The sequence below is a fragment of the Dipteris shenzhenensis genome, chromosome 12, assembly GCF_047967505.1.
Source record: "Dipteris shenzhenensis isolate YYH24624 ecotype China chromosome 12, Dip_SZ_1.0, whole genome shotgun sequence".
NCBI lineage: Eukaryota > Viridiplantae > Streptophyta > Polypodiopsida > Gleicheniales > Dipteridaceae > Dipteris > Dipteris shenzhenensis.
The window spans coordinates 37590996-37735174 of NC_141607.1; positions in this window are offsets into that span (position 1 = coordinate 37590996).

Below are 144179 nucleotides of genomic sequence, written 5' to 3' on the forward strand. Positions count from 1 at the left end.
GAAGAAACAAGTTTGAAAAAGAAAGATCCTTCCATACCTTTTTCCAAGTAAGTCCTTTTGAAGTTGTTCTTGCTTGCTCTTTCCAGTTTTGTACTTTCTGGCATCCATGAAACGCAGGATCTAGGTATGAGCGACACGTTCTTTTGTCGGGCGCAACGTCCTTTTCGACTTTTTAGTATTCTCGCCTGTCGGAGCGCGTCTATAGGCGCATCTGAGGGCGCATCTAAACGCACGTCTACAGGCGCGTCTATCCGCGCATCTGGCTTGTTACAGACACACACAGATGCGTATGTAGACGCTCACACAGACGCCCTGTTAAACGGAGTTTTAAATGCACTGTTAGATGCGCTTTTAAACGCGATCTTAGACGGATTGTTAGACGGACTATTAGACGCGCTTGTAAATGCACTGTTAGACGGATTGTTGGACGGACTGTTAGACGCGCTTTTAATTGAATTGTTAAACGCTTTGTTAGACGCGTCTATAAATGCGCAGATCAGATGGGTCTATAGACGCGCTCTGACAGAGCCTCTTTTTTTTTTCCCTTTCTTTTCAGCTCCCAAAGTAATAGATTTGTTCCTATTTTCCAGTTTAACATGTGGCCAGGAAGTGCTTCTAGCTCACCTGATCTGCGGGAATCGATTTGGAAGGATTTATATAATCTTTTAGGGCACCCTCCTAGTCCTGTGGAGTTATACGGGTATATGACGGGTACCCTTAACACTCCCTAGGAGTCGGCACTACAGACTCCGAGCCACCCCACACCGCCTGAGATCACCCCAGCAGAGTCCGCACAGCCGTCTTATGCCCCTTCCCCCGTACCGTCTTATGCCCCTTCCCCCATGCCGTCTTATGTCCCTTCTGCCATCCCGTCTTATGCCCCTTCCCCCATGCCGTCAGGAGGTTCTTCTGTCTCGGCGAGCCGTCGACGTACTCCCCAACCGTCGAGACTCGGTTCTCCAGCTACGAGTGGTCAGCGTAGTCCCCTGCAATCCCCAACTACGAGTGGCCAACGTACGAGCTCGACACGACAGGGTAGCAGGCGTAGTAGCAGGGAGAGCGGTGGCGGATGCATGGCAGAGTGCTTTGGGCCATGTGGCGGTGAGGAGGAGGATGATTCAGATGATTTAGACGTGCCTCTGGGTGATGGTACCATTTATTATGACATCACTCAGACAGGAGGCATCTTGATGGATGCGCAGGGGAAGGACATCATGGCCTTCATGCGCTCTGTAATTGCTAACAATTACAGAGATTGCTTTATCCACTATAAAGACCACCCAAAGAGGTTGGCTGATGAGACCCTCGCTACTATTCGCTCTAGGTATCCTAGCCCCCCCAATCGCCAGTTCACAGATAAATGGGGGAAGTCAAAGATTGTTACGATACTTAGCAATAAAAGATCTTCCCTTAAGAGGCAGGCACTAGCGAAGCTTGCCAGGCTTGAGGCAGGTCAACCTCCAAGGGGCCCGCCCCACACCGCTCACAAGCGTGAGTGGAAGAAGGCAATGAAGTCAGCAAGGGAGGAGCCCAGTCTGCAGCACGTGGAGGCGCGGAGGATCCAGATGGAGGAATATGGAAGCGCGCATTTTGGAGCAGGGGGTGTTGAATCATGGGAGGCCCAATTTGTAAGTATCGATCTCAAATTATATTGCTTATGTAGTTTATTAGGAGGTTGGTTGTTTCTTTGTACTAATCCCTCCACAAAGTGTATCGCGGTCATGCAGCTTGAGATCGTGGGCAGATACCCTACTCCAGTGGAGACAGCCTACCACCGCCACCATCACAGAGGAGATACATGGAGGCACTTCTATGATGACGGGTTGATTACTAAGGAGCAGTATACCCGAGCTACTGGACAGGCCCCCCAGGTATTTGAAAGTAATTAAATAATGCCAAAATTATAAGTAAAGATTTGATTTTTCATACATTGATATATGTTGTCCCTTGTTTACAGGCCCGTGCACAAGAGGATGAGGAAGAGGAGGAAGGAGGCACAGAAGGGAGCGCAGAAGGGAGTGTGGAAGGGAGCGAGGACCTAGAGAACATAGATTAGTCGTATAAGTAATGCTAGCTACTCTTTTTTGTACTTAAAGCCACTGGCTTGGCTTCGTGCCTCTTGTATATAGACTCCTCTTATTTTTTGTACTTGAAGCCACATGACATGGCTTAGCTTCCTTATTTTTTGTACTTGAAGCCACATGACGTGGCTTAGCTTCGTGCTATATGTATATACAAGCACTTTTTGAGCTTTCAATTTTATTGCGTTTTGGAGTTGTAATATTTTATTTGGAATTGTAATTAAAATGCAATTGGCTGTAAGAATTGAATTACAGAATGTGGATATGGGATTCTTGTAACTATATAGCATACGCAACATACACACTATTCTGTAAAATTATTAAAAAAAAAAAAGGTGCGTCTATCAGTGCGTTTAAAAACGCGTTTATATTCGCATCTGTCTATTTGACTTGCGTCTATACGCGCGTCTATAAAAGCCTTTATAAGCGTGTCTATTTATGTGTTTTTGTGCACGTCTATACGCGCGTAAGTCTGATATATAGATGCACAATTAGACGCGGGTCTGTAGACGCACAAATAGACGTGCCCGTAAGTTTTTATTTTAGTTCATGAAACGCGTCTGTGCGCGCGTCTATGGGTGCTTTGTCTTGTTGTGCCCATTATCCCACTAGCAATATACATACTAGAGCGCATTGTGAGTTGAGAGACCAATGAAGTGCGATCCGCTTGACATCTCTTACCGTGAGTTGAGAGACCAATGAAGTGCGATCAGCTTGACATTTCTCACCGTGAGTTGAGACACCAATGAACATTAATGGATAATGTGTACCTTCATAACATTGGCAGAGGATCTCCATCATGCCCTTCTTGTTATTGAGCAAGAAGAACCACATCATAGTTTAATTACTACCCAATCTCATGTACAATTTTAAAAATTAGCTAATGATAACTTTTGGTTAATGTTTGGTTAATGGGCTGCTAGCAAAGGAGTTCCCCAAGAGGTAGTCATAGTGCTACGTCCGAGAGGAGTCAGCCCAGGGGTAGTCGCAAAAGTAGGCCCCTAAGGTGTCACCTGAGTGGAATCAAAGTCCTTTAGAGAGTAGAGATCATGATGTCTCCTCCTACAAGGGTTTCCGTACTCGTCGGACATGCGACATGATCCCATGTCTAATTTGGGAGGATTGGACAAACGTAGACACAAACACAAAAACAAAAAACAAAAACCAAGAGTGGGTAAGAAGCGGAAAGACAATTAATTACTTGAGACAATTATGGAATTCAAACTCATAAAATTATGGGCAGGCAATTAATCACTTGTGAAAATTATGAAATGACATCAACACATAAAGGATAAATATGAAAGGACAATTATTTACTTAAGACAAGCTAGTTTTGAAAAGACAAATATTTATGAAAGACAAGTGGAATCCAATAAGATTTTCATATATACATATAAAATAGAGACCAAAAGTATGTCTCCAAAATTATATATATATAAAATATATGTCTCCAAAAGTATGCTTAAGCAAAATTTGTCTCCAAAAGACATCCTCCAAAAATGCCAAAATGGTGGAGGAGGTCTACCGCTCTACATTATTGTCTGAGGTACTTTCCTCATCCACACTGCTAGGCGGGTCATTGGGGACCTCATCCTTCACATCTTCTAATATGTAGTCATGCTCTTCAACGATTATGTACTCGCAATCCACGAATGCCTCCACACAATCCATTATATCCTTTACAAAATCATATTTGAGGCTCCACCGGTTGTGGCAGTCTCTCCACAACCTACGGAGATCCCGTAGGTTGTGCGTGTGTTCCTCAGTTGCCCTTGCTCCACTACCCTTCGGCTTGGACCCCACCAAGAATCACGCACCCCCACGTTGTACTTCACCCAGTCACTCTCTTGTGCAATCTTCTCTTTTACATGAGCTAGTAGCGAAGCTATGTCTATAATCTCTACGATTTGGGAAACCGGGTTGGGGTTTAGGGAGGACACCTATGGGTGAGGGCGTAGTTGTTCCATTTAGAATCTGTTTGAAAAAAAAAAGAACCAAATATGGTTAAGGAGCATGTGAAAAAAGAACCGAATACGACTAAGGAGAAGGAAATAAGCATATGCATAAGATGAAAAGCATATGAGGGAAAGCATTTGCATAAGAGAAAAAGAGAGAAAGCATGTGTTTAAAAGAGGGGAAAAGAGATTGAAAGAGGGGAAAAAGAGATTGAAAGAGGAAAAAAGAGATTGAAAGAGGGGAAAAAGAAGAGGGGAAAAGAGCATAAGCATAAGAGAAGGAAGAGGGGAAAAGAGAAGCATAAGAGGGGAAAAGAGAAGGAAGAGGGGAAAAGAGATCGAAAGAGGGGAAAAAGAAGAGAGGAAAAGAGCATAAGCATAAGAGAGGGAAGAGGGAAAAAGAGCATCAGCATAAGAGAAAAAGAAAGAAAGCATATGCTTATGCTTATGCATGAGCATATGAACATAAGAGAAAAAGAGAGAAAGCATATGCTTGTGCTTATCCATAAGCATATGAGCATATGCTCATGCATAAGCATAAGAATAGGCATAGGCATATGCTTATGAAAAGAAGAGAAAAAGAGAGGGAAAAAGAAGAGAAGGAAAGGAGAAGAAGACATATGCTCATGCATAAGCATAAGCATAAGAGATTGAAAGAGGGAAAAAAGAAGAGGGGAAAAGAGCATAAGCATAAGAGAAGGAAAAGCATGCGCATAAGAGAAAAAGAGAGAAAGCATATGTTTGAAAGAGGGGAAAAAGAAGAGAGGAAAAGAGCATAAGCATAAGAGAAGGAAGAGGGAAAAAGCGCATAAGCATAAGAGAAAAATAAAGAAAGCATATGCTTATGCTTATGCATGAGCATATGAGCATAAGAGAAAAAGAGAGAAAGCAGAAGCTTGTGCCTATGCATGAGCATATGCTCATGCATAAGCATAAGCCTCGGGGGGGTCACTCATCATATGTAACCCTATCACGTGAGTTCAACAGAAGGATATTTTTTATTTCTAAAATTTACAAAAATAAATATACATAAGGGACTATTTAAAATAGTTTTAGAAAAAATTTACAGATTTGTATAGAAAAGGGGTACATTTTATTAATGAAAAAATTTACAAATAAGGGATTTTAAATATAGGCCTTGAACGCACGTGATATAGAGGGTTTATACATAGTGACCCCCCTGAGGCATAAGCATAGGCAAATACATATGCTTATGAAAAGAGGAGAAAAAGAGAGGAAAAAAGAGAGTGGAAAATAAGAGAAGGAAGAGGGAAAAAGAGATTGAAAGAGGGGAAAAAGAAGAGGGGCAAAGAGCATAAGCATAAGAGAAGGAAAAGCATATGCATAAGAGAAAAGAGAGAAAGCATATGCTTATGCTTATCCATGAGCATATAAGGGAAAGAGGGGGGGAAAGAGGGAGGAAAAGAGGAAAAGAGGGGAAGAAATAAGAGAAGAGAGGGAAAGAGAGGGTTCCTACGCCCATCACTACAGTTAGCGCTTAAGGCGTTAGCTACAAGCCAATACAAATAACGAAAATAACAAAAGGGAAAGAGAGGAAGCACTTTCTTACTTGGAAAAGTCCTGAACTGTGTTTCGTTAACTGGCCCTACAAAAAAGAGTAAAACATACCGATTTTTCAAATAACTAGTTAGAGGAAGGAGGAGTTTGGAGAAGCAACTTTTCAAAGGGATTGGATGAGTTTGGAGAAGCCTATAAACAAGGAGAAAACATAAGCCTATAAACAAGGAGAAAGAGGAGGAAGAGAAATACCAAAAAGAGAAGAGGTGAGTCTTCTTTCTTTCACCAAAGCTCGTTTTTTGTCCTTAACCTCTAAAAATCAAGCATGAAAATTAGCACATAGCCTTAGCAATACAAGGAGAAACATGCTTCAACACTCACAAAATGAAATCTCACAAAAAGTGAACCTACATTGCTTAAAGAGACACACCTTCTTGAAAAACTTCCTTTCACACAAGCAGAGATGGAGAAGGGTGGAGAGAGAGCACAAGTGTTGGGAGAGGGGCTGTGTAGAGGTGACGAGTGGGGAATAGAGAGGAGGAAAGCGAAGTCATCGAACATAAGGTGGAAGGAGAAATTTTTGCTTTTCTCGCAATAGAGATGTGAAAGATGGCATCGTGGAGGGTTTCGGGTTTTAACCCCAGTGTCGCTATAAAGTGACATTGGTCAGTTGCTATATAGCGATGTTTATATCCTAAAAGCATTGCTATATAGTGATGGAACAGGGCAGAGCGTCGCTATGTAGCGATGGTTTAGGGCACTTTCTGTTAAAAGAGAGGAAAGGAGCTCATGGGTGGCTATTTTTTGGATCTTAATAGATTTCCTTGCAGCTAATATTGTGATTTTGGAAGTGTGCAGATGGGAGGTATGAGTGGAAGCTCATCAGATGATGCACCAACACTCGGGAGCACAAAGTGGCTTACGGAGAGGTTGCATTATCATTGAACTCATTGCAAGCGAGAAGTGCGACATCAATGTCGTATTGTCATGCACCACTTGTGGATGTATGGGGAGGAGCCCAAACCAGTACCCACTATTGGTGTTGCACATGGTGATGGATCATTGATAAGTCAATGCTATTTGAGTTCATGATTAATATTAGATACCATTATGACACAAAACCTTGAGACAAGATCTTATATTTATACGAAATCTTGAGACAGGATGAGGAAGATGGTGAGGGTGCACATATACCTTCACTCTTTGTGCAAGACTATAGTATCTCGGATGTGCTAGATGATGACGAGGGTATGGTGGACATGACGGATTCTATTTTTAGGGACACTACATCACATGTACATGTGATGTCCGAGTCAAAGGTCAATATGCGAGAGTTGCAGTCAACACAGTTGTACGAGGTGCTAGGATTTCTAAACTACAAGCTTGTCTCTCAATCTTGAATTTGCAAGCAAAGTATGGGCGATTGGATACAAGTGTCTCGGCCTTAATGCGGTTAGCACCTGCATTAATTTGACTCATTATTTGGATATTGTTTATTTTAAGAATCATCATGTATGTTTGAGAATCATCATTATTCGAAGCCTATGTATGTTTGAATTGTGATAGGTTGCTCCAGAAGATCTTGCCTATAGCAAATACCACGCCCGCATCAAGAGATGAAGCGAACAAGATGCTAACAAGAGTGGGTATGGATTATGATACCATCCATTCTTGTCGTAATGACTATATTCTCTTTTGTTGTGAGCTTGGAGATTTGGCTAGTTGTCTGAAGTGTGGGGAACAATGATATAAATATGACTTGTAGGGTGACTAGATACCGATAAAGGTCTTGAGACACTTTCCCATCATTGCAAGAATACATCACATGTTCCGATGCAAATCCATAGCGGAGTTGATGACTTGGCATGCATCTCATCAGTCCACTAATGACACATTGAGGATTCCCGTAGATTGTGCAGCTTGGAAGCACATAGACAATTAGTGGACTTTGCGAGGGAGCCAAGCAACTTACATCTTGGGCTCGCCATAGATAGCGTGAATCCTTTTGGGTTACGCTCGACATCTTCGTCGACATGGCCCATAGTCTTGGTGAATTACAATATCCCACCATGGCTAACAATAAAGAAGGGACACCTCATGCTTACACTACTTGTGCCAGAGAAGTACAAGGCCAAAAATATGGACGTGTATATGGCACCTTTGATAGAGGAGTTACAGATCTTATGGAGACGAGTGCGGGTCTTTGATATTTCCAGAGCTTCTACATACCAATGATATTTTGGTCAAGGGTATCTTGTAGGATGTCTCATTTGTGGCCCCAAGTGTGTGCTTCGGGAAAAGTTGTTCTCCTGAAAGCAACATGGATCCTCTCCACAAGAGAGGAGGTAGCGGCGGTCAAGGCAGAAATTCCCTCTTTTTAAACACCCACAGGGTACATGCGTTGCTTGAAAGGAGCATTTGGGTAAGTCAAAACATCGAGCGACTGCGTTCGAGCGAGCCCAAAGTTCGAGCGACACTTATGAGGAACTTTGTCTAAACCTATAGGAGCAATAAATTTTTAGTAAAAATGGTTGAATCTACATGACACTATTATAGATTGTTTTAAATTATTTTTTGTATGATTCTTGGCAACTTACAAAGATTAAACTTACTATTGGATAACTCATAAATCCATGTAAGTCAGCAATCATTCAATGAATACCAAAGGGAAAATTCTTGGCAACATACAAAGAGAAAACCTATCCTTCGATAAATAATAAATATATGCAAGTTAGCAATCATTCAATAGATACAAAAGGAAAAATGTTGCAATGTCTACACCTCGAGGTGATCACTCAAAATCATGTAAGGTAGCATGTGAGTTGAACAGGCTTCTTTATTTTATGGAGTTACATACATGGCAACAATAGTCCCACTGATGATATAGAAGCTCCTCCTAGCAAAATCTCTCACAAACAACTATTTGTAGCTCATCAATTTTTATGCTACCGACATGATTTGATCCATTTTGTACACAAAATGATCACATGAATAAAATGTTTAAACTATGGAACTAATAAATTATTGATCACCTTATGACCATGATGATGCTAACTCAATATGGATTACCTTCATGTGTCCTTGATCATGTATATATCTCTAGGATGGAGGGAGGAAACCGAGGACCCAGACTCTATATGAGAAAAATCCATGGTCATAATTAAATATAGAGTTTGATAAGGTCCGACTCTCATGAAACAAAGATAAGTATAAACTTTCTAAAGATCTAGGATTTTGACACTTTAACATGATAAATGTATTCATTCATATCATTCCAATCGTTTTGACTACAAACATGACCATATTTAGAGTCCGATTGACCAAGTTATGGCCCAAATAAAATTAGCAAGAGGAGCTGTCCAAGAGGCCACGATATCGTGGCCTCTAGGGAGGCTCCTTCTCCCATTATTTTTTTGCCTTGAAAATGGAAATTGCATAAGAAAAACACATACTTTGACCCCTTTCTTCCACCCCTCCTTTGTTGACCCTTGAAAAACATTGCCAAACATTTTCAGAAATTGTTGTTTGTCTATAAGACAATTGATTACTCACAATATCATGGGTAGGACAACAACTATAAAAGTAAGCAATGACTGCTACTTTTTGAATATAAAACATCACACTAGAATGTTAAAAGTTATGAAATTCCTCGCTCGAACCATCACCTCGCTCGAATGCAGTCGCTCGAATTCTGGTAATCCTCCATTTTCAAAGGTTAGCTTACTAGGCTCAAGTCCCATCATTGGCACAAGGTCTTACAGGTATTCTAAGCTATAGGATTAGTGTACGGATAATCGTGATGCGTTAGTGTAGTTACGATTATGTTATATTATTGACATGACTTCTTTGTAACTTTGATAGTTCATCCTTTCAATTACAGTAAAACGGTGCTTACAAGAAGATGTTAGAAATGCTATATTCAAGATCAGTGGTATTGTTAGGTACTACTACTACTACTCCTCATTCGAATCGTCGTCATCCTCGTCCTCGTCTTGCTGGCCTGATCCTTGGCCCTCGTGAGCTGCACCTAATCCCTAGCCCTCGTGAGCTATGCTTGATCCCTAGCCCTCATCACTGCTCACCTCTAGTGATGGGACGCTCGAGCTTTGACTCTAAGAGTGAAACCATATTAATTGGAAATTAAATTGGAACTTAAAGAATAAAACAATGTAAAAAGTGAGATTACAAGTAGGAGTAGACTTATACCATGCGAGCAACCACCTCAGCCCAATCGACCGTCACTCCTGTTGCCTCTTGCTCAATAAACCACGACTTTGTTCCTATGCAAAACACTCGTGAAACATGTGTTGCGTCTCTGCATCTATAGGAAGGCAACCCATCGTATCTTGTTGTGGACCCAATTTACGAGAGTTAGATAAAGTGCATATAATATGTAGTAAAACAAATAGAACAATATATTAAATGAGAAAAAGTAGACTTACCACGATTGCCTCGAATGCCAACCATCCGCCTACACCAAAGTGTGAAGTACCTACGACGTCCAGCCATCTCCTCGTAGCCCTCCTCTGACCCTCAAACATTTTGGGATGGTCCCTATTCTGCTTCTTGAAAAACTTCCAATCAGCTTTGTCTGCCTAGTTGGGTTAAGCCTTCCCCTTTGCAGTGGAAGTACGCAAGGTTGATCTACGATGCTTCAAGACCAAACCCATGCGCTCTCGTATGTAATTCTCATTGAACTCCCAATTTGTGGGGTTAGGGTATTTTTCTTTGAATTCATTGATGACCGCTTGCTTCTTTTGGTCATCTTGATACTACCAATCAGTAGCAATGCTGCTCTTAAAGTGGTGGCTCATCAACCGGCTCATGGTGGCCATCACTGCTTTGCCCTTTTTTTCTTCTATTATATCTTCAGTAGTCATGATTTGATAGGACAGGTCCTCAACTGGGTAAGGAGGACTCATGGTAGTGGCAGAGTCAGAGCGAGTGGTGTTTGTGCGAGCGCTTCCAGAGCAAGGAGTAGCAGTGGGAGTAAGAGAGGGCAAGCGACCTGACTGGTACTAGGTCTTGGGACCAAGTGGAGGCCTGTAGGAATGTGAGTGTACTGACTTGTCTACATATCACGAGCCAGCACAACATAAGCGACCCCTCCTACTCTTCCTTCCCTTATGAAGGAGATGCCCATGTGATGACCCCTCAGTCGAAGGGGCAGGAGGGGATGTCTGGGCAGTAGGTCGAACTATTGATGTAGGAGAGGTAATTGCTGAGGTCCTCTGGGATAACGGAGAGAAGAATCTCGCTACCTCCTCATCAGTCATTTGTGCCACAAACTCGTCGGGACTCCTGACAAAGCCATGGGCTGCTAGCAAAGGAGTTCTCCAAGGGGTAGTCGCAGTGCTACGTTCAAGAGTCACACAGGTAGGTCCCTAAGGTGTCACCTAAGGGGAATCAAAGTCCTCTAGAGAATAGAGATCATGATGTCTCCTCTTACGAGGGTTTCCGTACTCATCGGACGTGTGACGTGATCTCATGTCTAACATAGACACAAACACAAAAACGAAAAACAAAAAACAAGAGAATACATTGAGAAAGCATATGAGAATACATTGACAAAGCATAAGAGAATACATTGAGAAAGCATATGCTTATACTTATGCATAAGCATATGAGCATATGCTCATGCATAAGCATAAGCATAGGCATAGGCATAGGCATAGGCATAGGCATATGCTTATGAAAAGAAGAGAAAAAGAGAGGAAAAAAGAAGAGAAAGAAAGGAGAAGGAGAAGGAGAAGGACATGCATAGGCATAGGCATATGCTTTATGAAAAGAAGAGAAAAAGAGAGGAAAAAAGAAGAGAAAGAAAGGAGAAGGAATAGGCATAGGCATATGCTTATGAAAAGAAAAGAAAAAGAGAGGAAAAAAGAAGAGAAAGAAAGGAGAAAGAATACGCATAGGCATATGCTTATGAAAAGAAGAGAAAAAGTGAGGAAAAAAGAAGAGAAGGAAGAGGCAAAAAGAGCATAAGCATAAGAGAAAAGGAAAGAAAGGATATGCTTATTTTTATGCATGAGCATATTAGCTTAAAAGAAAAAGAGAGAAAGCTTAAGAATAGGCAAATACATATGCTTATGAAAAGAGATCGAAAGAGGGGAAAGAGGGGGAGAAAGAGAGCAAAGAGGATAAGAGGAGAAGGAGAAAGAGAAGGAGACATATGTTCATGCATAAGCATAAGCATAAGAGAAGGAAGAGGGAAAAAGAGCATAAGCATAAGAGAAAAGGGAAGAAAGGATATGCTTATTCTTATGCATGAGCATATGAGCATAAAAGAAAAAGAGAGAAAGCTTAAGAATAGGCAAATACATATGCTTATGAAAAGAGATTGAAAGAGGGGAAAGAGGGGGACAAAGAGAGCAAAAAGGAAAAGAGGAGAAGGAGAAAGAGAAGGAGACATATGCTCATGCATAAGCATAAGAATAAGAGAAGGAAGAGGGAAAAAGAGCATAAGCATAAGAGAAAAGGAAAGAAAGGATATCCTTATTCTTATGCATGAGCATATGAGCATAAAAGAAAAAGAGAGAAAGCTTAAGTATAGGCAAATACATATGCTTATGAAAAGAGATTAAGAGAGGGGAAAGAGAGGGGGAAAGAGAGAGGAAAAGAGATTGAAAGAGGGATGAAAGAGGGAAAAAGAGCATAAACATAAGAGAAGGAAGAGGGGAACGAGATTAAAAGAGGGGAAAAAGAAGAGAAGGAAAGGAGGAAGAGGGGAATAAGAGATTGAAAGAGGGGATAAAGAAGAGGGAAAAAGAAGAGAAGGAAGAAAGGAAAAGAGGAAAGAAGAGGGAATAGTGGAAGAGAGGGGAAGAGAGGGTTCCTATGCCCATAGTGTAGCTAGCGCTTAAGGCACTAACTGCAGGCCAATGCAAATAACAAAAATAACAAAAGGAAAAAAGAGAAAGGAATTTCTTACCTGGAATAGTCCCGGTCGGTGTTTTGTGGATTGGCCCTACAAAAAAGAGGAAACATACCATTTTTCAAATAACTAGCTAGAGGAAGGAGGAGTTTAGAGAAGCAACTTCTCAAAGGGATTAGATTGAGGAGACAAGCATAAGCCTACAAACAAGGAGAAAGAGAAGGAAGAGAAATACCAAATGAGAAGTATGACATCAATGTCGTATTATCATGCGCCACTTGTGGATGTATGGGGAGGAGCCTGAACTAGTACCCACCATTGGTGTTGCACGTGGTGATGGATTATCGGTAAGTCAATGCTATCTGAGTTCATGGTTAATATTGGATACCATTATGACACGAAACCTTGAGACAAGATCTTATATTTACACGAAATCTTGAAACAGGATGAGGAGCGTGACGAGGGTGCACCTTTGAGAGACCATATTTCGGGAGTTATATAACCTTTTGGGGCACCCTCCCAGTCTTGGGGAGCTATACAGCTACATGATAGGTACTCTAAACACCCCCTAGGAGTCGGCACTATAGACTCCAAACCACCCCAACCCCACACCAGCTGAGATTACCCCAGCGGAGTCAACACAGCCCAGTCGGCTACACAGCCGAGCCCCTTCCCCCATGCCATCTTATGCCCGTTCCCCCATGCCATCTTATGCCCCTACAGCTCTACTATTTAGATGAAGAGCTTAAACATCGAACTTGAAGATCTCAAGCCCTGATTATGCATCATCACTATGTCAAACAAGTTGAGATTTCCAGGAAGATTTTTCTATTTTTCACACATACTTTGCATTGTATCATGCACCAAACATAGTGCCTATACTTTGTACTATACTATACAAGTGCTTGTCTTATGCCCTTGTACTATCCACATGCAATTTGCACTGTATCATCCAGCATTACACTGTATCATTCAAATTGGCATATGGCCATCCTTTTATATCATTTTTCACATAGATATATCTAGTGGCTCGGGTTTTTCCCTTGTACTCCCCATGGGTTTTTTCATCCATAGCTAGAGGGCCTAGTTTGAGTGGGGGTGTTAGAGCTATATATAGCTTGCCCTAACTCAGCCTAGTCCTCAACTATATATATGCCTATGATCGATGAATAGAATCACTTTCTTGGGAGCAACTCTTGTGTTGGTCTCTCTCCTCTTTCTCTTCCTGTGAACACAACTCTTTTGTCCATCTCTCTCCTCTTTCTCTTCCTCTCAACACATCTGGTTTGAGAACTACCTCATCTCCCAGCTTGTAGACTTCTCCCTTTAACAATACTTTTTTGTAAGCGATGACATTTCCAAAATTTCCATGGCTCCTTTCAATACCCAAGAAGTGCTCTAGATAGCGAGCTTCTTCATCTTGTAGGCAACGATAAGTTTTATTCTTCTTGGATATTGCAATCCCTTTCTACCATAAAAGCCTCTCACATGGATATCCTTGACCATATTGAAGAAAAGAACCCCATATTTCTTGGACCTTCACAATAGAAGAGACTTCAATAATCCCATGCGTGTGCCAATCAAAGCAGTTACATTTTTTGGGATCTAAAGCTGCATATCCATTTGGAGGAACAAGGAATGTATGTATATCTCTAAGCATTCTGAAAATAGGCAAAAGACCATCTCTGTCCCTTTGTATGTGATCAAAAACCCAGGTAAATAATCTCTGAGTATGATAGTTAACATAAGATATCTCATTGTTGCAATTGTTTGAGGATATCTTAACATATGTAGACACCTTGCAAAACATAGCACCAAAAAACATCATGCATGCTGTGTCATATAATATCATCAAAAATTTCACCCATACCTACATAAACATAGACTTTGCATATATAAGATGCCATATATAAATCTTACATAAATAAATCTTATACATATGCAAGATGCCATGAGGAAGAAAGCACCAACCTACCACATGCTCAAGCGGAGATGAATTTGGACCCATATATTCCTCTTTCCTGACTCTCCAAGCTAGTAGCAAGGTTTTCGCCACTTGCATATCTGACTCTGACCATCCCTTATCACGAGTGTAATTATAAAACAAGTGAACAATGTCAATTGTCATGTAAATGGGTGGGAATACCTTGTACTACACCAAGGATATAAGGCAAGCACCATTGAACAAACTTTTGATTCTCCTCAGCCCTGAAGCTATCATGATGCTTGCTAGGATCTCGAGGCCATCGTTCAAAATGAACTGAGTTAGGAGAGACCTTAAAAACCTCTTCAGTAGCTCCATCAATTGACCTTTTAACATCATTTGGTGATCCCTTAATAAGAGAAGAGATATACTTTTTGAACAAGTTCAATGGAAGTATATGCATGACATCAAAAACAAGATCCAAGGAAATATTGAAGCCATACAAGTCATACAACCTCCAAAGAATTGACTCTCCTGATAATCCCACATCTCATAAAATAGCCTTTCTATTAAGTTGAGTGTATACTCTCTTTGACAAGGACAATGCATTTGCCATTTCAGAGACTAATCTTTTCGGAGGAGGATATCTTCCTTGATACCTATTTCCATCATAGATATATCGTCCTTTGAACCTTATATTTGAAGTGTCCAAAGTAGCTTGCGGCTTGTCTCTATGACAAAAGGCTTGACCACCATCTTTGATAAGACCAACTTTGCATTGTGCGGGATGATCTCCAGTAACCATCATGAGAATACCATGAACATTACACTTTTTTGGCATGCCTAAGCCATTTCTCATGATGGATTTGGTTGGATAATTATAATATAGATCTATCCCCTCAATGAATAGGTTCTCTAGCTTAGCAACCAAGGGGCTTAAAAATGCACCCAAAATATCATCAAAATTTTGAATAAGCTTCTTGCAACTAAAATGTATAAAGATAACGGGTAACACCTCTATCTTAGATCTCTTTCCACTATTTCGAATGAGGACTTCAACCACACCACAATCCTTTTGGGTTGTACAGGATGCTTGAAAGCCATCAAAGTGGACACAAAAATCAAAATTTCAAGGATCACCCTACCACAAAAAATCAAGAAACTTCAAATGAGCATATTATCAACATGCAAACAAGCCTTCAATGATGGAATATAGTATAATCAAATAGCTACGTACATGTTCTATTTTCCTTTCACATTGAATATGAGAATGGCAGCCTTTGCAAAAGAAGTCGTACACTTTTGCTTCCTCATTCCACCCATCTTGTAACACTTGTGACATATTAGAGCTTGGAAAGACCCTATATGCTTTCTGGCAATAAGATTTGTTACATATCATTAGCAATTCATATGTGGAGTTTGGATTCCAAAAGTCTTGATATTCTCCGCATTTCATACCATTCCAAAACTCATTTATATATTCTGGTAGGTCATTCTATCTTTTTCCCAACCATTGCTCTTGATTATGCAACATTGTGAGAAGCTCATGGCATAGAGAGAGAGAGAAAGAGAGAGTCTACACACATGTGCAACTAGGTGTATATTTAAACCTAAAGTTGCACAAGCACTACCTATAACTAGTTCTACCTGCATTGTCCGTAGATATGCAAACAATACATCAATAATTCATAAATCATGATTGAGTTAGAGAGACGGAGAGAGAGAGAGAGAGAGAGAGAGAGTCTACACACATTATCACATTATTGTCTTTCATATAATCAATCTATATGGAATATAAAAAATTTTAACACCAAACATTGAAGCTATCTTATGGATGAAAGAATTCTAAATTTAATGATGATTAATTCTAGACTACATGCAATGTAATGTAACTAAGCATATTTGATAATAGATTAATTACCACAAAACATCATATGCACTAGAACACTTTTTAAAATAATCATCATCTCTAGAATACTTGAAATTAGATAAAACTAAGCATATTTGATATTAATTTATTTGTCACAAAAACTCAACACAAAAAATTAAAGACATCTTATGCGCTAGAACACTTTAAAAAATGATGGTCAATTCTATGATACATGTATTTAAAGAAAACTAGTCATGCTTGATGATGAATAAATTGCCACAAAAAACTCGAGGATTACCAAAATTCGAGCGATTGCATTCAAGCGAGGTGATGGTTCGAGCGAGGAATTTCATAACTTTTGACATTCTAGTGTGATGTTTTATGTTCAAAAAGTAGCATTCATTGCTTACTTTTACAGTTGCTGTCCTACCCATGATATTGTGAGTAATCAATTGTCTCATAGACAAACAACAATTTCTGAAAATGTTTGGCAATGTTTTTCAAGGGTCAATGAAGGAGGGGTGGAAGAAAGGGGTCAAAGTATGTGTTTTTCTTGTGCAATTTCCATTTTCAAGGCAAAAAAATAATGGGAGGAGAGCCTCCCTAGAGGCTGCGATATCGTGGCCTCTTGGGAGGCTCCTCTTACCAATTTTATTTGGGCCATAACTTGGTCAATTGGACTCCAAATATGGTCATGTTTGTAGTCAAAACGATTGGAATGATATGAATGAATACATTTATCATGCTAAAGTCAAAATCCTAGATCTTTAGAAAGTTTATACTTATCTTTGTTTCATGAGAGTCGGACCTTATCAAACTCTATATTTAATTATGACCATGGATTTTTCTCATATAGAGTTTGGGTCCTTGGTTTCCTCCCTCCATCCTAGAGGTGTATACATGGTCAAGGACATATGAAGGTGATCCATATTTAGTTAGCATCATCATGGTCATAAGGTGATCAATAATTTATTAGTTCCAAAGATTAAACATTTTATTCATGTGATCATTTTGTGTACAAAATAGATCAAATCATGTTGGTAGCATAAAAATCGATGAGCTACAAATAGTTGTTTGTGAGAGATTTTGCTAGGAGGAGCTTCTATATCATTGGTGGGACTATTCTTACCATGTATGTAACTCCATAAAATAAAGAAATCTGTTCAACCCATGTGCTACCTTGCATAATTTTGAGTGATTGCCTTGAGGTGTAGACATTGCAACATTTTTCCTTTTGTATCTATTGAATGATTGCTAACTTGCATGTATTTATTATTTATTGAATAATAGATTTTCTCTTTGTATGTTGCCAAGAATTTTCCCTTTGGTATTCATTGAACGATTGCTGACTTGCATGGATTTATGAGTTATCCAATAGTAAGTTTAATCTTTGTAAGTTGCCAAGAATCATACAAAAAATAATTTAAAACCATCTGTAATAGTGTCATGTAGATTCAACCATTTTTACTAAAAATTTATTGCTCCTACAGGTTTAGAGAAAATTCCTCATAAGTGTCGCTCAAACTTTGGGCTCGCTCGAACGCAATCGCTCGATGTTTTGACTTACCCAAAACAAACTCGACATCAAACATTGAATACATTTTGTGGACTAGAATACTTTTAAAAATGATGATAAATTCTATAATAAAAGTAATAGAATAAAACTAAGCATATTTGACAATAAAATAATCACCACAAATTAAAATCAACACCAAACATTGAAGACATCTTATGCATTATAATACTTATAAAAATAATGATTAATTTTATACTACATGTGACAATACAACTTAGCATATGTGGTAGCAAACTAATTTTCACAAAAATTCAAGAAAAAAAAAGAACACTTTAAAAAATGATGATCAATTCCATGATACATGTATTTGAAGAAAATTAGTCATGTTTGATGATAAATAAATTGCCACAAAAACTTGACACCAAATATTGAATACATTTTATGGACTAGAACACTTTCAAAAATGATGATAAATTCTATAATACAAGTCATAGAATAAAACTAAGCATATTTGACAACAAAATAATTACCACAAAAAATCAACACCAAACATTGAAGACATCTTATTCATTATAATACTTATAAAAATAATAATTAATTTCATAATACATGTGGAAATTCAACTTAGCATATTTGGTAACAAACTAATTGCCACAAAAATTCAAGAAAAAAATCAATACATATAATTATGCAATAGAATACTTCTAAAAATAGAAAATGACAGACATCTTATGCACTCAAAGTTTTTCTAAGCATATTTCATAACACGTTAATTGCCATAAATACTCAACACTAAAACTTATAACTTAATTTTGAGCCTCCATGGCTATGTTAGAGGAAATTCAAGAGAAAAGAAACACTTGCTTGAGCTCAAAATCAAGTTTGAGCCTCCATGGCCATCTAAGATAATTTTTGAAAATGATGATCGATTCTATAATTCTTGCATTAGAATAAAAGTAAGCATATTTTACCACTAGTAAAAAATCATATAAAAATTTAACACCATATTTCTCAAACATCATGCTAGCTTGGAAACCATAGAACATCAAAGTCATTCTTATTACAAAATTATAGGCAATAAAAACCACATTCAAGGCTTATGAAAAGCCTTATTTCTTTTGGTTCTATTATAGCATGCCTTACAAATATGAAGATCCTTGGAGTTATAGGAATAAGATGTATATTGTCTCCCACAACTCCAAGGCAAAGTGGGATCATGCTCGGGGTCTTCACACCATCTTTCACCTCATGGTCATTTTCCAAATTTTGTAGTCTTTCTATATCCAAAGCATTTTCTTCCTTTTTTTCGACCTGTCTTTGAACTAAGATTACTAATTGTATTTGGATCATTACCATCCTTCTTCATAAGATTTTCCATCATCCTTGTGCATTCTCTAACCTGACCACATAGTTGCGGGATGGTCCATCCATATATCTTACTAACAATAGGCTCCACATGCCTCCATGATGGTAAACCATCCTCTGGATAGACTCTTCTATACTCATCCCAAAAGAAGGGCATTCGAAAAAGGCTTTCTGTTGTGACCATAGAATCACAAATGCCAATGCTACAACTCTTAGTAGATATAGCATGTGGCCATCTTGGAGGGATAAAAACCAAGGGCCGGCCTTTGCAACAAAGGATGTATGTGGTTTAGGCATTTGTCAGCTTCCATTCATCAAACATTCTTTCCATTTCCTTATCATATATTTGTCATGTGGATTCCAAAAATGCCATGTTTTTTCCCGTGAAACTATGATCATCCAGCTTATTTGACACATAGGATTAAGATGACATGCTGAATAAAATTGTTTATCTAAGAACAAAATACCCACTTTAGATTGAACTGGAGTTTTGCCAAGAGACTCAATAAGGAAGGTAATATATCATCTCCGAATTTGAGGATGTATTCTTCTAGAATCTTATGGATGGGATTTTCTATAGGTACCACTTGATCTAAAATACTTAAACATTCGACATTCCCTCCATGAAGCACTTGCTTATAACTTTTTAAGACTCTTTTCCCATTATTCGTCATGGTTGTGACTTGTAGCTCACCCAAGTGCTCTATCACAAGAGCCTCAAATGCCTCCTCTTTAATAAAATAGTCTAGTAAGACCTTTGAGACCCAATCATGACTAATAAATGGCTTATAGATAGGCCTTGATATATGGGGTTCTAAATGCAAGGGTACATTGAATTGCATTGCCATGACTTCTTGCATGTAGCCAATTACAAAAAAGTTCAGTCCCTATAACATAAGAGTCATCACATTGAACATAGCATATGTGCATAAAAAGATAAGTGCATAGTACATTTAAAGGAAAATAAGTGCATAACATAACATCAGAGTCATCACATAAGGATAGCTTAACAAAATAATCATCTTAAAATAGGAATCATCAAGCCACCATAACATAAGAGTCATCACATAAGAATAGGATAACATAATAATCGTCACATTAAGCATAGCATATGTGCATAAAAAGATAAGTGCATAGCATATCCAAAGGAAAATAAGTGCATACCATAACATAGGAATCATCACATACAAATAGCTTAACACAACAATCATCACAGTTGAAGTGCATATAATAATATAACATAGGTATTTAGCATAAGCATAGAAGGTGAAAACAAACATAACTTATGCTAACAGCACAAGTGCTTAGCATATCATAACATAGCATAAGTGGATAGTATAAGCATGGAAAAATTAGCAAACACATAGCATAACATAAGCATAGTAAGGTAAACATGCATAGCTTCATACACACACATATAAAACTTGAATATGCAAAATTGAGATAGTTTCTTAGCTCATATTGACATAAATACATGCAAATGATAAACACATAGCACACATGGACGTATTAATACATGCAAACAATAAACGCCATAGTTTAAAGTCTCATAATAAGTATTAGTGACCATGAGTTAGAACATTATCAAGCATGTATTTCATAAGAAGTCTTAGAGATCATGTATTAGATGTTATGAAGCATAAATGCAAAGCATAAGCACATAGAAAAAAAATGTGCATATAATACAAGGCATAGGTGTCTATCCTTAGTATATGCAACATATAAGCACAACATATAAGCAATACATATAATCATTGCATCCTTTTCTTTTACATTTATCATACATTGCAATTCAAATGCTTCTTGCAAGGGATTCTAAGAACATCTAATAACTCTAAAAGACCAAAAACATATATATAATAAATACACATATTAGGGTCCTAAGTAGGGGCAAGTAGTGCCAGTTGTGTAGACGGCCTCCCAACAAATATTATCAAAATAACCTAACCCATGGTTAAACCATAGGTAAAACGATGTAGTCCATGCAAGAGTTGTTGACAGAGAGGAACAAGAGATGATAGACACACCAAATAGACTCCCAAAGACTAATTCATATTGATCACTAGCTACATATATATAGGTGAGACCTAGTTCAAGTTAGAGCAAGCTATATATAGCTCTATCACCCCTACTCAAACAAAGGTCTCTAGCTATGTATGAAAAACCCTTGGGGAGCACAAGGGAAAAACCCGAGCTCCTATATACAAGTATACAACACAACAAGACAAAGCACCTACAGATGTGCACACAGACGCATTTACTCAACTAAAAAAAAACTTATGGGCGTGTCTATTTGCACATCTAGAGACAAGGCATTTAGTTAATAGAACGTTACACAAGAAAATTGAAAGCCAAAAAAATAAAAAGAGTATATAAATTCATAGCTCAAAAAAAGCTTGTATCTATATATAACACGAAGCGAAGCCACGTCCTGTGGCTTCAAGTACAAAAAATAAGAGGAGTGTATATACAAGAGGCATGAAGCCAAGCCAGTGGCTTTAAGTACAAAAAAGAGTAGCTAGCACTACTTCTACGACTAATCTAAGTTCTCCATGTTCTCACTCCCTTCTATAATCCCTTCTGCGCTCCCTTCTCCGCCTCCTTCCTCGTCTTCTTGTGCAGGGGCCTGTAAACAAGGGACAACATTTACCTCGGGGGGCACTCCAGTAGCCCGGATATACTGCTCCTTAGTAATCAACCTGTCATTATAGAAGTGCTTCCATGTATTTCCTCTGTGATGGTGGTGGTGGTAGGCTGTCTCGACAGGAGTAGGGTACCTGCCCACGATATCAAGGTGCAAGATGACACAATTTGTGGAGGGGTTAGTATAAAGAAACAACCTCCTAATAAACTACATAAACAATATAATTTGAGATCAATACTTACAAATTGGGCCTCCCATGATTCAACACCCCCTGCTCCAAAATGCACGCTTCCATATTGCTCCATTTGGATCCATCGTGCCTCCACGTGCTGCAGACTAGGTTCCTCCCTCGTTGACTTCATTGCTTTCTTCCACTCACGCTTGTGAGCGGTGTGGGGTGGGCCCCTTGGTGGTTGCCCTCCCTCGAGCCTGGCAAGCTCTGCTAGTGCCTGCCTCTTAAGCGAAGATCTTTTATTGTTAAGTATCGTAACAATCTTTGACTTGGCCCATTTATCTGTGAACTGAACATTGTGGGGGTTAGGATACCTAGAGCGAACAACAGTGAGGGTCTCATTAGCCAACCTCTTTGGATGGTCTTTGTAGTGGATAAAGCAATCTCTGTAATTGTTAGCAATTACAGAGTGCATGAAGGCCATGATGTCCTTCCCCCATGCATCCATCAAGATGCCTCCTGTCTGAGTGATGTCATAGACGATCATACCATCACCCGGAGGCACATCTAAATCATTTGAATCATCCTCGTCCCCATCACCACCCCTTCCAAAGCATTGTGTCATGCATCCCCCACTGCTCTCCTCCCTGCTACTATGCCTGCTACTGTGTCATGTCGAGCTAGTACACTGGCCACTCATAGCTGGAGACTGCACGGGACTATGTGGACCACTCGTAGCTAGAGAACCGAGTCTCGACTTGATTTGCAGATCATTATGGGCTCGCATTTTTGGTTGTTTGGTACTTCCAGCTACCCAGTTGTTCGGTACTTTTGGGATGCTCAATTGTTCAGTATTTCAGATGTCCAAATGCTCATTATGTTTCTAGATTATTGGTTCCTGATTTGCAAGTCATTATGGGCCTTTCTGTTGTGTTGCTATGGCTTTCTTACACTACGCAAGCGACATTTCAGCCTTGGCTTTATGGACATAGGAGTATGCCGATGACTCTGCCAGACAGAAGGACCTCCTGACGGCATGCTCCAAGCTCTACAATATAGATAGTGCTCCAAGTAACCCAATGCGTGTTTTGATTGGAGATCCTACGAAGCCTCATGTTCAATCCTATGAAGGTGAGCCATCCTTCACCAGAACCTCTGAGTCCTAGGTGCCCAATTTTTGACCATCGAGTCCTAAAAGGTAGGAAAATTAGCAGATTCACCAGCTGGTTCCACTGCTCTACAATTCGTCAGATTGTGGTCCACTATAGCCTTGTTCTTTGTATAATCTAAGCAACCACAAAAGAATCTGGATCCTTTGATCGCCGTTCTATGCCAGACATATACAGTCATATCTAAATCAAAGACACTGAACTTAGGGCTATTGCATGTAGCAGTTCTAGCTCCAATGAGTTTCATGACTATCGTTTCTTGATTAACTACACTCCAATCTCCTCCCTGCAACAAATGACAAAGGAAACTAAATCAAAATTTAATGGAAGTATAATATCTTAATTTTATCACTTTAATTTGTATTTAGAATAATAATAATGTAAATTTAAAAATATTAAATAATACAATGGAACTTTTAAAAACTCCATGAATAACTGTGCTTTATAAATTATCTCACCTTAATAGGTTGTGCAAAATCTTTACTTTTCAATGTTGGACCTTGATGTAAATCCTATTATCAAATGAAGATTCTTTAGAATGTATGAAGATAGAATTATAATTTAAGTGTTTTAAATATATTTTCAAGCTATATTTACCTTGGCCTTTCTTTTTACTTTACTAGCAATGCTTGATTCCTCTTTTTCCATTTGATCACTAATTATCCTTTTCAACCTCATATTTACCTAGCAATAAAAAAAGTAATTAGTAACATGAAACCTCACTCTCTTTTTCCTTTTATAATAATTTAAAATATCATGTATACCTTTCGTGGATGTTGACTCATTCTAATACCATCACCTGTGACACTCTGAACACTTTGGTGCTCTTTATTCTGTGGATGTTGAGTCATTCTAATACCATCACCAATGACACTTTGAACATTTTTTTGCTCTTTATTCTGGGGAAAAATTTCAACACATGCATATTAGAATAACATTGTGATATTGAATTACTTCAAACTTTTACAAGGAAACATAATATAAAAAATATGGATCTATACCATATTTGAAGAAGAAGACTCCATGCCTCTTCCACCTGTGTTATCTGCTTCATTTGCAACTTGGAAAATTTAAAATTTATAAGGAATCAAAACAAAAAAGGGTGTAGACCTAAACCTATCTAGACCCATGCCTCTACCCTTGTGCTATGCATGAATATAGCTTCTCCATTAACAATCCAAACATTTAATCAAATTCATAACCATGATAAAATGAATTTATTTTTACAAATATCTTTGTTAAAAAAACTTTTTCTAAGAGTAAAATTTTAATATATGTACACTTTTTATAATATAAAAAATAATTCAAATGCAAACATCATTGCATACCTTGGTAGGTTGTTGACTCTTTTGACTACTAGCCCTTTGTTGCTTTGATTTCTTATTCTAGAAAAAAATAACAACTCAAAGTACAATAAGAAATTATTACATCAATTAATAACACGACTAACCTAGAAAGGCAAAAGTGACAACATGTTCACCTGGATACTCGATGCATCTTGTGGGACCATGTTATTCCTATCCACACCTTGAAGAAGCTATAAAAATGACCCACAAATTGGGAATTATGTCCCATTTTCCACACTATCATAATAATTATCCTACAAATGAATTACCAAAGTTATAAATTAATGAATACAAGAATCTCTTTTAACTCAATCTTCGAAAATATGAAAACATGCAATGAAAATACACATTCAAAATCGCTCAAAATTTGAACATGAAAATACACATTCAAAATCGCTCGAAATTTGAACATGCAAAAACATAATTAAACTTTAAAAACTCTTGGGTTCATTATGACTTAAGTTACTAAGTACCTCATTGACAAAAGTTCCATCCACGTCGCTCTCATCATCCATATGGGTAAGTATGTCAACATTCTATAAAATTTTAAGTCCATATAACTCAAAATAATGAAACTCTAATTCTCTAAAATCATCATCAAAACTAAAATGCATGTGTTAAGAAATTAAATCAATATGAGCTCTATCCTATTAAACTAGAAGAAAATATAAAATTATAACTTTATTTGTCACTTTGTTACTCATAGCATAAGTTTAGATGGGAATACCTTGTCCATGTAAAAAGAGTCCACAACTCTATTGTTGTCATGATCCTCCATGTGAATTGATTCATTATGCACCTCCTTCACAAAGATAAATACAAATATGATGTCTCAAGTAAATAAGAGTAGACACAATAAAATCTTAAAAACTCAAGGATTCAACATGATAAAAGCTACTAGATAGCACCTATATGAAGAATACAAAAGTTCACACCAAACATTGAAGATATCTTACATACTAGAACACCTCTAAAAATTATAATAGATTACATTATACATGCAATGGAATAAAACTAAGCATGTCTAATAACAAATTAATCACCACAAAAGCTAGTTTGGAACCATGGCACATTAAATCATCCTTATTACAAAACTATAGGACATGAGGAGCACAATCATTAAGGCTAATGGAGGACATGATCGGATGGAGAGATTGAAGGCATCTTATACACTAGAACAATTCTGAAGATGATAATCAATTGTATAACCCATGTAGTGAAATAAAATTGAACATCTTTGATAAAAAATTAATTGTCACAAACATTCAACACCAAACATTGAAGACATCGTATGCACATTAAATCATGCTTACTACAAACCATAGGATATGAAAAGCACAATCAAGATTAATGGAAGACATGATGCAATGGAGAGATTGAAGACATCTTATATTCTAGAACAATTCTAAAGATTATAATCAATCATATAAGCCATGTGGTGGAATAAAACTAAGCATGTTTGATTAAAAATTAATTGCCTCAAACATTCAACACGACACTAAAGACATCATATGCACATGAAATCATGCTTGTTACAAATCCATAGGATATGCAAAGCACAATCAAGGCTAATAGAAGACATTATGCAATGGAGACATTGAACTAGACATCTTATATACTAGAACACTTACGAAGATGATAATCAAGCATACAACCCATGTAATGGAATAGAACTAGGCATATTTGACAAAAAGTTCATTGCCACAAACATTTAACACCAAACATTGAAGTCATTATATACACTGGAACAATTCTAAAAATGATAGTCAAGTGTACATACATGCAATCAAATGAAACATAGCATCATTGATTAAAAAGTAATTATCACAAGAGCTTCACACTATGTTACAAATTAATATCTATGCCACTTTGTATTCCCAACATAGATTACTTTTTATTCACAACATAGATTACTAGATAGTACCTTCTCCATGTGAGAAGACTCGACAAGTCGTATATTGTTGTCATGATCCTACATGTGCATAGATTCTTGAAGTATCTTCTTCATGTTGGAAGGATCAGCAACTCTTATGTTGTCATGATCCTACATGTGTGCATAGATTCACGAAGCATCTCCTTCAAATTATAGATGAATAAAAATATCATGTTAAAAATTTTGATAAACACAATACATTCTTTAAAACTCAAGGGTTCATCTTGATAAATGTTGGTAAGTACTTTTAGCCGGAAAAGAAACCGAGACCAAAGGCTAGAGACTAACTAAGTATGGCGACGCTCAAAGGCCATAGAGAAAAGGAGATCACGAGGGCGAAGGGATGTCATAGGGGTGAATAAGGAATTAGAAGTGGAGGGAAGGAAAAGGGAGACTATGACACAAGGGGAAAGGGAGAGTGGGAAGAGAAGCAAGTACATGATAGGAAGAGGAATGTTGAGATGTAGACATCAAGGGAAGTGAACCATACTTTATTGGAAAGGAGGGATGAGAGGGAAATATCAAAATACTAGCTAGGTGGCTTTACAAGAATGAGCGTGTCCCATCAAGGAATTGCCCCTTCCTTTTATAGCCAAAAGAGGGGGTCTCTCCACATTAATGTATCCTCCCACATGCATGGTGTGTGTGGAAAAGTCTCCCATGTGGGCTAGGTGGGTACGCACTCTCAATTGTATGCGACAACCCTTTGCCTCAATTTTCCACATAAATCAAGCCCCATATCTCAAGTCTATGATACTCCCTTGGTCTCTTTCCAATTTTATAATAGGTTCAAACCTCTAGGAGGACAAGTGGAGGGTTGGCACAAGGAATCTTGCCACCTCATCCTACTTTCCCCATTATTTAACTAGCTCTCTTTGTCCTTCTATACCTCCCCCACATGGGCCTATCCCATATGGAGGGAATAACTCAATATAATAGCCATCTCCACCCATTTTATATTGCTTCTCCCATGGACTTTGAGCCATATCTCAATTATTGCATCCTAGGTGGAGGGGTGGCACATGGAGGAGCCATGCCACCTTGCATTTTATAATATTACTATTATGGATTATGTACAACACACCTTATGGGTCCTCTTACATGGGAGGGTGGCACATGGTCATGCCTTGCCACCTCAACCTTGGGCCCTATGCACACCATATTTGTTTATACTATTGCCACATATATAAACACACATACATATTAATGCCTTTTTCCTTAGACAATTTTATCCATAACAGTTCCCCCCCCAGGCAGGGAATGCACCACATTTCCATGCCTGGGACCATCACGCACAAAGAAAGGCTTGAGGTAGCGCTTGTTGATCACCTTCTTGCCATATGGTTCATGCAGCTCCTGAACTTGTACAGACCCATTGCTACGTTCTTTGATGACTTTGTATGGACCAGCCCACAGTGGCAGAAACTTCTTATCCATTTGGTGGTCCAATCTGTTATCAAAGCATAGCACAACATCCCCCTCGGCAAAGTGTCTTACCCATCCCTTGTGAATCTTAGCATCCAAACGGGCGTTTTGTCGATTCTTTTGGATCTCTGTTTGATGTAGTGCAAGGCGTCGGGTCTCATCTAACTTCTCAAGTTGTACCAATCTGGCCTCTACATGTTCATCTTCTGTCATCCTCTGTTCCTGCGCCAATCTCAAGGCCGGAATCTCTATCTCAAGTGGTAAAACTGCCTCAATACCATACACCAACTCAAAAGGGGTGTGACCTGTAGATGTTTTATGAGTGATGTTGTAAGCCCACACTGCTTCAGTGACCTTCTGATCCCATTGGCTCCTATTCCCTGCGGCCATTTTTCCTATGGTTTTACAGAGGAGGCCATTGGTCCGCTCTGTTTGACCCATGGATGCTGGATAATAGATGCTAGAAGTGTGATGATCAATGCCCATGTGATCCATGAGTAACTCCACTGCTTCATTTAAGAATGGACTCCCATGGTCAGAGACTATCTCCATGGGTGTCCCAAACCTTGTGCAGATACGTTCAAATATGAAACTTGAAACTGCCTTGCCATTTGCAGCAGAGAGAGCGATAGCTTCAGCCCACTTAGTGACATACTGAGTGGCTACCAAAAAATACTTCTTTTTGCGGGCAGTCATGGGCAAGGGCCCGACAAAATCTATTCCCCACTTCTGAAACGGATGGATGGACATCACTGGGTGATGTTGCCCGGGACGCAAATCCTTCCTACCGAAGAATTGACATGGTTCACAGGTTTTGCAATACAAAGTGACATCCTTGAACAATGTCGGCCAATAGTATCCAGCATGTAAAATCTTCTTAGCTGTATAGTCATCACAAGCATAGTGGCCTCCACAAAACCCATCATGATAATGCTTCAATACCTTAGGCACTTCATCTGCATCAATGGCCCGTCTGAGTACCCCATCCATGCCTTGACGGTACAACACCCCATCAAGGAGGGTGTAGCGCCTACTATCTCTGCGAATCTTCTTTCTCTCATAGCTTGTACTTTCTGAAGGAAAGGAGAAAGCGGTCAAAAACTTATATATACCACCATACCAAGGATCCCCAACTTCTATGGCTGCTACCAGGGTTACATCAAGGCACTCCTCTAAATCAATCAAAGCATTCTTCAAGTTGGAACAACCCCCTTTTACAATTTTGAAAGAAAAATCATATTTTTGTAGAACTGCCAACCATTTGGCCAACCGGCCCATGGGATTTGGTGATTGAAGAACCTGCTTTGCAAGACCAGTGTCAGTGAGTATAAAGAAGGACCTTCCAGCCACATAATGCTTAAATTTCTCAATGCAAAACACCAAAGACAAGGCATGCTTGTCGGCCTCTGAATAGCGTCGCTCAGTGTCGAGCAATTGTCGAGCAATTGTCGAGAAGCAAATCGAACGGGATACATGAACCGATCCTCCCCTTGCTGGAGAAGAATACCTGCCAGAGTGTGCTCTCCAAACCCAGGATTGATATAGAAGGTCTTTGACCAGTCTGGATTGCGTAGAATGGGTTTTGAAGCCAGAGCATTCTTGATTTGTGCAAACCCATGATCACAATCCTCATTCCAAGAGAAATCAACCCCATCTTTTAATAGCATAGTCATGGGCCATGTCAAAGCAGCATACTGATCAATGAAGCGGCGATAGTATCTTGCTAGATTGACAAATGAGCGTACCTGACGTTTGGTTGTAGGTGGGGAGAGCTTGAGGATGGCTTCTACCTTCTCGGGGTCAGGCTTGATGCCCTCGGATGAGACAACATGTCCCAATAACCTCCCTTGAGTGGCTCCAATGGTGCATTTCTCAGGGTTGAGACTGCCATTTGCATCGTTGACCCTTTGGAAGGCCAATCTTACCTTCATGATGTGCTCCTTACGTGATGAGAATATACAGAAATCATCTAAAAACACCTCCAAGAAATCCCCCAAATAAGGAGCAAACACCATCTGCATGAATCTTTGAAAGGTGGCCGGAGCATTGGTGAGGCCAAATGGCATTACTTTGCATGCAAATGTCCCCCAGGGTGTGGCAAATGTGGTTTTAAGCACATCTTCCTCAGCAATTCTGATTTGATAAAACCCAGAGTAACCATCACAGAAAGTATACATCTCATGTCCACTTACCTTCTCAAGAATGAGGTCTTGAAAGGGTAGAGGATGATGATCCCTCTTGGTGGCAGCATTGAGCTTCTTATAGTCGATGCAGACCCGCCACTTGTTGTTTTTCTTTGGGATGACTACCACTGGTGAAACCCATTCAGTATTGTGAACCGGAACAATAAACCCAGCCTCTACAAGCTTCTGCAACTCTGATCGCAAAGCGTCGGTCTATAGAGGCCCTAATCTCCGATACTTCTGAGCCACAGGCTTTGCATCAGGCTTCAGCTCTATCTTGTGCTCTATGGTAGTCACATGGCGAAGGTGGTGGTAGCTAGTTGCAAAGAGGTCAGGGAAATCTTTGAACATTTCAAGAAACTCATCTTTCTCACCTGGAGTGAGGTCTGGAGAAAGCATTGATTCGAGCTGTTGAGGACTAGCTGTAATCTTTTCTGCAGGTGGCAGGGTCGGAGAAACCCCCATCATGTAAACTTCCTCCTCTGAGAATTCCTCCCCCCCGTCTGATTCTTCCATGGACTCAGACATTGAAGATGAGAGAGTATCACTGTCATGCTCCTCTTCTTCTTCCGGTTCCATGGCACCAGGTTGCACAGGGATCTTCTCCTTGGAAGCACCAAAAGACATGTGTCCTGTCTTCCAATAGCTGACTGCATCACTTTTTCTCAACCATGGTCTCCCGAGTATGGCAGGGTAACTTCTGCCTGTATCTTCAATGTCCACTACATAGAAATTGACAGTGGTGGTCAGCCCATTGACAGTGATGGGCAAATCCTCAATGACTCCCATGGTGGCGAGTCGTCGACCATCTGCTACCTTGATTCGAGTGGAGGAACGCCTTGTACATTTCAAATTCAATTTCTTCATGATGCAGGGCACCATGATATTACATGCAGCTCCCCCATCAACACACACATTTTTGACACGGCAATTATCTATGATGACATCTACTGTGTGTGGGTGCCGATCAATTTCTTCAGAGATAGAAGATACCTCTCGTACCTTTCCCTTTTTCTTGCTCTTCCTTGTTGAGAGACCTTGCTGTAGCTCACGTCTCACCTTAGGGCTTAATGCTATTAGTTGAGGGAGTGTGATGCTCAAAGAACGATGAGCAAGGTCTTGAACGACCGAATAGTCCTCTTGCCCTGAGCCGATGGGAAAATCTGAGGGTGACCACTTACTCCTGCGAGATCTTTTAGTCTTCTCTGTTGGTGGGTCTGCCATCTCAGCGCCTGAGGGCTCTGAGAAGGACACCTTCTTCCTGGGGCGGCCCGGTCCACAGTTTGGAGAGGGGTCCGAGGTAGCACGAGTTCTTTTCCCAAGATCAAGGATCTCCACATCAGAATCCTCAGTGCCCGACTCACTTAGAAGATTCACCCTTGGAATATTGGGGCATTCTGTGCGATAATGACCTTTCTGGTGGCACTCGTAGCATACAACATTAGCACGATCTCTTGGAGGGCGGTTGGCTTGATTTCTGATGCCCACCATCTCAAGCTGAAGATCATTCAGGGCCTTGGCTAGGTCATTGACTCCAGGTTCTGTTGCAGGGGGGGCCTCTTTAGTTGGAGGGGCCACGGGAGTAGAGAGGAGGGGGGCTCGTGGGCGAGGCTGGGGAAATCTTCGAGGCGGAGGATGAGGATATCCACCTTGTTGAGGGTAAGCAGCTAAGGGAGGACCATACATCTGAGGTGGAGGCGGTGGATACATCCCTGAGGGGTGGGGGTATGCCCCTGAGTTAGACCCCCCATTTTGTTGTTGCAGGAATGGAGGGGGATGCGGAGGGACAGTCGTCTTCTTTGAAGCGGGGTCAGACTGAACTTTGTCAAACTTTTGAGCAATCTCATGTGCTAGCACCATAGTTTCTGGATTCTCCCATTTAAGCTTGAGGCGGAATTCATCACTCGCTCCTGCTACAAGGTAGCCCAGCACATGCTGAGTCATTCCAGCTCGAAATCCGGCATTGTCCTCCTGTGTGGCAATCAAACGGTCCAGGAGCACGGCCGCTCGATCCACATATCGACGCGCCGTCTCACCTTCTGACTGCTTCAAATTTGCCACCTGCAGGTACACATTCTCCGGCTCCTCTTCTTTGCCAAAATACTCAATCATTGCTGCTGTCAACCTTGGCCAGCTTTGGCGAACATCTTTGGTTTGCTTCTCATACCACACTTGAGCCAAACCTTCTAGAAATGTGGAGAGAACCAATAGCCATCTGTCTTTAGTAAGAAAGTTGAGAGAGACACAACGGCATTTGAAAGCCACAAGATACTCATTTGGATTTTCTTCTACCCGTCCACAAAACACGGGAATGTTAGCCATGCTTGGAAGATGGGAAAGAGGGGCTTATCTATGGACGAACAATAGTAAGAGGAAGCTTGAACTAAAAATCGGGTGAAGATACATCCAAAAAGCACACATAGGCAGGGTAAGGTGTGACTGGTGTAGTGTGAAATATTACACGAGAAGAATCTTCAGCATAGAATAGCACATAGACAATCTTAAAAGGACCAATCCTCATGATATTACTTTGATCATTACACGCGAGGGTTAGAGGTGTGGCGTCGCATGAGGTTGTTCATCAAGGCAAACAAGAATGCCATGAAAAATGTCAACAGTTGGAGAGCTTGCACATCACCTTCAGCTTCTTCCAGTTCTTGTAGTCGCCATTCTATTTCTTCAAGGGGTGTGCGCTCTGGCATCCTTCTTTTGAGCAATGTCCTTGAGAACCCTCCTGATGGTCTGCCGAAGTCGGTGAACTCGTATAAGGTAGGCCCAACACTTAGTTTCATGATGACCACAACCTTTGCATTCCTTACAAATGATCACCCTCCTTCGTGGCTTGCGGCTTGGTTGGGGTGGCACTTCCACTCGCGTCATGCATGATTGAAATACAAGCTTCACGTGCCAAGAAATCAGCAACAAGATTTCGAGCTCGAGGGATATGCTGAATTTTTACCTCTTCAAATTGGTTGCAAAGTTCCAAGGCTTGTTGATGTCGTGGAACCAAGCCTTTGCTCCGCACCTTCCACCTTCCACTAACTTGTTCACACACTAGTTGAGAATCTCCTTGCACCTCCAATTTCTTGGCATGATGTTCTTGTGCCTTTTGTAGCCCAAAAATGAGCGCCGAGTACTCAGCTTGATTGCAAGTACTTGCGGGCGAAGACTTGCTGTAACAAAACTCCTCACCACCTGGTGAAGTGAGCTTCACACCCATGCCAGCCGCCTTGGTCGAAGGTTTATAAGCTCCATCAAATTGAAGAATCCAAGATGTCATCACACCAAGACGAGAATTCGGACATCCCAAGTTTCTCGGTAGTCCAAGATAGGTAAGGAGAGGGTGGGGAGAATTCAACACTTGAGCCAAACGTTCAGCACCAAATAAACTTGCAATTCTTTGTTGATAGTTTATCTTAAGCCCAAAAAGAATTACAATTTGAAGCTCGAAATGAGGCACAAAAGGCTGATTAGGTACAAATGGATTCCTTGGTCGAAACATTACCAACCATAGCCAAGGCCTAGAAACCTTTGTAATGAGATTGTGAATAAACCATTCAGGACGAGCTTCTCCACAGGAATCAACAAGCAGATGCACCAAATCTCCCTCCAAGCTTGGGGAGCATCCCACCCTTCGAAGAAGGAAACCGTTTTGATTACCTCTGAAGCAGCAAGTAGTTCGATCACCGCACAATGAGTAGAAGTAAAGTCAAAATCCTCCCAGTGTATCAGTAGTTCGTCACCCTGAATCATCCACGGTGTGTCATTCCACCCGTCATCACCATCAATAATGCACTGGACAATCAGCCGTTGAAGGTCGACATGAAGATCAAGGAATACATCTCGTACATTGGTAGCCGTAAGGTGCGGAGGAACAGGCACCAATTCCTTAAACGCGTCGAGAAGTGACATAAATGTCCACCCTTCTCGTGAGGCGTGCATCCGTGAAGTGGGCTTGGAGAAGTTCTGAATTGGCGATCTAGCAAGAGAAGTGGATAGAGAACATAAAATGAAATATTTTTGCTTTTTACAACAAGAGCAAACTCCTTATGGTTAGAGAGTTACAGCTCCCGCAATTTCAATATATGAACAAAAATCATTACATTTTTACCACTTCCAACTTGTTGGCCCAATGATAAGACTTTCTTTTGTGAAGGGGGAGGTCTTGGGTTCCAATCCTACTCTTTAATAAAAAGAGAGGAGAGGAGAGGAGAAGGAGAAGAGAAAGAGAAGGAGAAGAAGAAGAAGAAAAGAGATAGGGGGGGCGCGGGATCTATTGTTACTCTTTTGCAGGGGCTCAGGAAACAGTCCGCGACCAGAGCAGTCCAGAGAACTGTCGCGCAGAAAACTGTCCACAACCAGAAGTCGCGGCAGTCCAGAGAACTGAAGCGCAGAAAACTGTCCGCAACCAGAAGTCGCAGCAGTCCAGAGAACTGAAGCGCAGGAGACGCACGAAGCGAATGCACGCGCAGTAGCTTAGAAAGAGCACAGATGGTATAGTTTTGTTGATGTAACCCGTACGAATAGAAGATTCGCCACCAGCCGTGGAGATTCGTATCCCAGCAGCCACACCAAAACTTTTAGCCGAAGACCAAAGGCTAGAGACTAAGTATGGCGACGCTCAAAGGCCATAGAGAAAAGGAGATCACGAGGGCGAAGGGATGTCATAGGGGTGAATAAGGAATTAGAAGTGGAGGGAAGGAAAAGGGAGACTATGACACAAGGGGAAAGGGAGAGTGGGAAGAGAAGCAAGTACATGATAGGAAGAGGAATGTTGAGATGTAGACATCAAGGGAAGTGAACCATACTTTATTGGAAAGGAGGGATGAGAGGGAAATATCAAAATACTAGCTAGGTGGCTTTACAAGAATGAGCGTGTCCCATCAAGGAATTGCCCCTTCCTTTTATAGCCAAAAGAGGGGGTCTCTCCACATTAATGTATCCTCCCACATGCATGGTGTGTGTGGAAAAGTCTCCCATGTGGGCTAGGTGGGTACGCACTCTCAATTGTATGCGACAACCCTTTGCCTCAATTTTCCACATAAATCAAGCCCCATATCTCAAGTCTATGATACTCCCTTGGTCTCTTTCCAATTTTATAATAGGTTCAAACCTCTAGGAGGACAAGTGGAGGGTTGGCACAAGGAATCTTGCCACCTCATCCTACTTTCCCCATTATTTAACTAGCTCTCTTTGTCCTTCTATACCTCCCCCACATGGGCCTATCCCATATGGAGGGAATAACTCAATATAATAGCCATCTCCACCCATTTTATATTGCTTCTCCCATGGACTTTGAGCCATATCTCAATTATTGCATCCTAGGTGGAGGGGTGGCACATGGAGGAGCCATGCCACCTTGCATTTTATAATATTACTATTATGGATTATGTACAACACACCTTATGGGTCCTCTTACATGGGAGGGTGGCACATGGTCATGCCTTGCCACCTCAACCTTGGGCCCTATGCACACCATATTTGTTTATACTATTGCCACATATACAAACACACATACATATTAATGCCTTTTTCCTTAGACAATTTTATCCATAACAGTACCTAGTTCTTAGAAGATCCCTCTATGTTGCTCTCATGACCAACAAGGGTAAATATGTCATCGTCATAAAAAATGTAACATTTATTAAACCTAATAAGATAATCTGATCATATGCCTATCATTCTTGGACTAGAAGTAATGATGAAATCCATTTCACTTTTGTATTTCTAGCATAATATTGAAAGATAGTATCTTCTCCATGAGAGAACAATAAAAGAGTCTTTCAAGTATGATCAAAATTTAAAAACTCAAGTAATGAATACAATTTAAGTTACCAAGTACCTGATTCAAAATAGATCCATCCACATCTCCTATGTGGATTGTATGTGTAGGTGTGTTATTTTCCTACAAATCAACCCAACTTATTATAACAAATTTCCAAGTGATTCAAATCATTAAGAAATCCAAATTAATGCATTTATATATTAAGATAATAATCCCAAGTCAAGAAAGTATATTGAATTTTAAAAGTACTAAGATCAATCTCATATTTATACATTCGGCTCACCATTTCTTGGGGTAATGGTGTGCTTGGAGTAGTCATCATCTTTTGTTTCTTCTCATACTTTCTTTTTCCTTGCATCCACACCAAGACCCATTGATAGATATCTTGCTCTTTCCATAGATAACTCGCTCCTGGAAACTGCAATGGTAATATATGATGGACATTTCCAGAAATTACATCTTTTATCTACTCTTGTCCCTTTGAATTGTGATGCAAATCCACATGTACATTATCGAACCAACTTCATACGAGATGACAATTAGTGCACAAGATGGCATGTTGCTCTTTAAATTGCTTGGCCAAGAGATCTTTTCTGTACATCTTATTGGTGTCTCGATCCCTCTTGGCTGGCACACGAAATATTTGCTCATAGGTCGGTGTCTCAACCAAGGGATCAATGCTAGATCTAGATCTAGCATTGGATTTTTCCTTGATCTCTTTCATCTGAGAAGAAGAAAGAGTATCTTTTTCTATTGAAGGTCCTTTGAGGCTAATTATCATGTGTTTCATTAAAGGACTCAACTCCTTTGAGTTCAGCATATGCTCAACAAGAAGAGTAACATCATCATGAGTGTAATCTTTATCCATTAAAAAAGGTTGGTAAGACCACTATCACAAATATAAAATTCACCACATTTATCAGTAAGAAAATTAAGATCACTATGTACAATTGAACTTCTATTTAAAAATATATTTAACATATAAATGTATCAAATACTTGAAGTGAAAATGCAACAAAACCAAGGAAGATTCAAGCCTACCTTTGATTGTAAAAATTCATGAAATGAGAAAGATAGATGACTTTATCATTATTAATAATTACATTGTTGCTTGCCATGCCATTGGCAAGATCCTCACATTCCCATGAACCTCTATTCTCTTTCTTTTAATAACCACCCAATTACACAAACTAATGCAACAATGCCAACTCCTCCAATTGTCCTCTTCAATATGAACTTTCCACTTGTCTCATGACTTTTGATATTGTCTCAGCAATGCTAGTTGAACTTTCTTATTCTCAATGTCCACTTGTCTGACAACTACATATTGTGAATCTCGAGAGCCTTCCATATGATCATTTAGCTTTACTAACATGACATCACCCTTCTCTGGCCATGGAGGTACACAACCAGGAAACCATGGACTCAATAATCTCCTACGAACTATTAAATCCTTACATTCATATGCAATCACACTATTAGATCCCTTACTAAAGGGTATGAATTTGTGCAACAAAGAAGTTATAGGCCGTATGCAATCCCAAGTAAATTATACTTTTGGACACATATTTTGCGCTCTCTTTTTGTACATGAGAACTCTTGTTTAACCATAGTATTTTTGGCAATATTTGTTATATATGAAAAACTTCTTGGATTCCACTTGTCATTCATAAATATTTGTCATTTCAAAACTAGCTTTTCATAATTGTCTTAAGTAAATAATTGTCCTTTCATATTTGTCCTTTCTGCATTGATGTCATTTCATATTTTGCACAAGTGATTAATTGTCTTTTTATAATTTCTTGAGTTTGAATTTCATAATTATCTTAAGCAATTAATTGTCTTTCCACTTGTTACCTACTCTTGTGTTTGTTTTTGTCTTTGTGTTTGTGTCTATGTTTGTCCAATCCCCCCAAATTAGACATGGGATCACATCGCACATCCAATGAGTACAAAAACCCTCGTAGGAGGAGACATCATGATCTCTACTCTCCCGAGGTCTTTGATTTCACTTAGGCGGCTCCTTAGGGGTCTACCCTTGGCCTGACTCCTCTCGAACCTAGCACTACGATTGCCCCTCGGGGAACTCCCTTGCTACTAGCCCATGGCTTCACTGGGAGTCCCGATGAGTTTGTCGCATAGATGAGCAATGTGCACGCAACAAGATTCTTCTCTACTATACCAGAGGATCTCAGCTCTTCCCTCTCCTGCATTAATAGCTGGACATACTCAACAGCCATCCCCTCTAGCCCCTTCAACCAAGGGGTCATCACCTAGGCGTACCCATCATAAGGGAAGGAAGAGTAGGAAGGGTCGAGGCTATTGTACTAACTCGAGAGATGTAGATGAGTCAGCACACTCACATCTCTATAGGTTTCCACTTGGTCAAGAGACCTAGTATGAGTCAGGTCCCTTGCCCACCCCCGCTCCCTCTACTACTCCTCACTCCGTAAGCGCTCGTAGTAACACCCCTCTCTCTAGCTCAGCCACTCCCATGACTCCTCCTTTCTCACCAGAGGACCTGTCCTATGAAATCACTAGGGCTGGAGAGATAATAGAAAATAAAATAAAAAGGGCTCAAAAGTGCTAGCCATCATGAGATGGTTGATGAGCCACCACTTCAAGAGCGGCATAGCTAATACTGCTGACTGGCAGTACCAAGATGACAAAAAGAAGAATGCAGTCATCAGTGAATTGAAAAGAAAATACCTTAAGCCCCCAAATTGGGAGTTTAATAACTCTTACATGAAAGAGCGCATGGGTGGGGTCTTGAAGCATCGTAGGTTAACCTTGCATACTTCCATTGCAAAGGGGATGGATAAACCCGATTGGGCAAACAAAGCTGACCGAAATTTTTTCAAGAAGGAGTACAGGGACCATCTCGAAAAGTTTGAGAGTCAGAGGAGGGCCGTGAGGAGATAGCTGGACTCCATAGGTACTTTGCAGTTTCATGCAGGCAGATGGTTGGCGTTTGAGGCATGGGTGATAAGTATAATTCTCATTTAATTTATTGTTCTATTTGTTTTATTACATATTGCATGCACTTTATGTAATTCTCATAAATTGGGCCCACAACAAGATGCGATGGGTTACCTTCACACAGACAAAGAGGCGAGACCCTCGTTACACATAGGAGCAAAGCTATGGTTTATTGAGAAGGAGGCACTAGGAGCGACAATCAATTAGGCTAAAGTGGTTGCTCGCACAATATAAGTGTACTCCTACTTGTAATCTCACTTTTTAAATTATTTTATTCTTTAAATTCCAATCTAATTTCCAATTAATATGGTTTCACTCTTAGGGTACAAGCACGAACATCCCATCAATGGAGGTGAGCGATGCTCACGAGGGATTTGGCTTACACGGCTTTGACTAGGGCAAGGGATTAGGCATAGCTCACGAGGGCTAGGGATCAGGCTAGCATGATCACGATGATGACAAGGATGATGATGATGATTCGGATGAGCAGCAGTAGCAACAGTAGTAGTAGTAGTAGTAGTAGTAGTATTAGTAGTAGTTTGTATATGCTTTTGTATGTCGGTTGGTTTGAGCAATTTTGTATCACCCTTTTCGAAAGGGTAATTTTGTAACAAACAATGTTGTATATCTTTGCCATGTATATGCTTTTGTCTCTCGGCTCGTTTGAGTGATTTTGTATCACCCCTTTGACAAGGGAAATTTTGTAACAAACAAGGTTTAAGAGTTTTATCTTGCTTGTGTGCTTATAAACATTCTTTTGTAATTACAAAAAAAAAACATTAGTGGGGAAAAATAGGGCTTGTTGTGACCCTGTTTAGACCCACTAATGTTTTTTTTAAGTTTCTGTTAAGCATTGCTATATAGCGATGCTTTACCAGTGTTACTATATAGCAACGTTTTACCAAAGTTGCTATATAGCAATGCTTATATAGTGACATTTCTTGTCTGACGCTAATAGTGATGTTACATGTAAATACTGACCTTTGCGCCCATCAAAAAAAATCTTTTTAGTGTAAGAAAGGTTGATATTTCCATCAAAAAATGGCCTGTACCTTGTAGTGGGGCTAAAAGTGCAGTCTAGGACAACAACTATGAGAGCATTGCATTTGTAGAGTAACAGCAAAACTCTGCTTGTAATATCTTGAGCTTGAAAGATGGTATGATGAATCCTAAAGATCCAATCATAGTTGCAAAATCAGGATCTAGAGAGAGAAATACTAAATCTACAGAGAGATACTAAAAGCCTACACTTTTGGAGGTCCCTCCACTTTGTGTAGAGACCCAAAAGGTCCCCCCACTTTGTGTAGAGACCCAAAAGGCCCCCCCACTTTGTGTAGAGACTCAAAGGTCCCCCCACTTTGTGTAGAGACCCAAAAGGTCCCCCCCAAAATTGAAGGGACTCCTATCCAAAAGGTCTCCTACAAAAGAGGTCACACTTTAGAGATGCCTACGAATTGTGTAAGGACCAACATGTATAAATATCTATAAATGGATTGAAGCTCCCACTCTTTGGGTTTCAGTGTTAAAGCTCACTATTGTGTTCATGCAATTAAACATTGTGTCCATGCTCTCTTACACTATCGTGTTCTAGCATGCCCCTACCCTAAGTGCACTCTCTACCCTTATACTCCCTCCTCCTCCTCCTCCCTCCTCCTCCTTCTCCTTCCTCCTCCATCCTCCTCCTCCTACCCTTGTAAGTACAATGTCCAAGTGTGTGCACGTGGGTGGGGTTTAAGCCGAAGGGTAGTGGGGCAAGGGCGACTGAGGAATGCATGACACAACCTATGGAATCTCCGTAGGTTTTGGAGAGATTGCCACGACCCCTCAAGCACCAAATATGATTGTAAAAATGACATAATGGATTGTGTGGAGGCGTTCGTGGATTGTGAGTACATAGTCCTTGAAGAGCATGACCACATATTAGAAGAAGTGGAGGATGAGGTCCCCAGTGACCTAGCAGCTCGAAGAAGGAAAGTACCTTGGATAGTAATATAGAGCAGTAGACCGCCTCCACTATTTTGGCATTTTTGGAGAATGTCTCTTTTGGAGATAAATTTTACTTAAGCATAATTTTGGAGACTTATTTAGCGCTCTCTTTTTGTACATGAGAACTCTTGTTTAAGGATAGTATTTTTGGCGATATTTTTTATGTATGAAAACCTTCATGGATTCCACTTGTCTTTCATAAATATTTGTCATTTCAAAACTGGAGTTTTATAATTGTCTTTTCATATTTGTCCTTTCTGCATTAATGTCATTTCATAGTTTTCACAAGTGATTAATTGTCTTTTCATAATTTCTTGAGTTTGAATTTCATAATTTTCTTAAGTAATTAATTGTCTTTCCACTTCTTACCTATTCTTGTGTTTGTTTTTGTCTTCATGTTTGTGTCTATGTTTGTCCAATCGCCCCCCCAAATTAGACATGGGATGACGTCACACATCTGATGAGTATGAAAATCCTCATAGGAGTAGACATCATGATCTCTACTCTCTAGAGGACTTTGATTCTACTCAGGTGACTCCTCAGGGATGTACCCCTGTGACTACTACCCCTAGCCTAGAGGCCTACCCCTATGACTATCCCGACTCCTCTCAGACCTAGCACTGTGACCACCCCTCAGGGAACTGCCTTGCTAGTAGCCCATGGCTTCAGCGGGAGTCCCGATGAGTTTGTGGCATAGATGAGTGATGTGGAGGCAACAAGATTCTTCTCTCTGCTATCCTAGAGGATCTTAGCTACATAACCAGCTAGACGTACTCAATAGCTATCCCCTCTAGCCCCTTCAACCGAGGGGTCATCACCTAGGTGTACTGTGACATGAAGTTGGGGGTAATAAACTTCACGCACCTCCTCACTTCCTGCTGCTTTCGAACTGATTGACAACAATATTTATCATTGAGAATGGGACATTAGAAAGAAGCTTTTATGCCAAGATACCACACCATACTTTCCTATCTCAGATGAGAATGAAGATGGTAACATCCCAAGTCATGTTGTAATCAAGCATAGGGAGAAGGAAAGGATCAGCAAAGGTCATAATCTCAGCGAGTCGGTCTATGCCAAAGAGAAGAGGGATACGTTGTTGAAAGAAGATCTTGCAGCTCAACATGACATGAACTGATATATATTGAGGAGTTTGAAGGGGCTGATTAGGTCGGATGGGTAGATTCCGAGGAAACATAGCACCTCCTTCATATATAGACACCTTTACACAGCTCAAAACACTCCACAAACTATCATTAGACACAGAGGCCTATAACTTTTAGTAGAGACATGATATCAGATATTAAAGCACAAAAAGAGATGCGCCTTAATATGGGCTTTGTGCTGATATAAGTTTCATTGAGAATAGACAGACAGTTGAAGAGATATGGATAATTTACTGGAAGGGGGTAAAAACTATCATAAAAACAGACTGTTAGACACAGAGACTCATAACATTTTGCAGCAGTATCTAATTCAAGATCTGAGCATGTAAAGACATGAGCCTTAAAGAGAGCTTCACATTGATGTATGTTTCGTAAGAAACAGAGAAGCAGCCAAAAAGTTATGGACAGTTTACTAGACGGGGGTAAAAACTATCATGAAAATATACTATCAAACACAGAGACTCATAACTTTTTGCAGCAGTATCTGATTCAAGATCTGATTATATAAGAACATGCTCTTAAAGAGAGCTTCGTGTTGATATAAATTTCATTGAAATCGAACTACCGAACAAAAAGTTATGAGCAAAACACTAATAGGGGTCAAACTATCATGAAAACTGCCCTCCACCGATGCAAATTTCGCCTGAGTAGGATGCTCCCTCAAGACTCCACCTTCATCAATGATACACCCCTCATAGATTTTGCCTAGAAGAGGGGAAGAAGTTTGCATGGTGGCTCGGGAAATAAATGGACCATGTGTGCACAATGAGCAGCCGAATAGAAAGAACTTTCAAGGCTTTAAAAGAGAGAAAAGGGAAGAGACACTCAAGAGAGAGAGAGAACCTGAAGTGACCTTCATTACAAATAGAGTGAGAATCCACTCCAACACTACAAACACAAGGGAGAAGAAGAGGTTTCATACATATAAGAGGGAGCGAAAGCTCCAAGACTACTCATAGAGAGAGAATAAACTAGAGAGAGATGGACTCAAGAGTCTACATAAGAGAATATCTACAAGAGGGAGAGAAGACTCATGGAAGAGGCTTGAGGAGACTAGAGCTACAACAACATGAGGCCTAATGGTGGAAGAGATTGATGAACAAAGGAGAGGAGGGCTCCTTTTATAGAGATTTTGTTACCCTCCACCCATTTACAATTGCTGCGTGTAGATTCCTTTCCCCATCAATCACATAAGCATTTAAGGCACCATCCATGTCCTTTTTGGCTACTCTTGCCATGTGCCCCATCACAAGATGCTCAAGACTCTTAAAATATTGAGAAAGTCAAGAGTCTCCTCACATGGAGCCCATAGGGACCCTCTCTTTTCCACATGTCCACATCCTCCTTATTCCACATAGGAGTTCTAGAAGGATTCCTCTTGACTTCACACTCCTCCACATGCCTACCACACGCTTGGCATGTGGCCTCTCTTATATTATTGGAATACATGGACATGAGCCCACCTCTTTATATGACTCACTCTTCCTATTTTGTAAAAAAATCCATAATATCCCATACACAAATAACTCTCACCCCATACCAAGGTATTTATAATTCATACCTATGGTATTTATAATGAGCCATTCCACTCATCCTCTCCATCCCGTAAAATATCATAGAAAATAGAAATAAGTGAGAGCCACTAGGCTATCACTTGATACTCAAACTCTTATCAAACATAGAGAAAAACAATACCAATGCCAAATTAAAAATATTAATTTTTGGCATCACAGTACCCATCGTAAGGGAAGGAAGAATAGGAAGGGTCGTGGATACTCTACTGTCTCGAGAGATGTAGATGAGTTAGCACACTCACATCCCTACAAGTCTCTACTTGGTCGTGAGACCCAGTACCATTCAAGTCCCTTGCCCTCCCCCACTCCCTCTACTACTCCTCACTCCATAAGGGCTCGTAGTAACACCCCTCACTCTAGCTCTTCCACTCCCATGACTCCTCCTTTCTCGCTCGAGGACCTGCCCTATGAAATCACTAGGGCTGGAGAGATAATAGAAAATAAAAAGGGCTTAGAAGTGCTATGGCTACCATGTGGTAGTTGATGAGCCACCACTTCAAGAGCAGCATAGCTACTCACTGGTGGTACCAGGATGACGAAAAGAAGAATGCAGTCATCAATGAATTGAAAAGAAAATACCCTAACCCCCCAAATTGGGAGTTCAGTAACTCTTACATGAACGAGCACATGGTGGGGTCTTGAAGCATCGTAGGTCAACCTTGCATACTTCCATCGCAAAGGGGAAGGATAAACCCAACTGGGCAAACAAAACTAACTAGAAGTTTTTCAAGAAGGAGTACAAGGACCATCTCGAAAAGTTTGAGAGTCAGAGGAGGGCTGCAAGAAAACCGTAGGTACTTCGCACTTTGGTGCAAGAAAACCGTTGGCATTCGAGGCATGGGTCATAAGTGTACTTCTCATTTAATTTATTGTTCTATTTGTTTTATTTCATATTGCATGCACTTTATCTAACTCTTGTAAATTGGGCCCATAGTAGCAAGATGCGATGGGTCAGCTTCCCACAGACAAAGAGGCGAGATGCGCATTATGCATAGGATTGAAGCTATGGTTTATTGAGAAGGAGACGCTCGGAGCGATAGTCGATTGGGATGAGGTGGCTGCTTACATAGTATAAGTCTACTCCTACTTCTAATCTCACTTTTTAAATTATTTTATTCTTTAAGTTCCAATCTAATTTCCAATTAATATGCTTTCACTCTTAGGTACAAGCATGAACATCCCATCAACGGAGGTGAGTGGTGCTTGATGAGGGATTTGGCTTACATGGCTTCGACTAGGGCTAGGGATTAGGCATAGCTCATGAGGGCCAGGGATCCAAGCCAACATGACCACGATGATGATGATGACGATGACGAGGATTCAGATGAGCTATAATAGTAGAAGTATTAGTAGTAGTTTGTATATACTTTGGCATGTATATGCTTTTGTATGTCAGCTCGTTTGAGAAATTTTGTATCACCCTTTTCAAAAGGGTAATTTTGTAACAAACAATGTTACATATCTTTGGCATCTATATGCTTTTGTCTTGGCTCATTTGAGCAATTTTGTATCACCCCTTTGACAAGGGAAATTTTATAACAAACAAGGTTTGAGAGTTTTATCTCGCTTGTGTGCTTATAAACATTCTTTTGTAGTTACAAAAAAAAAACATTAGTGGGGAAAAATAGGGCTTTTTGTGGCCCTGTTTATACCACTAATTTTTTTTTAAAGTTTATATTAAGCATCGCTATATAGCGATGCTTTACTAGTGTCACTATATAGCAATGTTTACCAAAGTTGCTATATAGCAATGTTTACATATCGAAATTTCTTTTTCGATGCTAATTGTGACGTTACACATAAATACCGACCTTTGTGCCCGTCAAAAACAATCTTTTTAGTGTAAAGAAGGTCGATATTTCCATCAGAATACAGCCTATGCCTTGTAGTGGGGCTCGAAGTGTAGTCTAGGACAACAACTATGAGAGCATTGTGTTTGTAGAGTAACAGCAAAGCTTCGCTTGTAATATCTTGAGCCTGAAAGATTGTATGATGAATCCTAAAGGTCCAATCATAGTTGCAAAATCAGGATCTAGAGAGAGAAATACTAAATCTACAGAGAAAGTCTAAAAGCCTACACTTTTGGAGGTCCCTCCACTTTGTGTAGATACCCAAAAGGTCCCCCCACTTTGTGTAGAGACCCAAAAGGCCCCCCCACTTTGTGTAGAGACTCAAAGGTCCCCCCACTTTGTGTAGAGACCCAAAATGTCCCCCTCAAAAGTGGAGGGGCTCCTGTCCAAAAGGTCTCCTACAAAAGTGGTCACATCTTAGAGATACCTACGAATTGTGTAAGGACCAACGTGTATAAATATCTCTCAATGGATTGAAGCTCCCACTCTTTGGGGTTCAGTGTTCAAGCTCACTATTGTATTTATGCGATTGATATCCATTGCGTCCATGCTCTCTTATACTATCGTGTTCTAGCATTCCCCTACCCTTGCACTCTCTACCCTTGTACTCCCTCCTTCTCCTCCTCCCTCCTCCTCCTCCTCCTTCCTCCTCCCTCGTCCTCCTCCACCTCCTCCTTTCTCCTCCTCCTCCTCCTCCTCCTCCTCCTCCTCCTCTTCCTCCCTCCTCCTTCTCCTCCTCCCTCCTCCTTCTTTCTCACCGGCCTCTTTCTCACCCATGCATGCATGAGATTTGATTTCCACACTTAATTAGCCTACACCTCTCATCCGAACAAGACCTGAGGACCTATGATACACTTGTGAACACCTATGCTACAATGAGAAATGACATGACTATAGGTGACCAACACCCTTAGAACTTGCACTTGAGAGAAACAGTGACAACAACACCATTCACGTGAATACCAGTCTCGAGTCTTGACACAAGCTTTAGCTTGCACCATAAAGTTCATAGAGTGAAAACTGTACCAACACCTCAGGAGATGCACATAGAGCAAAAGAAATGCCCGATCATCTCAATCTGAGTAGTCTATGGGCATAAACAAAATGCAAGAAAAGGAGAGACAGCCTAAGTGTGGAAGTTATTGCAATAGTGGTGATGCTTTGGCATGAAAATATGAGAATTTCTCCGAATACCAAGGACATCTATAGAAAGCAGAGGGGATGCAAGATTTTTGACGAGCACATCATACACATGCTTGATATAATGTTGCCAAAACTATCCCGATGGTTGTTTGTGATTGAGCTTTGGGATAGTTTACTTGTTTTAGTTCTTGATACAATGCAGGTCAGTGGTTTCCTAAACTAGCTCAGTAGTTGTTTGTGATTGAGCTTTGGGATAGTTTATTAGGCTAGCTTGGACTTAATGTGATTGGTCCTAAACCAACCCGGTGGTTAGAATATGATGCAACCATGGCTGGTTCAGGTCAAACACCAGAACTAGGTTGGCTTGTACTTAATGTGATTGTCCTAAACCAGCCTGGTGGCTGGAACATCATGTAGCCATGGTTGGATCATCTCAAACCCTAGTTATTTTATTATACTGAATAAGTGTGGTTGAACAGAAAAGGTAACAGCAATATATTGTTATTTTACTAAACCCACCCGATGGTTGGAACGTCATGCAATCGTGGCTCAACTCAAACACCAGTGTGGTTGAACAAACATTAGTTGTTGACTAGCTCGATGGTTGAAATTATTGTGTTTCTTTGTACTTAAATTAGTTAAATTTGATTTCCTACTATTTGGGTCATATACCACTAAATTTATAGACCAGGATGGCTTGGAGTTAATGTGATTGTGATTGTCCTAAGCCAATCCGTGCTATTTCAAGTCAAACAGCAATATCTTATTGAAATTGTGGTTGAACAAAAATAACAAAATGAAAAGAAATATATTGGTATCGAAATGAAAAGAAATATATTGCTATTTTCTAGTTATGAAATTCAGAAATGAAAATAAATATACTTGTTATTGTCTAATTGTGACCATCAGCAGACTAAACTAGGCTAGTAGTTAAAATAGTGACTACTATCCTAAACCAGCCCGATGGTTGAAATTATGACCGTGTCCTAAACTAGCTTGGTGGTTCAAATTGTGACAGTCCTAAACCAAGGTGGTGGTTGAAATTGTTTTTTTTTTTAGTACCTTTTTATATATGACTGTATTAAAACAGCTTGGGGGTTGAAATTGTTTTGTTTTCCCATAGGTTGATTAGTTTAATTAGATCGCATTTTTGCACATACTGTATTTGGATTTGTTTTCCTTATAGTAGTGCAAAAAGGAGGTCTGCATGTTCAAGGGTCAATAGACGGGTTGTATCTCAATTTAATTGATCAGAATCCTGACATTTCAATTGGGCACAGCAGCTCTGTGTGGGGTTAAAGGCCTCCGTGCCTAACCGTGGCGTAACCCCGGTTATGTAAACTCAAACAAAATAGGTATGGATAGACTAAAGATTAGGGTGATCAATGCACCCACCAAAAAACGTGTGTCTCTCGAGCTTCCTCTCCCTCCTAGCTTCCATTGTTCCCTCACAACTGGTATCAGAACCCAGTGTGTTCTTGGAGCTTAAAGCCTACTGTTGCAGCTTTGTGGAAGAAAAAGCTTGCATTGGAGAGGAAGAAACTTCTATTCTTTGTGGCATTGCAGGTTGGGGCACATGAGCCAAAATGGAATGAAACTCTTATGCCATTTGGGTTATGTACTGCATTTGAGTTTTTTTTACTTTGAATTTTGTGAGCATTGTCTCTATGGGAAGCATACTAAATCAGCCCATAAAAGAAGGGGAAAGAAAGAGCTTGAAAAGCTTGATCTGATGCATTCAGATGTATGTGGTCCCATGCCTACACGGTCATTAGGTGGGACTGAATATTGTGTGACATTCATTGATGATGCAACTAGGAAAGCGTGGGCTTATGCTATGGCTCAGAAGAGCAATGTGTTCCAAGTATTTTAGAAATGGTTGGATTTGGCTGAAAATCAGTCAAGTAGAATGCTTAGATGCCTACAAACTGACAATGGTGGAGAGTATCTCTCTCATGACTTTCAGCATTTATGTGATACCCATGGGATCAAGAGGGAGTTCACGTCCCCTCATACTCTAGAGCAAAATCAAGTTGCAAAAAAGATGACAATGAAGACTACAATGCATGTGATCAATAGATCACCTAGTCAGAGTTTGGATGGTGGTATTCCTGAAGAGGTGTGGAGTGGCAAGAAGCCCTCTTACTCTCATTTGTACATATATTTGGGTGTAATGCATATGCACATGTGCCAAAAGAGCTTCAAAAGAAGCTAGATCCTAAGTCTAGGAAATACATCTTTCTGGGTTATGGTGAAAGTGGAGAGATGGGCTATTGTCTCTTTGATCCAAAAGCAAAGAAAATCATACCATGTCATGATGTGGTCTTCAATGAGAACAGAATGCATAAGACACCCATGAGGGATGTGGAAATGAGGAGAATCACTTTCCAAGATGTGAATCCATTTACATATGTGGATAGACAGCAAGTTGTCCATGCACCAAAAGTGTAGGAAATGGTGCCACCAGGTACTCCCATAGGTACACAATCAAGGGCATATGATCATCTATTGGTGGAAATGATGAGCCAAATCTAACTGAAATGCAAGCGGGACAGCAAGCTGAAATGCCCTTGAGAAGATCATCTAGAGTGTCTAGACCACTTGAGAGATTTGTTCCAGGGGTAGACTGTGTGATGATTATTAATTGTGGGGAGCCTTCTTGCTATAGAGAGGCTATGATGCATGAGGATAAGTGCAATTGGGAGTATGGTATGAAATCCAAGAAGAATGCACTCTAGAAAAATAAGACTTGAGACTTGGTTTCTTTGCCACATGAAAAGAAAGCATTGCCATGTAAATGGGTCTAAAAGATGAAGGTCACAGGTGATGATGTGCCTAAGTACAAGGCCTATTTGGTTGCTTATACTCAAAATAATATAGATATGGATAGACTGAAGATTAGGGTGATTGATGTACCCACCAAAAAACGTGTCTCTCGAGCTTCCTCTCCCTCCTAGTTTCCACCATTGCCTCACACTTTGAGAATTGGAAGCCTTGTTACGTCACGAAACTCAAAGATAGGAATGTTTGTTGTTGCATTTTGCCAAATACACATAGGCTTTGACCTATGTAGGCAAGCTGTGAATGACTTGAGATCTAGTGGTATTGGAGCATTGCTCCATGGGGATCGATGCCCATGTCTCTGCAATGAACGTGTAGCTCTCTATAGGCCAACTGGATCCTCATCATGTTTAACCCCACCCTTGTTTTTAGTATATCCCAAACAACCACCGTGCTTGTTTTCAATCATCTAATCGGACGTCATGGGATCCGATTGCATTTTCCTTGGTTGCATATAAGGAAATAGCTCCCACAAACAGACTAGTTCTCTTTAACAATTGTCAGATTTTAACCACCGGGTTGGTGAAATATTAGAAAATGCATTTGTTTATGGCATCCCCTTTATGTTTGTTCTTTTTAACTATTGTCAAATCTCAACCACTGGGCTATGACCACAAATCCATGAGTGACCACAAATCCTAAACAAATGAATTGCATGCCATGCATCTTGTAATAATAGAAGAAAACCACTGCACTGGTGGCAATTAATATCCTAGTGTGCAACCAACCACTGTGCTGATGACCACTTATCTTGCACTACAGCCTTGCTATCCTAAAATGAATCATATTATTGCAAAGTGCTATACTAAAATAGTCCCCTTTAGGTTGGTTTTCTTTATATATTATCAGAATTCAGCCACTAGGCTATGACCACAAATACTAAATTAATTGCAAGCTATAGAATCATACTGTATTATTGGAAAATGTCCATCAAATTATAAAGTCCAACTCAGGGAAACATTATAAAATCTAGCTAAGTGAAGCAGTCATAAGAAAATAGAACCTTCAAATCCAACTAAATGCAACATTTTCAAATTATAAAGTCCAGGTAAGTGAAGCAGTCATATCCAAGGATGGATAAATGGCAAATTATTACTTTAAATTGAAGTTATATAGAAAAGCCAAATGTACAGTCAGCCCCTAAAGTTATATACCCATGTAGTATACAACCAAGTTTTACTCTCTACGTTTTGAAAAGAGACCACCATCGTATATAAGGATGGATAAATACAAAGACAATTTACTACTCTCTTTTTTTCCAAACAAGACAATTTACTTAACTGAAGTTCTATTGAGAAGCCGACTATATTAGAGGGGTGGTCAGCCCCTTAAAAAGTCACGGGTAATATATATCCAAGATTTCAAGAGATCAAGTTAGAGATATTTGAAGGACTTTATATTTATGTAAGGATTCCAAGACAAGGGCTTGACACTTCGCATAGTTGGAGCCTTCAGCAATATACTTCACAAACTATGGGTTCTTATAATATTGAAGGCTTTCCCAAAGTTTCTCATGCAATATGACCATCTTGTGAATCACAACAACACAAAGCAACTATAGACGTGCTTGGTAGATGCGCAAAATAGTGGGTGTGTCTGTAGGCATTGCTTTAGTAGAGGAATTACGAGCGTGTTTAAAAGCGCGTCTAAATGCTCGTCTACTTGCGCATGAATTAACGCGTCTACTTGTGCATCTAAACTGAGAAAATATGGGCCCGTCTAACATCGTGTTTATCAGCGCATTTATATACACATGTATTAGCACGTTTATTTGCGCGTTTACACTAAGAATCAGACGCGCATTTAGACGCGGAGATAGACGCAAACCAGAGAATACAGAAAGTGATATTTTGGTGTACATCATTGCTTTCCAAACATTGCCCATGATTACCAAAGCACATAATTTTTTGCAAGCCCACATATACAAGAATTAACTGAGATGAGGAGAATGAGACAATATGTAAAATAGTTTTGCCAATATCAATTATGGGGCTACGGTTCAATCTCATCCTCAATGAGATCAACCCTTGCCAAACTATCTACTTCAAAATCCAAACAAGTGTTTAGATCTACAAATACATTCAACCCACTACTACTTGTGCCACTCATGTGCTCATCGAAATCAGCATCTCGAATGGTAGGCTCGTCCTCACGGGTAATGGCCTCAATATCTATATCTCCTATCTCATGATCATCCTCCTCTCTCGTATCATGGTCATCATCACATCCATGGCCATGATCATCCTCCATATGCTCCATATTAGTAAATGTACTATACATCACTTTGGAACGTGGCATAATAGGTATGACATGCCACCATCTATTATTATCCACCATTGGTTGATAGACAACCTAATTCAAACACAAATACAATCATGTTATTTTTCTTGCATCAAATATTTAAAAGCGAGTATTTTTATATGTGTGCACAGTACCTGTTCACATTGTTGCGGTAGTACTAGTGTGTCCTTCCTACTTTGCCAAAACTTTGTGGAGTCAATAGTTACAAAGCCACTTGCATGGCGTTTGATTGTTGCATTAGGGCCTCTTTCCACCACGTCCTTAAACCACTTTACATCCAAAACATACACAAAGAAGCGTCGAAAGACAAGCATAATAATATCTTGGATTATGCCACAATAATCATCCGTGGCTCCATTGGCTCCCTCAAAGCTAGCAATGACGCCGCAATCTTGTGTGTTTCTCCTATCATCAATCCGTTGCGTTCGAAAATGCTTGCCCTCCCACCATATAGCATTGAACATAGTGCACTACACCAAGAAAAAATCAATTAAATAAGCAATCTAAATTATTAAAAGCTCCTAACTTATGCATAGCATTCTATATACCCACCTTGCTCAAGCATCCCCTAGCATACTCCCATTCTTCCATTGTGATATGCATCCCCTCATCTTTCTCTGCTTTCTCCATTTCATCAAGTAGCCAATCCACATGAATATCCTTTGGAAGTGCTCTTAGATACTGAGGGTATGGCACACGAGATCCGTGGTGTGTACAAAAGAGGGCCCTTTCTCCTTGTATTCTTGCCTTTGCATCCTCGTATCTTGTCACCTATCTTTTCATCACATCACTATTAAGCACGCAAAAGAGGTTGATACTATTATGCAATGTTAGAGTTAGCTCAAATGTCCACCTCTCATGTAACCCACCAATATTCTGTGTACCCAATGTTGTAAGGCCCCCATATGAGGAGAAGCCATGATGGGTATCAGATATTGGGAGGGATCCCCAGTTTAGACACTGGAAGGGGTCTTAGAGTAGACCAGATGGTTATGAGACGGCTTAGGAGCCAAGAGTAGATACCCGTCTGCACAAAGGGGGGGTTCGGGGGGGCGATAGCCCCCCCGATAGCAGGGGGTCCGGGGGGCGCAGGCCCCCGGTGGGGGTCTGGGGGCAAAGCCCCCAGCGGCAGGGTATGACCTATGCGCGATCCTTCATCTGCCCGACGGCATGTTTTCTGAAGGGTCGGTTGGTCTTCCAGGCCGACTGTCTATAAGGCCGACTGCCTATTACAGGGCCGACCGTCAACCACTTACACTATATAAGTGGCCACCCCCTATCATCAGATCACCAGTTCTTCACGCTCATAGTCCTCCGTCCAGCATCTGTCTAGATCACCATCGAAGCTCTGTCTGTAGAGCGCACGGGTGGACAGCCAACCATCAGTTGTATCAGCAGTTTGGTATATCAGAATTTTTGTATTCTCTCCAGCTTTCCATCGTGTACTTGCGTTTTGTTGTTATCTTCCGCTGCGTACTATTTTCTTACATGCAACTCTATGTCTATTACTTTGTTGCGTCCTTTCCCTTGAGGCACAATAGAGGTCATCCTTAGGTCTTCATCATCTCTCCATATTTGTGGGAGAGAGCTATCCACATCAACAAGAAACTCAGAAATATATACAAGTGACTCTTGTACCAACCAGCCCTCAGCCATGCTGCCTTCGAGTCTTGCATTTTGTCTCACGAAGCCCTTCAAGGTCTTCATGAAGTGCTCGAGGAAGAACAACCATCGTGCATGTATAGTACCACATATAGCAATCTCATCCACCAAATGCACTATGAGATGTAGTTAGCTTGTGAGAATAGAACGTGGAAATGCCTCCTCCACTAAACAAACCGCCTCCACTGACACAACTCGAGCATTCTCAAGCGTGCTGGGATTTATTTCCTATGAGCTCACATACCTAGAAATAAAAAAGTACAGCATATTAGCAATATGCATTCAAACTTGCACGGAGCATTGATACACATCATATTTTGTATCATGTAAAGTACCTCACAAGCTCGCCCATCTTGTAAATACAATCTTTCATGTCCTTCGATGCACTATGTGAAATACTAGTAGGTAGTATGAACTGAACCCACGAGGAGGTGGTTCATTAGTTGCTTATAACTACTCACTCACAAATTTGAAAGGAAAAAGATATTATGCACATAAAATATTTACTTGGAGCATCTTGTGCCAATCATGAGATTTCAAGCCATATAATTGCTCTACACCTCTTTTCTTGCTCTTTGTAAAGGCTCCCTTCAAACACCTCATGCATCCAATGGGAGTACGAATTGTAGTAATAGCACGCTTCATCGTCGCCATCTCTAGCTTTGATAACATCCACGGTGCACAAGGTAAAAAAAAACGCCCATTTGGTCTCTCTTGTGGCCGAGCTTCACGCATCCTCCCTGTGGTACGTAAATCCTCCCTTATGCCTATGGAATCTCGTGTCCCATTCAAATGCTCCCAAATGGTAGATGCCACATTCTTGAAGATATGCATGGGATCAAGCAAGTGATTTATCTTGAGGTGGGACCAATATGGTAAACGATAAAAGATGGAGTATCTAAACAAAATAAAGTGTTAGTGGGCAATCTTTATTTCCAGCCAATATAGCACACAAAAATTACAAACCCTTACCGGCTCCTTACCGGCTCATGCCAAGTGGTGGAGGAGTCATGCCGTCCCAAATTCTCATCCAATCTCCTGCGATGAGTGATTGTGGGAGGACTTCATTCCAAGGGGCAACATATCTAGGATGATCAGGTGGGAGAAATTGATGGTGATTCTCATAGATGACCTTATTCAATGCGTTTACCCGTGAGGCAACTAGCGCAGGACCACAAACAGGACATGCATGGTAACCCGATGTAGTGAGACCTGAACAATAGACACAATTAGGAGTGGAAGGTGGGTTTAGGGTGCCACATCCTTTGCCTATTCATAATTAGAAATGCAATGCTTACCTAAACACTCGCCATAGCCTGGGAAGTCATGCATCGTCCACATCAAGACTGCTTTGCAGTTGAAGTCTCGTGACGAGGGAGGCCTGCTCACATCATGCACCTCGATACCTCTCCAAAGTATCTCTAGCTCATCAATCAAAGGATCCATACAAAAGTTGTAGTGGTTCCACAAGACTACCGGCATAATTTTACTAAGAATGTTGGTGTAAACCGATATTACCAATGGGAAATAAATAGCGGTTTATACTGGTATCATGTAAGTAATCTATTTATTCAATTGATGCTGCAAGTGGAGATTTATCTCTTGTTTAAGGAAATGCACCTAGAGATCAAGATTCCACAATGCGTATTTGAGAACTTGAAGCCTTATTTAGTGCATAATTAGCTCAAGGATTGCTACACATGTTGTTGCATTGCACACGTTCCGATGTCTTTTTTAAAGGATTCCCTAAATCACATGAGTATTACTACTTTCAGATTGCATGGATGTGCATGTCAATGTCCTTATGATATTTGTATGGTGAATGTCTATTCAAAAGGATGCAAGTCTATGAATAAGTCCTACAAGGGTGTCACATCAACTTGGGAGTCTGTTTTGTGTGTAAAACTAGCAACTTTTGCATTCCATGCTATGAAGTGTGTTATGGGAGAACACATTTACTGTGGACCTCCGAAGTTGCTAGTATGTCTAGGTGAGAAACCATTTTGGGAACACCCTATAGCTGTGAATATTTTTTAAGACATAGAAGTAGCATTTACTATTGATAGGAAGAAGAAGGAAAGGAAGGTTCTAACACACAAGGACATGTCTACTAGGGAACTTATTGATTGGTACAGTGCTCACTTGGTGGATTTTATCAAATAAAATTTTGTGTGCAAATGTCAAGCATATCAATAGAAAGAATGTTTGATAAGGTTCCCAAAGATGTGGTTGTATCATGCATAGATTTGCTTTAAAATATAGCTTCAAGGAGAAGAATGAGATATAGTCCATGCATTGGTACTCTAGCCAAGTAATAATCTTTGTTCACATTTCCTACATTCGTAATATAGGTGACAACCACAAAACCCATCACTTCTACATATCTGATGATAAGTATCACGACACTCTCTTTGGGAAGCATTGTTTCATGCTTCATCATGAGTGGTTGAAGGCTTTTGGTCTACCACTGAAATGACATTGGGTATGGTTTGATGGAGCAACCTCAAAATTCAATGCTAAAAGGCCTTTCTACTTTGTAGCTCGATACATCTGTGAGACTGGATTGCAAATGACGTTGAACTTCTTTGTCTTTGCTTATGGGAAGGGTGAGCATGATGGTGTAGGAGATGTCACTACTACACACGGGCACTATTCTGATGCTTAAGCACCCACGTTTAGCATGCATGGGGCGCTAATCGTATGGTAATCAAAGCGGGATTTGTTAAGTGTTGTTATATACACTACTACACACGAATCCTATTGCGATGCTTACATAGCAATGTTTAGCATGCATGCAGTGCTAATCGTCAGTATTGGAAGCAGGGTTCATTAAGGGTTGCTGTATAGCAACTTTAGTAAAACGTCGCTATATAGTGACATTTGCCTAAAATAGCTATATAGCGACTTTTATCAAATTGGTAATGGTCATTATATAGTGACACTGATATAGTTTTCTATAGCAACATTTTACAGAGAGTTTTTTTCCCATACCGACTTTAAAAGATCGTTTTTTCCAATGACATTTTTTTTTAATTTTCATACATGTTTGATCTTTTGAGAGAATAAAAGTATGAGAGCATGTACTTCAAGCCTTTGAAGCTTATATATTCATGTCCAAGTTTGAGATGAAAAAAATCAGTGAAGAGCATTTACATCAATGGTTTCATCTTGCCGAGTTGATCTTCTATATCATCATCGTACTCTAGCATCGTACATTCATCTAAGAGTACTTGATATCTTCTTCAATAAAGTGTGGTGGTTCTTGATGATTGTCATCTTCTTCCTCAATATCATGATCTCCATCTTCCTCTCGTATGATATCATTATGTGCATCTTCCACTTGGCTCATATTGTGATCATCTTCTTCTTCCCTAGATTCATCTGGATCAATTGGATCCGGCATTGGTAGTGGCATCTCCATATCCACATATCAATCTTCAAAATTTTGCTTACTTCGTGGTGCAACTTGGATCATGTACCACCATCTTGGATCAGAACAATCCGGATGAAAAACTACCTATGTTGAAGATGGGTACCAAATGCCATCAATTATATATATGAAATTATGCTTAAGTACATGTATCAATGGATCTTTAAAAATTAAAGCTTCGATTACTTAAATCATTAGTATGCACCCGCTCACATTGCTCGAGAAGAACAAAAGTATCACTTTCATCGGTTGGTGGAGTCTATCGCAGAGAAATCACTACTGTCTTTTCTCACTGTCGCATGGGGACCATTGTAAATAGTTCTAAACCATTTTATATCAAGAATGTAAATACTAAATCTTTTGAAATCAACTTCATAGATTTTCCATATGGTTCCACAATAATCCAACTATGGGGAGATAAGATTGGTATCCGAAGCACTTGCTCGGCTATCTTGTGTGAAGTTAGCCATGACTCCACAATCATACGTGACTCTCTTTGAATTGATGTCTTCCACATGAAAATATCGTCCATATGACCATAATGCACTGTACTTTTTGTACTGTAAAAGAGCATCATTAAAACAATGAAGATGCATCTATTTTATAGCGTATATTGCCAGAAATAATTACTTAATTATGTCAAGAGGTAAGAAACTTACAAGCATCATATATCCATATGATAACTCTCACTCGCATCATTTATTCATCACATTTGACTTTACATAGAGCTAGTTGTAGCCAATCAAGTGACATGTGAGTGGGGAGAATGGCAAGATCCTATGGATATATTTGTGATTGCCTGTACATTACTCTGAATCTCGTCCTTGCATTTATTCTTTCTGCTTTGGCCGCTTCATATCTCTCAAACCACTTCTGCATCTCCTTGCTATTGAGGATATAAAACTTATTGAATTTCTCCATTTTCTCTTCACTCGTCTTTCTTTCAATCCCTTTTCCTTGGGGAACCTCACCAACGATGCAATCATCATCCTTGTTATGCCAAGCTTGCGGCATATCGGGATGTGTGGATGCAAGAAACTCCGTGATATATACTAATGACTCTTACACAAGCCATCCCTCTACCATGCTTGCTTCTGGTCTTGCTCTTTGTCTTGCAAATCCCTTCAAAGTTTTCATAAACTGCTTGAGAAAAAACATCCACCGACTATGAACGGTACCTGCAATGGCCACCTCATCAACTATGTGCACAAGCAAGTGCACTTGAGTTGTCAGAATGCTCGAGGGAAAGTGCTTCTCAAGCAAGCATACAGCTTCGATGGATTCCACCCTAGCATTATCGATGCTCGATATGGAGATCTCTTTTTGAGATATCCACCTATTTCACATGCCCATGTAAGATATATTCATAATCAGTCTACAGATTATTCAGCTTAAATTCAAGAAAATGCAATCAATGCGATTTGATAGTAAGCATACCTCACAATACCACTGATCTTGAATATAGCATTTCTAACATCTTATTGTAAGCACCCTTTTATTGTAATTGGGAGGATGAACTATCAAAGCAACAAAGAAGTCAGGTCAATAATATAACATAATCATAATTACACTAACGCATCACGATTATCAGTACACTAATCCTACAGCTTAGAATACCTGTAAGACCTTGTGCCATTCATGGGATTTGAGCCCACTAAGCTTATTATCCTTTGAAAATGCTCCTTTCAAGCAACGCATGTACCTTGTGGGTGTTTGAAAAGAGGCAATGTCCGTCTTGACCGTTGCCTCCTCTCTCGTAGAGAGGATCCATGTTGCTTTTAGGAGGATAACTTTTCCCAAAGCATGCACTTGGGGCCACAAATGAGACATCCTATTGATAGCATGCAAGTCTTCTCACACTCCTCTTGAGTCTTTGGAACCAACCAAGTGTGCCCAAATAGTAGCCCCCACATTCTTGAAGATATGCATGGGATCTAAGAGATGATGGATGTGTAACTGACCCCAATAAGGAAGCTTGTGAAAGATTGATAGCCTCTTCATACCAGGAGGATGTTACTCTCCATTCACCCTCCAAGCCTAAATCCAGTCACTTGCCTTCAAATATGGTGGTGGTGGATTTATATGTTTGGAGTATCATGCAAGCGATTTCAAACCCAGTCCAAAAATAGGACAAGCATGGTACCCACTTGTATCAAGTCTTGCATGCATGCATGAATGTATTAGTACAATACATGCATGCGAAAGAGAGTCATAAAAGCATAATCCTATATTATACATGTAAATGTTAGATATCAATGCTCCACTCTCATGTAACTATGCGGGAACCAGCTAACTCTATGTGGCATTTAAGTAGCTTGGTTATTCGGTAGGTCCTGATTTGGACACCAAATGGGGGCCATGTGTGGCTTGATCTCTAGACGGCTTTAGATAGAGTTGGCACACTACCAATGAGGCTACATGCAAGTGCGGGAAGGCATCCCATGACTGACTGCACTGAGGGTAGATGGAGCATTTCTCGAGGCAGCCCACTCTCAAGCTCCGGGGCTCGTTTGGAGCCCCAGATGATCCTAGATGGCAAACCAAGACCATCGTAGGCTAGTTGCTCTATTCTACACCACGGTTCTAATGTGTGGTTGATGGCCTACAACCTCCAGTCAACCGTTTTGGGCCAATTGGGTCGGTCTCCCAATTGGGTCTAACTGACTATGACTGGTGGCTATATAAGAGCAAGCCTATGAAGCCCATCATCATCACTGGCTATAGCAACCCTACTTCCTTAGCATCTATCCCGTCCTCTACTGTTTCTAGCATGACATCAAAGCTTCACACATAGGAGTGCACGGCTGGGAGGCAAGGCCATCTATTGTATCAGTTTTACAGTAATCAAAATTTTGATTCTCCATACTACCTGCTTTTCTCTCTTGCATACGAGATCCTGTTATCTGTTGAGCATAGAGGTTGTATTGTTTTCTTACATGGTATGAGAGCTTGAGCTCTAGCAAGAAGATTTGATAGTGTCTTTTTATTTGTGAGTAGATTGTGAGAGATGGCCTAGCCCGCAAGACTACAAATCCCACCATTCGGCGAAAGCGAAAAGTTGGACGACACTAACTATCCACTCTAGAAGTTTAAGATGAAGACCATCCTAAGTGTGTACGAGCTTTGGGATACTACTACTGGGGTGGATGTGAAGCCAGTTGCGAGACCAAATCTAGCCAATGCAGGACAACAATAATACCAACTACGGATCAGATTCTTGCGTGGACAAGAAGAAATGCAGATGCGCTGTGTTCTATTGTCTGCAGTGTAACTGATTCTATCATGGCGTTAATTCAACATGTCACCATAGTGGAGGAGGCATGGATGGTCTTGAAAAATCAGTACAAGACCATGAATCAGACATGGATTCAGAATCTAGAGACTCAACTCGCAAACAAGAAACTATTTCAGTTTGAAACGGCAGAGAAGTTCATCACCATGAAGAGTCTGCATGATCAGATGACTGCGATTGGCATCACTATCACTAGTGAGAATCTAGCATGAAGGTACATACAGATAAGAGTCCAGCAATAGCACGCAGGCAGTACCAGTAGAGCTTTTTGTAGCAATTGAGGAGATTTGCATGGAGGCAATTCATGTACCTGTGGATGAACCTTGGATTATTGACAGTGGTGCATCGTGCCACATGACTAGTCGGAAGGATTGGTATACCTCTCTACATCCGGTAGGAAATGACATCCTGGTAGCAGTTGGCAATGATGCAAAATGTCCAGCAAAAGGAAAAGGTACGATTGCTCTCAAGTCAGATGGAGTTGTAAAATAGTTGTTTGATGTTCTTCATGTGCCAGATATCAAGAGAAACTTGTTGTTCGTTTTTGCAATCACGGATCAAGACCTCAAAGTTCACTTTGATAAGAATGGTGCATAGATTTTAGATCTTCAAGGGAAGGTCATTGGTAAAGGTACACAGCGCAACAACATCTATGAACTCTCAGATTTCAGTGCTAGAGCCGATGTGAGCAACACTAAGCTGTGGCATGAGAGGTTTGGTCATCTAGACCTTAGTTCTTTAAAGGAGATGCATAAAAGTGGAATGATTGCAGACCTACTAGAAATTATAGATCTGCCCAATGTATGTGAAGCTTGCATGATGGGCAAGCAGCATCGGCAGCCCTTTACTAAAGAGGCCAATAGGGAAAAGGCTTCTCTAGAGCTCGTTCACACGAATCTCTGCGGATTGATGGAGACAAAAGATTTGGGTGGTTCCTACTACTTCATGACGCTGATCGATGACTATAGTAGAAGGATATGAATATACTTCCTGAAGACTAAAGATGAGGCTTTTAGTAAGTTCAAAGAATGGCATGTAATGGTCGAGAAAGAAACAAGGAGGAAGATGAAGAAGTTGAGATTAGACAGAGGTGGTGAGTTCACATCAAGTGAGTTCGAAAGTTACTACAAAAGTCACGGGATCGAGGTAGAAACCCCTGCCACATATATCACAGCAAAATGTAGTAGCAGAGTGCAAGATGCATGTCATCTATGAAATGGGCAGGAATATGATGAAAGGGAAAGATTTGCCAAAGGCTTTGTGGTAAAGTAGCTTTTGGATGGTAGAGAACCTCTAGCCATTGAGGAAGACCCATCTAAACACTGCCGCGGTCCAAGAGATTAGAAGAGCAAAGAAGGGCACAGGAACACTTGGTCAACTATGCTTTCATGATAGACGTGATCCATGTTGAAGAACCCAAGTGTCTTGAAGAAGCACAGGGTGATGATAGGTGGATGGAGGCTATGCAGTTAGAGTATGGCTCCATAATGAAGAACAACACTTGGGACCTTGTGGATCGACCACTAAAACGTAAGGTAATCGGACCAAGTGGGTGTACAAGACCAAGTACAAGTTCAACGGCACGTTGGATAAGTACCAGGCTCAGCTCGTGGCTAAAGGATTTGCACAGGTACATGGTTTTGATTATCAAGATACTTTTGCTCCCACGGCTCGACTAACCACAATTCGCAGTGTTTTAGCTTTAGTAACATAGGAAAGTTGGCTCGTGTTTTAAATGGATGTAAAATCTGCCTTTCTGAATGGAGATCTCAAGGAGGAGGTATACGTGGAACAACCACCAGATTTTGCGATCCCCGATTTAGAAGGTAAAGTCTGTAAACTGAAGAAGGCACTTTATGGGCTAAACAGGCCCCGTGAGCGTGGTAACAGTGGATTCATGCCTACTTTCTGCAAAATGGGTTCAGGAGGAGCCCATTTGATGCAAATTTGTATATCTACAGAGAAGGAGGTAGGTGTATGATCGTGGTCCTTTATGTGGACGACCTTGTGATAACAGGGAATCATGAAGAGAAGATCTCACAGACAAAGCATTTGCTAGGAAGAGAGTTTGAAATGATAGACCTCGGACTGATGCATTTCTATTTGGGGATCAAAGTTTGGCAAGAGCCAAAACAGATCTTCATTTCACAACTGAAGAATGCTGGAGAGATATCGAAGGCATTTGGCATGGCTGAGTGCAAGAGAGTTGGCACTTCTATGGAGGTTGACGTGAAGCTCTCAAACGAGGAATCATCACCACTGGTGGATGAAGCAAAGTACAGAAGGCTTTTGGGCAGTTTGATTTACTTGTGCAACACACATCCGGACATCAGTTTTGTGACTGGTGTACTAAGCATGTTTTCCAATAAGCCCCAAGAGAACCATTGGAGGGCAGGGATGCGGGTACTGAAATACATCAAAGGCACACTTGATTATGGCATCACCTATACAAAGGGCAACACCTTGATCGGATTCTGTGACTCGGATTGTGGGCAGGAGATGTGAATAGCAGGAGATCAGTGATAGGTTACTGTTTCTCACTTGGATTTCAAGCTGTGTCATGGGTCAGCAAGAAGCAACCCACAGTTGCTCTTTCTTCTACCGAGGCTAAGTACAAATTAGCATGTTTTGCCTCTTGTGAGGTAGTGTGGTTGAGGAGGATTTTAGGGGACATGGGTGCAGTGTAGAACAAGCCTATGCAATTATCATGTGACAATCAGAGTTGCATGGCAATTGCAAAGAACCTTGTGTTCCATGCTCGCACAAAACACATTGAGATTCAATATTACTTTGTCCGCAAGCTCATCATGGATGGAGAGGTCGACTTGGTGTATTGTTCGACTACAGAGAATGCTGTGGACATCTTCATGAAGGCTCTTGGAAGAGACTTGCTGGAGAGGCATCTTCATTGACTTGGCATTGGGCCAAAAAAGTAAGTTCACTTGCGAGTGGACATTGAGGGGGGGTGTTAGATATCAATGCTCCACTCTCATGTAACTACGCAGGAACTAGCTAACTCTACTTGTAAGCCCCCCATATGAGGAGAAGGCATTTGAGTAGCTCGGTTATCCGATAGGTCCTAGTTTGGACACTAGATGAGGGCCATGTGTGGCCGGATGGCTAGACGGCTTTAGACAGATTAGCACACTGCCAACGAGGCTACATGCAAGTGCGGGAAGGCATCTCATGACTGACCGCACTGAGGGTAGATGGAGCATTTCCCAGGGCAGCCCACTCTCGGGCTGTGGGGCCCGTTTGGAGCCCCAAATGATCCAGGATGGGCTCTGGGCCGAACCAATACCATAGGTGAGTTGCTCTATTCTATGCCACGGTTCTAACGTGTGGTCAGTGGCCTATTTTGGGACCACATTCGGCCGTTTTGGGCCGACTGGGTCGGTCTCCCAATTGGGTCTAACTGACTATGACTGGTGGCCATATAAGAGCAAGCCCATGAAGCCCATCATCATCACTAGCTATAGCAACCTTGATTCCTTAGCATCTAGCCTCTGTCCTCTACTGTCTCCAGCATGCCATCGAAGCTTCACACATAGGAGCGCACGGCTGGGAGGCAGTGCCATCTATTGTATCAGTTTTATAGTAATAAAATTTTTGATTCTCCATACTATCTGCTTTTCTCTCTTACATACGAGATCCTGTTATCTGTTGAGCACAGACGTTGTATTGTTTTCTTACAGTAAAGATGCAACTATGTACTTGTGCACTCTCCATATCCTGAGTAGTCATGCATGGTTCACATGAAGATACCCCTGACCAAACACTACTACACACGGATCCTATTGTGACATTTACATACCGACATTTAGCGCACGGGGGGCGCTAATCGTCGGTATGAAAAGCATGTCCCATAAAGCATCGCTATATAGCGACTTTAGACAAACGTTGCTATATAGTGACGATTACAAAAGTTGCTATATAGCGACTTTTAAGCATCGCTATATAGCGACACTGAGATACTATTTTATAGCGATGTTTTCCAGAGAGGTTTTTTACCAAATTTTTTTAAATTTTCATACACGTTTGATCTTTTGAGAGAATAAAAATATGAGAACATGTACATCAAGCCTTTGAAGCTCATATATTCATGTCCAAGTTTGAGATGAAAAAAATCAATGAAGAGCATTTACATCAACTGTTTCATCTTGAGCCAAGTCTAAGGTGCCAAACAAGTCTATCTCCAACTCTATACCGAGTTGATCTCCTATATCGTCATTGTACTCTAGCATCGTACGTTCACCTAAAAGTACTTGATTATCTTCTTCAATAAAGTGTGGTGATTCTTGATGATCGTTGTCTTCTTCCACAATATCGTGATCTCCATCTTCCTCCCGTGCAATGTCATTATGGGCATCTTCCTCTTGGCTCATATTGTGATCTTGATCTTCTTCGCTAGATTCATCGGGATCAATTGGATCTGGCATTGGTAGTGGCATCTCCATATCCACATCTCTATCTTCAAAAACTTGCTTACTTCGTGGTGCAACTTGGATCACATACCACCATCTTGGATCAGAACGATCCGGATGAAAAACCACCTATATTGAAGATGGGTGCTAGATGTCGTCAATTATATATATGAAATTATGCTCAAGTACATGTATCAATGGATCTTTAAAAACAAAATCTTGGATTAATTGAATCATGAGCATGCACGTGCTCACAATGCTCGAGAAGAACAAAAGTATCACTTTCATCAGTCCAATGTTTGGTGGAATCTATTGCAAAGAAACCGCTACTATCTTTTCTCACCCAATAGCTAGCTTGGGTGCAGCTTTTAAAGCCCATAAAACTTCTACCAAGTGCCTATCCCAATGCCTTTTATTGATGTCTACAAGCTTTCCCATAGAATTGCACAACAATCCATTTGTTTTCTCTACCAAGCCATTACATTAGGGATAGTATGGCATGGACATGCTATGGTTTATTTTTAGCTTATGCACCACATCTTCAATTAGTTCATTTCTAAAAGAGGTTCCTCCATCAGTGAGAATTTCCAAAGGATAGCCAGAGCGTGAACAAATTTGATCAAAGAGAAATTTTGCACTGTGCTTGCCTTGCTATTGACTGTGGCCTTGGCCTCTGCCCACCGAATCGCATAATCTGTGGCCACCAATAAATAATGCTTGCCCTAATATAAGTGAGGGAGTGGTCCCACAAAGTCCAACCCCCACCTCTCAAATGGTCCATATGCTGGAATAGGCTTCAAGGGCCTAGGAATCAACTGTTGCCTTCCAAACTTTTGGCATACTTTACAACTTTGACACCATTCATATACATCCTTATGGAGGCGTGGCCAAAAGTAGCCTGCATTAAGAATTCTCTTAGCTGTGCTCGCTGAAGCAAAATGACCGGAGCATTCATGACACATTTCTAGGATTCTCCTAGTCTCCATGGGATGGACCACCCGATGGAGCACCTTGTCTTTTCCCAATTTATAAAGAATGTCATCAACAATAGTATAGGGACAAGCCTTCCTTACCAATCTCTGCTTCTTTTGTGGAGTTAATCCTCGAGGAAACATGCCTTCTTCCACATATTCCTAAACATCTTGCAGTTTTGGCCATCCAGTGTCTACCAAAGAAACCACCCCCCGATCTTGTACTACAATGGTTTGAGTAGCTAACTCATCTGCCCTTTGATTTTCTTTTCTGTTTATATGAACAAACTTGCAAAAATCAAATTGACTACATAGTACCATAGCCTTTTGATTAAGCTCCTTCAAATGAGGACTTCTTGTCCTATAATGCCCTTGCATTTGCTTTATAATAAGCTGAGAATCTCCTCTTACTTCCAATTCTTTAACTTGACTTTGAAGACAACCCTCCAAACCAATAATCAAAGTATTATACTCAGCTGCATTGTTAGTTGTGATACCTGGAAGTTCTTGTCCTCTTGCCCACACTCTTGACCTTCAAAATTCATCAAGACTATCCCCTCGGCTCCTTGTTGGCATGAAGGACAAAAAGGCCCATCAAAATACAAAACAAGAGCTTTTGGTGGTGTATCCCTTTCATCTTTTATGTTCTCCTTACATTTCTTTTCTTCTCTTGGATCATCCTGTCTTGTGAGCAAATCTGCCATAGTGGACCTAGTGGTATTTTCAATGACAAAAGAGAAAGAGAACTCTTGAAGCTTTGACAACCATTTTGCAAATCTCCCCCAAGGATTAGGCTTGTGAACTAGATATGCTAATATAGACTGAGAGGTAAGGAAGGAAAATGGCCGAGGTAATAAATAGGAGCGAAACTTTCTGACTGAAAACACCAAAGAGAGGGCTTGCTACTCCATTTCTTCATAACTTGTTTGCACCTCTATAAGTTTTCAGCTAGCATAATAGATGGGTTGCATTCTACCTGCCTCTCCTTTTTGTAGCAATACAGCACCAATTGAATGCAAAGATACACTTGGATTTACATAAAAGTCTTGAGACCCAATCAAGGGGCTTCAATATTGGGCCCTTACTCATGGCCTCCTTAAGTTGCTGAAAAGACTCTTGTTGCTCCACACCCCATTGGAAAGAAACTCCTTTCTTGTTAACAAGTTCATGGGATGCACTATCTCTGTGAAATCATCACAAAAGCATTGATAATACTTGCTTTTTCCTAGAATTCTGTGAACACCAATGACACTCTCAGGACTTGGCAATGCCATGATTTCTTGAACCTTGTCAGGATCCATATGTAGGCCTTCTTTAGACACAATATGCCCCAATAAGACTACTTTTGTTTGAGCCAAATGACACTTGCTAGGATTTAGACACCCTTTTGCTTCATCAGTCCTAGCTAAGGCCATCTTTAACTTCTCCATGTGATCTATGTGCCATGAATAAATGCAAAAAAAATCCAAAAACACCCTTATGAACTTTCCCAAGTAAGGCTCGAGTACTTGACTCATGAACCTTTGAAATGTAGCTGGTGCATTGGTCAACCCAAAAGGCATCACTCTGTAAGGCAAAACTCCCCAAGGTGTGACAAATGATGTTTTCTTTTGATCTTCCTCCTGAATACAAATTGGAAAGTACCCAAAATGCCATCACATACAGAATACATCTAGAAGCGTGCATTTTGGAGCAGGGGGTGTTAAATCATGGGAGGCTCAATTTGTAAGTATCGATCTCAAATTATATTGTTTATGTAGTTTATTAGGAGGTTGTTTCTTTGTACTAACCCCTCTGCAAATTATGTCATCTTGCAGCTTGATATCATGGGCATGTACCCTACTCCTATCAAGACAGCCTACCACTACCACCATCGTAGAGGAGATACATGGAGGAACTTCTATGATGACGGGTTGATTACTAAGGAGCAGTATATCCGGGCTACTGGAGTGCCCCCCAGGTATTTAAAAGTAGTTAAATAATGTCAATATTGTAAGTAAAGATTTGATTTTTCATACATTGATACATGTACCTCATTTACAGTGCCCTGTGGCTGATCAGGAGGAAGAAGATGAGGAAGAAGGGAGCAAAGAAGGGGGCGAAGAAGGGAGCGAAGAAGGGAGCAAAGAAGGGAGCGAGGACGCGGAGAACTTAGACTAGTTGTAGAAGTAGTGCTAGCTACTCTTTTTTGTACTTCAAGCCACTCGCTTGGCTTCTTGGCTTCGTGCCTCTCTTGTATATATACTCCTTTTATTTTACGTGGCTTGGCTTCGTGCTTAGTATGTACATACAAGCACTTTTTGAGCTATCAATTAATATACACTCCTTTTATTTTTTTGGCTTTCAATTTCCTTGTGCAACATTCTATCAATGAATGCCTTGTGAATTAAATGTTTTGGAGTTGTAATGTTTTATTCAGAATTGTAATTGTCGGCTATAGACTCAGGGGGGTCACTATGTATAAACCCTCTATATCACGTGCGTTCAAGGCCTATATTTAAAATCCCTTATCTGTAAATTTTTCATTAATAAAATGTACCCCTTTTCTATACAAATATGTAAATTTTTTCCAAAACTATTTTAAATAGTCCCTTATGTATATTTATTTCTGTAAATTTAGAAATAAAAAATATCCTTCTGTTGAACTCACGTGATAGGGTTACATATGATGAGTGACCCCCCCGAGGCTATAGACATGCTTGCAATCGTGCTAATTAAAATGTGGTTGGCTGTAAGAATTGAATTGCACAATGTGGAAATGGGATTCTTGTAACTACATAGCATACACAACATACATAGCATTCTATTTAACCAAAATTTATAGTAGGGCATCTATTTGCGTGTCTATTGGCGTGTCTATAGATGCCGTAGACGTGCTTGCAATCATGCTAATTAAAATGCGGTTGGATGTAAGAATTGAATTACACAATGTGGAAATGGGATTGTTGTGAGTACATAGCATACACAACATACACAACATTCTATTCAACCACACAAAATTTTGCTTTTATTAACAAAAAAGATTCTGTAGAGCATCTATAAGCGCGTCTATGTACATGTCTCTCTTTTTTTTTTAAATTTCTAGCCGAGCATCTATTTATGCATCTATAGGTGCATCTGTCTGTTATATAGATGCACCTGTAGACGCGGGTCTGTAGATGCACCAATAGACAAGCCCGTAAGTTTCTTTTTTAGTTAAGGAAACATGTTTGTGTGCGCATTTGTGGGTGCTTTGTCTTGTTGTGATGTAAGATACCTATATACAAAAAAGTCCCTGAACCTCATAAAAAATGGCTACACCCAAGCAAACAAGGACCCGGAGCTTAGGATAGATTATGCTTATGGTGTTGGAGCTTATGACTGATTATTGTGGATCTTATGATCAATTGATAATGCTTTTTTTTAGTTGAGCTTATAACCACTTACATTTATTATTGTGGAGAAATGTGTGTATGCTGTAGATATTGTTTCTATACTAATTGTATCATGCATTTGTACTTGAAAATGATCTCGATATGGAGCTTTGTAAGATCCCTTGTTCTTTCATTCCACGCTAAGTATTAGAATGAATGTTCTTGCACAAAAAAGGGCATGGAGAAGACTAGTCAATACTTGTCTCATATCAATCTTGCCATGGATTAGTAGGGCCCGCTCGACTAGCTTCACTCACCTAAACTACTAAAAGCTCCAAATTAAGTGTGACCACTCACCTAGGTCTATAGCTTGCCTAAACATTTTACCCCTCCTTCTCAAAGATAAGTTGACAATCCTTTGACATACCATTTAAATATGATAAGTGACACTAGTAGTTCTAGTGATCAAATTATCAATAAATGAAGGAGATGCAATAGTATAGAGAGGGATCCTTATTGTAGATAAGAGAAATCCATACATGAGATAACATCCTTTGTGGCCTCCTAGGATTGCTAGTGCAAATTGGAGAGAGCGCGATCTACTAAGTAATTATAAAATCTCTCTATTAGGTAGAGTTAAAGTAACCCAAACAACCCATTTAAAACTAGGAACTTAAATGAGTGGAATGCACTTCAATCTGATACAGAAACTTTCGGCACTCTATGGGGGATTTTCTCTCTCTAACATTTTTTCAAATAGGTGAAAAGAAAAAAACGATAGGAAAGAGTAGATACGATCGAGAGAAAATTTGAAAATTGGATCACAAGGTTTTGGCATGTAGCTAATGTTTGCAAGAGAGAGCTAGTAGATGTTGTTAGTGCCCCTATAGTAGCATATTATAAATGGAAGGCTAAGCTTCAATCAAGTGCTTTTGGAAGTTTTCTGCCCCATAGAATCTTTGTCAATCATGGAAAAGGAGAAGTGCCCTCAGCTGGATGGACTCACTACTAGATTTTTTGTATCATTTTAGGATATGTTGTAAGGGTGACCTTCTGGGTATAGCTGGTGCTTCAAATAGATCGGCAATTTCTTTTGGAGAATGTCAATGTGGGACTCATGAAGTTATTACCCAAATGACAAAACCATAGTAAAGTGGGAGACGGGTGCCCATCACATTCTTAATATAGTGCAAAGACCCTAGCAAAAGCATTGTGCTATTGAGAATTTGTGACTCATGCACGGTTGTTGACAAGGAGTAGAATGGATTCATCAAGGAGAGAGACATTTGAACATGTTCTGAAATATATCTATAGTTTGTACAATGTTTGTGCTGTAGGTTAGACAAGTGTTGTATTTCGGTTTGATCTTGACAAAGATTATGATAAAGTCTAATGGTACTTCATTGGTGCAATCTTGGATTGTTTGGGATTTAGAGGGGAATTACTAGTCCTTATGGTAAGTGTGCCTTGAACTTGTAATGCCACAACAACACAAAGCAACTATAGACGCGCTTGGTAGATGCGCAAAATAGCGGGCGCGTCTATAGGCGTTGCTCTAGTAGAGAAATTACGGGCGCGTCTATAGGTGCGGCTAAACGCTCGTTTATTTGCGCGTAAATCACCGCGTCTATTTGCGCATTTGACCTGAGAAAAAACGGGCCCGTCTAACATCCCGTTTATTAGCACGTCTATTTGCGCATGTATTTGCGCGTTTATTTGCGCATTTACACTGAGACTCAGACGCGCATTTAGACGCGTAAATAGATGCGCTCCAAAGAATACAGAAAGTGAGATTTTGGTGTACATCATTGCTTTCCAAACATTGCCCATGATTACCAAAGCACATAATTTTTTGCAAGCCCACATATACAAGAATTAAGTGAAATGAGGAGAATGAGACAATATGTAAAATAGTTTTGCCAATATCAATTATGGGGCTACGGTTCAATCTCATCCTCAATGAGATCAACCCTTGCCAAACTATCTACTTCAAAATCCAAACAAGTGTTTAGATCTACAAATACATTCAACCCACTACTACTTGTGCCACTCATGTGCTCATCGAAATCAACATCTCCAATGGTAGGCACATCCTCATGGGTAATGCCGGCCTCAATATGTATATCTCCTATCTCATGCTCATCCTCCTCTCTTGTATCACGGTCATCATCACGTCCATGGCCATGATCATCCTCCATACGCTCCATATTAGTAAATGTACTATACATCACTTTGGAACATGGCATAATAGGTATGACATGCCACCATCTATTATTATCCACCATTGGTTGATAGACAACCTAATTCAAACACAAATACAATCATGTTACTTTTCTTGCATCAAATATTTAAAAGCGAGTATTTTTATGTGTGTGCACAGTACCTGTTCACATTGTTGCGGTAGTACTAGTGTGTCCTTCCTACTTTGCCAAAACTTTGTGGAGTCAATAGTTACAAAGCCACTTGCATGGCGTTTGATTGTTGCATTAGGGCCTCTTTCCACCACGTCCTTAAACCACTTTACATCCAAAACATACACAAAGAAGCGTCGAAAGTCAAGCATAATGATATCTTGGATTATGCCACAATAATCATCCATGGCTCCATTGGCTCCCTCAAAGCTAGCAATGATGCCACAATCTTGTGTGTTTCTCTTATCATCAATCCGTTGTGTTCGAAAATGCTTGCCCTCACACCATATAGCATTGAACATAGTGCACTACACCAAGAAAAAATCAATTAAATAAGCAATCTAAATTATAAAAAGCTCCTAACTTATGCATAACATTCTATATACCGACCTTGCTCATGCATCCCCTAGCATACTCCCATTCTTCCATTGTGATATGCATCCCCTCGTCTTTCTCTGCTTTCTCCATTTCATCAAGTAGCCAATCCACATGAATATCCTTTGGAAGTGCTCTTAGACGCTGAGGGTATGGCACACGAGATCCGTGGTGTGTACGAAAGAGGGCCCTTTCTTCTTGTCTTCTTGCCTTTGCATCCTCGTATCTTGTCACCCATCTTTTCATCACATCACTATTAAGCACGCAAAAGAGGTTGATACTATTACGCAACTCCGTGTCTATTACTTTGTTGCGTCCTTTTCCTTGAGGCACAATAGAGGTCATCCTTAGGTCTTCATCATCTCTCCATAGTCATGGGAGAGAGCTATCCACATCAACAAGAAACTCAGAAATATATACAAGTGACTCTTGTACCAACCACCAACCCTCGGCCATGCTACCTTCGGGTCTTGCATTTTGTCTCACGAAGCCCTTCAACGTCTTCATGAAGTGCTCGAGGAAGAACAACCATCGTGCATGTATAGTACCGCATATAGCAATCTCATCCACCAAATGTACTATGAGATGTAGTTGGCTTGTGAGAATAGAACGTGGAAATGTCTCCTCCACTAAACAAACCACCTCCACTGACATAACTCGAGCATTCTCAAGCGTGGTGGGATCTATTTCCTTTGAGCTCACACCTCACAAGCTCGCCCATCTTGTAAATACAATCTTTCATGTCCTTTAATGCACTACGTGAAATGCTAGTAGGTAGTATGAACTGAACCCACGAGGAGGTGGTTGATTAGTTGCTTATAGCTATTCACTCACAAATTTGAAAGGAAAAAGATATTATGCATATAAAATACTTACTTGGAGCATCTTGTGCCAATCATGAGATTTCAAGCCATATAATTGCTCTACACCTATTTTCTTGCTCTTTGTAAAGGCTCCCTTCAAACACCTCATGCATCCAGTGGGAGTACGAATTGTAGTAATAGCGCGCTTCACCATCGCCATCTCTAGCTTTGATAACATCCACGGTGCACGAGGTAAAAAAACACGCCCATTTGGTCTCTCTTGAGGCCAAGCTTCACGCATCCTCCCTGTGGTACGTAGATCCTCCCTTATGCCTGCCAAATCTCGTGTCCCATTCAAATGCTCCCAAATGGTAGATGCCACATTCTTGAAGATATGCATGGGATCGAGCAGGTGATTGATCTTGAGGTGGGACCAATATGATAAACGATAAAAGATGCAGTATCTAAACAAAATAAAGTGTTAGCGTGCAATCTTCACTTTCAACCAATATAGCCAACCTTTACTTCCAGCCAATAGTTACAAATCCTTACCGGCTCATGCCAAGTGGTGGAGGAGTCATGGAACCGTCCCAAATTCTCATCCAATCTTCCACGGTGAGTGATTGTGGGAGGACTTCATTCCAAGGGGCAACATATCTAGGATGATCAGGTGGGAGAAATCGATGGTGATTCTCATAGATGACCTTATTCAATGCGTCTGCCCATGAGGCAACTAGCAAAGGACCACAAACAGGACATGCATGGTAACCCGATGTAGTGAGACCTAAAACAATAGATGCAATTAAGAGTGGAAGGTGAGTTTAGGGTGCCACGTCCTTTGCCTATTCATAATTAAAAAATGCAATGCTTACCTGAACACTCGCCATAGCCTGGGAAGTCATGCATCGTCCACATCAAGACTGCTTTGCAGTTGAAGTCTCGTGACGAGGGAGGCCTACTCACATCATGCACCTCGATACCTCTCCAAAGTATCTCTAGCTCATCAATCAAAGGCTCCAAATAAACATCAGGGTTTTTGACTTTATGTTTCCCTGGAATTAGAAGGGACAGCATGACATGTCCTTTCTTAATAGCCATAGAGGGTGGAAGATTGTAATTCACCAATACCACTGGCCATACACTGTAAGACGTGCTTTTGAGACCAAATGGGTTCACACCGTCCATACCCAATCCAAGTCTCAAGCTCCTAGGTTCTTCCTTGAAGCTTGGCCATGTGTCTGCAATATGCTTCCACGCAGGAGAGTCCGTGGGAGTTCTCCACTTGCCATCGGTTGATCGATGGGAGGAATGCCATGACATGAGCTCTGCAATAGATTTGCACTTGAACATATGTTGGATGCGAGGGATTATGGGAAAATGTCGCAATACCTTACGAGGCACGTCCAAGGTTTTGAGATCTGCTCTATATCTTGGCTCTCCACAAGTAGGACACTCTCTTGCATCCTTATGTAGTCCACGAAACAAAACGCAATTGTTGACACATGCATGGATGCGCTTGTAATCTAATCCTCCAAGAGAGGTCACATGTTGCCTTGCCATATCTCTTGAGGTCGGTAATTTATTCTCCCTTGGAAGCATTTTACACAATAGCCTACACGTGAAGACCATAAATGAGGAAAAGCATTCGAGTAATTGACCCACTAGTGTAATTCACCATGTTTGCAAAATCAACTTTAAAGCTTACTTGAGTAATGCATTCAAACTTGCATTGCTCCATCCATAGATGGTTTGCAAGTTTAGTAACTCAAGGGAGCCACGTAGAACAGAGAATGTGCACCCCTCAAACAGTGGAGTCGATGCTGCGGTAAAAAGATCATCCTGCTCCATGCTATTATCCCTCCCTTGATGGACATATAAATCCCGCACAATAGCATCAAACACCTCCTCCTCCACGGCTTCATGAGGTAATGGTGGAGGGCTACTATTACCATCACTCCATGCATCCATAACGGTCCCTCCTGAAGATCCCATCTCATATCGCCGACGCTTCGCCTCCTCACGACGGGCATAGGGTAACATGTGCGGGTGTGGCACTGCATCCTGTATCAAATTAAAACGGGATCATAACTCAAACATATGAACATCCATAGGTATCTCAATCAACCTTAACTTACAAACCCTTACCCTGTTTACGGTCACATCCCATTCTCCATACTTTGAGATATGATTGAGCGTATCCTGCGTGCACGATACATGTTTCCTCGACATTGATCACACAGACATTTGATTTTTTGCTTGAACCACATTTCGCGATGGTGGATACGGAGGGATTCATCCTCACTAGAGCTGCTTGTTGAAGATGGAGACATTTTACAAACAAACAACCCACCAAATTTGCTCTTCTTCAAATGCTTAACTTAAACTCTGTGTTGCATCTATCGCCGCGTCTATAGTCGCGTCTAACGTCGCGTCTAACTGCGCATCTAAACGCGCATCTACTCTGTGTATTTAAACGCGCCCGTAGACGCGCTAATAGACGCGACTATAGACGCATCTACTCTGTGTATTCAGACGTGACTATAGATGCGCTAATAGACGCGACTATAGACGCTTTTAAACCTGCTTTTCAGCGCGCCGCTCGCTTTGCTTTTCTTTTCATTACTTAAACTTCGCGAGCGGCTTTCTTCCTTCTTTATTAGTAGTTCTATAGATTCAAAGCTTAAGAGAGAGCCTCCCATACACAGTTCCAAGCTTTCACTCAAGAGAAAGGGACCGTACCTACACTTGCTTCCAAACCTAAAGAAGAGGAGGAGTACGAACAAGGAGAAGAAACAAGTTTGGAAAAGAAAGATCCTTCCATACCTTTTTCCAAGTAAATCCTTTTGAAGTTGTTCTTGCTTGCTCTTTCTAGTTTTGTACTTTCTCGCATCCACGAAACGTAGGATCTAAGTATGAGCGACACGTTCTTTTGTCGGGGAAACATCCTTTTCGACTTTTTAGTATTCTCGCCTGTCGGAGCGCGTGTATAGGGGTGTCTGAGGGCGCGTCTAAACGCATGTCTATCTGCACGTCTGGCTTGTTACAGACACACACAGACGTGTATGTAGATGCTCACACAGATGCCCTATTAAATGGAGTTTTAAACGCACTGTTAGACGTGCTTTTAAACGCGCTGTTAGATGAATGTTTAGACGGACTGTTAGACGCGCTGTTAGATGCGCTTGTAAATGCACTGTTAGATGGATTTTTGGATGGACTGTTAGACGCGCTTTTACTTGAATAGTTAAACGCTCTGTTAGATGTGTTTATAGACGTGCAGATCAGACGGGTCTATAGACGCGCTCTGAGAGAGCCTCTTTTTTTTTCCCCTTTCTTCTCAGCTCCCAAAGTAATAGATTTGTTTTTCTATTTTCCAGTTCAACATGTGGCCAGGAAGTGCTTCTAGCTCACCTGATCCACGGGAATCGATTTGGAAGGATTTATATAATCTTTTAGGGCACCCTCCTAGTCCTGCCGAGTTATACGGGTACATGACGGGTACCCTTAACACTCCCCAGGAGTCGGCACTACAGACTCCGAGCCACCCCACACTGCCTGAGATCACCCCAGTGGAGCCTGCACAGCCATCTTACGCCCCGTCTTATGCCCCTTCCCCCGTACCATCTTATGCCCCTTCCCCCATGCCGTCTTATGTCCCTTCTACCATCCCGTCTTATGCCCCTTCCCCCATGCCGTCAGGAGGTCCTTTCATCTCGGCGAGCCGTCGACGTACTCCCCAGCCATCGAGACTCGGATCTCCAGCTACGAGTGGTCAGCGTAGTCCCGTGCAGTCCCCAGCTACGAGTGGCCAGCGTACGAGCTCGACATGATAGGGTAGCAGGCGTAGTAGTAGGGAGAGCGGTGGCGGATGCATGGCACAGTGCTTTGGGCCATGTGGCGATGAGGAGGAGGATGATTCCGATGATTTAGATGTGCCTCTGGGTGATGGTATGATTTATTATGACATCACTCAGACAGGAGGCATTCTGATGGATGCGCGGGGGAAGGACATCATGGCCTTCATGCACTCTGTAATTGCTAAAAATTACAGAGATTGCTTTATCCACTATAAAGACCATCCAAAGAGGTTGGCTGATGAGACCATCGCTCATGTTCGCTCTAGGTATCCTAACCCCCCCAATCGCCAGTTCACAGATTAATGGGGGAAGTCAAAAATTGTTACGATACTTAGCAATAAAAGATCTTCCCTTAAGAGGCAGGCACTAGCGGAGCTTGCTAGAGGCTTGAGGCAGGTCAACCTCCAAGGGGCTCGCCAGGTATTGGATAGGCCCCCCAGGTATTTGAAAGTAATTAAAAAATGCCAAAATTATAAGTAAAGATTTGATTTTTCATACATTGATATATGTTGTCCCTTGTTTACAGGCCTGTGCACAAGACAATGAGGAAGAGGAGGAAGGAGGCACAGAAGGGAGCGCAGAAGGGAGCGTGGAAGGGAGGGATGACCTAGAGAACATAGATTAGTCGTATAAGTAATGCTAGCTACTCTTTTTTGTACTTAAAGCCACTGGCTTGGCTTCGTGCCTCTTGTATATAGACTCCTCTTATTTTTTGTACTTGAAGCCACATGACATGGCTTAGCTTCCTTATTTTTTGTACTTGAAGCCACATGACGTGGCTTAGCTTTATGCTATATGTATATACAAGCACTTTTTTGAGCTTTCAATTTTATTGTGTTTTGGAGTTGTAATATTTTATTTGGAATTGTAATTAAAATGCGGTTGGCTGTAAGAATTGAATTACAGAATGTGGATATGGGATTCTTGTAACTATATAGCATACACAACATACACACTATTCTGTAAAATTTTTTAAAAAAAAGGCGCATCTATCAGTGCGTTTAAAAACGCGTTTATATTCACGTCTGTCTGTTCGTTTTGCATCTATACGCGCATCTATAAAAGCGTTTATAAGCGCGTCTATCTACGCGTCTTTGTGCACGTCTATACGCGCGTAAGTCTGATATATAGACGCGCAATTAGGCGCGGGTCTCCAGACGTGCAAATAGACGCGCAAATAGATGCGCCCGTAAGTTTTTATTTTAGTCCATGAAACACGTCTGTGCGCACGTCTATGGGTGCTTTGTCTTGTTGTGTGCCATAGTTGTTTGAATCGGGGAGTCATGGGGATATTTAATCTGGACTTGTCTAGTGCTCAAATTTTATAGCTGTGATAAGGGTTAACATATTGTGCACATTTGTGGGATAATGCGTATGCAAATTGGAATCGAACACATGATGTGTACTTGGTAATGCAGAGTAACGCTGATGAGGAGGTGATGAGGAGGTATTGGTGTATGAGGTGTTGTGACTTACTCTATCAGAGTGGAGGCATAAACTCCATTTTATTGAGTCCTCAGATCAATAAAGAAGTTTGGAGTAAGCGGAAAGTTTTTGGTATCAAAGGCGAAAGCTACATTATCTAATACCAAACTACATTATATTGCTATTGAAGAAGTAATCGAACATACCATTACCATTTTAAAAGAAGAAAATTAGAACTTGCAATTTTAAGAGGTCTTGACAAGCTCCACAATGAATTCAATGTATCTTCAAAATTATAAGCTATTATTTTTTAATACAAGACCAACATTGCAAAATTAATTAGACAAAGTAAGAAGTTTTTGGAGGGATGTAGACAAATTTAAAAAGTATGTCTAAGACTAGTATACTATAGTACTAGTAATTTTTGTAATAGTATACTTTAACGTTTAATGAAGAAACAATTTGTAATGATTGTATTCTCTATATAATATAGAAACTTAGTATTAGTGATTGCTAAAAGAAAATCATATTGCTAGAGGTAATGGCTTTGAAAGTATTATTACACAATATAAGACATGATCTTGAGGTAATAATTGAGCTATGATCTTGAGCTAAGGCTAGTAAAAATAACTAGAAAAGCAAATGGTGAGTAATTTGTTTTGACTTTGTGACACCTAGCATGCATTCTTGAGCTAAGGCTAGTAAAAATAACTAGAAAAGCAAATGGTGAGTAATTTGTTTTGACTTTGTGACACCTAGCATGCATGCATGTCAGATTCATTTAGCGCTAAGGAGTGGTCTCACAGATCCTTTGCCAACGGTACGAAGGTACACATGATGTCAAGCTCATCTGACTTCATTGGTCTCCTAACTCACGGTGCTAAACTGTGTATTTCATTAGAGCTGTGCTCTAGTCTGAATATTGCTGGTGATGCGCGGTTACACGCTGCCATGCTCACACACTGTATACAGCTTTTAGTTGGAGATTAGTGTATAAATTAAAGTGTGGTGCGATGCACACTTTGGGAGACAGTAGTGGCGTTACTCTTTTTGACTATAAGCGCTACGATAAATGATTGCCTGATCAAAAGCACATGCTGCATGCCTATCAGAAATGACACGAGCCTCAGAGATGGTAGTGGTGTGATTTGGATCCAACAAGTTGGAGGGAGGCGTGCCCATATCAATCCGTTCATGGACGAGTTGCGTGTTGGCGGGGGAAACCTACCTGTGAGTATAAATTGGAGCGAAGCGAATTACCGGTAGCCTTCAACCTAACAAGTGTAGAGGTTGTTATCCATAAACACGACAATGGCTCGCAAGCAAGCTGTGATTCTGGTCCTTCTGGTGTTGGGGGCGCTCATCAACTGTCATGCAGCCGACAAGGCGGACAAGAAAGAAGCCAGCAAGGAGGAGAAGGCCATTTCCTCGGATGCTAACACGCAAGCTGAGGAAGGCTATGGTGGCTATGGGAGTTATGGCGGACGTGGAGGCAACTATGGCAGACACAGAGGTCATGGAGCTAGCTCTCGCACTCACACCCAAGCCGAGGAAGGGTATGGGGGCTATGGTGAACGTGGAGGCTATGGTGGACACGGAGGTCATGGAGCTACCTCTCGCCCCCAAGCAGAGGAAGGCTATGGAAACTACTATATATCACAAGGAACTTCTAGCCGTTCACTATATAGGGAAAACCTCACAAACTAGGAAAAAGGAGGAAATCTTGTCTCGAATTCTTTTCTAGTTAATATAATTAGTCTGGCTGGGATCAAAATTTCCACAGTTAGTGGTGTAAAATTCGTTACTCCTACAGCTGGGTGTAGTTTTGCAGCACCTTCCATGTGCAATTCTTTGCTTCTGCGCCTCTAATCTACATATCTTCTACTCATAATTCTCCGTCTGTGGCTGCAAAACTTCTAAGTTTTTGTGCCTTTAGCCTACAGTTCCTGCGCATCTTTTAGATTCCTGTGCCTTCAGCCTGCAGTTTTTGTGCATCTTCTAGGTTCCTGCGCGTCTTCTGTGCAGCACCACGCATCTTCTAGTTGATTGCGCCTGCAAATCTGCTCTTGCACATCTCCAAAACTGCAACACCCGCATGCCCCCTAATTACAGCTAGTGCATTTGCGCGTTGCAAACAGATCGCGAATGTTTTCTGAGTTCATGTGTCTTCTGGTGCATCTACGCATCATGGACAGATCATGACTGTTTTCCTAGGTTCGCGTCTTCAGGTGCACCTGCGCGTTGTGGACAGACTTTTTGGGCTTTTGCAAAATATCTCGCACCCCTATCCTCTTCTTCTTCTTCTCTTCTCCTCTCTTTCTATTAAGGAGTGGGAATTGAATCCAAGACCTCCCTGTTCACAAAAGGAAGACTTACTAATGGGCCAGCAAATAGGAAGTGTTGAGAGTGTAATGATATTGCTTACATGGTGAAATCTCATGAACTGTAACTCTCTAACCGTAGGGAGTTTCCTCTTATTGTAAAAAGCAAAAGTACTTCATTTCATGTGCTCTATTCTTATCTGATACTAGATAGATTCTGAACTTCTTCAAGTTCACTCCTTGGACGCACACCACACAAGGAGGGTGGATATTTATGTCACTTCTCGATGAGTGCAAGGATTTGGTGCTCGGTCCTCCGCTCATTATAGCTACCAATTGGCAAGATCTCTTTCTTGATCTTCATGTTGATCTTCAATAACTGATTGTACAATGCATTGTGCAAAGAGACGATGGGTGGGATGATACACCATGGATGATTCAAGGTGAAGAACTAGTGATACACTAGGAGGACTTTGATTTCAATTCTACTCATTGTGCGGTGATCCAGCTACCTGCTGCATCATAGGTAATTAAAAGGGTGACATTCTTCGAAGGGTGGGATGCTCCCCAAGCTTGGGGGGAGATTTGGCGCATCTACTTATTAATTCCTGTGGATAAGCTCGTCTTGAATGATTTCTTCTCGAAAATATGTTTTGTGTAAGCATGGAACATCGGGTTCTTTGCAATCGCCATGCAACTCTGATTGTCACATGATGACTGCGTAGGCTTATTCTACACTACACCCATGTCCCCCAAAATCCTGCTCAACCACACTGCCTCGCAAGAAGCAAAGCATGTAGATTTGTACTTGGCCTCGGTAGAAGAAAGTGCAACTATGGGTTGCTTCTTGCTGACCCATGACACAACTTTAGATCCGAGTGAGAAACAATAACCTATCATCGATCTCCTGCTGTCCATGTCTCCTGCCCAATTCGAGTCACAGAATTCGGTCAAGATGTTGCCCTTGGTATAGGTGATGCCATAATCAAGTGTGCCTTTGATGTATTTCAGCACCTGCATCCCTGCCCTCCAACGGTTCTCCCGGGGCTTATTGGAAAACCTGCTCAGTACACCAGTCGCAAAACTGATGTCCGGCCGTGTGTTGCACAGGTAAATCAAGCTGCCCACAAGCCTTCTGTACTTTGCTTCGTCCACCAGTGGTGATGAATCCTCGTTTGAGAGCTTCGCATCAACCTCCATAGGGGTACCAATTGTCTTGCACTCAGCCATGCCAAATGCCCTCAATATCTCTCCAACATACTTTAGCTGTGAAATGAAGATTTGTTTCGGCTCCTACCAAACTTCAATCCCCAAATAGAAATGCATCAGTTCAAGGTCTGTCATTTCAAACTCTCTTCCTAGCAATGCTTCGTCTACGAGATCTTCTCTTCATGGTTCCCTATTATGACAAGGTCGTCCACATAAAGGACCACGATCATACACCTGCTTCCTTCTCTGAAATATTACAAATTTACATCAGATGGGCTCCTCCTGAACCCGTTTTGTAGAAAGTAGGCATCAATTCATTGGTACCATGCTCGTGGGGCCTGTTTCAGTCCATAAAGTGCCTTCTTCAGTTTGCAGACTTTACCTTCTGAACCGGGGATCTCAAAACCTGGTGGTTATTCCACGTATACCTTCTCCTTGAGATCTCTATTCAGAAAGGTGGATTTCACATCCATTTAAAACATGGGCTAACTTCCCTGGGCAGCTAAAGCCAAAACACTGCGAATTGTGGTTAGTTGAGCTATGGGAGCAAAAGTATCTTGATAATCAAAACCATGTACCTGTGCAAATCCTTTTGCCATGAGCCAAGCCTTGTACTTATCCAATGTGCCGTCGAACTTGTACTTGGTCTTGTATACCCACTTGGTTCCGATTACCCTTGCGTTTCGGTGGTCGATCCATAAGGTCCCAAGTGTTTTTCTTCATTATGGAGCCATACTCCGACTGCATAGCCTCCATCCACCTATCATTCGCCCTGCCCTATGCCTCTTGAAGACACTTGGGTTCATTAGCACGGATCACTTCTGTCATCAAAGCATAGTTGACCAAGTATTCTTGCGCCCTTCTTTGCTCCTCTAATCTCTTGGACCGGCGGTGTTTGGATGGTTCCTCCTCAATGGCTGGAGGTTCTTTGCCATCCAAAAGCTGCTTTACCCACTTCAGGAATGGCCGTTGCTGTTGTGGTTCTACAGGCTCTTCTTCATCTTCTTTGTCTTGAATCCTCCCAAGCACCGTTGGGGGAGTTCGGTCTGCTACTGGTGGCTGTACTAGATGGATATCCTGTTCCTGGTTGTCTAGGAAGGAAGCATCTTCCTCCAATTGATGCGGCTATTCTGAGAAGACCACATCACGACTTACAATTACCTTCTTAGTAACAGGGTCATCGAAACAGTAACGCTTCGCCTCTTCAATGTAGCCCAAGAAAATACACTTTTGACTCTTCGGTTCCCATTTGGTCCTGGTAGCATCAGGGACATGCACAAAAAAGTCACATCCAAAAACTCTGAAATGTGTAGCTTAAGGTTTCTTACCAGAAAAGGCTTGCAGTGGAGTCATCCCGTTCATAGCCTTCGTGTAGCTACGATTCAAGATGTAAACTGCAGTGTTACATGCTTCAGCCCAAAAAGTCTTTGGCAAATCTTTCCCTTTCATCATACTCCGGCCCATTTCGCAGATGATGCGCATCTTGCGTTGTGCTACTCCATTTTGCTGTGATGTATGTGGCGGGGGTTTCTGCCTCTTGATTTTGTGACTTTTGCAGTAACTTTCGAATTCAGTTGATGTGAACTCTCCATCTCTATCTTATCTCAACTTCTTCACCTTCCTCCCTGTTTCTTTCTCGATCATTACATGCCATTCCTTGAACCTACTAAAAGCCTCGTCTTTAGTCTTCAGGAAGTATATCCATATCCTTCTACTGTAGTCATCGATTAGCATCATGAAGTAGTAGGAACCACCCAAAGCCTCCATCTCCATCTTTTCGCAGAGGTCCGTGTGAACGAGCTCTAGAGGAGCCTTTGCCCTACTGGCCTCTTTTGGAAAGGGATGCTGATGCTGCTTGCCCATCATGCAAGCTTCACATACATTGGGTAGATCTGAAATTTCTGGTAGATCTGCAATCATTCCACTTTTATGCATCTCCTTCAAAGAACTAAGGTTTATAAGATGACCAAACCTCTCATGCCACAACTTAGTGTCCTTCACATCTGCTCGAGCACTGAAAGCTGAGAGTTAGTAAATGTTGTTGCGCCGTGTACCTTTACCAATGACCTTTCCTTGAAGATCCAGGATCTGTGCACCATTCTTATCGAATTGATCTTTGAGGTCCCGATCCGTGATCATAGAAATGGACAACAAGTTCCTCTTGATATCTGGCACATAAAGATCATCGGACAATTGTTTTACAACTCCATCAGACTTGAGAGCAATCGTACCTTTTCCTTTTGCTAGACATTTTGCATCATTGCCAACTGCTACCAGGATGTCATTCCCTATCGACTGTAGAGAGCTATACCAATCCTTTTGACTGGTCATGTGGCGCGATGCACCACTGTCAATGATCCAAGGTTGATCTGCAGGTACATGAACTACCTCCGTGCAAATCTCCTCAATTGCAACAAACAACTCTACTAGTACTGCCTGCGCGCTATTGCTGGACTCTTTCTTTACTCCGTTCTTCTCATCTGCAATCTTCTTTCGGCACTCATTCTGCTTGTGCCCTGCCTTGTTGCAATAGAAGCACTTGATCTTCTTCTTTCTCTTTTTATCATCAGAAGAAGATGGGTTACCAGAGTCCTTACCCTTACCTTTCTCCAGTCCAGAAAGCCAAATCTTCTCCAATCGTCGTCTTTTGATGCATCTCCTCCTCTAGAAGCATCGCACTGAAATCCTCAAAGTTGAGGGATGGATTTTTGTTGGGCGTATTCAGTGCCATAACAAGACCTCGGGGGGGTCACTCATCATATGTAACCCTATCACGTGAGTTCAACAGAAGGATTTTTTTAATTTCCAAAATTTACAGAAATAAATATACATAATGGACTATTTAAAATAGTTTTGAAAAAAATTTACAGATTTGTATAGAAAAGGGGTACATTTTATTAATGAAAAATTTACAGATAAGGGATTTTAGAAATAGGCCTTGAACGCACGTGATATAGAGGGTTTATACATAGTGACCTCCCCGAGAACAAGACCATCGTACTTTGGTGGGAGAGTCCGTATGCACCTTCGTGCTAGATTCTCGCTGGTGATGGTGATGCCAATCGCAATCATCTGATCGTGTAGATTCTTCACCCTGGTGATGAACTTCTCTACCGCTTTAGATAGACAACTTCTCGTTCACGAGTTGAGTCTCTAGATTTTGAATCCACGTCTGATTCGTGGTCTCGTACTATTTTTTCAAGACCGTCCATGCCTCCTCCGCTGGTGACATGTTGAATTAACGCCATGACAGAATCACTAACATTGCAAACAATAGAACACATCGCATCTGCATTTCTTCTTGTCCATGTGAGAATCTCATTCATAGTTGGTACTATCTGTTGTTCTGTATTGGCTGGATTCGATCTCGCAACCGGCCTCATGTCCACCCCAATAGTAGTGTCCCAAAGCTCTTATGCACTTAGGATGATCTTCATCTTGAACTTCCATAGTGGATAGTTAGAGCCATCCAACTTTCCGCTTTTGATGAATGGTGGGATTCACAGTCTTGTGGGCTGGGCCATCTCTCACAATCTGCTCGCAAACAGAAACACACTACCAGGGCATGACCATGTGCCACCCTTCCACATAAGAGGACCCATAAGGTGTTTTGTACATAATCCATGGTAGTAATAATATAAAATGTTAAGGTGGCATGGTTCCTCCATGTACCACCCCTCCACCTAGACGGTCCCATGCCTACATTTAGTGAGACATGGACCAAGGACCATAGAAGAAGTAATATAAAATAGGTGGAGATGGATATTGTATTGGATTATTCCCTCCATGTAGGATAGGCCCATGTGGGGGGGGGTGTAGACAGTCCAAGAATGCAAGTTAAATAATGGGGAAAGTAGGATGAGGTGGCAAGATGCCTTGTGCCAACCCTCCACTTGTCCTCCTTCGTTCATTGTTCATGGGCGAGGATGACCAAACATCCAATATATATACAACGACATCTCTACAGGAGCGGGCACATGCTCTTCTTCAAATCTTCATTCCTAGCGGTGCATGGTATGCTTCTCTTTCCATCTCATCTCAAACTTAATCTCTACTCTTTTTGAAACATTCTACATGATTGGGTATAGCTTGTGCGATATTGTGGCAAAAGTTGTGAAGTTGTGACTCAGTAGGTGCACCAAATGCTTTTGATTTAATAGTACATTGGACATGCTTGTTCTTCTGCTCGTGCTTGCTAGCACTGTGTCATTAGAGTGATGCCACTTTTTGCATCTTTTTTGCATGATTCTGTAGCTTTCACGTGCGGATCAATCGTGGTGAGTTGCATGGCTTGGCGCCACACGAGATGTGTCATTAGAGTGATGCCACTACCTCTACCATTCCTCCTAATAGAATGTGGATTGAATATTTTTCATAAACACTTCGTTCTTGCATCCTTTATGCATGATTCTATAGCTTTCATGCGCGGATCAGTCGTGGTGAGTTGCAGGGCTTGGCACCACACGAGCATGCAATTAGATTATATATTCTTATGCATATATGTGATGCACGAGGGGGTTATCGATTAGTTCCTAAGGTGCATGTGCGTGTATTGCAGTGCTAGAGCTCCCTAAGGTGCATGTGCGTGTATTGCATTGCCAAAGCTAGCTGTCCGTGGAGGTTTGTTGCTTTTCCATGGACACAGCTCCAAAGTTCAAGCGGACCTTAGCGAAAAACATTTTGCTCTAGTTTCGAGGTGAGGCCTATATACTTTGACACAACTCTTGATAGCTTTGGTATGTGCGTACGCATGTCCTTCTTCTAAAGTGATTACTATGATATAAATCGTTCAAGTTTTCCAAGGTGAAACTCCTTGTTGTGAGTTTATTTAGCATATATTTGTGACTTTTTAGCTCTTGAGTTACTCGCATGTAGCTTGTGATTTTGTTCATAGCTTTCATTTTATCGATCTTTGCCTTAGGTGGAACCACCTTATGAGTTACTTGCATGAAAAATCATGGACCATTTGTGAGTATTTGGAAGATGGAACCAACCCCTATCTAGATCATGTGGCTCGCATATGATTTGCTATCCATGAATACGTACCTTTCCCTTTTCTATTGAGGCTAATATGATTTGCCTTGTTGAATATGTACCTTTCCCTTTTCTATTAAGGCTAATATGATATTGATGGGATTTTGTAAGAAAGGAAGTAATATGTACCTTTCACTTTTCTATTGACCCTACTATGTGTTTTTATTTTATATGTTTTCTATCTTTTAGAGTTCTAATGCTATCTCAATAGTTGCTTTACTTTGTTGCATGAATCGACTCATAGGGCCTCAGAATCCTATCTTACGTACGAGAGCTTGAATTTGTTTGGGAGCTTGGAATTCATATCATTCGACAGTATTATCCAAGTCGGTTGTTCTGATTTTTTTAAACAATATTGCAAGACTTGTAATATAATATGTGCTAATATGATATCTAGGATATTTTGTAAGAAAAGAAGAAAAAGTTGTACTTTAATATATTATGCTATGCACTTATGCTATGCTAGACATGTATCTATGGCCCTATGTGTGGGAGCTAAGTACTAGTAGTGACAAAATCTCATGGGTATAGTCCTTATTTATCCATGGAGTCATTGCTAGGGTCCACTCTTGCATGGCCTACAATGGCTTACCTATGGTTTTACCATGGGTGAGGTTGCTTTGATGATATCTATTGGGAGGCCGTCGTCTATATGATTGGCACTAGTTGCCCATACTTAGGACCCTAGTATGTGTTTTTTTTAAATATGTTTTCTATCTTTTAGAGTTCTCATTTTCATTAGGCAATTGTAGAACCCCTTGCAAGCAGTCTTTGAATTGTAATAAAGAAAAAGATGCTACGCTTATTTGTTGATTATTATATATTGATCTAATTTTTTTGTGGTATTGGGAAACTTCTAATGTAATTCGTGTACCTTTAAAATGCCTTGTGGAATATGCACCTTTCCCTTTTCTATTGTGGCTAATATGATATTGATGAGATTTTGTAAGAAAGGAAGTAATTGTTGTACTTTACATTGATTTTGAATGATCTTGTGGATGGATTTTTAGATATACTAAAGGTAGACACTTATGCCTTGTATAATATGGACCTTTTCCTTTTCTATGTACTTATGCTATGCTTATATTTTGTATTTATGTTTCATAACATTAGTTCTTATGGTATGCACGTATCATGCATGTATGGTATTTTATGATATGCTATGCACTTATGGTATTCTATTGTAGTTAATATGATATTGATGAGATTTTGTAAGAAAGGAAGTAATTGTTGTACTTTACATTGATTTAGAATGATCTCATGGATAGATGTTTAGATATACTAAAGGTAGACACTAACATCTTGTATAACATGGACCTTTTCCTTTTCTATGTACTTATGCTATGCTTATGTTTTGTATTTATGTTTTATAACATTAGTTCTTATGGTATGGACGTATCATGCATGTATGGTATGTTATGATATGCTATGCTAGACACATATCTATGGCCCTATGTGTGGGAGCTAAGTACCAGTAGTGACAAAATCTCATGGGTATAGTCCTTCTTTATCCATGGAGTCGTTGCTAGGGTCCACTCTTGCATGGCCTACAACGGGTTACCCACGGTTATACCATGGGTGAGGTTGCTTTGATGATATTTGTTGGGAGGCCATTTATATGACTAGCACTAGTTGCCCATACTTAGGACCCTACTATGTGTTTTTATTTTATATGTTTTCTATCTTTTAGAGTTCACATTTTCATTAGATATTTTTAGAACCCCTTGCAACAAGTAGCCTTTGAATTGTAATCAAGAAAAAGATGCTACGCTTATATGTTGATTATTATATATTGATCTTATTTTTTTTGGAGTATTGGGAGACCTCTAATGTAATTCGTGTATATATGCACCTTCCGTTTTCTATTGCAATTCATATGATATTGATGATATTTTGTAAGAAAGGAAGTAATTGTTGTACTTTACATTGATTTTGAATGATGTTGTGGATGGATGTTAAGATATACTAAAGGTAGACACTCATGCCTTGTATAATAGGGACCTTTTTCGTTTTTTAGGTACTTATGCTATGCTTATGTTTTGTATTTATGTTTCATAACATTATCTATGGCCCTATGTGTGGGAGCTAAGTACTAGTAGTGACAAAATCTCACAGGTATAGTCCTTCTTTATCCATGGAGTGGTGTTAGGGTCCACTCTTGCATGGATTGCAGCAGCTTACCTACGGCTTTACCATGGGTGAGGTTGCTTAGTGTGGGAGCTAAGTAACCAAAAGTGATAAAATCTTATGATTATAGTCCTTCTTTATCCATGGAGTCATTGCTAGGGTCTACTCTTGTTAGAGCTATATATAGCTTGCCCTAACTTGAACTAGGTCTCACCTATATATATGTAACTAGTGATCAATATGAATCAGTCTTTGGGAGTCTACTTGGTGTGTCTATCATCTCTTCTTCTTCTCTCTCAACATGGTATCAGAGCTACAAAGGTGTTGCTATTGTATGCTCATTGTAATGAAGAAAGACAAGCAGTATTAGTTGTTAATTTGATTACATAGTGCTTTCAATATCTCATTCCTTATTTTCTCTTGTCAATTTTGACATGTCTAACTTGAGGTCTTCTGGTGCAAATTTGAGAAAGTTATCAGTGGCTCTCATCGTGCTCTTCATTCTGAGCACTTAAACGCCCTAATCGGACTTCGGAGTAGAAAGTTACGTCAGTTTTCGTGACGACTACTTTTTTTTCTTGGTTTTGTGATCAAGGCATGCTCGTATTGCTTTTTGCCAAGAATCTCGTGGCTTCGTGATAAACGTATTGGTAACCTCTTTACATTTGAAAGTACCAAAAAACTGAAAAGACGAGCATCTGAGATTACAAAGAACATCCAAAAGTCACCAAGAAAATGGGCATCCACGAATGGTGATCAGGTCCAAACAAGTACTCAACAGTAATGCATATGTGCCATGTCCAAATCAGTACTTAATAAATAATCCATATGTGCCATGTCCAAACAAGTACTCAAGAAGTAATCCATATGTATTCATCTGAAAGACGTTGAACCTTGCCATGTGCAAATGAGTATGTAATATGACCATGTCAAAATGAGTACTCAATAAGTAATCCATATGTGTCCATCATGAAAGCCAAATAAATATGTGTCACATCCAAAGGAGGACTTAGTAATAATCCATGTACCACATCCAGACGAGTAAATATGTCTCACATCCAAATGAGGAGTGAGTAATAATCCATGTACCATGTCCACATAAGCACTCAAGTAGTTAGCCATATGCCACGTCCAAATAAGTACTCAAGTAATTATTCATATGTGTTCATAAATATTGTCACGTGAAAGACATTGAACCTTGCCATGTTTAGACGAGTATGTAATAAGTAATCCATAGATGCCACGGCCAAACCAGTACTCATTAAGTCAGCCATAGGTGTTCATCATGAAAGACATATAACTATACCTCACCACATAAAGGGCAAATTAAATAAAAGTATGCCTTGCTTGAACCAATACATAAGTCATCAATAAGTTAATCGACAAAGAAGGAAGAAATCATTGGTCTAGCAAGACCTTGCATGCACTCATAAATATAGATGACTATGAAAAACAAAGTAGATGTACTCATCCTCTAGGTATCGAATGTGCATTTAATCTGTTTGGTTGTATCTAGGCATCTGTGCAAACCTGCATGTACTCGGAGAAACAACTGAGTGATGAAACAGAATATATGAGCTCACCTTGAAAATAAACGAGTGCCTTGAAAAGGACAAGAAAATATGTGAGAAGCACCTTTGCATATGTGAAGTAACATATCCAAGGAGTAATAATATCAAAGTTAAATAGAAAAACATTGAAAGAGAACATGTTAGAACGTTAATAACATAAAACATTCGGCAAGTCCTTTTCTTTCATAGGATGCACCGACTTTTGAAAGTGAAGCTAGTGTTGAATACATGACGAGCAAGTCAAGCAAGATGTTAGTTTATAAGAGAGAAAAAAACATTAGATCGACATTTTCTTTTGCATATCAAGCATACCTACATGATATTTAGCCTACTCCAGATCAAATACAATGGATGGCCTATAAGCATGCTTGATTAACAAAGATGAAAGAGAACCTGCTTTCAAAATCATAAGATAATCGAAAGTAACTCTCACCTTCAAAATAACATAAAACATTTAGGAAATAAAAAGTAAATGATAAGATAATTGAAGAAAATCTAGCCTTCAAAACAATACAAAACATTTTGGAAGCTCCTTTGAATCAATCCACTCATGCTGAAAGTAAGGCTTGATATAGAATATTTGGAAAGTCTCTTTAACCGAGATTTATGGAAACTTGAAGCTGTAGCTAAACTTGCTAGCAAAACATAATAATACATGTATTATCATTGTGAATAAAGCACCAAGCATATGAATGTAGTGGAATACAAATAATATAACCTTTCAAGTAGAATATCAAGAACAAGGCATTGTACTGAACTACGATGATATCATGGTTCCCAATCATGTACAACATTAAAGAAAGTTGGGTAATAGGCAAAGAAAAGCTCCATCACATAGATGTATGTCATAGTGATTGCTAAAAAACAATCAAGTTTTGTGAGGCACCCGAGTATAAATATTGACAGAGCTCTTTGGTTGAAGGACGCTCTATGAATGTTGAGTAGCAAAGCACTTACACAAAGACTTAGCAAGCGATGAACTAAATAAGAAACTGGTCAATAAAGGATGCACTAAATAAAATATGTGAAGCATCATTGTCTTTGACTTTTGCAAAAGTAGCATGAAACCACAAGTGATGAAGCACTAAACTCTTGTTTTCACTGATGACCTTAGAGAAATCAAAAATTGCTTTCATATGATAGATAACCTTTTGTCCAAGTGATTTTCTCAATCAACTTTCTGGTCTATTGAACTCATATAATTATCTGTGCAAAAGCATGTAGTGATGAAGCACTAAACTCTTGTTTTCACTGATGACCTTAGAGAAATCAAAAATTGCTTTCATATGATAGATAACCTTTTGTCCAAGTGATTTTCTCAATCAACTTTCTGGTCTATTGAACTCATATAATTATCTGTGCAAAAGCATGTAGATTGGGCTACTTTACCCTTAACGACAAGATTGAGACTCTACTTGGCATCGATTAGATAAGATCTTGATCCCTAAAGATTGACTACGCTTACAACAATGACCTTGGATTGAGACTCTACTTGGCACGATTAGATAAGATCTTGATTGCTAAAGATTGACTATGCTTACAACAACGAACCTACGCTCTTGGTTTTTATGGATATGACCGATGGGTGTTGGGTCTCCTCTTCATCTAAAATTTATGGAGTCCTATAGCTAAAGAAGTTTGCTTTATGTGATTGATCATATATATTCCTTCATGTGGGAATGTAAAAGCATGATATGCCAGTGTGTTAAATCCAAGGGAGCACAAATACTGAGTGCAAGATGGTGTGATCAACTAGTGCAGACTGAAAGCGGGAGGGCGACACCATATCAGGAAGCTTCTTATCATTAAGTATATATATATATATATATATATATATATATTGCTTTTTCTTTTGCTTCAAATATTGTTGATTCTATGAAAGTATGAACCTTTTCCATCCTCATGTCCTAGATCAATTCTTCTTTGTTATGAGTGTTCATCTTCCTATCAAAACACTCTTCTACCAGTTTATTGATAGTAGGCAGCAAAAAGAAATAATCATAATTTTCTTACCTAAAATCCGAATATAGTGATCCAACCAGCCAAAATAACCGGTGCATACTCTTTGAACAAGCTAGTGTGGGCCGTTTTCATCAATCATGACCATAACACTTATTTGCGATGCATCTTTCATAACTTTTGCATATCAACTCAAAACCTAACAATCAAGTAGTTGAAACGATAAAAAAGAATGTTTTGTAAATGATCGTGTTATCAGATTAACAAAAACATATCGCTTTCTCCTCACAGTCATGCTAGAGCATAGCCAGGCTCTGATACCATGTTGAGAGGAAGAGAAAGAGGAGAGAGACAAACACAAGAGTTGTGTTCAGAGGAAGAGAAAGATAGAGACTGACACAAGAGTTGCTCCCAAGAAAGTGATTCTATTCATAGATCATAGGCATATATATAGTTGAGGACTAGGTTGAGTTAGGGCAAGCTATATATAGCTCTAACAAGATGAGAGTGCTGAAGACTTATCAAGTGTGGGAAATTGGAAAGGACGTATCATATCCTTTTTTGCTATCCAACAAGGTGGGGAGTTTATGCTTTTTTTGTGTGCAAAATATTATAGGCAACGGATCACAATTAAAGAGGGGATTGAGACTTTACTAATAGATGATGTGACTGGAATGAGTATCTTGCAAAGAAACCGCATTCCAATCCACATGAATATTCTTTGGAAGTGCTCTTAGATACTGAGGGTATGGCACATGAGATCCGTGGTGTGTATGAAAGAGGGCCCTTTCTTCTTGTCTTCTTGCCTTTGCATCCTTGTACCTTGTCACCCATCTTTTCATCACATCACTATTAAGCACGTAAAAGAGGTTGATACTATTATGCAACTCCGTGTCTATTACTTTGTTGTGTCCTTTCCCTTGAGGCACAATAGAGGTCATCCTTAGGTCTTTATCATCTCTCCATAGCCGTGGGAGAGAGCTATCCACATCAACAAGAAACTCAGAAATATATACAAGTGACTCTTGCACCAACCAACCCTCGGCCATGCTACCTTCGGGTCTTGCATTTTGTCTCACGAAGCCCTTCAAGGTCTTCATGAAGTGCTCGAGGAAGAACAACCATCATGCATGTATAGTACTGCATATAGCAATCTCATCCACCAAATGCACTATAAGATGTAGTTGGCTTGTGAGAATAGAACGTGGAAATATCTCCTCCACTAAACAAACCACCTCCACTGACATAACTCGAGCATTCTCAAGCGTGGTGGGATCTATTTCCTTTCAGCTCACATATCTAGAAATGAAAAAGTATAGCATATTAGCAATATGCATTCAAACTTGCATGGAGCATTGATACGCATCATATTTTGTATCATGTAAAGTACCTCACAAGCTCGCCCATCTTGTAAATACAATCTTCCATGTCCTTTGATGCACTACGTGAAATGCTAGTAGGTAGTATGAACTGAACCCACGAGGAGGTGGTTGATTAGTTGCTTATAATTATTCACTCACAAATTTGAAAGGAAAAAGATATTATGCACATAAAATACTTACTTGGAGCATCTTGTGCCAATCATGAGATTTCAAGCCATATAATTGCTCTACACCTCTTTTCTTGCTCTTTGTAAAGGCTCCCTTCAAACACCTCATGCATCCAGTGTAAGTACGAATTGTAGTAATAGCGCGCTTCACCGTCGCCATCTCTAGCTTTGATAACATCCACAGTGCACGAGGTAAAAAAACACGCCCATTTGGTCTCTCTTGTCGCCAAGCTTCGTGCATCCTCCCTGTGGTACGTAGATCCTCCCTTATGCCTACGGAATCTCGTGTCCCATTCAAATGCTCCCAAATGGTAGATGCCACATTCTTGAAGATATGCATGGGATCAAGCAGGTGATTGATCTTGAGGTGGGACCAATATGGTAAACGATAAAAGATGGAGTATCTAAACAAAATAAAGTGTTAGCGGGCAATCTTTATTTCTAGCCAATATAGCACACAATAGTTACAAACCCTTACCAGCTCATGCCAAGTGGTGGAGGAGTCATGGAACCATCCCAAATTCTCATCCAATCTCCCGTGGTGAGTGATTGTGGGAGGACTTCATTCCAAGGGGCAACATATCTAGGATGATCAGGTGGGAGAAATCGATGGTGATTCTCATAGATGACCTTATTCAATGCGTCTGCACATGAGGCAACTAGTGAAGGACCACAAACAGGACATGCATGGTAACCCGATGTAGTGAGACCTGAACAATAGATGCAATTAAGAGTTGAAGGTGGATTTAGGGTGCCACATCCTTTGCCTATTCATAATTAGAAGTGCAATGCTTACCTGAACACTTGCCATAGCCTGGGAAGTCATGCATCATCCACATCAAGACTACTTTGTAGTTGAAGTCTCGTGACGAGGGAGGCCTACTCACATCACGCACCTCAATACCTCTCCAAAGTATCTCTAGCTCATCAATCAAAGGCTCCAAATAAACATCAGAGTTTTTGACTTTATGTTTCCCTGGAATTAGAAGGGACAGCATAACATGTCCTTTCTTAATAGCCATAGAGGGTGGAAGATTATAATTCACCAATATCACTAGCCATACACTGTAAGACGTGCTTTTGAGACCAAATGGGTTCACACCGTCCATACCCAATCCAAGTCTCAAGCTTCTAGGTTCTTCCTTGAAGCTTGGCCATGTGTCTTTAATATGCTTCCACATGGGAGAGTCCGTGAGAGTTCTCCACTTGCCATCAGTTGATCGATGGGAGGAATGCCATGACATGAGCTCTGCAATAGATTTGCACTTGAACATATGTTGGATGCGAGGGATTATGGGAAAATGTCGCAGAACCTTACGAGGCACGTCCAAAGTTTTGAGATCTGCTCTAGATCTTGCCTCTCCACAAGTAGGACACTCTCTTGCATCCTTATGTAGTCCACGAAACAAAACACAATCATTGACACATGCATGGATGCGCTTGTAATCTAATCCTTCAAGAGAGTTCACATGTTGCCTTGCCATATCTCTTGAGGTCGGTAATTTATTCTCCCTTGGAAGCATTTTACATATAATAGCCTGCACGTGAAGACCATAAATGAGGAAAAGCATTCGAGTAATTGACCCACTAGCATAATTCACCATGTTTGCAAAATAGACTTTAAAGCTTACTTGAGTAATGCATTCAAACTTGCATTGCTCCATCCATAGATGGTTTGCAAGTTTAGTAACTCAAGGGAGGCACGTAGAATAGAGAATGTGCACCCCTCAAACAATGGAGTCGATGCTGCAATAAAAAGATCATCCTGCTCCATGCTATCATCCCTCCCTTGATGGACATATAAATCCCGCACCATATCATCAAACACCTCCTCCTCCATGGCTTCATGAGGTAATGGCAGAGGGCTACTATCACCATCACTCCATGCATCCGTAACGGTCCTTCCTGAAGATCCCACCTCATATCACTGACGCTTCGCCTCCTCATGACGAGCATAGGGCAACATATGGAAGTGTGGCACTGCATCCTGTATCAAATTAAAACGGGATCATAACTCAAACATATGAACACCCATAGGTATCTCAATCAAGCTTAACTTACAAACCCTTACCCTGTTTACAGTCACATCCCATTCTCCATACTTTGAGATGTGATTGAGTGTAATCCCGCATGCATGATACATGTTTCCTCGACATCGATCACACATACATTTGATTTTTTGCTCCAATCACATTTCGCGACGGTGGGTTGAAGATGAAGACATACTACAAACAAACAACGCAAAAAAATTTGCTCTTCTTCAAATGTTTAATTTTAAACTCTGTGGCACGTCTAAAGGCCGCGTCTAAAAGCACGTCTGTTTGTTCTATGGTGCGCATCTAAAACCGCGTCTACTCTGTGTATTTAGATGCACCTATATATGTGCCTATAAATGCGGCTTTTAAACGTGCTTTTAGCGCACTCGCTTCGATTTTCTTCACATTACTTATACTTCACGCGGCTTGCTTGCTTCCTTATTAGCAGATCCACAGTTTCGACGCTTAAGAGAAAGACACCCACACTTACTTCCAAGCTTTCACTTAAGAGGAAGGCACCCACACTTACTTCCAAGCTTAAAGGAGAGGAGGGCGAACAAGGAGGAGAAGTAACTTTGAAAAAGGAGAAGAACCTTCCATACCTCTATCCAAGGTAAGTCTTTTTGTAGTTGATCTTTTTTGGAAGTTTGCTCTCTTTGGATTTGTACTTTCTCGTATCCAAAAAATGCATGATCTGGGTATCAGTGTCACGTTTGTGTGTCGGGCGCAATGTCATTTTCTACTTTTTAGAAAAGTCCGTCTGTCGGAGTGCGTCTATAGATGTGTCTCAGAGCGCATCTAAAACCACATCTATAGGCGTGTCTAAATGCACGTCTAGCTTGTTTACAGACACAGACAGCTGTGTCTATAGATGCACTATTATACGCAAAAATAAACGTGCTAATTAGACGCGCTCTGACAGTAATCCTCTCTTCCCTTCCCCTTTCTTCTCAGCTCATCAGTAATAGATGTCTTTTCTTTTTTCTAGTTCAACATGTGGCCAGAAAGTGCTTCCAACTCACCTGATCCCCGGGATTCTATTTGGAGGGACTTATATAACCTTTTAGGGCACACTCCTAGTCCTACGGAGTTATACAGGTATATGACGGGTACTCTAAACACCCCCCAAGAGTCGGCACTTCAGACTCCAAACCACCCCACACCAGCTGAGATCACCCCAGCGGAGTCAACATAGCCCAGCCGGCTACACAGCCGAGGCCCATCTCCCATGCCATCTTATGCATCTTCCCCCATGCCGTCTTATGCCCCTTCTGCCATGCCATCTTATGCCCCTTCCCCCATGCCGTCAGGAGGTCCTTTTGTCTCGCAAAGCCGTCGACGTACTCCTGTGCAGTCAAGACTTGGTTCTCTAGCTACGAGTGGTCAACGTAGTCCCGTGTAGTCTCCAGCTATGAGTGGCCAGCATACGAGCTCGACACGACATGGTAGCAAGCATAGTAGCAGGGAGAGCAGTGAATGGCACAGTGCTTTGGGAGGGGTGACGGTGGGGACGATGATGATTCAGATGATTTAGACATGCCTCCAGGTGATGGTACGATATTCTATGACATCACTCAAATAGGAGGAATCTTGATGGATGTGCAGGGGAAGGACATCATGGCCTTCATGTGCTCTGTAATTGCTAACAAAAAAACGGTGTATAATGCATGATCGACCATGCAAATCATATCCGATGGTGACAATACTTTGCGTGCACCTCTACTTTTTGTACTACAAAAGAGTATCATTAAAACAAAGGGGATGCATCTATTTGAAAGCATATATTGCTACAAAAAATTATTTAATTATGTCAAGAGGTAAGAAACTTACATGCATCATACGTCTACATCATAATTCTCACTCGTGCTCAATTATTGTCTCTCCATCGCATTCAGCTTTATCTAGAGCCAATTGTAGCCAATCAAGTGACATGAGTGGGGAGAAGGGTGAGATCCTGTGGATATGGTTGTGATCACCTGTATATTACTCTAAATCTCTTCCTTGCATTTATTCTTTCTGCTTTGGCTGCTTCATATCTCTCAATCCACTTCTACATCTCCTTGCTATTGAGGATACAAAACTTATTGAATTTCTCCATTTTCTCTTCGCTCATCTTTTTTTCAATCTCTTTTCCTTGGGGAACCTTGCAAATGATGCTATCATCATCCTTGTTATGCCAAGCCTGTAGCATATCGGGATCCATGGATGGAAGAAACTCCGTGATATATACGAATGACTCTTGCACAAGCCATCCCTCTACCATGCTTGCTTCCAGTTTTGCTCTTTGCCTTATAAATCCCTTCAAAGTTTTCATAAACCTCTCGAGAAAGAACATCCACCGTACCTGCAATGGCCACCTTATCAACTATGTGCACAAGCAAGTGCACTTGAGTTGTCATAATGCTCAAGGGAAAGTGCTTCTCAAGCAAGCACACAGCTTCAATGGAGTCTACCCTAGCCTTCTCGATGCTCAATATGGAGATATCTTTTTGAGATATCCACTTATTTCACATGCCCATGTAAGATATATTTATAACCAGTCTATAGATTATTCAACTTAATTGAAGAAAATGCAATCAATGCAATTTGATAGTAAGCATACCTCACAATACCACTAATCTTGAATATAGCATTTCTAACATCTTCTTGTAATCACCCTTTCACTATAATTGGGAGGATGAACTATCAAAGCAACAAAGAAGCCCTGTCAATAATATAATATAATCATAATTACACTAATGCATCACGATTACCGGTACACTAATCCTACAGCTTATAATACATATAAGACCTTGTGCCAATCACGAGACTTGATCCCACTAAGCTTGTTGTCCTTTGAAAATGCTCCTTTCAAGCAACGCATGTATCCTGTGGGTGTTCGAAAAGAGGCAATGTCTGCCTTGATTGCTGTTGCCTCTCTCTCTTGGAGAGGATCCATGTTGCATTCAAGAGGACAACTTTACGAGCATGCACTTGGGGCCACAAACAAGGCATCCTATTCATAGCATGCAAGTCTTCTCGCACTCCTCTTGAGTCTTTGGAACCAATGACATGCGCCAAATAGTAGCCCCGACATTCTTAAAGATATGCATGGGATCCAAGTGATGACTGATTTGTAACTAACCCCAATAAGGGAGCTCGTGAAAGATGCATAGCCTCTTCATACCGCAAGGAGGCTCCTCTCCATTCACCCTCCTAGCCTAAATCTAATCACTTTCCTTCAAATATGGTGGTGGATCAAGCTAACCTGCATGCGCGAGTGGTCCAGTGGAAGGTATTGAGCATGACCCTCATAAACATTTTTCCTCATACGTTTAGAGTATCATGCAAGAATGTGTTAGTATAAGACATGCAGACAAAAGAGAGTCATAAAAGCATAATCCTATATTATACATGTAAAGACACAACCAATATGTACCTGCGCACTCTCCATATCTTGGGTAGTCATGCATGGTTCACATCAAGATTCCCCTGACCAAAATGTCATTGGTATGTTTAGGAGATTTGGAAATATCAAAGACCTGCACTCCTCTCCAAAAGATTTATAACTCCTCTATCAAAGGTGCCATGTACATGTCCATATTTTTTGCCTTGTACTTCCCTGGCACAAGCAATACAAGCATGAGGTGTCCCTTCTTTATTGTTAGCCATGGTGGGATATTGTAATTCACCAAAACTATGGGCCATGTCGACCAAGATGTCGAGCGTAACCCGAAATGGTTCACGCCATCCATGGCAGGCCCAAGCTGTAAAATGTGTGGCTCCCTCGCAAAGTCCAACCACTGATTGTCTATGTGCTTCCAAGCTAGTTGATATTTTTCATCTTAAACTTAGACATGAATATATGAGCTTCAAACTTGATGTACATGCCCTTGTACTTTTATTCTTTCAAAGGATCAAACATGCATGAAAAGGAAACAAATTTGTCATTGGGAAAAACTATCTTTAAATGTCAGTATGGGAAAAAATACTCTTTGTAAAACGTCGATATAGAAAACTATTTAAGAGTTGCTATGTAACGACCTTCTACAAGTCTAGCAAGTGTTGTTATATAGCGACTCTATATAACCATCGCTATATAGCGATGTTTATATAGAGTCGATATATAGCGACACTTTTCTAAACCCGCTTTGCTTACCAATGATTAATGCCTTGTGCATGCTAAACTTCCGTGCTTAAGCATCAAAATAAAGCCTGTGTGTAGTAGTGCCCTTGTTGCCACAGGGTTGGCAAGTGCACCGGCATGATGTTTCTTCCTTAAATGCTACCACCAATTGGGACATCACAGATCATGTTCTTTGCTCTAATGTTAATGATCGAATGCATGCATATGCAATTGCTTCCTATTTCTACTCTGTAAGGAGTCTTCTTTCTTCTCGTTGTTTCTCCCTTCATAAAGTTTGTAGAAGTGTCTTCCCTTGCCATTTTGATATGTGGTGTTTCTTTTCTCGACCCACAATCTATTCCTTATGCCCCGACCAAGACTTTAGCTTTCCTGTCTTGCAGCCTCGGTTTGCTTCTCTTACAAGCCATGGCGAGCTACATGTGGACAACAATGCCAAACCAAAGATGGCACAAGGTCATGTCAAGGTGCATGCGGGTTGTAGGGTGAGGGCAGGTTGTAGGTAATTAATATTCCAAGATTTGATGGGCAGGAGGTGTGAAAATTTGAAATTCATGGGAGTAACAAAATTTTTAGCCATCGGTTTTTCCCTCTCCAACGATAAACGTCAGTAGAATTGGATATCCCAAACAAGTGCAATGTGGCCTCAAATGCTTCAAAACACAAATAGGCCAAAGGGCACGCTATCGGGTTTGATGTTGTGTATTATGAAATGCAATGACCTTTGGCATGCTTATGAGCCATATAGCAAGCAAGTGCATGGAAAAAGAAACAATTCAAAATTGTAAATAGTGTTGGCCCACATTGACATCCTCCAAAAGAAATCACTGATCTATTGAAGCACCAGCCATAGCCACAAGGTCACCCTTAGAACATATTCTAGAATGATACGAAAAATCTAATATTAAGTCCATCCAACTGAGGGCACTTCTCCTTTTCCATGATTGACAAAGATTATATGGGGCACAAAACTTCCAAAATCGCTCATTTGAAGCTTAGCCTTCCATTTGTAATATGCTACTATAGGGGCACTAACAACACCTATTAGCTCTCTCTTGTAAACATTAGCTACATGCCAAAACCTTGTGATCCAATTTTCCAATTTTCTCTCAACCGTATCCACTCTCTCCTATCTTTTTTTTCTTTTCACCTATTTGAAAAAATGTATGAGAGACAATTTCCCATAGAGGGCCAAAAGATTCTGCATAGGATTCAAGTGCATTCCACTCATTCAAGTTCCTAGGTTTTTAGGGATGCTTGTAGTTGCACTACCAAGGCAACAAGAAATGAGTTGTTTGCGTTACTTTGGCCCTACCTAATAGAGAGATTTTATAATTTCTTAGTAGATCGCGCTCTCTCCAATCTACACTAGCAATCCTAGGAGGCTACAAAGGATGTTATCTCATGTATGGATTTCTCTTATCTACAATAAGGATCCCTCTCTATACTATTGCATCTCCTCCATTTATTGATAATTTAATCACCAAAACTTCTAGTGCCACTTATTGTATTTAAATGGTACGTCAAAGGATTGTCAACTTACCTCTGAGAAGGAGGGGTAAAATGTTTAGGCAATCAAACCTAGGTGAGCAGTCAGTTAATTTGGAGCCTTTAGTAGTTTAGGTGAGTGAAGTTAGTTGGGCGGGCCCTACTGATCTATGGCACAATTGATATGAGACAAGTCTCGATGCCCTTTTTTGCACAAGAGTGTTCAATCTAACAGTGAGTTAGTGAGGAAATAAAGAACAAGGGATCTCACAAAGCTCCATATTGAGATCGTTTTCAAGTACAAATGCATGATACAGTTAGTATAGAAATAGTGTATACAACGTACACACATTTCTCCACAGTAATAAATGTAAGTTGTTATAAGGTCAACTAAAAAAAGCATTATCAATTGATCATAAGATCTACAGTAATCAATCTCATAAGCTCCAACACTATAAGCATAATTTTTCATAAGCTTTTGGTCCTTGTTTGCTTTGGTGTAGCCATTTTTGGGTGAGGTTCAGGGACTTTTCTGTACATAAGTATCTTGCATGACCCATAACTTATGCATTGCTCAATGTAATTTGGCAAATTTGGTCTTCAACTTGTAGTACACATTCCAAACTTGAACATCAAACCAAAAAATTATGGAATAAGGATTTCAAACAAGACCATTACAACATTAGAAGTGCTATGTTGCATGTGAAGTTGCATGTGAAGCATGCATCCTGAAGATTATAGGATATAGGAATTTATTCAATAACATCAAAAGTTTGTTCTCTACATATATATGCAACCAAGCAATCATTCAAAAGTACACTATATGAGCTTCTCCTCAACCCAAGGACACACCTAAATGAGAAAATTAGGCATGGATTAATGGGCCTCCAATATTAGGCTAAAGTGAGGCACACCCATTTGAGGACACGCTCCATAACTTTTTTTTAAATTTGTTGAAAACCAAAATGGATTGAAAATTTGGAATCCAAACTAGTGGGACTAATGCATGGTGGTCTTAAAACATTGATAGTTTTGGTATTGGTATCAGACTCATGAAGTTATTACCCAAATGATAAAACCATAGTAAAGTGGGGGACTGGTGCCCCATCACACTGCTTAATATAGTGCAAATACCCTAGCAAAAGCATTGTGCTATTGAGAATTTGTGACTTGTGCATGGTTGTTGACAAGGAATAGAATGGATTCATCAATAGGAGATAACGTTTGAACACATTCTTAAATATATCTACAGTATGTACTAAGCTTGTGCTATAGGTTAGACAAGTGTTGTATTTGGGTTTGATCTTGACAAGAATCATGATCAAGTCTAATGGCACTTCATTTGTGCAATCTTGGATTGTTTGGGATTTAGAGGGGAATTAATCCTTATGGTAAGTGTGCCTTGAACTTGTAATGCCATAGTTGTTTGAATCGGGGAGTGATGGGGATATTTGATCTAGACTTGCCTAGTGCTCGAATTTTATAGCTATGATAAGGGTTAACATCTTGTGCACATTTGTGGGATAATGGGTATGCAGATTGGAATCGAACACATAATGTGTACTTGGTAATGCAGAGTAATACTGATGAGGAGATATTGGTGTATGAGTTGTGACTTACTCTATCAGAGTGGAGGCATAAACTCCATTTTATTGAGTCCTTAGATCAATAAAGTAGTTTGGAGTAAGTGAATTTTTTTTCGTATCAAAAGGCAAAAGCTACATTATCCGATACCAAACTACATTACATTGCTATTGAAGAAGTAATCCGACTCACCATTACCATTTTAAAAGAAGAAAATTAGAACTTGCAATTTTAAGAGGTCTTGACAAGCTCCACAATGAATTCAATGTATCTTCAAAATTATAAGTTATTATTTTTTAATATAAGACCAACATTGCAAAATTAATTGGACAAAGTAATAAGTTTTTGGAGGGATGTAGAGAAATTTAAAAACTATGTCTAAGACTAGTATACTATAGTACTAGTAATTTTTCTAATAATAAACTTTAACATTTAATGAAGAACCAAAATTTGTAATGATTGTATTCTCTATATAATATAGAAACTTAGTGTTAGTGATTGCTAAAAGAAAATCATATTGCTAGAGGTAATGGCTTTGAAAGTATTATTACACAAGTGGGATGCTTGTTCACTATGCTCTTGAATAAAAACTTTTCTTGAAAGACTCCAATATGTGCATGTGGAAGCACGCAAGTAATTGTTGCTCAACTCACTTATTTTTGTATTTTCATACATCCCAAATATACTGATTCTATAACTATTTTGCTAATAATTGAAGATAGTATGATACTTAAATGAATGGTAAAATTGTACATGAGCATGCCCAAAAAGGATTTCTAAGAGTGGAGAACTGACATATATAAGACATAAGGAGCACACTTGAATGTACCACATGCTTGCATGCCACATCAAAGCACCATGAAGATGATGGGCTTTTTTGTACTAATATGTTTCCAACTGGAAAAGGGAGAGATATAAATAATAAAAGGAGTTATAACCTGGGCTCGAAAAAAAAAAGGCTTCCATGCAACATCACACGCTATGATCTTAGCTTCGAATGACACACTCCCCCCATGTTGGGGAATGGCTGGGATTGTGTTTGCAAGAGAAATCTCGAACTCCTAGCCTTTTGCTACTTGTTGCATGTTGGAGGCACTTACTAGTAGAGAAAAGCTAGGCAAAGGTTTCTTGTTAGCTTTCACTTCCATTACAAGAATTAACATTGCCCTCTAGTTCATGCACTTTTCCTTTACTAAACCATGACTCTTATAGGTGGAGTTGGCATTGGTTGGAGAATAGGCCCATCAATCCACAAGAATAGCACTTATCATCACTGAAACTTGCATCTTACACTTAACAATTAAGGATCCTCTTAATGTACCAAATTGCTTCATCCCCTCTTGAAAAAGACACTACCACATAATATATGATAAACATGTTTTACAAAAAACAAGGCCTTCCCCTAATGAGGCTTGCTCAAAATTTTAAATCAACTTCACAGCAAATCGAGTTTTAGGATTCATCTCATGCACATGTATCATTTTTTATCCGCACATTCCTTGCATGGTCTCTCGAAGTCAATAGAGGATTTACGTCTCTTTATGCTTCATTTTACTTTAATTTTTCCAAACCTATTGCATATTTGTTAAACTAGGAAAGGGAATTCTAAGCATAGATTCAATTTGTCATTTTTTCATGTAAATAGGTCAAGAAAATGACATGTTATTTCATAAATGATAGCACCCATCAAGTGACATGTGAGTGGGGAGAAGGTCGAGATCCCGTGGATATGGTTGTGATTGCCTTTAATTTACTCTAAATCTCTTCCTTGCAACTATTCTTTCTGCTTTGGCCACTTCATATCTCTCAATCCACTTCTACGTCTCCTTGCTATTGAGGATACAAAACTTATTGAATTTCTCTATTTGCTCTTTGCTCATCTTTCTTTCAATCCCTTTTCCTTGGGGAACCTTGCCAACGATTCCATCATAATCCTTGTTATGCCAAGCCTGTGGCATATTGGGATCTGTGGATGCAAGAAAGTCTGTGATATATACTAATGAGTCTTGCACAAGCCATCCCTCTTCCATGCTTTGCTTCTGGTCTTGCTCTTTGCCTTACAAATCCCTTCAAATTTTTCATAAACCGCTCAAGAAAAAACATCCACCGACTACTATGAACGGTAATGGCCACCTCATCAACTATGTGCACAAGCAAGTGCACTTGAGTTGTCATAATGCTCGAGGGAAAGTGCTTCTCAAGCAAGCATATAGCGTTGATGGAGTCCACCCTAGCCTTCTCGATGCTTGATATGGAGATATCTTTTTGAGATATCCACCTATTTCACATGCCCATGTAAGATATATGCATAATCAGTCTACAGATTATTCAGCTTAAATTGAAGAAAATGCAATCAATGTGATTTGATAGTAAGCATACCTCACAATACCATTGATCTTTAATATAGCATTTCTAACATCTTCTTGTAAGCACCCTTTTACTGTAATTGGGAAGATGAACTATCAAAGCAACAAAGAAGTCATGTCAATAATATAACATAATCATAATTACACTAACGCATCATGATTATCAATACACTAATCCTACAGCTTAGAATACCTGTAAGACCTTGTGCCGATCATGGGACTTGAGCCCACTAAGCTTATTGTCCTTTGGCTCTTTTCAAGCAACGCACCCTAGTTTAGACATCCTAGCACCGTCATACAACTGTGTTGATTGCAACTCTCGCGTATTGACCTCAAACTTTGACATCACATGTACATGTGATGTAGTGCCCCTAAAAATAGAATCCATCATGTCCACCACACCCTCATCGTCATCTGGCACATCCGGGAGACTATAGTCTTGCTCAAAGTGTGAATGTATATACGCACCCTCACCACCCTCCTCATCCTATCTCAAGATTTCATGTAAATATAAGATCTTGTCTCAAGGTTTCGTGTCATAATGGTATCCAATATTAATCACGAACTCAAATAGCATTGACTTACCGATGATCCATCACCAGGTGCAACACCAACGGTGGGTACAGTACAATGACAATACAAGCTCTCTGTAAGACACTCTATGCTCCCGAGCATTGGCGCATCATTTGAGAGCTTCCACTCGTCCCTTCCACTCATCCCTTCCATCTACACACCTCCAAAATCACAACTTGAGCTACAAGGAAATCTATTAAGATCCAAAAAATAGCCACCCATGAGCTCCTTTCCTCTCTAAGACTTCTAACAATAAATGCTCTAAACCATTGCTATATAGCGATGCTTTGCTCTGTTCCATCACTATATAGCGATGCTTTTTTATATACATAATATTGGAGACATACTTTTGGTCTCTATTATATATATATATATATATGAAAATCTTATTGGATTCCACTTGTCTTTCATAAATATTTATCATTTCAAAACTATCCTTTCATAATTGTCTTAAGTAAATAATTGTCCTTTCATATTTATCCTTTATGCGTTGATGTCATTTCATAATTTTCACAAGTGATTAATTGCCTTTTCACAATTTCTTGAGTTTGAATTTCATAATTATCTTAAGTAATTAATTGTCTATCCGCTTCTTACCCGCTCTTGTTTTTTGTTTTTTATTTTTTGTCTTCATGTTTGTGTCTACGTTTGTCCAATCCCCCCAAATTAGACATGGGATCACGTCGCACGTTCGATGAGTATGAAAACCTTTGTAGGAGGAGACATCATGATCTCTACTCTCCATATGAATTTGATTCCACTTAGGCAACACCTCAGGGGCCTACCCTTGTGACTACCCTTGGCCCAACTCCTCTCGAACGTAGCACTGTGACTACCCCTTGGGGAACTCCTTTTCTAGCAGCCCATGGCTTTGTCGGGAGTCCTAATGAGTTTGTTGCACATATGACCGATGCAGAGGCAGCAAGATTCTTCTCTCTGCTATCCCAGAGGACCTCAGCAAATCCCTCTCCTACACCGATGGCCAGATGTACTGTCCAGCCATCCCCTCTAGGCCCTTTGATTGAGGGATAATCACCTAGGTGTGCCCATCATAAGAGAAGGAAAAGAAGGAATGGTTGCTTATGTTGTGGTGACTCGAGAGATGTAGACAACTCAACACACTCGCATCCCTATAGGTCCCCACTTGGTCTCGAGACCCAATACCAGTAACGTCCCTTCCCCTCTCCTACTCCAACTACTACTCCTTGCTCCGTAAGAGCTCTTAGTAACACCACTCACTCTGATTTTGCCACTACCATGAGTCCTCCTTACCCGGTTGAGGACTTGTCCTATGAAATCATAGTTGCTAGAGAGATAATAGAAAATAAAAAGGGCTCAGCAGTGATGGCCACCATGAGGCGATTGATGAGCCACCACTTCAAGAGCGGCATAGCTATTGACTGGTGGTACCAAGATGACCAAAAGAAGCAGGCAGTCATCGATGAATTGAAAATACAATATCCTAACACCCCAAATTGGGAGTTCAATTCAGATTACATGAAAGAGTGCATGGGGGTCCTCTTGAAGAATTGTAGGTCAACCTTACGTACTTCCATCGCAAAGGGGAGGGCTAAGCCTAGTTGGTCAGACAAAGCTGACTGGAAGTTTTTCAAGAAGTAGTATAGGGACCATCCCGAAATATTCAAGGGTTAGAGGAGGGCAGCGAGGAGACGGCTAGACTCCATAGGTACTTCGCACTTTGGTGTAGGTGGATAGTTGGCATTCAAGGCAACCGTGGTAAGTCTACTTCTTCTCATTTAATGTATTGTTCTATTTGTTTTACTACATATTCCATGCACTTTATCTAACTCTCATAAATTGGACACACAACAAGCTACGATGGGTCACCTTCCCACAGACACAGAGACGAGACATGCGTTTTGCATAGGAACAAAGCCGTGGTTTATTAAGCAGGAGGCACTGGGAGCAGTGGTCGATTGGGCTGAGGTGGCTGCTCACATGGTGTAAGTCTACTCTTACTTGTAATCTCACTTTTTAAATTGTTTTATTATTTAAGTTCCAATATAATTTCCAATTAATATGGTTTCACTCTTAGAATCAAAGCTTGACCGTCCCATCAGTGGAGTTGAGCGGTTTGGGTGGGAGACAAAAAAACATTTTGAATTCCACTTTCACGTAGTAATGTGCCACTGACTAGAACTCAATGTACAACATGGGCAAGAAATGGTTGCACAAGTATCTCTCTCTCTCTCTCTCTCTCTCTCTCTCTCTCAATAGACTCCCACTCTCTCTTACATTCTCATGTGCTAGACTCTCTTTCTCTCTCGTTTAGCTTGTCTCAATGACTTTGTGCAAGAAAATTCCATCACTCAGTTACTCATTCTCTCTCTCTCTCTCTCTCTCTCTCTCTCTCTCTCTCTCTCTCTCTCTCTCTCTCTCTCTCTCTCTCTCTCTCTCTCTCTCTTCTTGTGTGTATTTTTTTTGTGTTCTATCCACTCCAACTTTAGCATTTCTCACTGTGCTTCTCTCCTTGTCTCTCTCTATTCATCCACTAGTTTGTATTTAGGAAATGGATCTTTCAACGCCTTCAAAAGGAAGAAACCAAGGACTGCATATAATTGCAGTACAAGAATGAGATGATATCTGTACATGTTCTATGCTTGCTTGCCCACATGAATCTAAGGTCTGTGCCTAGATTAGAAGTAATGTAATAAATGATTATCATGCAAAGAGAAAGCAAAAGCAACATTATATTGCTAGTGTCAAGGTTATAAAATCATAGGTTAATAATCCACACGAATGAGTCAATGAAGAGAAGCGACAAAGAATATGCAATGAGGTAGTTCATCTTTTTAATCAACATGTATCAGAAGAAGGGCTTGTATATTTCATTTCATTGTCCAACATCCCTCAATGGGAGGATTCCTTACTAGATTGCAACAGAGATCTAAGGATGCAAGAATGGAGGTTTAGTGTACAAACATGCATAATACACTTGCTATAGTGAAAGTGCCTAGAAGCTCTCAGGAGTTGTTTTTCAAAAGAGCCAATATAATGATGCTAATGAATGGTACCACAATAGAAACATCTCAAACAAACATTTCTTCTGCATTTAGAATGTTAATCATACACAAGAGAACTTTTATGTGGCAAAATCTTGCTTGGAACACGCTGAACATGGTGTATTGCCATTGTCAACATGTGAACGACAACCTCGTCTAGTTGGGTCAATTAGTTATGAGGTTAAGGAGGTGGTTTGCTGCTTTTGGACCTACTGATACCAATGTCACCAAACAAAAAATATGTTTGTCAAAAGCGAGTCTGAAGAAAATCTTGGATCAAGCACCCTATGCACCTCCTTGACCAGACTCCGGTGCTCACAATGGTCATAATTCTTTCATTTTTTGAGCTGTTGGTATACCCCAGTTGTATATTACTTTGATACTAATATTGTCATCGTGGTAGATCACTCAAGTGGTTGTTTGCAACGTATCCCATTTCTTTCAGGCATTCATTACAAAGAAAATAGTTACTTACAAATGTCGCAGTTGTAGTACTAGAAAACTTGTATCATTGTATGACTATTTGCTAGTATGGACAAGTTTTACACTATCTATGAAATCTTGGAGGAAATATCTTTTCTCCCAATACCGCATTAGCAAGATACGTACATAGTAGAAAGCAATGTGACATACTGCTTGTAGGTGGTTGTTGTAAGTACCTTAGAAGAAATCAATTCCATAGTGAGGCGGCACTGGTAGTGCAACAATACTAGTATAAAAGTAACTATATGTGGTAGCAAAAGATACTAACGATTCATAGTGAGATTTTGTGCTATCATGGAAATGTACTTTACTTGAAACCAGTGGTAGCACAATAATACCGGATTCATAGGAAGGTTATGTGCTATCATGGTAAGTTGGTAACGTACTTTACTTCTTGTTATTATACCAATATCATACAAATATTTGTCTTTTATACCATTGAGTTAACACTTTCTTAAATCAAGACTAGTTCCATACAAAAGTTGTAGTGGTTCCACAAGACTACCAGTATAATTTTACTAAGAATGTTGATGTAAACCGGTGTTACCAATGGGAACTAAATAGTGGTTTATAGTGGTATCATGTAAGTAATCTATTTATTTAATTGATGCTGCAAGTGGAGATTTATCTCTTGTTCAAGGAAATGCACCTAGAGATCTCCTAGAGATCAAGATTCCACAATGCACATTTGAGAACTTAAAGCCTTATTTAGTGCGTAATTAGCTCAAGGATTTCTACACATGTTGTTGCATTGCACACGTTCCGATGTATTTTTTAAAGGATTCCCTGAATCACATGAGGATTACTACTTTTAGATTGCATGGATGTGCATGTCTACTAGGGAACTTATTGATTGGTTCAATGCTCACCTGGTGGATTTTATCAAACACAATTTTGTGTGCAAATGTCAAGTAAATCAATAGAAAGAATGTTTGACAAGGTTCCCAAAGATGTGGTTGTATCATGCATAGATTTGCTTTAAAATACAACTTGAAGGAGAAGAATGAGATATAGTCCATGCATTGGTACTCTAGCCAAGTAACAATCTTTGTTCACATTTCCTACATTTGTATTGTAGGCGACATCCACAAAACCCATCACTTCTACATATCTGATGATAAGCAACACGACATTCTTTTTGGGAAGCATTGTTTCATGCATCATCATGAGTGGTTGAAGGCTTTTGGTCTACCACTTAAATGACATTGGGTATGGTCTCATGGAGCAACCTCAAAATCAATCATAAAAGGCCTTTCTACTTTGTAGCTCGATACACTTGTGAGACTGGATTGCAAATGATGTTGAACTTCTTTGTCTCTAGTTATGGGAAGGGTGAGCATGATGGTGTAGGAGATGTTAAAAGATTGTTGACTCATGGAAAACTAAATGTGGATGGTGCAAAGATGCAAAGTGTTTTTGATGTAGTGAGATTTTTGAAGGAAGACCTATCTTGTGGAGCTAAATGCTCATATAAATCCTAGGCTCGTGAGGTGACCAAAACGTTTTGGGACATAAAAGATGGTGATGAGAACATAGGAATAAATGGGACTACAAAGCTGTACCACAGTCACAATCATTGCATTCAGTTTCAGGGTTTTTAGATTGTGAGATGACATAGCTCTAAGAACTAGGAATTTATCATGCCTTTGTAGTGCTTTTATGCAACAACTTTGGAGGAGATGTACCAATCAATTGCATGTATCCAGTTAGAACTATACTAATATTTAACCATTGATAGAAGTTAGTCTTGAGAATGATTTTGACATGGATGTCATCGATGTGCAACATATTGGGGGACATCATGACACACTTAATGATGCCTTGCTAGTTGGAGATAATTTTGCAATTAGGGTAGAAAAGGACAAGGCAGAGAATGCTGACTTTTACATTATCAAGTACATAAAATAGAAGGAAATTGCCATGAGAGATGTTAAAGACACGTGGGAAAACATCCGATTGTTAGAGGATCTTTCATAGTGAAAGGACTCTTCTATGCAAGGAAGGATGAGAAAACCTATGAATTGTTGCATACCAAGCCTAAGGTGTTTATATATTCACATCTAGTTTGGGCCATCAAGTTGCCAATGGTTGAGGACGAAAGCAATAATAGCTTATTTAGCTTCTCACCTAGGTAAAAGAATGCATGTATAACAACATGCCTTATGAAGTTTAGAGCAAGCCCAACACTTGTCTCCATCATTTTGTGACTCATGGATTGAGGGCCACATTGACAAGAAATAAAGAACTATGAGCCATATCGACATTACTATAGAGTGCAAGCTATAGAATCATACTGCATAATTGAAAAATGTCCATCAAATTATAAAGTTCAACTCAGTGAAGCAATCATAAAGCTACTGAATGAAACATTTTTAAATCATAAAAGTCAAACTGAGTGAAGTCGTAGAAAAAAGAATCTTTGAATCCAATTGAATGAAAAATTTTCAAATTATAAAATCCAACTGAGTGAAGCAATCATGAAAGAGGCATCCAGGGATGGATAATTGCAAAACCAAATTATTTTATTGAACTTATATAGAAAAGCCAACTATATAGTCAGCCAAATGTATAGTCAACCCCAATGTATAGTCATCCCCAAGTTCTACTATTCTCTATTTTGAAAAGATACCACCATCATATCTAAGGATGAATAAATGCAAAGACAATTTACTACTTAAGTTCTATTGAAGAGCTGACTATATTAGAGCCATGGCGAGCCCCTAAAAAAGACTCGGGTAATATATATCTAAGATTTACTGTTATACTTAAAAAATAGAGTATCACGGAATTCCAAGAGATCAAGTTCAAGATATCTGAAGAACTTGTGATTTGCACAAGGCTTCCAAGACATGCACTTGACATAGAGCATAGTGGTAGCCTTCAACAATGTACTTGACAAACTATGGATCCTTATAATATTCAAGAAGGCATTCCCATGGTTTCTTCTGAAATTGATCCATCTTTTGAATGACAATATAAGGTCAAAGTTGTGGAACACTAAGTTCCTCCTCCAAGCAATTAATGTCATGTATGACAATCTCAAGTGCCCAAGGGACCCATCGCAAAACAGCTTCATCTTTCATAGGGCAATAGGTTGAAGAAATGTCATTGCTGCCATGGTTTATATTGAAGAGTATGAAACTTTCAGCAAGATTTGTACAACATCACTTCAATCACTTTGCAAAAATTTATAATATTGGATTTATATAGATATATAGGTATATATAGATATTCAAAATATTTCATCTGACATTACAGTCCTTGGACTATCAAATACACTATCTAGACTAAGAGCGTTCTCTTGCTGTACTAAGTCCTACCATCATCATAGTGACATCTCTTCCTCTCATTAGCATTACCCATTCACTTTATTTCAAATATTCAACTCAGTTTAATCAAAATATTTCGTCTTACATTATGGTCCTTGGCTTGTCAAAGGACACTATCAAGACTTAGAGCATTCTCCTGTCGTACTAAGTCCCACCGTCATCATAGCCACATCTCTTCCTCTCTCATTAGAATTATCCAACCACTTTATTTTAAATCTTCAAATCAATTGAATCAAAATATTTTGTCTCACATTATGGTCCTTGGCCTGTTAAAGGACACTATTAGTCACATAGCTGAGAAAACATCACTTCAATCACTTTGGAAATATTTTAATATTATATATACATATATATACACATATTATTATATGTATATACATATATATTAATGACCACAGTTCCATTGAGAAATATGAAATAAAAAAATAAAGCAAGATATATGGAGAATTGTAAAGAATGAATTTACATTGAGAAATATTGTACAATGCTAATCCTCTCTGAGTAGATGGTCGATGGAGAGTAGTCAGGAGGTATGTCCTAGGGTGCCAACTCACACTATAAGGCATTGGCCCTTTTTCGATGAAAATACCGATGCTTTTTACATTAAAATTTTTTTTAAAACAGGCGCAAACATCATTATTAAAGTCGTTAAAAGCGTCAGAAAAGAACGATCGCTATAAAGCATCCTATATAGCGATGTTGATAAACGTCGCTATATAGCGACACTGATAATCATCGCTATATAGCGACACTGGTAAATGTCGCTATATAGCAACGATTAACAAAACTTTAAAAAAATCATTAGTGGGGCTAAATAGGGCCATAGCAAGCCTTGTTTTGCCCCACTAATGTTTTTTTTTTTTATAATTACAAAAAAAAAGTTTTTTATTACAAAATTTCCCTTGCAAAAAGGATGATACAAAATCGCTCAAATGAAATGATCGAGCAACAAAAGCATATACATGTCGAACATATACAACATTGTTTGTTACAAAATTATGCTTTCGAAAAGAGTGATACGAAATCGCTCAAACGAGCGAATATAAAAAATGACATACATGGCGAAGTATATGCAAATTGCTACTACTACTACTACTACTACTACTACTCATTTGAATCGTCCTCGTCATCCTCATCCTCATCCTCATCTTATTGGCCTAATCCTTGGTCCTGATGAGCTGCGCCTTCTCCCTAACCCTCATCACATGCATCTGATCCTTGGCCTTGGTGATCGCTCGCCTCCGGTGATGGGATGCTTGAGCTTTGACCCTAAGAGTGAACCATATAAATTTAAAATTAGATTGGAACTTAAAGAATAAAACAATTTAAAAAGTAAGATTACAAGTAGGAGTAGACTTATATCGTGCAAGCAGCCACCTCAGCCCAATCGACTGTCGCTCCCATTGCCTCTTGCTCAATAAACCATGGCTTTGTTCCTATGCAAAACGTGCATCCCATCTCTGCATCTGTAGGAAGATGACCCATCGCAACTTGCTGGGGATCCAATTTACGAGAGTTAGAGTTAGATAAAGTGCATGTAATATGTAGTAAAACAAATAGAACAATACATTAAATGAGAAGAAGTAGACCTACCACGGTTGCCTCAAACCCCAACCGTCTGCTTGCACCAAAGTGCAAAGTATCTACGGTGTCTAGCCGTCTCCTCACAGCCCTCTTCTGACCCTCGAACATTTCGGGATGATACCTATTCTACTTCTTGAAGAACTTCCAATCAGCTTTGTCTGCCCAGCTAGGTTTAGCCATCCCTTTGTGAGATTTTATTGTGTTTGTATTCTCACACTTTCTTTGAATGAATATGTAATATTCTTTCAATAGAATGTGAAAGAATACAAATTTTTAAAGTGTACGAATTGAAAGTTTTAAAAGTTATTAGAAGAGTTGACTGATCACTCTTACACTTTCTTTTGAATAAATATATAATATTCTTTCAATAGAATGTGAATTATTTTAAAAGAGCGTGATTGAATGATAATTAATATCTTGCATGCTTGAATGTGTTTTTCAAAGCATGTGTTGTTTTTTATAAAATGTGTTGCAATATGTTTTTGGCAACTTCAAAATGTGTTGCAATATGTTTTTGGCAACTTCAAAAGCATCGGCAAGATCTGGTCATATGTGATATCAATATGAAAAGTACATGCCTCGGTCTCTTTCTTACAGTGTAAATATTGTGGACACAAATTCACAGGTGGTTCTACTCGCATCAAGCAACATTTTCTCAAAATAGGCAGTGACATTGGAGCACATGCACTCTATCTGATGTTCTTTCGTTATGCAAATCAAATTTAGAGAAAGTGAAGAAAGTGGTTAATCCAGCCCTAATAATAAATTGTGCAAATCAACAAGATGTGAGCAGTGAGGTTGATGAGATAGTTGAAGGAGAAGCACTAATAAATGCGAGGACTGTATCCATACATGAAGGTGATGTAGATATGCTAGCAAGCAGGTCGCAGGTGAGTTTTGATGTGACTAATTTCTATCAGGTAAAGAAGAGAAAAAAGGGAGAACAATCTTCTATGGAGGATGGATTTCTTTGACAACAAGTGCATGAAGAGTACTTAAGATGGACAGAAGCATTTGTTAAAAATGGTATACCATTCAATGTCATGAGAGATGACACGTTTTGTAATGCCTTGAAATCATGTGCTAGACCAGGATTTATTTTGCCAGATTATAATAAAATGCATACCGATCATCTTGATAGAGTCAAACAAACTATGGTGGGTTCCTTGAAAAAAAAGATAGTGGACTTTACTCCTATATCTGGGTGCACTCTTGCATTTGATGGATGGACTAGCAAGCAAGCCAGACCCTTGATAAATGTAATGTGCATTACTCCCAAGGGAACTATGTTTTTGGAGAGTATTGATATGTCTCTAAAGAAAAAACTTCGGCATATATTGTAAAAATATACAAAAGAGCAATCCGCAAAGTTGGTGGTAGTGAGAATGTTACTACATTAGTAACAGATAATGCATCAAATTACAAGATCGCACGTGAGATGGTCATGGCAAAGTATCCCACTCTGACATGGGTGCCATGTGGTGCTCATACTCTCAACTTATTGTTAAAGGATATTGGACAATTACCATTTGTGCAACCAGTACTACAAGATGCTAACGTTGTAGTGAGTTTTATAAAGTGTCATCAATACTTACATGCAGTATTCAGAGAGCACTCTATCAAGCAACTCAGGCAGTTTTGTCAAACTAGATTTGCCACTTCTTTTCTAGTTCTTGCAGATTGTTGGAAGTGCGTCAAGCTTTAGTTGAGACTGTTACTGATAGACGATGGGTGAATTGGCTAGAAAACAAGATGCAATATGCAATACCAGGCTCTAAATGTGTACATCTTGTACAATCATCTCTATTCTTGAAAAATGTTGAAAGAATAAAAGAAGGTGTAGAACCATTTGTAATATTGTTGAGGATGGTTGATGCTAATGCCTTTGTTATGGGTAAAGTGTATTGGAATATGTCAAAAGCAATACGACAAGTTAAAGAATTTGTGCGCTTTGCTCCTAGGGAGAAGCAACAAGTGGTATATTTGGCCGATAAGAGATGGAAGCAAATGCACACCCCTTTGCATGGAGCTGCATTTGCAGTACATCCACAATATTAAATGCATGCTCAATCACAGAATCCTGAAGTCATAAGTAACTTTCGAGAGGTTTGTAAAAAGTTACTTCTTGGAGATCAAGGAAAACTGGCCTACCAACAACGAGTGAGATATACGAATCGCGAAGGCTCTTTTGGAGATGGAATCTTGATGCTATTAAGATGACTATTGCACCTACTTGGTGGAAGGAATATGGTGGAGAGACATCGGAGTTATAGCATGACTCAATGACAACAACGAAGTCGAAGAGATGGACAATATTGTACCTGTGTTGAATGCAATATAGAGTGATAGAAGAATATGATAGGTAATAGAAGCGGTGGATGAAGCTCTAATTATATCAGATATAATGTTGTATGCGAGGGGATGGATGGGAGAATATGTCAAGTGATGGGAGAGCGCATATGCTCATATCCATCTCATCTCCAAGTTTTGTATTGAAATCTAGAACCTTGTGGGCTACAAGCGATGTTGTGTTGTAATTATTGAGATTGTGGATGATTTTGGTATACATAATAGTTAAAGACAACCTTGTGACTTGCAAATACTTTCAAGGCAACATCGAAGGGAACATCAGAAAGTTCGAATATGCACAATCGAAGTTTATATTTTCAAGTCTCAATGGTTGATCTACCTATTATGTGCACTAATTCACATCGATATATTTTAATATATCTGCATTAACTTTACAAGTCCACCTAATCCATTCAAATCACGTAAATCACTTATACCACTTAGTTCACTTAAATCACTTAGTCCACTTAAATCACTTAAATCACTTAGTCTACTTAAATCACTTATCCCACTTAATTCACTTAGATCACTTAAATCCATAGAAAATTACTTAAATCAATTATACCACTTAGTTCACTTAGATCACTTTAATCACTTAAATCACCTAGTCCACGTAGATCACTTATACCATTTAAATCACTTAGTCCACTTAAATCACTTATACTACTTAATTCATTTAGATCACTTAAATCACTTAGTCCACTTAAATCACTTAAGTCACTTAAATCATCTAGTCTACTTAGATCACTTATACCACTTAAATCACTTAGTCCACTTAACTCACTTATATCACTTGAACCATCATTGCAGAAGAAGAGTATTATAAAGTTATGTATAAAGTTTACAATGTACATAATTATGCAGTACATAATTATGTAGTAGGATCCACATCTACCATTCCCTGAGTGCCTGGGTCCTGCACCTTGCGAATCTATATTAGTGAGGTCCTCAAAATCAAAAATATCGGTATCCTCAGCTGCATCCAAATCTCCAAAGGACTGTCTATAGCATGCAAGCTCAGACTCCAACATCTGTACACGTGCTTGTAGATCCTTGATCTCTTTGGCTTGTGATGCAACACGATCTTGTAACTCCTCAGTTGTAACACCTTGTTGACGGAGATGTATGGCAGATGTGGCCAAGTCAACAAGATCATTGTGTGCCTGGGGAGTTAGCACATGAGGTCTCTAAGACACGGGCTCTTCATTCTTTGTACTTGCTCACTTGCACTATACAGGATGCCCCTTTCCTGTTCCTGACAAGTGATGCTTGTCATTCCAATCCACGCATCGATGCAAGATGTCGTAGACATACAACTATTGGATGAAATACATGGGTATTTGTTGGTTATTGGGAATGCTTCCTTCCACCTCTATGAATCATTGGAGAAGAATGGCTAGGGTTTTATGCTGCAAGTCTGACAACTTGGGCTATGAATATTTATTTCTAGCACTTCTTGAACAAAGAAACAAGGTGTTTCTTACGAACTCTGATGGGCATAGTCTCTGTACTTGTCAAAGAGAGACCGGGTCACCTTGCATGGTATCGTCATCCACTGGACCAGCAGCAAAAATACCTAGTCCCTCTTTGCCCAGCATCTCTCTTTGCACTTGTAAGATAGCGTGAGCCTGGGCGTGATTTAGTTGGTCTGCTAAATCAGCCTCTTGAGGCACAAAAGCACCTTGTGGTGCCTCTTGGACTGGAGGTTGCTCTGGCTGGGGAGGATCTTGTAGGAGAATGTCCTCTAAGTTATCTCCCCTCTCCCTCCATGCTCATACTTAGCCTAAAAAATGACAACAAGATAAAATTAATTTGTAACCACAAATAATATTAAATATTTGAACAATATTAAACAATTAAATAATATTAAACCTATACAAATAATATATAAATATTTATTGTCGCATTATTTATCATATTTTAAAATTGGACCATCATTTTTATCGCAACATTCAATTATACAAATAATATTTAAACATTAATTATTGCATCATTTATCATATTTGACAATTGGATCATCATTTTTATCGCATCATTTACTTATACAAACAATATTTAAACATTACTTATCGCATCATTTATCATGTCACTATAAATATACAAACGGTTTGAACAATGGAGTGGATGATATACAAAACTAAAAATGCTACAAGTTCCATGATCGGTCACTCATGTTACATCTTGGCATCTAAGAAAGACTCAGTCATAGGCTGCTCTAAGTCCTTGGTTTGGACTGAGTTGTATACCACATCTTGGAGCAATGTCGAAAATCCCACAAAAATCTGCAATACTTGGATGTCTATTCAGTTCGGTTGACTTTCCCTAAACCGCAAATCGTCGTAAACGCCCGATTAGAGCTTCTGCGGGCCTCGTACTTGGCGATGGTGCACAAATGTCCAAGATTTTCAAGATGTGATGAGACATGGCATACACATCTTGTGCAACATCAAAAGGTGGGGGATCGGTGCAAAGGCACTCTGGAGCAATGTGATGAAACCTAGCAATGGAGGTTCACACAGTGTTGGGGCTATCACTGAGTAATGCAGGATAGTGCTTTCTAGTGCTACATGGGGTCATCATTCCCCAATCACAAATGCCTAGATATACCTCCTCAAATGACTCCGAGAAGTGTAGCATAATGTTTTGCACATGCAAATCATTATGCAAGACATTGTGTTGGTGCATGTAATGAATAGCACGAACTAGTGCACTTAAAATATCAAATACATGCTGACGGACCCGTGGAGCTCTAGCAAGCATTTTTGCATCATCTCTATGAAACACTAGAGATGGTCACTTTTTGTCATGTTTGAGGTAGGTTAGCCATCTTTCCAAATGATTTCCATTCCAAAACGGAAATAGTATCATTGGGTTATCGTCATGGACTAGACCTATTGCCCCAATGATGCCCGGATGTATGACATTGCCCAAGCATGTGGCTTCTTCCAATGCGTTGGCCTTCAATGCATCAATGGACACAGAAACCCTCAGAACCTTACATGCATAAATCTTGTCCCTTTCAAAGGGAGTGACAAGAATATTGCACATGTTGACTGTTGCTTTCATGCCTGTGTCCACAATTGCACTAGGCGTGAATCGGATGTCTCATCACTGAAGCAATATGGGCCGCATGGGTCTTGTCACTTCTACATGATCACACAATCCATGTGATCTGCATGGTGCTTGTGCAGGTGAGAATGAAGGAGATGGGAATGTATCTACTTGTGCCGATAGATTGTGCATTTGTGGTGTAGGCAAAAATACGAGAGATGAAAACTGGTCTGCACGTGCGGTAGGAGGCACAAAAGATGTGGTGACATGTGATCGTGCATGTGGTGGGAGATGTGAAAAAGGAGGAGGAACTTCTAGGTATGAAAGATCTTGGAAAAAAGGGATATGGGGTTCGACATGTTGTGGTGGATGCACTATGCATATGCATGGCATGGCTGCAGTGGTGCTTGTGACTACGTTGGGTGGAATGCGACATATGACTGGGGACGTGGGTGCATTGGTGCTTGTGGTTGTGGTGGATGTAATGCAGCATCTAACTCGGGACCTGGGTGCATTGATGCTTGTGGTTGTGGCTGTGCTTGGGGATGTGGGTGCATTGATGGAAGGGAGGTCGAGGCAGCTCCTTTGCCTTTGTAACCTTGCCACGCATTGTTGATGTACATGACCTTGGCATCTACAGCAAGACCCTCCCACTTTGTGTCACATGATTTTATGTCTTGATCTATTTGACAAAGGCATCATCGGCCATCCATCGCTAAGTGGTACAAAAACTGATCTATAGACTCTACTATGAAAACATCTGGAAATCGATCATGCAAGGTCCTCCCTCCACGCTCTGCCATTGTCCTTACCAAATTTTGTACACCACTTTCACCATTTTGGAAAGTTGTCTCAATGATGTCTTGATCGACATTCATTAAGAAGTGTACATTCTCCTTTTTCAACACCTTCCTCTGAGACTTTGTGAGATCAGGTTGTTGACACTTCCTCTTCTCACCTACATGAGCCATCTCATATGCAGTAAGCTACAACACAGAATTCAAAAAAGAATTCAGTGCCAGGTGTAATAAGAAAATCAATGCAAGCAGTCTAAGAAATGCAAGTAGTCTAAGAAATGCAAGCAGTCTAAGAAATTACTTAGGTATTGAGAGTGCTCTCAACGGAAGCAAGAACGGAAGAGGGAGAGAGAGAAACAAAGAGCCACACAAGTTTTGGTGGGTGCAGAACCACAATCTTCTTTTTCATTCATTTATATATGTGTTTGAGTATTGTACATAACCGGGGTAAAGGCACAGTGACCTTTAACCCCCACAACCTCCCACTTAAAGGACAATGTGCCTTTAAGGGAGAACAACCAGTGAGCATACTATCCAATGCCCATCAATACACGACAATACTCAAACCGCAGACTAGGTAGACTCTTCGTCAGCATATCTGTAGGGTTATCATTTTTATGAACCTTGACAAGCTCTATGCGCTTGTCCTCAAGTACCTCCCTGATGAAATGGTACCTGACCACAATGTGTTTGGTCTTTGCATGAAAGACCGGATTCCATGCTAGCTGAATAGCACTCATGGAATCACTATGCAATGTCGGTACACCTGTATGAATCCCCAAATCTCCCACTAGCCGATCAAGCCATATAGCCTCCTTGCAACCCTTTATGGCTGCAACATACTCAGCCTCTGTGTAGACAAAGCAATGCACTTCTGTGCACGAGACATCCACGACACTGCACCACCTGCAAAGGTGAACAGATAACCAAAAGTGGATCTCCTACTATCCACATGCCCTGCATAGTCTGAATCTGTGTACCCAAGTACACGCATGTCTCCTCTACCAAAGCAGATGCACATCTCCTTGGTACCCTTCATGTACCTCATGATGCACTTAACTGCCTCCCAATGCCTCTTTCCTAGATTATCCATATACCGTCTAACAACACCCACTGCAAATGCAATGTCTGGTCTAGTAGCTATCATAGCATACATAAGATTCCCAACTGCTGATGCATAAGGAACCTTGCCCATCATGGCACTTTCCTCATCTGATTTGGGACTATCTGTATGACTCAGTTTCACATATGGAGGCAATGGAGTACTCACTACCTTCCCCCCCTCCATATTGAAACGCTACAATACTTTTGTAACATACTCTTTTTGTGAAAGCCAAAGGAGTTTCCTACTCCGATCACGCATGATGCACATACCAAGAATATGACCTGCAAATCCCAAATCCTTCATATCAAAGGCCTCATGCAACTTGGCCTTTAATGCATCTAGCTCATAAGTATTCTTGCTAGCCAATAGCATATCATCCACATATAGTGCCAAGATTATCAGGCTATTATCCTTAGCTCTTTTAGTGTAGAGGCAGTGATCAATTTCACTCCTTGTAAAACCCTGGGACCGAATGAAAGCATCAAACTTCTGATACCATTCTCTAGGTGCTTGCTTAAGACCATAGAGACTCTTCTTCAGCTTGCAAACTAAATGCTCTTTGCCCTTTTCTTCAAAGCCTTCTAGCTGCACCACCATGTAAATTTCCTCATGCAAATCCCCATACAAGAAAGCTGTCTTGACATCCATCTGCATAAGCTCCATATCCTCTGATGCCACTAGTCCAAGCATGCATCTAAGTGTGGTCATCTTCACAACCGGAGAGAATATCTCATCAAAGTCCACACCCTTCTCTTGCTTGAACCCTTTCGCGACCAAACGGGCCTTGTACCTAGGCATATCATCACCTGTGACCTTCATTTTGTAGACCCATTTACATGGCAATGCTTTCTTTCCATGTGGCAAAGAAACCAAGTCCCAAGTCTTATTCTTCATAACTGAACTCATCTCTAATTGCATAGCATACTCCCACTTGCATTGATCCTCACGCATCATAGCCTCTCTGTAGCAAGAAGGCTCCCCGCAATCAGTGAGCATCACATAGTCTACCTGTGGAACAAACCTATCAGGTGGTCTAGACACTCTAGATGATCTTCTCAAGGGCATTTCAGCTTGCTGTCCCACCTGCATATCAGCCACATTTGGCTCATCATTTCCACTAATAGATGATCCATCATCTACCCTTGATTGTATACCTGTGGGAGTACTTGGTGGCACCATTTCTTACACATTTGGTGCATGGACAGCTTGCTGTCTATCAACATATGTAGGTGGATTCACATCCTGGAAAGTGATTCTCCTCATTTCCACATCCTCATGGGTGCCTTATGCATCTTCTTCTCATTGAAGACTACATCATGGCTGCATATGATCTTCTTTGCTTCTGGATCCCAGAGATGATAGCCCATCTCTCCACTTTCACCATAACCCAGAAAGATGCATTTCCTAGACTTAGGATCTAGCTTCTTTCGAAGCTCTTTTGGCACATGTGCATATGCCTCACACCCAAATATACGCAAATGAGAGTAAGAGGGCTTCTTGCCACTCCATGCCTCTTTAGGAATACCACCATCCAAACTCTTACTAGGTCATCTATTGATCACATGCACTACAGTCTTCATTGCCTCAGCCCAAAAACCACCAGAAAGACTTGCATTGGAAAGCATGCATTGCAACCTTTCTTGAATGGTACGGTTCATCTTTTCTGCAACAAGATTTTGCTCTAGAGTACGAGGAGATGTGAGCTCCCTCTTAATCCCACGTGTATCACAGAAATGCTGAAAGTCATGAGAGAGATACTCTCCACCATTGTTAGTCCGTAGGCATTTAAGCGTTCTACTTGACTGATTCTCAACCAAGGCCAGCCATTTCTGAAATACCTGGAACACATCACTCTTCCAAGCTATAGCATAAGCCCACACTTTCCTAGTTGCATCATCAATGAATGTCACATAGTATTCAGCCCCGCCTAATGACCGTGTAGGCACGGGACCATATACGTCTGAATGCACCAAATCAAGCTTTTCAAACTCTTTCTTTCCCCTTCTTTTATGGGCTGATTTAGTGTGCTTCCCATAGAGACAGTGCTCACAAAATTCAAAATTAGGGAAACTCAAATGTGGTACATAACCCAAATGGCATAAGAGTTTCATTCCATTCTGGCTCATGTGCCCCAACCTGCAATGCCACAAAGAAGTGCTTGGCTGCTCAGTTATTGCAACAACATGATCAAATACCCCTGATACATGTAAGGGATACAAAAGTCCCACACTTGGCACCCCTGGCCAAATGCATAGAGCCCTTTTAAATTTTCCAACTCTGAAAGCCAAAAGTGGTGTGAAAACCAGCATCATCTAGCTGACCCACTGAAATAAGACTCTTGGTCAGCTTAGGCACATGTCTCACATGTTTCAAAACAAATGCAGACCCATTTGCAAAAGAAAACTTTATGTCACCTCCTCCCACTATGTCACATGCATAGTCATTTCCAAGATGCGCACAACCTGTCTTTCCACTGTCATAAGTGGAGAACCATTCCCTATGGGGAGTAACATGAAATGAAGCACCAGAATCCAAAATCCAATCCTGGGAATATGCATCATTTGAAGTGGTAAGCAACTCTACAGATAAACTAGACATGAAGAGAACATCATTGTCACTATCATGTGTGACTACATTGATCTCCTCGATCTTCACTTTTACTTTGTCCTCCCTTGGACTCTCTTCCTTTTGATTTGCACCCCAATTTGCATTCTTTTTCTTATCCTTTTGCTCTCTTTTCAGCTTGTAGCAGTCCTTTTTCATATGGCCCTTCTTACCACAATGGTAACACTCAATGTTCCGTGCCCTAGATTTGCTACAAGACTTCCCTCTTTCTTGGGACTTCCCCCTAAACTGTGATCTGTCCCTTTGCACATTTAAGGCTGCATCTTGCTTGTTGCCGTCCATAGACTTCCGTCTAATCTCCTCGGCCAACAAGCTACCCACAACATCATCAAATTTCAATACTCCACCAGGTGCAGAGTTACTGACAGCTATACGGAAGGTATCCCATGAGGATGGTAATGAACATAAGAGAAATATTGCCTTAGTCTCTGCATCAAAATTCATCTTTTGAGCGTGAAGCTGGCTAAAAATAATATTGAATTCATTCAAGTGAGAAGCAATGGAGACCCCTTCCTTCATTTGTAGCTCAAACAACCTCTTCATGAGGTAAACTTTATTAGAGGCAGTTTCCTTTTCATAAGTGGCACATAGTTTCTTCCTCAAATCTTCTGTAGTCTGCTCATTTACTACTGTGAAATAAACTGACTCTGCAAGATGAAGTCTAATAGTAGACTTTGCTAATGCATCCAACTCATTCCAATCATCCTCAGACATATTTGCAGGCTTAGCTTCAATCCCTGCCAAGGGTTTAATCTGCTTCTTTTGGATAAGCACATCCCTTATCTGTTCTTTCCATAAAGAAAAGTTTGTCCCATCAAACTTTTTAATGTTGAAAAACTCCTTTTTAGACATGGAAGAGGATGCCATAATGCAAATAAAACAAAATCCCAAATGCTAGTGCATACAAGAGAGAATCACACCAAATACCAGGTGCACCCAAATGTGTATGCCACAATAGAGTGAAATATTACCGAAACTCATGTCTCAAAGCATCTGACTGATGTGCATATACTATGCATCCATATGAGCAAATCTGGCCCAAAAGAAAATGCCAACTGCAATGGTAATCCAAAATGCTAATAAGTGCCAAATGACTTAAGCATAAACACCGTCCACTGGCATATGCATTAATAATATCTCATCCAAGAGAGCATAGCACTATCAATGCATCACTTGCAATGTGTCAAAGCTGTCCCTCAGCATAAAATAGCATCCATGTGCAAAGTGTCCATAAAAATAGCATCCCACAAGGCAATTTGTGCCTATCAGTGCATCCAATAAGGACCGCAATGCATCCAAATGGCCTATAAATCATCCACTGCAACCAAATTCACACCACAAATGAGCGCACACTACTCAAACTACAACCAGAGTGATCTACATAAGTTATGCTCAAAAAATCATGGTCCCACGATAATGACCGCTACTGAAAATAGAACCTGAGATGCCTCAAAACATGGGTGCCATTGCATAATCAGACTCAGCAAGAAAATCTGCAAATATCTCTCTTCTGTCGGAACTCCGAAATCCCAACCGATGAGAGAAATGGGAGTCAACACTTATCCACTGCCATGTGGCATAAATCTAAGGTTTCAAAACCTTAGAATGAAAAATGCATAACAGAGAGACGAAATCGAATACACAGAGATCTATAACTCTTAAAATACTCCACCGAATCATGCAAGAACTGATAGGTAGGGGTTTTTGGGCATCCGAAACGCAATGGGACAAACGGTTTTGAAAACCGTGGTCTCAATCACTAGGTCCAACACACAGGCTGAAAAACGTTTTTTGAAACAGAGCTATTTGTAAACTCCATCGGAGTGCGAATGATGAGCAACATAGAAGTTTTAGGACCTCCTGAGTCCACCAGAACTCACAGATCTACAAATGGTTGCTCCAAACTTGAGTTCCAATACCCAGGTAAAAAAACGCAGAAACTGACACAGTGAGTCAGAAATCCAATGGAATGATCCCAAATTCAAGAATGAAGGTGTTTCCAAGCTCTTGAAGTAATGTGGACACCAAAAGCAAGCAATAGTTGCCTCTACAAGTCAATACGGAGTCTCTGTCATCGAACGAAACAGGGAAAAGCTCAAAAAACGACTTTTTCTTTGAAACCACTTAACAGGCTCTCAAAACCACTTCACAAAGCCAAAGTGACTTTTCCAAAGGTTTCTCCAAGGTCTCTACATACTTGGATGCAAGTAAAGTCACCCACAAAGCTTCCCACAGAGCTTCTCCTTCCTCCCACAGAGCTGCTGAGCTTCAAGCATTCACACACACTCAGCTAGATCACCCGAGCTCTGATACCACTTGAGAGTGCTCTCAACGAAAGCAAGAACGGAAGAGGGAGAGAGAGAAACAGAGAGCCACACAAGTTTTGGTGGGTGCAGAACCACCCTAATCTTCTTTTTCATTCATTTATATATGTGTTTGAGTGTTGTACATAACCAGGGTAAAGGCACAGTGACCTTTAACCCCCACAGGTATAACCTCTCAACTCAATCTCAAGCCTCAAATTATGTAACATACTATAGAAAATCAAAACACAAAAAATGACTTAGGTATAACCTAATCGTGGATTTCACCATCTAACACTAGGATTCAACTGTAACACACAACTATCAAGGGATAGTTGAGTGCCAAACTAAGTGTCTAAAAGCAAATCACATGATTTTTAACTTAGGTTGCAACACACAACTATCTAGGGACAGTTGAGTGCTAGACTAACTGTCTAAGACAACATCGCATGATATCTAACTTAGACTGCAACACACAACTATCAAGAGACTGTTGAGTGCCAGACTAAGTACTTGAAAACATCTCTAAACTTAGACTATAACACAACTCTCAAGGGACAGATGAGTGCCAAAATAAGCATCTATGAAAACATCACTAAGCTTGAACTGTAACACACAACTCTCTTAAGAGAGATGAGTGCTAGCCCAAGAGTTCCTACAAACAAACATTTTTATACAAACTGAGACAACAACACACAACTCTCTTAAGAGAGATGAGTGCTAGTCTCAGGTAAAAGATAATTATTTATATTATAATTAAAATTGCAACACACGACAAAAATAGACTGCAACACACAACTCTTGCAAGAGAGATGAGTGCCAGCCTATCTAGACACACACTTAAATACAATACAAAATAAATATTAAACAATTTAAAAAGATTGCAACACACAACTCTCCTAAGAGAGATGAGTGCTAGTCTTAAACAAAACAAGAGAGAGAGAAACATTGATTACTAATGAAAGACTATAATAAAAGTAAGGTACAGTAAGGTACCTATGACGAGAGATGGTAGGTATGGAAGTAAGCAAGAGATAGCAGGTAGGCAACCAAGAGGTGGCAGGCAGGCAAGCAGGTGGCTCAAGAATACAGCTGGATGTATTCCTATGAATACCAAAAATAAGAGTTGTTTCATATTTATACTATGTTTATTCGTATGAATAACCTCGTTTATTCATACAAATATGCTTATTCATACGAATAAAGGTTTATTCGTACGAATAAATTAGGAAAAATCAATGGATTTGTTTTAATTCAAGAAAATCACGATTTCTTGCATTTTTTCGAATCGAAAAACAAATTCGAGCAAATTAATGCAACTTAGCTTGTTCCCTCCTAACTCATCCCGATCAGCACCAAGACAAAGACCGAAGGCCACCACTCCTTCCACCTCACCCTCTGAGCTAGACTCCTCGGAGCTACACCCTGTCTCTTCTTCTTCATCGGTTAAGTCAAAGCTCGAACTCTCTGATGTTGAAGACTCCTCCTTGACAACTTCCTTTTTGTGACTTTTGATGTTGTAGCACACCTTCTTATAATCTCCCTACAAAATCAATTCTCCAGTATCCCACTTTTGAACAGCCTTCACCTTGTGTACCCAAGGCCTTCCCAAAATCAATGGATAGGCACGTGCATCTGGCTTGGTAGGGATCACCTAAAAAGTAGTTGGCACAAAAATTCCACACACATCTAGTCCTAGATTCTTCACAACTTCCAAGTTCTTAACCCTGGTGTTGTCAGCCAATTTGATGTGATAAGGAGAGGTAGTACTAGAGTATTTTAAATCATCATCTATCATGGTCTTCTAACTTATGACATTAATCGATGCACCTCCATCAATGTACACATTAGAAATCATTTGACCATCAATGATCACATCAACCACAAGTACATCATCACCTACATCTATATCTACCTTTTGAACAATAGGAATGGCACTTTTCTTCTTTTTCTTCTTTGACACTTTTGTGCTTGCTAGCTTTCGCCATTCCTTCTATATTTTTGGAGACAAAGCAAGTAATTGACCAAAGGTGATATGAGCTTCCTTTTCTTTAATGTCGGACAACAAGTCATAGCTTTCAATGCCTTGTCCTAAAGGAAAGTTTGATTGGTTAATCCTCCTTCTAGATGCCTTCTTTTTCTTACTACAGTGTTCCTCTTCTTGATGTTCCTCATCTACTTCTTCCTTGCTTTCTTCTTCTTCTTTTGCTTTACCACGCCCCCGTTTAGCCATCAGTACCTCTCTTTCCTCATCCCCTGAAGAAGCTTCTAACAAGCATACTTGTTTTTCTTCTTTCTTTCTCAATCTAGGATACTCGGGGCAATAGTAACCTTTTTCATTACATTCATAGCAAGTGACCCCACTCTTATCTCAAGGACTATCTTCACTCTTTGGTGCTCTAGGTTGTCGTGCATTAACCAAATGCAATTTCAAATCAACAAACTTTGCCATCAATTGGGAGGTATTATGATCTAACTTAGAGGACTTTGGTACCTGAGCAGTGCCCCTTACCTCCACCTTAGAAGTTGAAGCTGTTGAAGACACAAAAGAGGATTCGATCCTTAGAGAAGCTTCTTTCTTGGTCGCAATGTGAAGTGCCTCCATGTATGTTGTTGGATCTTTACTCATTACTTTTGAGCAAAGACAAGGCTCCAAAGCCATAATAAATTTTCTCATCTTTAAGTGCTCCATCCCTATGAGACTTTGAAAGGCCGATGATGTAGATGCCATAGCTTGCAAAGCTGCCCTTTCATACTTTGCCCATAAAGTCTCATATCAGATTGCCAATGTAGAGACCATCTCACCCTCTCCTTGATAGAACTGGTCCAACTGCAACATCAAAGCATTTGGTGACTCCACTACCCCAAATCTCTGCTTCATTGTAGTCTCACCACTTGGTCCCAGTCCTCCTTGGTAGAGTACGGCAAGGCCTCATGCCAACTGAAGGCTACACCTTTAAGAAAATCAGGCAAAATCTCTGCCCAATCCTTCATGGACCATCCAGAAAGCCGGTATCCTCGAACAAAATCTCAAAGATAAGACTCCGGGTCTTCCCCTTGGGTCCCTTGAAACATTGGAATCTTCACCATGATGAAACACAAAAGGGAAACACCAAGATCCCACAGAGCCTTAGTATATCAAGACCAACTTATTATGCATAACCAGTTGTTAAAAACCCTCCACAATGTGATCCCTAATAAAATCTTCAAAAATAAGTGACCAACTAGCACCATGAAAACATTGTGTATAGATGCATTCAAGAATTACCCTTCTCACAATTGGAAGTGCACATAATAGCTTCAAGATATTGTACTCTTCATCATTTGCATAGCAAAAGAAGTTGAAAGCATTGAGAATCACCACTCCACTATTAGAGTCAAAAACTACCCAAAGACTCAACTCTTCTTCACACCAAGCTGCTAGTGCATGAAACAATCCCCAATCTATCATTGTGCCTGCTACCGACATTGTCGATTCACCAACATCTTCAAGAATGCAAACATAAAGGATATGATCATAATGACCGTGCGAATAGCTTGAGCATCACCTTCACAATCTTCTAGTTCTCTTAAACGGGTTGCAATCTCTTCTAACGGAGTTCTTCCAAGCATCTTCTTTATCACATCAGAAAACACATGCCTATACTAGGCATAACATGCAATCAAGTACACCCAAGGCCATTAAGTAAGGTGGGATGAATCCAATACCAAACATACCCGGTGTCTCCACCAAAAGATATGACATGAAGTTGGGGGTAATAAACTTCATGCACCTCTTTACTTCCTATTGCTTTCGAACTGAGTGATAGAGATATTTATCATTGGGAAAGGGACATTCAAAAGAATCTTTTACACCAAGAGACCACACCATACTTTCCTCCCTTAGATGAGAATGAAGATGGTAACATCCCAAGTGATGTACTCAAGCATAGGGAGAAGGAAAGGATCAGCGGAAGAAGATCTTGCAGCTCAACATGACATGAACTAATATATATCGAGGAGTTTAAAGGGGCTAATTGGGTCGAATGGGTAGGTTTCAAGGAAACATTGCACCTCCTTCATAGACACCTTTACACTTAGCTCAAAAGACTCTCCAAACTATCATAATACACAGAGTCCCATAACTTTCAGTAGAGACATGATATAAAATATTCAAATAGATATCCAGATGTGCCTTGAAATGGGCTTTGCTCTGATATAATTTCATAAAAAACAAAGAAGTGATCGGAAAGATATGGGCAATCTCCTAGACGGGGGTAAAAGCTATCTGAAAAAGAAACAGTCACGCATAAAGAGTCATAGATTTTTGGTCTAAAATCTAATACAATAACTAAAGACATAGGATGATGCTTCTTGAAGAGAGCTTTGTGCTGATATAAGTTTTGTCTGAATCGAACCATTGAACGAAAAGTTATGAGAAAAATACTGACAGGGGGTCAAATGGCATGAGCTCACCTCTTTATATGACTCACCCTTCCTTTTTTCTAAAAACCCCATAATATCCCATACACAAATAACTCTCACCCCATACCAAGGTATTTATAATTAATACCTATGGTATTTACAATGATCCATTCCACTCATCCTCTCAATCCCATACAATATCTTAGAAAATAGAAATAAGTGAGAGCCTCTAGGCTATCACTTGATACTCAAACTCTTATCAAACATACAAGAAAACAATACCAATTCCAAATAAAATATATCAATTTTTGGCATCACACTATACTCGCTTGGCTGCATGAAAACACACCCTCTAGAAAACTTTGATGCATCTATATGAACATGGAATGTTAAATCCTATTTTGGTGCCCTTAAAATACGTGTGTGGTAGCTAGTGCAAGTTTGAGAGTGTCAAAGGCAGTGTGTCTTTCTTCTATCCAGATGAATGCCACTAAAAGCTTATACAAGGGTGAGCAATGTCTGCATAGAAGAGAATAAGCCTCTTTTAATAGCCCATATGCCCTATAAAATATTGTATGCCCTTGGGATATGTTGGAGGTGGAATCCCCAAAATGAGAGTGACCATATCGACCAACAATAATGGTGCAGAATGAAATTCTCCCAAATTTTATATGTTTCTTTTTGTAATGATTTGGTCTCCCAAAGAATTTTGATATTCTTGTTGGATTAATTGATCTATTTAGTATATACAAAAAAAGAAATTCTTTTGTAAACATTGAGTGGCTCATAGCATCTTTGATACCCACCACTACAACTTTGGTACATGAAATTTGTAAGAAGAATTATTTGTCTAAAATATTTCAAACTATTTTCAACACACTATTCAAAATTTTTGGACTTGTGTAAAGTCTAATTTAAGAAATGGACTAAAAAATAGTCCAAAAATTTTGAATATACTAGTAATGTTGTTTTTTGAACTAGATTTGACAACTCAAAACAAAAGATTTGGTGATTAAGTGCATACTTCTTATAATGCATATCTTATACTTCTTATAATGCATATCTTATTAAGGATAGATAGTATACTCTTCTACTACTTAATATGATCATGAAAATATTGCCATGTATAATTGGCCTTCATTTAAAGACTTTTCAATGTTTACATTGAGCTACTATTACCTAAGAACATCAATACATCACCAATTCTCTTTGAAAGGTGGTGTACATATTGACCTACATTTACTTACTAATGCATAACCAAATCTCTTACAAAGGTGGTCTACATAAACATCTTCATAACTTCTTATGAATTGAGCTACTAGATAACTTTTTATTAGATATTCACTTTCCATAAAAGTTCAAAACTTGCGAAGTTCAGAACTTGTGATTACAAAGACATCAGCCATCAGGTTTCTCAATACTAATGTCCTGAATGCCAGGCCCTTGACTACTAGGGTCCTGACTAATAGGCTCCTCTAAGACAGTACCAATGTCCTCAATGCACCCTTGACTGACTAATAGGGTGCTTTAAGACTGGAGTCTCAGTAGCAGGGTCCTGGCTAGTATTGTCTTGCCTAGTAGTCTGCTCTTCAATTCCAAGCACCTGACTAGTAGGCTGCTCTAGAGTCTCATGACCAAGTTCTTGGTGAGTAGGGTCCTGGCTACTAGGTTCTTGACTAGTAGGCTGCTCTGGAGTCTATAAGGTCATGGTGGAAGAACCATCTATGCCTCCTGGTAACTCCTCCTGGTCATGCTTTGCCTTCGTCCATACCTTCTTTGGGTAAGGCTTCCTTGCTTGATCCACTTGCATGTCCTTCATCCAAGATTAAGGGTGCATTCCTCACTTTTAATTTCAAGGGAAGTGCTTCCACCTCTTTAGCCTTACCATTTCCTACGATGTGTTGTACTACTACTTCTAACTGCCACAGGCCTTTTCGTATGATGAGTGGAACCTCCTTGACTCTAGTTGACAATTGATACCCCTTATTATTTGTGCGGATTTCTTCTCGGTGTAAGTCATCGGATGCAGAGCTTTCATCCTCATCATCACCTGAGCTAGAATCATCACCCTTAGATTCACTACCCTCTTCTTTGACATTTTCCTCACTACCCTCTTCTTCAACATTTTCCTCTTCAAAGAAGGTAGTGCAACTGTAATATGTGTCAAAGAACTCAATCTGATGGGGGTATCAATGACATTTACATTTCTACCTTGGCATCTCGATTTCTCAGCAGCAAAAACCATTCAATAAAATGCTACTTCCCACCCATCATTCAGTAAATTCTTTGTCATCTCTAGTATCACATTAGAATCCATCAGCTTTCTATAATCCACCATTGCTACATCAAGCTTAACCTTATTGTCCTCAAAGTAATGAAGCTCGAGAGTCCTTAAAGGAATTTTGATTAGATTTTCACCATCCCTGGATAAGAAGAACATCAAGAAAGGCTGCAAGACTTGAATGGCAGTGCCTTCCAAGACAGTCATATGATTGTGTAGGACTATACCATGGTATACTTTTGAAAGTAAATACCCAAATGCAGATGTCAAACTCGCATACAAGGCATCCTTTTGTGATTCTGTCATGAACATGACCAACATTGATCTTTTCTTATCTGCCATAGGAGCTTCTATGATAAACCGCACAAGTTCAACTATCTGTGACACTACAAGGTCTTGCAATTCATCTATGAAAAATACACATGGCTTCTCCCAAGCATGACTGCTCATTGTTATGAAATGCTCTGTATCAATGCCATTGATGTGTCAAAAATTTGTATCATTCTCTAATAGCAAGATATCATAGGAGAAGCTGAATGGAGAACCATCATCTAGACCACCAATTGCTCTACCTTGGGTAGTGAACTACAAGGCCTTTTTCTTGATGTCCATATATTCTGTCTCGACAACCTTTGGCATTTTAGCTCTTAGATCCTTTGTTGGTGTGGCATTTGCATCCATTGAAGCCAACCACTTTCTAGCCCATGTCTTATCAAGGAGTTGACCTAGGCTAATAAGTGCTTTCTTCTTATCCACATCAATTGACTTGCCAGCTAACTCATCATCAAATTTCAATAAAAACAATCAAACCTTAATGCTCTCTACCAACCAATAGACATCGGTTTCATTATTTCTTTCCTTTGAGTTGTAGTGTGCTCTGGTGCCTCAAAGGATATCTTTCCTATTTCATATGCTTGGCAAACATCCACCATGCTCTGAAACACTGAGTCCTCATGGAAGACAATGCAAGTAACGTCCATGTATCTTGCAACGGTGGTGTTCAAATCCTTTGCCTCAACCTTATTACTTGGTACGCCTTGCGTATTGCTTTCAACATTTTTCAAGCATCTATAGAACCGAGTCCTGTTTGCCATGTACTCAGATGCATGTACTCAGATGTAGGTCTCCTACTCTTCACTATTTGTGGATTTCCACAGCCCACCCATAACTCCCTTGCCTTTATCAGGATCTCAGAAAGAGAAGAGATTTTTTTCAACCTAAATGGAGCAGAATTCAGCCTTTTGGATTCTAGAATGTACTTTGAGTCATCGTTAAATATGCATACATGACAAATAACCCGTTGAAACTTTTCCATCCACTCAATCTGTGGCAAGTTTCCTTTTCTTCCCTCATCAAGGGTGATCCTGCAAGCTTCACAAAAGTGTTGCCCATGAATGGTCTCATACCTGCATCTTTCTAAGAATCTATTCTTTGCTAGCATGTATCTCTTCTGTATCTCTTCTCGATGTTAGTCCCATATTGGCTTTGGTACAAAGCCTCTCCACGAACAAAGTCACTCCTTCTAAAGTTCTCAAAAGCATCGAGAAAGTTCACGTGCTTTTGAAATGTGACATCAAGCAATGTAAGATCATCTTCTTAAAGTGTCTTAAATGCCATGGGATGAAGAGTGATATTAGTGGCAACTAGAGTTCCTGTTTTCCTAGTATCTTCATACAATTTGCGTGCAAATGTCTTATCTAGCTTTCTTTGATTTGTGAACAACGAAGTTGGATCAATAAGCATTGTGGCCATGCTGAATTGTGAAAATCCCCAAATGTACCCCTCATCCTCTAGAGGATGTAAGTCTGCCACACTTATAGAAAAGTTTGCAAGACTTGTAGCTTCTTCTTGTGGATCCTCCTGATCATCACTATCCAATTTTTTGCATGGTTTTAGATAACCTACACTTGAACGATTTGCATGTGGAGTAGGAGTTATTTTGGCTCTTTTTTTGGGAATAGTTGTAGTACTTGAATCTGCTCCACGATCACTCCTTCTTGTTCTTGTAGTTGCATCAATCGATGGTGTAGGTACAGTTGGAGATACTGTAGTTATTGCCGTAGGATATTCTAATTACTCTTGTCAGAGATACCGTAGTTATCGCCACAGATATTGGCAATACAACTTGAGGGCTACATGTTATAGATGGCATACTTACTACTATTGAAGGTACAACACCATCACTTGGAAATGCATCCCACAGTTTCTTCAATGCTTCCAAGGCACTAAGTAATTATCGAGATCCTTCAATTGAATCTAGTAAGGGCTTCAAGAAGTGCTTCTACGTAACTTGTAATGTGTAGACCACATCGTCATTCTTCCCTTTGCACACAACCTCTATCAAATTATTTTCTTGAATGTTGATAGTTGAGACCATGCCACCATTTCTTACTGCCTCTGGAGAATATTTCATGCTTAACACATTCTTGGCAGTGATCACCAAAAAATACTTTGATTTGCGCTCCATAAAATACCAAGCATGTTCAAGATATTTGAAAGACACCTTAGAACCAGAACTCGAAGCCATAGTATGTTGCAAAGTAATCAAAATTAAAAAATGAGAATTACAATGATTTTCAAACTCAAAATATTAAAAAATTTGCTAATTCAATATTTAAATATTAAAAATTGAAATTTCAAGAGCTAAAATATATTTTTATATTTCTAGATTATATTTTTTATCTGATATTTTCTTACATAAATATTTTAATTCAAAATATTTTATAAACATACATAAAAGAATTTAATTTAATTTCTCTAAAATTTTCTTTAATTTTTATTTATTTATTTATTTTTATTTATTTATCTATTTATTTAAATTTTAATTTAATTTTATTAAAAGTTTATTAATTTTTTTAAATTTTATTTTATTAATTAAATTTAATTTATTTTTTATTTTTTATTTTTTTTAAATTTAATTTAATTTTTAAAAATTTTTTAAATGTTTTTTTTTAAATACGAGCCCGAAAGTGCCCACCACTCTCCTTAAGCGGAGGGATTAACCCCTCGACCGGTTGCGTGGGCATTAGGCCTCCCACTTGGGGAGTTAGGGGAGGTGATTAACCTCCCCCCTAAACATGTTGTGCGTGCAACAGGCTAGCCCGCAGGCCCGGCCTGTTACACGCGCAACAAGTTCAGGGGGTAATGTTGGGATATCTCAAGGTGTATGCCTCAGGCACACCTTATGTTTCTATGTGTGAGTGCTAGAGGCACAGTTAGGTGCCCACAAGCACAGTTAGGTGGTGGAAAAGCCACATAGGATGATTGAGAGAATCTAGGAGTAGATTGAGGAGATGATTGTGGAGCTTTGAGGTCATCAGTGATGTCAGTGACCTTGTATGAGGTGCCTACTTAAGGACCTCTCTTTTCTTCATTCCATAAGCAAGTATTCTGATTTTGTGTCAACTCTACTCTTTCCTTTCAGTGTTCCAACATGGTATCAGAGCCATTTGATCCTCCTTGAGCCCATTTCTGCCACATCATCATCTTCTTCCTCTTCTTCTTCTTCACCATCTCTCCCTCTTCTTCCAAAAATTTGCTTGAGCTTGATCTCCTCCGATTCTCACCCATTTCCCACGCCCTTCCTGTTGGAGATCCCTCTTGTTGGGGCGAATTTCGGGCTGCAAGCAATTGAAGAAATATGCGCTCTGCTGGTCGCCATTGTACGAAAGTCGTCGAATCTTCTTCCTGCGTTTTCTCTGCGCCTGCTCCGTCTTTGTCTAATTCCTTTTAGGGCAAGCTTCTCCATACCTAGAGCTACCTTGTGCTGAAATTTGAGCAGCAATGGCTGCATATTGAAGGAGAAAACAGAGAAAAACCAGTCGACTTTGTTCAAGAAGGTGAAGGCGACCTGACGCATATTTTTGCCTCTTCTTCCCAGAGGATCTACTGTGGTATACCAGCTTTCTTTTGCCTCAAAAAGCCCCCTTTCTTTTGCTTTGAAGAGTGTGATATGAGCCCTCCAAGTTCAGCTCTCTAGTTTTGACAGTTTTGACATACTTTTGAAAATGATGCTACATAAAATGCTACTCTAGCATTTCTGGTCTGTTGAAGTTTTCAATAACTTCACTACAAGTGTTGCTTCAGTTTTGTTTTGACTTGCTAGACCTGGTTGTGATTGGAAAGTGTTTATTTCATCCACTTCTATGAAGCATGTAAAAGGAAGCATCATTGTTTGAAATCTAGTCACTACTATTTGCTACATCAAGTGCTCATACTTTGGAAGCATTTCAGTTATTTTTGCCTTGTAAGAGAGATAGACACTGCCCAATATCTGGGTTAGACCCTCTCATGGCTACCTTATATAATCTTGAGAAGTTCAATGGAAAGGGCTTCCATACATGGCAAATGAAGGTAAAATTTGCATTGATGCGGGAGAACTTATGGGGACTTGTCAAACCTACTCCTACCGCTTCTTCTACAGCCTCCAATGTTGGAGAATCCTCAACACCGACACGACCGGCAAGGGATCCAGCAAGAGAAGAAAAAGCATATGGTATAATTGCTTTAGCTTTGGGTGATGATTACATACATCATATATCTGACTTGGAGTCTCCTTCGGAAGCTTGGCAGAAGCTAGACTTGATTTTTGGTGCAAGCTCTCACATATCTAAACTATCACTTAAAATCTCTTTCTTTGAATTAAAGATGGCAAGTGATACTACTTTAGCTGCTCATGTCAACTATATGCGGAGTCTTATGACTCAATTAGCTTCTATCAACTCTCCTATCACCCCTGATGATGCTATGGCAGTGTTACTTAAGAGTATGCCTGAAAGTTTTGATCACATTGTTAGCACTTTGAAGAATCTTCCCAATCCTAACCTTGAAGGCATTATCTCAGCTCTCCAAGAAGAAGAAAGACATATGGAGCTAAGGAAAGGCAATGACACTGCTTATGTTATGAAATTCCAGAAGGGCAAGTATACTCCTTGGAATCACTGTGGAAAGACAAATCACCTTTCAAAGGACTGCTTCAAAGTAAATCCATGCAAGCACTGTGGCAAAAACAACCATAGTGAGAAGTTTTGCAAAGCCAAAGCAAAGACAGAAAATGCAAATCTACTTATAGTGAATGAGCCTCCACAAGATGAGGCATCCTTTGAAGATTATGCATTTTAAACACATCTCTATGTATGCTCTAGATCTCTCCTTTTATGTCAAGGTACCCAGCCTGGATAGTCCTCCAAAATGAATGAAAATAAACTATTGTGTTTTGTGTGTTTTGTAAACACCTCTGGTCACCTTATGATGTAGGCCATGTGTATGTTTTGCTCCATGGTACCTCCTGCAGACATTGTGTGCATGTACATGCAGGGGAGATAACCATTGGAAGGTCTTTTTGTATCCCTTTTTGTTTACCTTACACCCAAGGGAACCCTTGCTAGCATGAGAACCTAGCCATAGATTAATCCTTGACCACCATGAGATGGCATGAGAAACTATGAGACTAGATGTTGACATAGCCTGAGGCATTTCCTTGAGGGGGGGTTTGTTGGGATATCTCAAGGTGTATGCCTCAAGCACACCTTATGTTTCTATGTGTGAGTGCTAGAGGCACAATTAGGTGCCCACAAGCACAGTTAGGTGGTGGAAAAGCCACATAGGATGATTGAGAGAATCTAGGAGCAGATTGAGATGATTGTGGAGCTTTGAGGTCATCAGTGATGTCAGTGACCTTGTATGAGGTGCCTACTTAAGGACCTCTCTTTTCTTCATTCCATAAGCAAGTATTCTGATTTTGTGTCAACTCTACTCTTTCCTTTCAGTGTTCCAACAGGTAATCCCCGCTCCTCGCCTCTCACCTCCCCCTCGACCTCTCCTCCGCCTCCTCGCTCCCTGTCTCCCACCTCCTGCCTCCCCCTCGACCTCTCCTCTGCCTCCCCACTTCCCGCTTCCCGCCTCCCCCTCGACCTCTCCTCCACTCCCCCACCTCGCCTCCCCGCTCTACGCATCTCGTCTCCCCTGCCTCGCCTTGCCAACACCTCCCTCGAGCCTTGCTCCCCCTCCCTCGTTGCCTCGTGCCTCTGCAAAAAAAAAGTCGCCTGAAGGGGAAGGGGAGGGAGGGAGAGGATTCATCGCTGGAGGGGGAAGCGGGAGGAGAGGGGAGGGGGAAGTGGGAGGAGAGGGGAAGGGAGGGGAGGGAGCGGAAGGAGAGGGGAAGGAAGGGGAGGGGAAAAGCAGGAGGAGAGGGGATGGGAAGCGAGAGGAAGGGAGGAGAGGGGATGGGAACCGAGAGGAGAGGGGAAGGGAGGGGAGGGAGGAGAGGGGAAGGGAGGGAGGGAGGGAGTACCTGGGTGGGGAGGTGGTGGAGGAGCTCGAGGAAAGTTGTGAGAGAGAATGAGGAGAAGTAGAGTTTTATAGGAAATGGGTAGCTTTTAGGTCAAGTCCACTTTTCCACACTTCTCTCCTCTCAGCAACCTGTTGCCAGATTCTCAAAATTTTCAAAATATTGCAAGAGGTGAGTTCATTTCTAACCTATTGCGTACGCAAGAACTTCTAAGAATCAAGTTTTTGAAATTTTGATTTTTTTTTTCAAATCCGATTCTTTTGTGAAAAACTTGTTGCGTACGCAACAATATTAAAAAACCATCTTTTGCATTAAATCTTTTTTCCCACAAATTTCCCTCTTTACCTCAAACTCTCACAACCTATTGTTACAAATTTCTCTCAAACTCAAACTCTTCCAGCCTATTGGGCACGCAATAATTTTTCAAAAAAAAAAGAAAAGAAAGCAATCTATTACAAATTTCTCTCAACCTTAAAACCACTTAAACCTCCCTAGCTATTGCGTACGCAACAACTTCAAAACAAAATTTAACCATAAATCTCTCCAAAAACTCTTCTCATGATACTTTATTAATATGAGAAATCTATTTGTAATATTTTTACTCCATAATATAATAAATTTTTATTAACTAATGTTAAAATGTAATTTTGCTAAAAATATAAATTGTTAATCTATAAAATAATATAAATATTATATAATTATTGTATAAATATATATTATTAATATTATATGTTAATAACATTTAAAATTTTATACTTTACATACTAATAACCTTAAAATTTTAAAAATATAGTTAGTCAAAAAATACATTAATTAAAAAAATATAACAATGAAAATATTTTTGAAAGGAAGGTCTTCTAGCATATGTGCTTTATATAATACTTATTCTTCAAACAATGAAGAATAAGTATTATATAAACCTCCCTACCTATTGCATACGCAACAACTTCAAAACAAAATTTAGCCATAAATCTCTCCAAAAACTCTTCTCATGACACTTTATTAATATGAGAAATCCATTTGTAATATTTTTACTTTATAATATAATAAATTTTTATTAACTAATGGTAAAATATAATTTTGCTAAAAATATATATTGTTAATCTATAAATTAATATAATTATTATATAATTATTTTATAAATATATATTATTAATATTATATGTTAATAACATTTAAAATTTTATACTTTACATACTAATAACCTTAAAATTTCAAAAATATAGTTAGTCAAAAAAATACATTAATTAAAAAAATATAGCAATGAAAATATTTTTGAAATTGAGGTCTTCTAGCATCATATGTGCCTTATATAACACTTAATCTTCAAACAATGAAAAATTAGTGAATGTATTTGTAAGGTCGTTGTTAATAGGAAAAATCTCCACAATATTCTTCCTTCTATTAACTAGATTTGTAATAAAAATATACATTATTAACTTAAAAAGTAATAAAATATAATGTAATTACTGTATAAATTTAAATAAATATATGAATTATTAATTTTATACATTAATAACATTTAAAATTATGTATATTATATACTAATAACCTTTAAACTTTAAAAAGGTAGTCAATCAAAGAATTGAATTAATTTTAAAAATAAGGAAATATTAAATTTTACACACGTGCTTTTAGCATGTATGCTTTTCTTCCATGTGTATAATACTTATTAGTCAAAGAATCAAGAATTAGAGAATATATTTATAAGGTAGGTTTTTAAAACCATAGAATCTGGAAGAGGTTTAGCATACCTGCTTATCTTTGTTACAGTATGTAATACTTTGCAAAAGCCTTAAACAAAGGCCTTAAACTTTGTTTAAGGCTTTGCACAAAACTGCAATATCATTGAATCCATTGGGATATCATTTTTCTACTTTAGCAACCACCAAATATCCATGGTATGAATCCATGATATGGAATACATATTTCTTTTGAATATTTCTTATCACATACTTCTTCATTTCTTTTGATACACCATGCAACATGAATGTAAGAAAATATGAATCAGTGTGCTTTTAGCCTATGTGCTTATCTATAATCAGTAGGATACTTTGACTAGGTAGACTTATAATTACTTAAAGTAAAGCCTTTGCAAAGGATCATACCTAGTATTGGATATAAACAAAACACTTTGGAAAGCATATAATATATAATCTATATATATCTAAACTAAATACTTTGGAATGCATATTTTATATAGTCTATATACCTTAAATGTTACACCCTAAATCTTAAATCCTAAAGTTTCCTAAATCTTAGGTTATAAAATCTAAGCTCTTAAACTTATATAACAGTTCTTATCCCTAAACCCTAAACCCTAAACCTTAAACCCTAACCCCTATAGCTTAAATTCTAAAACCTAATTTCCATATCCTAAACCCTAGATTCTAGACTCTAAGCTCGTGACCTTATGTACTAAACCCTAAACCCTAAAACCTAAAACCTAAATCCCAAATCTCCCTAAAACAATAATTATAAATCCTAAACCCTAAATGCTAAATCCTAAATCCTTAACCATAAATCCTAAACCATAGATCTTAAATCCTAAATCCTAAACCCTAAACCCTAAATCCTAAAACCATAATCATAAACCTAAAACCCTAAACACTAAATCTTAAACCCTAAGCCCTAAATCCTTAACCCTAGATACTAAACCCTAAACCCTAACCCTAAAATACAACCAAAATTTAATGATTTTTTTAAATTTGTGCAATAAGTTTGATATATCCCCCAACCTGTTGCAACTAGAATAGGTTAAGGGTGCACCCAACCTTTTCCAAAAATCAAGGAATTTTCTTGATTTGTGCAACAAGTTGGATATACCCCCCAACCTGTTGCTCAAGCAATAGGTTGGGGGATATATCTAACCTGTTGCACAAAAGAAAACCGATTCTCTTCCCTGAGTCTTCGGAGTTTCGTGATCTTGCCGGATCCTCTCCATCTCCCGATCGGGCTTATGTGAGTAAATATTGCATAATAGGATAGTACACTGGGTCCCATGCTTCTTGTCAGATCCTTCTCCTCCTTGCTGGCTTCTTTCTTATCCAACTTGTTGGCTGCATGACAGTTGATGATGTAAGAAAATAATACAACGTCTGTGCTCAATAGATAATAGGATCTCGTATGCAAGAGAGAAAACAAGATAGTATGGAGAATCAAAAATTTGATTACTAAGAACTGATACAATAGATGGTGCTGCCTCCCAGCCATGTGCTCCTATGAAAGAAGCTTCAATGGCATGCTAGAAATAGTAGAAGATGGAGGCTGAATGCTAAGGAATCAAGGTTGCTATAGCCAGTGATGAAATGGGCTTCACAGGCTTGCTCTTATATAGCCACCAGTTGTAGTCGGTTAGGCTCAATTGGGTGGCCAACCCAGTCCGCCCAAAACGGTCGACTGGGGGTCAGTCTCGAAATAGGCCACCGACCATACGATAGAGCAGGTGCGCAAAACAGAGCAACTAACCTATGGTCACCATTCCGCCCACAGCCATCCGAGATCATCTGAGGCTCAACGGGCCTCGCAAACTGAGAGTGGGCTACCCCGGGAAATGCTCCATCTACCCTCAGTGCAGTCAGTCAAGGGATGCCTTCCCGCACTTGGATGTAGCCTAGTTGGTGGTGTGCCAACTCTATCTGAAGCCGTCCAGCCATCAGGCCACACATGGCCCCCATCTGGTGTCCAAACCAGGACCTATCGGATAATCGAGCTACTCAAATGCCTTCTCCTCATAGGGGGGGCTTACAAGTAGAGTTAGCTAGTTCCTGCATAGTTACACGAGAGTGGAGCATTGATATCTAACACCCCCCTCAATGTCCACCCGCAAGTGAACTTACTTTTTCGGCCCAATGCCAAGTCGATGAAGATGCCTCTCCAGCAAGTCTCTTCTAAGATCCTTTGTGAAGATGACCACAGCATTCTCTGTAGTCCGTGTGGGGGTTAAAGGTCACTGTGCCTTTACCCCGGTTATGTACAATACTCAAACACATATATAAATGAATGAAAAAGAAGATTAGGGTGGTTCTGCACCCACCAAAACTTGTGTGGCTCTCTGTCTCTCTCTCTCCTTCTTCCGTTCTTGCTTCCGTTGAGAGCACTCTCAACTGGTATCAGAGCCCGAGTGATCTAGTTGAGCGTGCGTGAATGCTGGAAGCTCAGCAACTCTGTGGGAGGAAGGAGAAGCTCTGTGGGAAGCTTTGTGGGTGACTTTACTTGCATCCGAGTGTGCAGAGACCTTGGAGGAACCTTTGGAAAAGTCACTTTGGCTTTGCGAAGTGGTTTTGAGAGCCTGTTAAGAGCTTTCAAAGAAAAAGTCATTTTTTGAGCTTTTCCCTGTTCCGTTCGATGACAGACTCCATATTGACTTGTAGAGGCAACTATTTCTTGCTTTTGGTGTCCACTTCACTTCAAGAGCTTGGAAACACCTTCATTCTTGAATCTGGAATCATTTCATTGGATTTCTGGCTCACTGTGTCAGTTTCTGCGTTTTTTGCCCGGGGGTTGGAACTCAAGTTTGGAGCAACCATTTGCAGATCTGTCAGTTCCGGTGGACTCAAGAGGTCCTAAAACTTCTATGTTGCTCATCATTCGCACTTCGGTGGAGTTTACAAACAGCTCTGTTTCAAAAAACGTTTTTCAGTCCGTGTGTTGGACCCAGTGATTGAGACCACGGTTTCCAAAACCGTCTGTCCCATTGCGTTCCGGACGCCCAAAAACCCCTACCTATCAGTTCTTGCGTGATTCGGTGGAGGATTTTCAGAGTTATAAATCTCTGTGTATTCGATTTCGTCTCTCTGTTATGCATTTTTCATACTAAGGTTTTGAAACCTTAGATTTATGCCACATGGCAGTGAATAAGCGTTGACTCCCATTTCTCACTCATCGGTTGGGATTTTGGAGTTCTGGTAGAAGAGAGATATTTGCAGATTTTCTTGCTGAGTCCGATTATGCAATGGTGCCCATGTTTTGAGGCATCTCAGGTTCTATTTTCAGTAGCGCTCATTACCGTGG